The 140,972-nt window shown below is 48.0% G+C and overlaps 5 protein-coding genes across 6 annotated transcripts; 3 read left to right on the top strand and 2 right to left on the bottom strand.

Moving 5' to 3' along the window:
• Window positions 1-6,863: 6,863 nt before the first annotated feature.
• Tomm5 (translocase of outer mitochondrial membrane 5) lies at window positions 6,864-9,484 on the top strand. Its single transcript, XM_057790973.1, has 2 exons — window positions 6,864-7,096; window positions 9,025-9,484. The coding sequence occupies exons 1-2, from the start codon at window positions 6,976-6,978 to the stop codon at window positions 9,057-9,059; spliced, it is 156 nt and encodes a 51-aa protein (XP_057646956.1). The 5' UTR covers window positions 6,864-6,975; the 3' UTR covers window positions 9,060-9,484.
• A 15,962-nt stretch (window positions 9,485-25,446) lies between these two features.
• On the top strand, window positions 25,447-62,983 carry Fbxo10 (F-box protein 10). Its single transcript, XM_057790971.1, has 11 exons — window positions 25,447-25,564; window positions 40,682-41,272; window positions 43,523-44,356; window positions 48,527-48,676; window positions 50,634-50,770; window positions 52,714-52,784; window positions 54,597-54,749; window positions 55,543-55,812; window positions 56,902-57,215; window positions 57,727-57,908; window positions 61,379-62,983. The coding sequence occupies exons 2-11, from the start codon at window positions 40,688-40,690 to the stop codon at window positions 61,551-61,553; spliced, it is 2,871 nt and encodes a 956-aa protein (XP_057646954.1). The 5' UTR covers window positions 25,447-25,564; window positions 40,682-40,687; the 3' UTR covers window positions 61,554-62,983.
• A 1,851-nt stretch (window positions 62,984-64,834) lies between these two features.
• On the bottom strand, window positions 64,835-78,270 carry Polr1e (RNA polymerase I subunit E). Its single transcript, XM_057790809.1, has 12 exons — window positions 78,127-78,270; window positions 77,576-77,679; window positions 74,464-74,540; window positions 73,824-73,909; window positions 70,914-70,972; window positions 70,035-70,179; window positions 69,598-69,705; window positions 68,855-68,951; window positions 67,768-67,901; window positions 66,551-66,632; window positions 65,777-65,908; window positions 64,835-65,264 (listed from the first exon to the last, which is right to left on the bottom strand). Exons 1-12 carry the CDS (start codon window positions 78,245-78,247, stop codon window positions 65,105-65,107), a joined length of 1,305 nt encoding a protein of 434 aa, XP_057646792.1. The 5' UTR covers window positions 78,248-78,270; the 3' UTR covers window positions 64,835-65,104.
• Window positions 78,271-86,565: 8,295 nt separating this feature from the next.
• On the top strand, window positions 86,566-109,085 carry Zbtb5 (zinc finger and BTB domain containing 5). Of its 2 annotated transcripts, XM_057790986.1 has the most exons (3): window positions 86,566-86,661; window positions 87,874-87,930; window positions 104,955-109,085. In XM_057790986.1, exon 3 carries the CDS (start codon window positions 104,959-104,961, stop codon window positions 106,969-106,971), a length of 2,013 nt encoding a protein of 670 aa, XP_057646969.1. In that variant the 5' UTR covers window positions 86,566-86,661; window positions 87,874-87,930; window positions 104,955-104,958; the 3' UTR covers window positions 106,972-109,085. The 2 variants fall into 2 exon arrangements, with proteins under 2 accessions (XP_057646969.1, XP_057646970.1); XM_057790987.1 differs by lacking the exon at window positions 87,874-87,930.
• A 541-nt stretch (window positions 109,086-109,626) lies between these two features.
• Window positions 109,627-117,732, bottom strand: Grhpr (glyoxylate and hydroxypyruvate reductase). Its single transcript, XM_057790736.1, has 9 exons — window positions 117,596-117,732; window positions 116,044-116,174; window positions 115,165-115,237; window positions 114,584-114,700; window positions 113,802-113,890; window positions 112,872-112,976; window positions 111,940-112,075; window positions 111,286-111,416; window positions 109,627-109,932 (listed from the first exon to the last, which is right to left on the bottom strand). Exons 1-9 carry the CDS (start codon window positions 117,676-117,678, stop codon window positions 109,811-109,813), a joined length of 987 nt encoding a protein of 328 aa, XP_057646719.1. The 5' UTR covers window positions 117,679-117,732; the 3' UTR covers window positions 109,627-109,810.
• Window positions 117,733-140,972: the final 23,240 nt, after the last annotated feature.

Here is a 140,972-nt window from a genome sequence, read left to right on the forward strand (position 1 = left end):
GCAGTGCCTACAGGTTGTTATGATCTCGGAGGCTTCTCAGTTCTTCCCCTCCTATAATTTCCAGTTAACTTTGGGACTGCCCCCTCTACCATTGTATACAACAGCAAACATTTATTTAGGAGACACTGGGCGCTTATCATTTGCTAAGCACTGTCCTGGCTTTGGGGACACAAGAATGAGAAGGTATTATGGTGGGTGCTTTGATATGGTGACGGAATTAAGCATAAGCCTCACAGACTTGCAGAAACCATCACAGATAGGCATATGGGAAGACCAGATTCTTCCTCCCCTTCTCCCTCCTCCTCTTCCTCCCCCCCTTATCACCTCTGCTTCTTGCTTCTGTTTCTTGTGCTTCTCCTTTAAAAGATATTTTTAAAGACGGGTCTCACTGTGTGTCCTTGGATGTCCTTGAACTCATAGAAATCATACCTGCTTCTGCCTTCCAAGTATACTGCAATTAAAGGAGTGTTAATTAAATGCCAGGCTTTTATAAAACTTAGAGTGGTCTAAGGTGTACGGCAAATCTGTGAAAACTGGACAGAGAATACTGTATACCCTCAACTCGGTTTCCTCTATATGAATATCTTACACAGAGGATATGATTTTGTTTTTTTTCTAATTTTTATAACATTTAATTGTTTTACTTTCTCTCTCTGTCTCTCTGTCTCTGTCTCTGTCTCTGTCTCTCTCTCTCTCTCTGTGTGTAAGGAAGTTAGAGGACCATTATTTCAGGACTTTGTCTCTCCAGCCACCATGAGGGTCCCAGGGATCTAAACCATTAGGCTGATCAGTAAAGGCCATTCCCTGCTGAGCTGTCACCACATCCGTCTTTTCCAGGGGTGCTGGCATCTGAACCCAGGCTCCCTCCCGTGCTTCAAGGTAAGCACTTCACCCACAGAGGCATCTCCCCAACCCTACGGGTCATTTCTTACTTTTGTAGACGACTAGATTTTCCATCAACAGATGTCTAGATAAAGGAAATGTGGAACACACACACACACAATATCCAGCATGAAGAAGAAGGGTGTCTCTCAGGAGAATAGATGGAACCAAAGGCTATCTGGATAAGTAAGATAAGACAGACTCAGAAAGACAAATGTGTAACTTCTCTATAAAATACATACATAATAAATCATACATACATACATTAATACATAGATATGACTCGAAAGTAGAAAACTACTTTATTTGGGCAAAGGAAGGGTCCTAGTTTGAGTATGGGACAAATTATTGCAATAGTAAACAATATATTTGAATGAAAGTGTCATTACGTCAAAGAAATCCATTACTTTGTATGATAAATATACACTAACAGGAATTTTTTAACTAAAAAATATGTTGAGCAGATCTTTGTGAGTTCAAGGTCAGTTTGGTTTACTGAGCAAGTTCTAGGTCAACTCTAACTATACAGTGAGACCCTGTATCAAACAAACAATGAAAAAATGAACTGGCAGATGGCTTCGTGGGTAAAGGCACTTGCTGTCAAACCTGATGACATGAATTTGGTCCCCAGGACTCAGGCTTGGCAGCAATAGCATTTACCCGCTGGGCCATCTCACTGGTCCCCAATTTTCCTCAGGCAAACAAAGTCTAATTTACCAAAGCTGTAAGAAAATATCCTTATTTAGAAATATAATGAACACAATTTGGAATAAATTTCTCTGGGAACTATTTCCTTTCATTCACTCAATGACTAGTGAGTTTTCATCACGTATAAACACAAGCCCCCAGTGACTGAGGGACTTGAGAAGGACTAAACGCTCCTTACACTTGAGTTGCTTCCAGGCTTCTTGGAAGGGGACTATATACTTATAAATCATTCAGATGGTGAAGGCCTAACTACCAAAATGAGAGTAGATGCCAGTGAGGTGGAGTTTATCAAAATTCTCTTCATTCTTTAAGGTTCAAAAGAGCCCCTTCCTGGAGACGTCAATCTCTCACTAGGCAATAATTTCTATAAATATGATACCTTATCTATTGGAAGCATCTGTCACAGCAATCTCCGTGTTGCTGTTGTTTGACACAAGGTCTCATTATACAGCCCCAGCTGGCCTGGAACCCACTCCGTAGACAGGACTATCACATCTGCCTGCCTCTGCCTCCTGAGCGATAGGATCAAAGTGTGCATCGTCACACCTGAGCAGCAAAATCTCTTCAAACTTCTTCTATAGTGTTTGTTCGTTTGTTTGTTTACTGTTGAAGGCACAAGTAGAGAGGTCAGAGGACAACTTGCAGGAGTTATCTTTTCATCCTGGGGGACCCAGGTCATCAGTCTGGGCAGCAAGCACCTCTGCCTGCTGAGTCATCTGGCCGACCCCACACTGCAGTCTCTGAAAGTCCAGGCCTCTCTTCCTTGTCACGAGTCCTGAGTAGACTTCAAAGTCAAGTTTATTTTTATTTTGGTTTTGGTTTTCTTTGATGTGGGGTCTCAGGTAGCCCAGGATAACCTTGAACTTGTTGGGAAGGAGAGGGTGGACTTGAACTCCTTATCTTTCTCCTTCCAGCTCCTTAGACTAAAGGAATGCCCCCAACACACCCAGCCGTTGTCCAGGGAGTGCTAGGATGCACCCCTCCCCTGAGGAGTGAGGAAGGACGGGAATGGAGTGAAATAATAACTCAGTCCAGATCAGCAGCCATCACGGGTGTGGAAGTGTGGAAAGGGGGCCACAGCTGGGTAAGCCCTGCCTCTCTGAAGACAGAAAGGGGCTCCATTCTTTCTGTCCTTATCTCTTGGGGGAGAACTATCAATGAAAGTATTCACACTAGCAGGATACCATGGGAAGAAATGCAGGACTAGAGGCCAGAGATCTACCCAGATCACTCTTCCCCTAACTAGCTCCTCTCTGGGCCCAAGTTTCCCTGTAATGTTAAAAAAAAAAAGTTGAACTGTTTAGTACCCAAAGTCTATAGTTTTCTATGGATGACACAAAGCACAAACTCACTGAGATTTTATATTGTGTTAATTTCTCAATCAAGAATCACCCGTGAATCCCTGACCATGCACATATAAACTCCTCCCCAGTGATGGAAATTAGAACACTTAATTCTCTTACAGTTTGGCTGTACACTTCAAACGCTTACATGAGAGTTGTCTGGGAAATTGAGTCAAAGTAATGGCTCCTAAGTCCCTCCTGGGATCTAAATGGAAAACAAGACAGGCTATGACATCAGCTGCTATTTCCTCTGTGATCAAACTAAAGAACACAAATATCAATATTAAATTATGTATGCATACTTCTTTATTTTTGCTTCTCAGTGCACATCACAGCAAATCCTTTGCTCTTAGCCTTTAGTTCATCATACAGAAAGAACAGAGAACATGGTGAGCTTGGAAATACAGCGTTTGAGAGTTACCAGTGGCTTCAAAGATGAGACTTAGCTCATTCAGCACCCAGAGAAGGAAAGTAATGAGAAGTCGAAGATGGGAAATGGCTCCATTCAATACCGACTTCTGGGGGTATCATATTTCTTAATTTGCCTCACTGTAATTGGACGATACCATCACCTATATGCTAAATAAATTATATATATATATATATACACTATCCAAAAGCTTAAAATAGGGAGCCTGTTTTTATGGGTCTCCTCCAAGGTTAGAGGGGCCATGCAAAGGCAAGGAGGCCAAGTTCCCCAGGATGAGCATCCTTGATGCAGAAGCAATCCTAGATCCAGACTAGGAAATGGGGTTGCATAAGTCAGTTAATGCCTCTCCCTCACTTGAGGCGGAGCCAGAAGACCTTCCTAAGGCTCCTTCATACAAATTGCACTGCCCTGGTGCTCACGAGGAGCCTCAGAAGCGAAGAGCACTTGCTGCTTTCACAGAGGACCCAAGTTCCATTCCCGGCACCCACAAGGATGCCCACAACCATCTGTAAGTGCAGATCCAAAGCATTCAACACCTTCTTCTGACCTCCTTGGGCACCAGGCACACACATGACACACAGACATCCTTGCAGGCAAAAATGCTCATAAAATAAAAATAAATAAATCTAGGAATGACATTGCCTTTTAGCAGGCCAGCCATTTGCTACATGGACATAAACAGGTGCCTCTTTAATGGAGCATTAGATAAACACAATTCGAGTGTTAAATATCTACATTTTTTTTAAATCAATGAGCATAGTTTTTGGCTAATTTAATATCTTCTTTGATGTTCTGTGAAACCAAACTACTCAAAGGGATCTCAGTATAGGCAAAAGAAAAAAAGAAAAGAAAAAAAGGTATTCTACATCTTAACTCAGTGTTTGGAGTCTAAGTTACCAGAATTATGTAATTAGGTATTTCCTTCCCAGTCTGCTTCACCCACTTTTCAGATGAATATCTGCTTGTTGATTTGTTTTTTAGAGACAGGGTTTCTCTATGTGGCCCTGGCTGTCCTAGAACTCACTTTGTAGGCCAGGCTGGCCTGGAACTCAGAGATCTGCCTGCCTATGCCTCCCACGTGCTGAGATTAAAGGCATGAGCCACCATGTGTGATAAGATCTGCTTATTTAGAGTCTTTCATACCTTGGAGAATATGCATATGGCTATTTTGTTATCTGTTTTAATTTGGCTTTATTCATGTGGTAAATGCCATAACCAAAAGAAACTTGAGAAAGAAAGAATTTATTCCATTTTAAGAATGTCATCTGTCACAAAGGGAAACAAGGTGGGAATTCAAGGCAGGAACCTGGAGGCAGGGACTGAAACAGAGGGCATGGAAGAATGTTGCTTACTGACTTGCTCAGTGAGCTTTCTTATACAACCTAGGATCAACTGTACTGCTCATAGTAGGCGGGGCCCTCCCACATCAGTCATTAATCAAGAAAATGCCCCACAGACTTGCCCACAGGCCAATATGATGGAGATATTTTCTCATTTTAAGTTCTCTCTTTCCAGACGACCCAAACTTAACAAAAATCTAGCCAGCACACTATCTGGCCACAGTGATGACATCCACACACTCCAAACTATTCTGCCCTCTGATACAACTAGGGTTCAAAATGCAGAGACTGTCAGAACTGGAGGGGACCTTACAGCATCTAGCCATAGGCCTTCCCTTTGATACCGAAAAACTGGAGTCGCAATGGAACAGAGACTTGTTCCTGACTATGTGGGCAGTGGCAGGCATTGCATTAACCCCTGAAGACTGGGTTGGAGCCCTTCCTTGGGAGTCAGCCCCTCCCACACCAGAGCTGCCTCTGCTGGTCCACAGCGTGAGTTACAGATGCAAATGTTTACTAAATCTTGAGTATGCAGGTGAGGATTTTTTTTTCCTCCCTAACCCCAGGGTCTTACACTCTGTCAATCAGGAAGGTGGAATGTTATGCTAACACTATCATTTGTTCTCCTACTAAATGATTGTTCTTATTTAACCCCCAACTCATTGATGTTATGCAGTGTGCACTCAAGAAAAGACAATCTGGTATTGAATTATGTAAAAAATCCAGTTATCTGATTCACGTCTGAGAACTCAGACAGTGCGGTTGGTTTCCTCTCATCTGTACAATGTTAATCAGATTGAATTTGGCTCACACTTGTGTTCCGAGGTCTGCCTCAGAATGTGTAAGGAGCAGCTAACTCCAAAATTGAGGATACAGAAATGATACCGAGAGCCGGGCGGTGGTGGCGCACGCCTTTAATCCTAGCACTTGGGAGGCAGAGGCAGGCGGATCTCTGTGAGTTCGAGACCAGCCTGGTCTACAGAGCTAGTTCCAGGACAGGCTCCAAAACCACAGAGAAACCCTGTCTCGAAAAACCAAAAAAAAAAAACAAAAACAAAAAAACAGAAATGATACCGGAAATGTCAAAAACTCAGTGTCTGGGATTCTAGAAATCTAGGTGTGAAACTCACTAGCTGAGGAACGTGAAACTCTGTTTTTACTCTGTTTTTTGTTTTGGGTGGGTCATTGTTTGCTTATCTTGGAGTTGTTTGTTTTTTGAGACAGCGTCTCTAGTCCAGATTTGCATTGTAACCCAGGCTGGTCTTGAATTTGTGGTAATTCTTCTGCCTCTGTCTCCTGAGGGCTGAGATTAAGGGTGGGTGACGCTGTTCCCTCCTTGACCTTGAACTATGACCCTCTTTCCAACCTCGTGCCAGGAACACAGGTGTGCAGCGCTGTGCTGGTTAGTTTTTGTCATCTTGGCACAAACTAGAGACACCTGGGAAGAGAAAACGTCAATTGAGGACCTGTCTCCGCCAGTTTAGCTTGTTGGTGGGTTTGTGAGGGGCATCGCCATGACTATTAATTGATGGAGGAGAGTTTAGCCCATTGTGGGCGGTGCCAACCCTCGGTTGGTCTTGAGTTGTATAAGAAAGGTAGTTGGGGAGACCAGGGCAAGCCGACAGGTAAGGGCAGCATTTCCCCTTTGGTCTTTGCTTCAGTTCCTGCCTCTAGATGCCTGTTTGAGCTCCTGCTGTGGCTTCCCTGGATGAAAGACTATAACAGGTTAGGTGAAATAAACTCTTTCCAAGTTGCTTTGATGGCGCTTATCACTACAGAAAACAAGCAGCTACACACGAGGTTTATGCGGTGCTAGGGCTTGAACCGAGGGCTTCATGCATGTTAAGTAAAACGATTTGGCAAATGAACTACATTCTCAACTAAGTTTTTTCAGGCTGGTGTATTTTAATTTTCGTGTCTAGAAAATGAAAATTATAATGTGCAATTCACGATGTACTGTCTAGGGTACTCCATAAATGCTAGTTATTATTATTTATGTTAGTACATGTGCACATGCCTCCCTACTGGAAATCATAAAACAACTTTACAGTCCACCAAGACTCCGAGATTTAAGACTGCGGCTGCCCCCTGCAGGTCTCCTTGCTTCAGATGCACGCCGGCTGGATGCGGATTGTCCCTCGCCGGTTCCCGTCGCAGGACGGAAACGAGGGGTGGGACAGGAAGTAAGGTCTGGCTGAGTTCGGGTGCGTGCAAGGCGGCCGCTGGAGGAGGGCAAGGTGCAACGCCTGCAAGCTTTGGAGAAAGAGCCGCAATGTTCCGGATCGAGGGTCTCGCGCCGAAGCTGGACCCTGAGGAGATGAAGCGGAAGATGCGCGAGGATGTGATCTCCTCCATTCGGAACTTCCTCATCTACGTGGCCCTGCTGCGAGTCAGTGAGTGTCCTTTGGGACTGTGGCCGTGAGGCCACGCGTCCACCCCAGCCCTGCACGCGGTCGTGGGGCCTTGAGCTGAGCATCCTGGGGAGAGCAGGGCGGGCTGGAGGGCTCATGCATGTCCAGGGCGGCCCAACTGCGTGCCCTCTAGAGGTCTGCGGGTCCTGAGAATGTGCCAAGTGCACGTGGTGACCGAGGGCGCATGGTTTAGTCACCTTTGCTCGCCCCACGTTTGTGCTTAAGGACCTTCAGGTGTTATCCCTTGAGCAATACCCACATTTGGCAAACCTAGAAACGGTCCCTGGGAAGTGGCTAACCCAAGGTCATTTTGGCGATTCAGAATAAACCTGACCTAGAATCCCGACCTCTTACTCGGTACCAGGCACTTCTCTTCCTGCCTTTAAAATCCGAAAAGATTTGCTTTCTTTGTGTTTATCTGTACAGAGGGTGAAATAAATAGTTGGTTTTCCTTTTTCCAAAAAGAGAAAGGATGGGCGTCTGAGCAGCTCCCGAGAATACCTGAAGTATTTGATTTCACCATTGCCCCAAAGTTAATTTCGTTAGTTGATCTCTGTTCCTTTTACAACCGAGAGCTTGAGGGTTAAAGACTGACAAATGGTCTCTGCCTCCAAGCTGAATCCACGCTTGGTGGCAGGAGAGAACCAATTCCCGGAAGTTGTACTCTGCCCTCCACATCTGCACCGAGGCATGCAAGCTCGCGTGCACACACCACAGAACACACACAATAAATAATAGTGGTTTTCTGAGGGGAAGGAGAGCGGTTCAGACCGGGTTTCTCCATGTAGCGCTGGCTGTCCTGCAACTAGCTCTGTAGATCAGGCTGGCCTCGAACTCACAGAGATGAGTTCCCTTGCCTCTCCCTCCAGAGTGCTGGGATTAAAGCCATGTGCCACTACTGTCTGACAATATTTTTAAAAAAAATTAAAATTAGTCCTCTAATGATTTAACAGAATTGACTGACCCTCGTTCTCAGTACAGCGTCCTTCTCGTTGTTCCGTACTTGCTTGTGTGTAGTTGGCTGCTGTGCAGGCAGAGGCAGGAGTGGCTCAGGTATGTGAAGAACACACCAAGGCTGGCCTGGAATTGCTGAGGTGGAGGCCTCATTCACTCAGGTGCCTCTTCTGCTGTGTTCTCGATCTTGCTAGCCTCTCCAGGAGAGATGCCCAAATCATCTCTATTTGTCCACTTGTCTGTATGTGAACCACATGCCTGCAGGTGCCTGCACAGTCCAGAAGAGGGTGTTGGAACCTCTGGAACTGGAGTTAAAAACGGGCGATTGTGAGCGGCCAGATGTGAGTGCTGGGATCTGAACTCAGGTCCTCCTGATTGACAACAGACAGGTTTAACGGCTGGCTCATCTCTCCATTGTAGTAATGTCACTTAGTATTCCGCACAGCCCTTGGTACACCGGTTATCACACCAGCACGGAAGGGCCTAAGTGACTGGTTGGATCAGAGAAAACAGTGGGCGTCAGCTCTTTCAGGGTTTTCCCTACCCCATGCCTTCTTCCAATCGTTGGTTTTCCCAGGATTGGGAATTGAACATGATTCTCACTTGTTAGGATTTTATTCTGTTTATTTAGGTTAAAGTAAATCCCCAGAGCTAGAGGTTTCCCTTGGGAAAGTGCTTGCCTGGCCTGTGTAAGGCCTTGGGTTCCGCTCCCAGTACTGCAAAATAAATAAAAGGTCCCCACAGTCCAGGACCACTGGAGTTGTTTATGACCCTGGAGGAAAGAGGCTGATTGTAAGGGTGTACTCTATGGTGATGGCAATTGAGTCACGCTGGAATCCCTTGGGAGTGTGATCCTGGTAGAGGTTTGGGAGTTGTTTCCAAAACCATATTTCATAAAGCTTTTTCCTTTACTGTGGACTCATAGAATAAAACCTAATTTGGGTTTTTTCTTTCAGCTCCGTATATCTTAAAGAAGTTGGACAGCATATGAGGATTGGGAGTCCCGTGGATGCATGGCATGAAGAACCTGGTGACAGTTTCTCCTCCTGTCTGCAGATGAATTGGCCCAGAAAGGTGTAAGACTAATTAAATGGACATAAAAACTCTCCTTGTTAAGAACACGTCGGGCCTTGGGAACTGACCTTCGTAGCTGAAATATAAAAGTATTTGGGAAGTGCAAAAAGATGTCTTGTGGTCATGGTGTGCCCGCGAGCCCATGCTGTCCACCTCTGTGACTGTTGATGGGACTGTCAAGATGTCAGACTCCGAGGGGCTTGTGTCTGAAATGACAGTCATTTCTGTTCACAACTTCCGCTCCAAGCGTATTTGTGAAGCGCCTGTTTGGGAGTCAGCACACGCCCACAATGACACTTAGGCACAGAACCACCAGTCTATATTTTTAATAAACATTCTGATGAAAAAGCTTGGGTTTCTGGCTTTTTGTTTGTTTTGGTCCCACCTTTTGCTGATGTCCGTCACTACTGCAGTATCGTGACTATTGCCCCCGTAGTGAGTTTCTTTTGAACTTTATGTGACAATATGCTTCTCTGCCAAAATCTTAATGAACTGTACTTGATGCTGAAAATACAAACACCACAAAAGATGAGGAAATGCCTTTTTGAAAAATCAAATAGTTCTCTAAGTTTGTTGGCTAAAGGGGGCAGTCTTCCAAAGCAATTATTCATGTTCACTTTTTTTTTTTTTCGGTTTTCCAAGACAAAAGTTTCTCTATATAGCAGTCCTGGTTGTCCTGGAACTCGCACTGTAAACCAGACTGGCCTTGAGCTCACAGAGATTCCCCCTTCCTCTGCCTCCTGAGTGCTGGGATTAAATTTGTGCACCATCACCACCCGACTCTAACTAATGTCTATGATTATTTTATGTATATATGTGTCTGCCTGCATGTGTGTATGTGTACCGTGCAAGTACCTGGTGCCCATGGAGGCCAGAAGAGGACACTGGATTCCCTAGAACTGGAGTTATAGGTGCTCATGAACGGCCGTGTGGGTACTGGACCTTCTGTAAGACCAGCAACACTCTTAGCCACTCTCCAGCTCCACCGGTGTGTCTCTTAGTAATGTGATGGTGCTGTCATAGTTTCTGTTTTAAGTATTTGAGTTTTTTCGTTCTTCGTACCCATCATACATGTTTGTCTTCCTGTGTGATTTTGGTTAGACTGATGGTTTTCTTTTCCTACATATTTTTCCTTTACCGCCCACCCCCCCCCCCCTTTTTTTTTGAAGGTTTAACTTTCCAGTGAACCTTCCACTGAATTAGCTCACTTTTTTACCAGGTACCCAAATTGTTCCATTCTGTTGTCTGGTTAGACAGCGTGTCTCCTCATCTTCCCTAGGGAATCTCCAGTGGAGCCTTTGCTGCTCGCTCTAGACTGTGTACGGCTGTAACTTGGGAACAGCCTTTTCTGGTCCCACGCTGGGTCTCTTGTTTGCTAATGTTTGTTCTTATGGCGCCCTGACATAGGAGGTAAACATTTCTAGACCTTTCTGACATGAAAATTGCTTTTTTTCTATTCACATGTTTGATGCATATAAGAGTTTTGGCTTGGAACCTTCAGACTGAGGCACTGGCTGTGGGTTAGAGTCTGTTGAGAAACCCGAAACCATTCTGGCTCCTGGACTTTGTGCAAGGCCTAATTCTTCTTTCCCGAAAAACAAGGATCTGTTGTCCTCGTAGTCTTCCACAGTGACACACTGCTGTGTGTATTTAATTCTCTGTGCTGAGCAACAGATCACCATGTTAAACCTTGAATCATACCATCCATTAGTTCTTTTAAGTTTTGTGCTTTATTTTGGTTTTGGTTTTTGTGCATGTATGTGTGTTGTTTGTATTTTGAGACAGGGTGTCTCTGTGCCATCCTGGCTGTCCTGGAACTCACTATGTAGACCAGGCTGGACAGGGTTTCTCTGTGGTTTTGGAGCCTGTCCTGGAACTAGCTCTTGTAGACCAGGCTGGTCTCGAACTCACAGAGATCCGCCTGCCTCTGCCTCCCAAGTGCTGGGATTAAAAGCGTGCGCCACCACCGCCCGGCTAATTTTGTGTATTTTTATTGGTGGTTTCTTTCCCTTTTTTTCTTCTCTTTGTAGAATAACATACAACTTTTTGTGTTCTTGTTGTCCTTCATAGTCTGTTGTCTAAAGTGACTTGTCTATTTATCTTCATGTTAGCCACTTCGCCTTTGTTAGAGCCGTGGGACTTGGTGGCCTTAGGCTCTTCCCTAGGGAGATCTTTTGAGGCATTTAACTGGGAAGAAGGTCTGTGTTATATCTTTAGGTATTTTAAATTAAGCTGGTCTTTCCATCTTACACATGAAGAATGAAGGCCTTGCTAGAATTCTGGAAGTCAAGGGATGTGGGAGGACTAGGATGAGGCCGAGTGCAGAGGGGGTGGCCATCTTGGAGAGGTAGCTTAGCCCTGTAGAGTTGCAGACCACATCTGATAACTTAGACCTTCACTTCTGTTGTTGATGTTGTTATTTTGGTTGTTTGTTTGTTTGTTTTGGGTTTTTTTTGTTTGTTTGTTTGTTTTCGAGACAGGGTTTCTTTGTGGTTTTGGAGTTTGTTTTGGTTTTTTGAGACAGGGTTTCTCTGTACCCCTGGCTGTTTTGGAACTCGCTCTGTAGACCAGGCTGTCTTCAAACTCAGAGATCTGCCTGCCTGTGTCTCCTGAGTTCTGGGATTAACGGCGTGGGCCACCACCGCCCGGCACCAGCTAGTTCTTAGTTTGGTATCTCTTCCCTCTCCCCACTTGTAGAGACACACGAAACTACCAGTTCTGGAGACCTGGGAATTCTATGCTGTGCTGTGGGATTCTTTTATTTTATTATTTTTTATTTCTTGTTTTGCTTTGCTTTTTTTCATGCTGCTGGCTTTTGCTTTCCAGCTTACAACTTTTTGTGACTGTTGTCTCATCTTCTGCCCTTTGAGATTTTAACCTTAAAGTGGACAGAAACCTTTACTGTTACTGAAGGGAGTTTCAGGAGAGAGGATATGTGTTCAGCCTACTGTCTTTACCCAGACAACATACATGTTTTAACCCTGTTATCTGGTGTTGTATGTAGTAACTTACATTCACTCCTTGGTTAATGGCATGCAGTTTTCAACACCATGGTTGTGAGCCCTGCCCCTGAGGAGAAGTATATTTGACTTTGGGTCCTTGCTCTGGTGCCTGAGATGCGCAGCTTTCGGTGGCTGAGCCCCTGAATTAATTTTCAGTTGTGGATTAGGGTGTAGAATGCGCCTGTTAAGGGGAACATCTGGCACTATGACTTGGCCAGTTTCATTCATGGTTCCAGATGTGTTGAGGTAGCCTGTTGATCCTCATGTATTCAGACGCAGAATTATCAGACACTAGTAGGCGAGTGTGGTGGCGCCCTCTTATAATCCCAGCAGGAAGGATTCTAGTTTGAGGCCAGCCTAGGCTGCTTGAAAACAACAAAAATTACTTAAATTCACTACAAAAATTAACCTTGACCAGTCAGTATCTTTTAACAAATGGAGAAGTTTAGGTTGAAGTTTCAGTGTGGTATCTACATAGCTTGCCAAGTCGCAGGAAACTTAGAGTTCAAGGCCAGCCTGGACTACAGAGTGAGTTCCAGGACAGCCAAGGAAACCCTGTCTCAAAAAGAAAAAAAAAAGAAGAAATGCTATGGCTCAGTTTTTAGTGAGCGGCTTCTTTTAGAAGCTGAGCCTTGCTGCTACATGGTCTTGGTGAACCTTGAACTTTGAATGCTGCTGCCTCTTCCAAGTGTGCAGTTCTGTTCTCAGCCTGTAAGTAGCTTTTTAAATTCAGGCTATCCCTACTGGGAGTATTCAGTGCTTGGAATAGACAGTTCTGAAACAATATATTAGAAAATATTTAGGGGGCTGATAGCTCAATGTAGCATGACTAATAAAAACCCAGAGACAAATTGGGGTTCAACCTGAAGGTCAGAAAAGCAAAACAGCCAGCCACTGGCTCTTGCCTCTACCTCAGTCCGAAATGGCGATCCCCAGTCTCCTCCTGTCTCATATTCCTCTCTAGGGCTGGGATTAAAGGCATGCACCACCGGTTTCTATGGCAAACTAGTGTGGCTACTGGGATTAAAGGTGTGTCACCACTGCCTGGTCTGTAAGGCTGACCAGTGCGGCTCTTTTACTCTCTGAACTTCAGGCACACTTTATTTATTACAACACAAAATGAAATATCACTAGAACTGAGTAAGGTTAAAAACCACCGGATGCTCTTACAGGGGACCCAGGTTCAATTCCCAGCCCCCACATGGGGGCTCTCAACCTTCTGTAACTCCAGTAACTCCAGCTCTAACAACATCCCTGGACACAAGGCATAAATGTGATGCTCAGACATGCATGCAGACAAAACGCCCATAAGCATAAAATCAATACTTTTTTTGTTTTGTTTTTTTGAGACAGGGTTTTTTATTTGAACTGTGTACACAGCTGGAGTATGCAAAGAATCAGCAGATTTGCATTGTGTAAACTTGAAATTGAGGACATTGGGGAAATGGGGAACAAAAAACTTACTTTCTTCTAATTAATAAGCGGATAGGATTTCCACGCTTAGGTCAGCAACTGCTAACAGTGCAGCATTAGGAAAACACGTTTTCTTTCCCTTTGCAGTTACTGTTGAAGCAGCACCAGCCTTGCGGTCGGTACATTCGGCAGGTCTTAGGTTGGCAAACATGAGCCTCCACTTAGGGTGCAGAAACCTGACCTATTCGCTTGCTTGACACAGAAAAGAAACCAGCAGACGTTTGACCTTTTTGTACTGTCATGACTACTTCATGAACTCAGCATATAGCTCAGACCATCAAAGAAACCACAATGTCAGGCCTGGCTAACTTTGCCCTGGGTCAAATGGCAAATATTTCAGACCTCCGGGTCTGCACAGCTTCTCCTGTGCCAAGTCGGCGGTTGTGATGTGAAAAGTAGTCAGACTGTTCAAATGAGCAAGCCTGGCTGGGTCCCAGTCACACTTCACAGAAACAGCTGGCACCCGACTAAAGTAAAAAGCATGTCCCTAAATCACAGAGCCGCGACACTAAAGATAAGCTATTTAGGGGTTGGGGAAATGGTTCAGTGGATAAAAACATGCGGTGCCAAGCCTGACAGCCCGAGTTCAATTCCTGGAACTGTGTGATGGGAGGAGAGGACCGACTCCCACGGATGTCCTCTGGCCACCGCGCATGCGCCGTGGTGTGCGCACGTGTGCACACCGTGCGCGTATGAACAAGTGTAATAATGTTTTTAACATTTTATTTTGTGTGTTTGTGTGCCCCTGAAGGCCAGAGGTGATGGATCCCTCTGCAACTGGAGTTTTAGACAGCTGTGAACTGCCTAATGTGGGTGCTGGTGACTGAACTCGGGTCCCCTGGAAGAGAAGCATACATTCTGGACCACTGAACCGTCCATTCAGCCTCAAATGAATGTGTTTTCACAAGATGAGCTATTGACTCTCTTGCTGGCTATATAAGGGGAGTATTTGTTTTGAATCCTGGCTCCACAAAGCTCCAGAGATGGCAAGTTCATTCATCCCTAGTTACCATGTACCAGCCACTGGACTAGGAGACTTGCACATTGGGCAAAGAGGCTGCCTTTGAGATCCATCACCCACCCATAGGAGAGTGGATATGTGTGAAAGTGTGTCTCTATCCTTCCTCACCTGCCTAAGGCCTTCTGATTGGTTTAATAAAGAGTTGAACAGCCAATAGCTAGGCAGGAGAGGATAGGCAGGACTTCTGGGGAGAGATAGGAACTCTGGGAAAGAATCTGAGGTGCAGGAGATTCGTCAGTCACATGTAAAGAAAGTCAGATGTATAGTATTGAGGAGAGGTAACAAGCCACGTGACAAAATGTAGATTAATATAAACAGGTTAAATTAAAGGTTTTTGTTTGTTTTTGTTTTTTTTTGTTTATTTTTTTGTTTTTTGAGACAGGGTTTCTCTGTAGCTTTGGAGCCTGTCCTGGAACTAGCTGTTGTAGACCAGGCTGGCCTCGAACTCGCAGAGATCCACCTGCCTCTGCTTCCTGAGTGCTGGAATTAAAGGCGTGCACCACCACCGCCTGGCAAGTTTTAAGAGCTAGCTGGAAAGAAGCGTGAGCTAAGGCCAAGCTTTCATAACTAATAAAAAATCTCCATGTCATTGTTCGGGAGCTGGTGGTCCAAAGAAAGACCTGCTACAGATGATAAAGATGGTGAAGGAAAGATTTTGGAACTATGGTTGGTGAGAACAGAAGCTCAAAATGATCACTTTTATCGAACCCTCAGTTCCATGTGAAAATAACATAGCAGATTTTATTTTACGTTCATTTAGTTGCTTTTTTGAGGCTGGTCTTATGTATCCTAGGTTGGTCTCAAACCCACTCTATGTAACAAAGGAAGCTGACCTGGAACTTTTACCTCTCTAGAGCTAGGATTACCGGCGTATGCTACTGCACCTTGATTGTGCGGTGCTGGAGATAGAGCCCAGGACCTCACGCATCCTCAGCAAGCACTTTGCAAACTGAGGTACAGCCCCAGTTCTATCATATTTTAAATACTCACGCTTCTTTGTTGAAAAGAACTCTATTGCAGACGCCTCTTTGCTGTGACCTACATAGCAGGTCTTCTGATCGCTTCCTATTAATAGTAAATAGGCCCCAGAGGTCGTATACCTCGTATACCTGCAAACCAAAGAATGCATACTCAGAGGGAGTTGGAAGGACGATTATACCCTGGTGCTAAGCTCCCCGTGAGAGGAGAGGTTCAAGTCTAACAAGGAAAGCATCACCTATACTGTTACGTAAGTTTCGGACGTCAGGTGCTGAGGAGCCTTCCAAAACAAACTGCACACTAACGTCACCTGGGAGGCTTTTAACAAAAGGCCTAGCGAAGCAGAATCTCTGTGGACAAGACCCAGAAATCTGTTTCTCATAAGCATTCAGGTGATCTCATTGGCTCGGGATCTGCTCTGGATAATTTATATTAACTTCAGGTCTTTTTCTAGTTATGCAATTACATGATTGTTCGGGATTAAGAAGCGAACGGAAGGACGTGAGTAGCCATAGATTTCGTTAGTAAAATCGTAGCACGGAGGACTGCTAGGTGGGGCTGCACACACCTGCAATCCCAGCATGTGGCAGGCAGAGGCTGGCAGAGGGTTCTGCTTGTTTGAGGTCAGCCCGTGCTGCACAGCAAGACCCTCTCAAAATAAAGAGGTCCTCTGCAGTGACAGATGCTTCAGAATTGGCCATGCGACCACAGGTGAGAGGGTGGTTGGTACAGGAGGACTGGAAACAGCTTCCAGAGAGAAGACGGAGGAACTGAATGCACGTGCTTGACTCAGAGACTATCTTAGGTGCTTGAGAAACTGGGATTTTGTTGTTTTTCTGTATAGACGGGGTCTTTCTACATAGCCCTGGTTGTCCTGGAACTCGCTCAGTAGACCAGGCTGGCTTCAGACTCACAGAGATCTGCCTGCCGCTGCTCCGGGAATACTGGGATTAAAGGTGTGTACCACCATGCTTGTCTGAGAAGCTGTTTTGAATTACATTTCTTTATTGTGTGCACTCACACTCGAGCGTGAACACTTGTGGAGGGGAAAGGACAAACTTTGTGGAGCTGACTTTCTCCTTCCGCCACCACGTGGGTCCAGTTGAACTCAGAATCTCAGGATTGCCAGGGTGCTGTTTTCACAGGTGAAAGGGGCTGCCTTTTCACAGGGTGATTATCCCAGAAGGCAAAGGAGGAACGCAATACTGAAGCTAAGCAGGAGGACGCCTTCCTAAATCCATAGCTGTGACAAGACAGGCTGGATCAGGGAAGACCTGTGTTTGGTTCCCAGCACCCACATATCTGCTCACATTTCTGACAACCTCATTATGTTAATGACTGAGAAGATGGAAGAGAGCTTGGACCCTCTTTGGTTGGGGAAGAAGCAGAGCAGGCTCTGTTGGGAAGATACAGCAAGTAGCACTTTGCCAGAGAAAGACTGGAGAGTGTCTGAGAAAGCTGAGGCAGACATGTCTGAGGAAGACAGGAGGCAGCGTGGTTGGGGCTGACTGATGAGCAGAAGAGAAAGAAACCCTCAAGCTTGCTGAGTTCTATTTTTATGCTTCACTCTCAAATCTACTCCCTGCTGACATCTGCTGGCTGCTGCGTGCACTGCAGCTCTAGATTCGGCGATACAAGCCTCCACAGTAAACCAGGCTGGCTTCAAACTCACAGGGATCTGCCCGGCTCTGCCTCCTGAGTGCTGGATTTAAAGGCGTGCACCATCACTGCCAGGCTCACCCACATTTCTGTTACAGATTGTAAAAATAAATTTTAAAGGAAACCGTTGTTCGGGCCAGTGAGACGGCTCGGGAGTGAAGGCACTTGCCGCCAAGTCTGAAGTCCAGAGCTCAACTTCCAGGACCTAAATGGTGGAAGCAGAGAACTGACTCCCACATGTTGTCCTCTGGCCTGCCTCCACACAGCACAGCACACCCCCTCACACACACATACAAACATACACAAAAGCATGAAAAGGGAAACAAGTTAAAAACAGCATACTAAAAAAACAGCATACTCTTCCCCTACCCCGCTTTGTGGCCCTCCCTGGAGTCTAAGTAGTTGCTCCTCCCATGCTCCCATGTTTTCAGGATTAAAGTATGCTTGCAAGGTGCCAGTTGTCTACATTAGCACAAATACACCCAAACATGGAAGCCACATGTAAAGGTGCTAGACTTGGTACTGAAGCATTAGACCATTGTAAAAATATTCACACCCTTCATCTTTTTTGGTAAGAATGTGTGTGCAGGGGCTGGAGAGATGGCTCAGTGGTTAATAGTACTTTCTGATCTTGCAATGGACCAGAGTTCAAATCCCCACACTGACACTGAACGGCTCACAGTGACCTATCATTCCAGCTTCAGGGCATCTGACAACCACCTTTGGCCTCCAGAGTGCCTGTATACACAGACACATAAATAAAATGAAATCTTTTTTTTTTTTAAAAAGATGTTTGTGCGGCATGCACGTGTGTGTGGCTTGTATGTATATGCATGTTGGTGTACATGTGAAAACAGGCCTGAGAAGTTAAAGTAGGCTGTCTTCCTCCACTGCTCTCTAGTTCGTATGCTGAGGTAGAGCGCCACTCAACCTGGAACTAGTGTTTAGGCTGCCTCTGCCAGTCAGCTGGGTCAGGAGAGCCCGCACTGGCGGGCAGCAAGTGCCTCACCCTCCAGAGCCACCCTCTTAACCCATCTTCTAGTGTGATATAATATTCTTAATTTGTCTCCTTAGGACTAAACCATGAGCTGGGGAGATGGCTCAGTGGTTAAAGTGTTTACTGCTCTTTGTGGAGGACACAGGTTTATTTCCATGCACCCATGACATACAGTTCACAGCCAATCTCACTCCAGTTCCCGGGAATCCAGCGCCCTCTTCTGGACTCCACAGGCAACTACTGCATGTGTGCACATACACACACATGCAGACACATTCGCATGCCCTAATTCAAACAATAAACCTTTAGAAATAAAACATGCAAGGCCTGGCATGCTGGCACACACATTGAATCCTAGCACTCAAGAGGCAGAGGCAGTTGATTCAAGATGAGCCTAGTCTATATAAGAAGTTCCAGGCCAGGTGGGGCTACTTGGTGAAACCCTGTCTCAAGCAAACTAATACAGGCACCTGAGTTGGGTTGCAGCTCAGTAGCTGAGAGTTTGCCTGGTGTGCCCAAGCCCCTGCTTGATTCTCAGCACTACAGAAAGGAGGAGGGATCACTCTGTAAGGCTGAACACAACCCTAAGAGGCCTGCTGGCCCTCCTTTTCTCAGTTACATTAGGAAGTTTCATTTCCACTCATGTCTTTAAAGACAAAAAATGAAAATAAAAGGTTTTCAGATTACATAGAAGAGGGCTGAGGAGGTGAGTGTCTGCTGGACCAGAGAACCTGAGCTCGGATCTTCTGCATCGCCCGAAGAAAAGTTGGAATGAGTGGCAGCTGGGAGTCTGTAATGTACCATTGGAAAGGCAGAGACGGGAGGATGCCAAGAGTTCAATGCCCAGCCAGTCTGGCCTAAACAGTGGGCTCCAGGCATAGCAATGATACCATGTCTCAAAAAATAAAGGCGGAACACTTTGGCCAGGAAAGCAGCGGGCTAACTGGAGACCTTACCTTTCCCGCCACTCCTCCAGATCTAATCCCCCAGTCTCAACCCCAGCTCTGTAGTGGACTACCTGTTGTGAACTCTCCTCACTCTCTGCCCCTATTCCCAGGGGACTAAGCAGATCTTAGCAGAACACCCTGCTTTCCTCTCTCCTGTGGACCCCTTTCCCCCACCCCTAAGTATCAGTTTTCAATACTCAGAAGCACATTTTACCAGGAATCCCAGTGACCACACCTATCAGGGCCCCAGAAGAATTTCCTACCAGGCAACTCAGCCACCACACTCTCCTAACAACCAGAGAGAGCAATGGAAACCAAGGAACAACACATGGACCCAACAAAGACAAGACCAGATATCAGCACCCAGAACGATGATCTCCCCAGACCTAGATGCCTAGACATCATTGTAAAAATACAATAAAAACCATTACAACATGTCTCCACTAGAGCCGAGCAACCCTACCAGTAGGCCCTGAGTATTCCAGCATAGCTGAAGCACAAGAAAAAGACTGTAAAACAGCCTTTATAGATACGACACAAGTCCTTAAAGAGGAAATGAATGAGTCCCTTAAAGAAATCTATAAAACCCAAATGAAAAGTGGGATAAAATAAATAAAAACCATCCAAGACCTGAAAGTGGAAATAGAATCAATAAAGAAAACCCAAACTGAGGGAAATCTGGAAATGAAAAATTTAGGAACTTGAACGGAAGCCTCAGAGGCAAGTCTTACCAGCAGAATACAAGAAATGGAAGCAAGACTCTTAGGCGTGGAAGACAGGATAGGAGATATGGATACATCAGCCAAAGAAAATGTTAGCTCTAAAATCCTGGCACAAAACGTCCAGGAAATCTGGGACAGTATAAGAAGACCAAATCTAAGAATAATAGGAAGAGAGGAAGGAGAAAAAACCCAGGCTGAAGGCACAGAAAATATTTTCAACAAAATCACAGGAGAAAATTTCCCTAACCTAAAAGAGATGCCTATCAAGGTACAAAAAGCTTACAGTCCACCAAATTGGACCAGGAAAGAAAATATAGGGTACAGAATTAAACAGAATTTTCAAATGAGAAAACTCAAATGGTTAGAAACAAAGAAATGTTCACCATCCTTAGCCTTCAGGGAAATGCAAATCAAAACTACCCATCAGAATGGTTAAGATCAATGAAAACAAGTGTCAGTTCATACTGGCAAGGATGTGGAGTAAAGGAAACACTCATCCACTGCTGGTGATATGCCAACTTGTACAGCCACTATGGAAATCAGGGTGGCGGTTCCCACCACCAGGAAGATGGGAATCAATCTACCTCAAAATCCAGCTGTTCCACTCTTGGGTATATACTTAAAGCACACTCCGTCCTACCACAAGGACACTTGCTCAACCATCTTTATGGATATTCTATTCATAATAGCCGGACATTAGAAACAATCGTAGAACCACTGAGTGTAGGTATAGAGCAAGGGACTAAGTGTGATAGCTCTCCCTAGGAAAAGGAAACAGAATAGATAGTATGGACTGGTGGGGGCAGGGCTGGAACAGGAGGATCAAGTGGTGAGGGGAAGCAAAGGGAAGTAAGGGGATAGACAAAACAACAACAACAACAAAACCAAGGCTCATTTGAGGAGTAGCATGAAAACCTAATGCAAGAGAAGTGTCCTAAAATACATGCATATAGGAAGGCAATCTAAATAAAGTTGCCAAATAATGGGGAGGCAGAGTCCCAACTGGCCATCTCTCGTCACCAAATGAAGCTTTGAGTATTGGGATTGGATTACATCTAATTGATTGCTGGCCAAAGGGGTTCATGGGAATCCCACAAACAACCCAGGAGGTTGCCAAGACAAAGACATGTTGTGCTCTACAAACCGTCAGCAAGATGCCATTGCTGAAGACAAAACCTACACAACTCACTGAACATGGAGAAGTCAAGCTGGTGCCTACGTAGAGCCTTGATTCTTCCATTCTAGCAGCTTTGATACAGGAAGATGTTCTGCATGCTACCGAAAGAGAAATGTCAACACCAAGCCTGCAACAAACCCTTTGATCTACAGTGATATTCTGCCTGCTAGGGCAACAGTGGCACAAAGCTTGTGGGAGTGACTAGACAATAGCTGATTTGACTTAATGCCCACTCTAAGAGAGATGGAACCCATACCTAGCATTACTCGGGTAACCAAGAACCAGAGACTAGATAGCCCAGGGACCTAAGGTAAAACCAAACACTACTGGTCTTAAAAGATGCAGTGATAAAATTACTCCTAATGATATTCTGTTACACTTATAAATCAGTACCTTGTTCGGCCACCAGAGAAGCTTCCTTTGGCAGCAGATGGGAACAAATACAGAGACCTACAGACAGACATCATTCGAGAGTGAGAGACCTTGGAACACTCAGCCCTACTGGGAATTGTACCGCAAACCCCTCCCCTCAGGGCTCAGAGAATCCTTTTGGAGAGGTTGTGGAAGGAGTGTAAGAGCCAGAGGGGATGCATCAAGAAAACAAAGCCCTCTAAACCAACGAGATCAAAGCTCCGTGGACTCACAGAAACCAAGGCAGCACAGTCTGCCCAGTCTGTACCAGGTCCTCTGCATGTATATTAGGGCCTCCAGTACAGCGTTTTTATGGGATTCCTGAGTGTGGGAACGAGTGGGTCTCTGAATTTTTTTTGCTTGTTTTTTTTTTTTTTGTTCAACTCTGATTGTAATTTTTGTTTTATCTTATTATATTTTATTATTATTACTTAGGAAAAAAAGCCTTCCCCCCCAATGAGAGACAAAAGAGAATGGGTCTTGTTGGGAGGGGAAGTGGGGAGGAACTGGGAGGAATGGGGGAGGGGAAACTAATCAGGATATATTGTATGAGAACAATTTATTTTCAGTAAAGGGGGAAAAGGGAAAATTAAGGCGAAGAACAATAGAGAAAGCTGCTCAATGGTGATCTCTGCCCCCCATTCATGTGCACACACATGCACAAACGAACATGCACATACACCCCAGAGAGAGGGGGAGAGAGAGAGAGAGAGAGAGGAGAAATGATATAGCAGATGCCCAGTATTTCTGCCTTTGAGATGTTCTGCTGACAGCCGCCTCTCCGTGAAGACACTCAAAGATGTTTATTTTCAGCTTCCATAAAAATTCAGTTAAAAAAAACTGATACAGAGACATCAATGCAGAGTGTAAATATTGTGGATGGCTGGGACATGGCGGTACGAGTGTGGAAAGAACACGAGAATCTGGAGTTCACAGTCCTGGCTAACAGCTTCAGCGTTTTAATATAAATTATGTGAGCCTGAATTCTTAGTTGCAAACATCAAACTCCATTTTTGGCAGTAGTAAGGAAAATATTTCATTAACAAGATAAAAGGAACGTCAGGATCACCAGAGAATCAGGTTTCCCAGGAGACCGGGAAGCTGGACCATCTCTGTTTGTCTGTTGATCATCAGGTGCCAACACTTATTCTGAGGGATGCCAGCTCACAGCTTCCCTGGTACCCAGTGATGCTCTACACTGTGTTGCTGACAATGTTCCAGAGATGTTGCTATATATAGCGTGTAGGTCTCACTTCTGCAGGGGGAGTATTTATTTGTAAAGTTAGAACTGCATGGAAAGACAGAGAAAGCATCTGGCGCCTTCACTTCCATAACAAGCTCATCAGGGAGGAACCCCCAAATGTAGGAAGAAAGTTGAGATCTGCAGGTGGCCGAGAAGGATGATGGCTGTCGTGTTTTTGGACAAATGACTCTGCCCGAGTCTCATCTTTCTATAAAGAAAAGGTTCACGTGGCTGAGGAGACAGCATATCCACTTATCCACTTGCCATAAATACGAATCACGTGCCAGGGTGCTAAGATGTGCAAGCCCACTGCAGTCCCACGAAGGAGAAAAGTCAGACAACAGTAGGGGAAATCATTGTGCACATGGTGGGATGGAAGGCTGTACCAGACAGATCAGGGCAGACAAACAGGAGCAACCAACTGCCTACAAATGCCATTCTTACGCACTAACACACATGCAGCCAAAGCACCCATGCACGCCAAATAAAAATAAAGAAATCTTAAATAAGCACCCCTGTTTTGGCATGTAAAATCCCTCACATGGCACGGGACACCTGTAGCACCAATGAAGAGGACAGACAGCATGCCGCGGCAGACAGCCACCACCGTTCTCCTTTGGAAGTCCTACCTCTTTTACAGAGATGCCAAAACAAACAATAACGTTTGGCGGCACAAGTCCAGGAACTCAGGATTTTCATTGCTTATTGAAATTCATATCCAGTCTGCTGGTTTCATACAATGGGGCACTTTTCAAAGGATTAGACATGTGATCGGTTTGCCAGCCGTCAAAAGCGAGCAACCTCACCGAGTTAATTGTAGTATGAGTGTATCCTGCTCTGAGCTGCACTTGACCTAGGTGTAGCCCTCCCACTACATCTGTGGGCCCGGGGTACAGCTTTCAGTCTTTAAGGGGCTGCTTTTAGGTCTCGGTGTTTGGTTTGGGCTTTATCCAGATGAGCAGTTGAGGGCTGGAACGTAATTGAAGGAGAGAGCACTTGCCCAGCACGTGCAAGACCCTGAATTTGCTCCAACCACTACAGAAAACAAAACAACCAAAATCCCTACAGCTACATGGTAATGTACGCCCTACCCCATCATGCCAAATTCATCATACAGTAGTAATAGATGAAATGCATTTTAACAGACTATGTTTTTTTTCCCTGTAGACCTAGGAGTCAGCAGAGGGCAGTGGGACCACAGGGGTCAGGTGTAGGAACGTCTCAACGTTCTTGGTGAGTTAGGTTCTGCACTTGACAGTCTCTTCCTTCATTCAGAGGTCTGAGTCCAGATGCTTTTGAAAAATTCTTAAAATTATTTTATGTGTATGTGTGCTTTCTTTATGTGTATGTTCGTGCACCACATGTGTTCAGAAGAGGGCATTCTGGAACTCAAGCCATAGAGGATGGTGAGCGGCCATATGAGTGCTGAGAATCAAACCTGGGTCTTCTGCAAGAGCAGCCAGTGCTCTTAATGGCTGGACCGTCTCTCCGGCTCTCCCCTCACCCTACCCAGATACTTTTCTAAATCAATGACCTTGACGCTACACAGGCATCACAAACTGAAAAGATTAAAACCTGAGTTACTGATCCTCCACCTCCGTCTATGTTCTGCTTCCAACAGGTCCATTTCTGCAGGCAGCACCTTCTGGAGCGGTGGCAGTCCGTTAAACCAGAAGACGACATCCCCCTAGTTTCCCACAACCCAAATTTGACTCTACTGCAAAACCGTCTCAAATCTGTGTGCCCCTATCCATGACCAGTGCTTCAGCCCAATCTCTTGCTTTTTTTTTCTCACTACAGAATAGCAGTGTCAAAACACTCACGTTCTCTACCCCTCCAATGGCTTCCATGTACATAAAGGAAAGCCTTTATCTTGCCTTATGAAATACGAATGACCTCTAATACCCTTTGATCTAAGACGGGGTGGGGGTGGGGTGGGCGCACATGGCCAGAGAGTCAGCTTTGGTGGCTGGCAACTGTCTGTACTCCAGTTCCAGCAGACCCAACTCCCTCTGCTGGCTTCCGGTGGCCTCTGCAAGCACACGGTGCACATACTCTCAGGGACACACTCATACACATAAAAATAAAACATCTTCTTTGCTGTTGTTTTAAAAATCCACAACACTTTGTATTTCTCTAAGGAGCAATCTTGCCTCCCTCGGCTCAGGAACTTTCTCACACCGACTTCCCCTGCTCCTTTTCCATATAGCTACTCTTATCACGCCTCTCAGCCCCAGGTTTTAAACCAGGGCTCTTTTCACGTTACTTCACATAATTTTAATTACATACGGACTTAAATAGCGGTTCGTATTTACCGTCTCCAGCATAGAATGGATTTCGGAACAGGGGCCATCACAGCTTTGTTATCCTGGGTCCATAACTAGTAGCTGTAGCAACTACTACACATCACTGACATACATCGTGCTTTGTCTGTTCGCAGGCTGAGCCCTGCGTGCTCATCCGCACAGAGTCCATGAGGCTGTAAGGCTACTGGTGCAGGGGAAGATCCGCGTTGACCCCCTGGGATCCTCCCGCAGTTCTCGCCCACGGATGCTATTCCTGCTCCTTCCGAGGCCACGCTCGCCCTTCGCCGCCGAGACCCGCTAACTCCACCTTCTCTCCAGTCTCCCGGCCTCGCGCTCCCAGTCGAGCTCCACCCCTGCGCCACGTGACAGCCGTCGGGGGCGGGGCTCGCGGCGAAGTCGGTCCTCCTGGCGGCGCGCCGCAGTCCTCGGGCAGCCCTGCGGCTTCCAGGGCGTCGCGGCCGGGGGCGCGCAGCGCCGCTCCCTGAGGTAAGAGCGCGGGCTCCTCGACGCGCCCCGGAGGCCTCCCGGGAGCCCGCTGGTGCTCCAGGCCACCGGCCGCTCGGCCCTGCCGCGGGCCAAGCCTCTGGATGGGCTGCGGGGACCCGGCCTGGGGCCGTGCGGGGGTGGGGGGCTTGGCCGCCGGAGCTCCAGGAGAGCCTTGCCTTGTCCCGCCACCCCAACCCCGGGGACCGCCCGCGGTCGCCTCTAGCCCCAGGGCTTTCCGAGAGTGTGAGAGAATGAATTCTACTTTGTGGATGACAGCCTTCACCTGAGATGCAGGAGCGAGTGTGCAGTCGGGCACCCAGTGGGTCTGGCTTTAGCAAGTCATGGAGACTCGGTTTCTAAAATCTATGAAGGAAGAGGGGTAACCCTGCCCGGCCTCCCTCCTGCACCCAAGAACTGATGGCAAAGCCATTTGGTGAGCCAGAACTCCGGAGTTGGTTTTAGTCCCACCACCCACTAGCCAGACAACCTTAAGCCACGTCGATGGCGCTTCTGTTAAAAGTAGAGAGAGATGAGTACTCCGGCCAGAGGCTGCTGTGAGGATTAAGCGTGAAGCGAGATGAGCACACTCCGGCCCGAGGGCTCCTTAGAGAGTGCTCTCAGCATGGGCATTATTAAAATAGACTAAAATAGCCGGCTAGAGAGACTCCAAGAGAGACGTCTTTCTTGCAGTAAGCACAGTGTCCACTGTGTGTGTATGTGTATCTGAGCCCAAGAACAGTGTGGCTGGTTTTTTTGACTGTAGAACCCTCGCCCCTTTCCCAGGCCCCCTTTGCCTTCTGTTTCCCATTGGCATGTGAACCTGTTGTTCCTACAGAATGAGTCAGGATGGGAACGCTAATTTACTAGAGCAGATGGGTATCAGATTCCCTCTGAGGGGAGAGAAAACTGCCAGGCATGTGCTCCCACCAAAAAAAGCACAGTAGAGTGATTGACTGTCTCCTGGAAGATGCCTAGGAACCCATGTAATCCGCTGTCTCCTGCACATAAAGAGACTGCGCCCAGAACGAGGCCAGGACTTTGATTCTGCTCAGACTTCAACGCTGTTGGCACTGGGTAGTAGGAAGAAGGCTTGTTCTTTCCCGTGTTCGTTTATTCCGGCTGCCTGTTTGTACATCTACAAGGAGCTGGTTGGAGAGAAAGCTATGAACCAGACAATGGTGTTTGCCCCCGTGACGCTGTTTCCATAGCTGACTATGTCAGTTTGAGGTTATATAAAAGTCTCTTTTGTGCGTGTGTGTGTATGTGTGTATGTATGTGCACTCATGTGTTCCTCTGCTGGGTCTCAGTATGTTTTAGGATAACAGGGAGCTCACCTTACTGCAGCTGGCCCCAGGGGACTGGCACACAAGAGAGGTTTTAATTGTCTCAGGAACCTTGTCGGGTCTCGAGCCCCAGTGGAAGCCTGCTGAGATTTAGAGACTGAGAAAATGGTACTCTGTTGAAACTGTTAGGAAAAGATTTCCTCTGGCCTAGAATGCCTGCATCGCTTTGTTTCTCTGGGTTCTGGCCTTTTATTGCTATCGAAAGAGAGCAGCCTTTACCATAGTGCCTTCGTTTGGTTTCCATGGTTATCAGGGGAATTACATTTTCATGATAGCACCAACGGCCAACCACCAGTCACTCAGTCGCCAAGTCCTGCTTTCTGGTTTCGTTTTTCAGTGGTAGTGCAGACATAGGCTCCCTTTTCTCTTCCCCCGACTGAAAGACAGTGCCCGCAGTGACAGAGACCGTCTTACCCACTTTCCAGAGAGAGAAGTGTGAAAGAAGCATGCTCCTGTAACAGCATGTTCTCGGTCATAGAGGAACACTAGCGAGCACAGCGTCATCTTGTTCCTCGAGTTTGCCCTCATGGGTGACCCTTCTCCTCCAGTCACCTGTCGTGGGCTTTGTGTGAATGAGCTGTGGCTTTCCCTGCCAGCTTGATGTTCCCCTGCTCATGTGACAGCGTGGGTTGTCGGCATAAAGGGGCCAGAAAAGCACCTGTTTGGGACCCACCTACTTCGGTTTAGATGTTTCCCCTCTGCCTCTTTTCTGGGGGGGGAGGGGGCACTAATGCAGTCACACATTGGTTTTTTTCAAGTACCCTTTCGAGTTTCCCAGAAAGGCTCATTAGGAAGGATTCTAAGCTCTCTAAAGGCTTCTGCAGCCCAAAGAAGTCCAGTGAGTGGGGACTCAGATTGGTATCTATGTGGTGTCGCTGTGGAAGAGTTGCCCTGCACAGATCAAGGATGTGTGGTAGTCGCTGCTCAGTGCCCTTTAGGGACCAGCTCCATGCCAGCACAATCCCCCGCTTGGACGCTGAGGTTAGAGCTTTTTTTAGTTCACACGCACGTGCTTAGCTGTGTCCCCAAAGCACCACTTGTTGGGCCTTGCACTGAGCCTGCTATAAGGCTGACTGCTTCTAGCCTTGTGGAATCAGTGTAGATCATCGAGAGTCTCCTCTTTTCAAGCCTTTTATCTGAATTTAAGGGCTATGTCTGCCTTCTTTCCTTTCCCCAATCTCAACCTAAATTCCTTTGGGAAACTGGTTCCACGTTGTCAGTAGGGTCTTACCTAAGCAAAGATGCTCAGGAATGGCAAATTGATTTTTTTGTTTTGTTTTTTTTCAAGACAAGGTTTCTCTGTGAAACAGTCCTGGCTATCCTGCAACTCACTCTGTAGACCAGGCTGGCTTTGAACTCACAGAGACCCTCCTACCTCTGCCTCCCAAGTGCTGGTATTAAAGGCATGCACCACTGCCCAGCTAGGAATGGCAAATTTCAAGAAGATGCCACCCTAGGTCTGTGGGTACCCCTTCAGCCTTGTTTTTCCGAGTATAAGTGGGTCCTTGGGTGATGCGTGGAAAAGCATCCATCTGTTCCCAGGTGACTGTTTCCACCTGCAGTCCTAAGAGGTTAGGTAATTGCAAACATCCCCTGCTTAAGCTGGGGTGGTGCATGCTTGCAGTCCCAACATTCTGTAGGTGCAGGCAGGAGGAGCAAGTGTTAAGTCCACCTCCCTTACATGAGACCTTATTTAAAGAAACATGGAAAGAAAATAGGCAGCCGAGCGATGGTGGCACACACCTTTAATCCCAGCACTCGGGAGGCAGAGGCAGGCAGATCTCTGTGAGTTCAAGACCAGCCTGGTCTACAGAGCTAGTTCCAGGACGGGCTCCAAAGCCACAGAGAAACCCTATCTCGAAAAACCAAAAAAAAAAAAAATTGGCTTACTGAAAGAGAAAATGTGTTTGGTATGTACTCTGTTAGGAATTTGGGAAGCAAGGTTTCAAATTAAAAACAAAGGTCATGATTGGCAGGGTGAAACGGTAGCTCTTGAAAGGCTGAGGCAGGAGGATTGTTGGACCTAGAAGTTAGAGTCAGTGTGGCACAATCTCAACTCAGAAACAAACAAAAAGCTGAGTACAGTTTTTTTTATGACAGTTTTTGTGTTCTTTCAATTTTTCTAAGAATCAACATATTTATTTTGTTATATTTGTTTTGAATGTTTTTTTACTCTGAAGGGTACAATATACAGATGGAGTGTTGACTGAGGTTTCTGTCCTGCCTGGTTTCTGCAATCATTAAGTCCCAAAGAAATCACACAGAGGTCTACATTAATTATAAACTGATTGGCCTAGTATCTCAGGTTTCTTATTAACTCTTGTAACTTATATTAGCCTGTGTTCTTATCTGTGTTAGCCACATGGGTTGGTAACTTTTTCAGCGAGGCAGTCACATCTTGCTTGCTCTGTGTCTGGCTTCCTATCAGTCTGGGTGAAGACTGCAGACTGAAACTTCCCTCTTCCCAGAATTCTTGTTGCCCACTTCTACTTTCTGCCTGGTCACCTCGCCTATACTTCCTGCCTGGCTACTGGCCAGTCAGCGTTTATTTAAAATACAAGTGACAGGGTACAGACCATTGTTCCACAGGGGGCACAAATGTATAGTTTAGCAAATAATTATGAAGGAAATGACAATGTAAACACTGCAGCCTCAAAAAGTAGAACATGATTCAGGTGGTGGTGGCACACACCTTTGATCCCATTGATCCCAGCACTCAGGAGGCAGAGGCAGGCAGATCTCTGTGAGTCACTATGTAGACTTAGTGAGTTCCAGGATAGGCTCCAAAACTACACAGAGAAATCTGTCTCAAAAAAAAAAAAAAAAAAAAGCAAAAAGAGAAAGGAAGGAAGAAGAAATTAACAAAAAGAAATAGAACATTGTCAATGCCTACTTCAGACTTTAACCTCCTCCTGAGAGGCTGTCATCTTGACCTGTAGATGACCGTCATCTCTTTGGTTCACCATTTGTGTGTGTGTCCCTACACAGTACCATTTAGTTTAACTGGTTTAATTTTATACGTGTGAGATCACCTTGTCTGCATCTTGTGTTTGGCTTCTTTTGCTTAGTGTATCACTTGGCATGCATCCATGTGGTAGCTCCCATGTCTGTCGCCAACAGTATGTGCTGGTGTGAACAGGTCATAGTAAGTTCATTTAGTGGACAGACAGTGGGGTGCCAAGAACATTCTCAGACATATTCTTTCCTCTAAATTGTATTTACTCGCCGGGTGGTGGTGACGCACGCCTTTAATCCCAGCACTCGGGAGGCAGAGGCAGGCGGATCTCTGGGAGTTCGAGGCCAGCCTGGGCTACAAGAGCTAGTTCCGGGACAGGCACCAAAGCTACAGAGAAACCCTGTCTCGAAAAACAAGATAAATAAATAAATAAATTGTATTTACTCATTTGTTTGTTTAGTGGCAGAGGCATGCACAAGTTGGCTCTCCTTTCACTGTGTGGGTTCCCAGGATGGAATCAGATCGTCAGGCTTGACTCCCGAGCCGTCTCTCTGACCCCCCTCAGGCATATTCTGTTGTGCATCTGAACAAACTTCTTTAGGTTACATTCCTCTAAATAGAGTTGCTTGTTAGTGATGGTAATGTGTCCTCCTCCCTCCCCCGACATACACACCTTGATTGGTTGGTTTGTTTTTTGATACAAGATCTTACTGTGTAGTTCAAGCTGTTCTGGAACTCAGTATGTAACCAAGACTGACCTGGAACACACAGCAATTCCCCTGCCTCATACCTGTAGTCGGAATCTACAGGTGTGAGCGCCTATGCCCAGCTTCTAAATTTCTGCCTTACTAGCTGTTTATGAGTTCTACTTGCTTCCAAAACTTGGAGATTCTTGCTTCAGTCAGTTTATTTAACTATTCTTGTGAGTATATCTCTTGAGGCTTTAACTTGCTTTCCTTGGTTATTGCTGATATTGAACACTTTTTTTTTTTATGGTTAATACGATGGCATCACAGGCTTGTTTGGTAATGTGGTTCCAGGTTGGCAGGGTTGGCGGGCACTTTATCCGTTGATCTGTTCAGCTGGTCCTGCAGGTACTTTAAGTTAAGCATGTACTAGGTCCACATTTAAATGAAAACATGCAGCGTTTGTCTTCCCAAGTCTCTCTCGGTTGCCTCGGTGTCATTTTTTCCGGGCTCACCCATTTTCTTTCATTGTGTACCGGTACCATGTTTTCACTGTTGGTGACTCTAGGCTGTTTCCATGTCCTGTCTATTGTCAAGAGAGTAGGCGTGAACATGGATGGGCAGACATCTCTGTAGTGTAGTGGGGTATAGAGTTTCTAGCTCTCTCGGGAACCTCCGCATTGATTTTCATGGTGACTGTACCGCTTTGCTTTCCCAACAAGTGTCTCTCCCCATACATCCTTGCCAGCATTTGTTCTCATTTGTTTTCTTACTATTAGCCTTTCTTACTTGAGTAAATGAAATGTCAAAGCATTTTAATTTGCATTTCCCTGATGGCTAATGCAAATGTTAAATACTTTAAAAGATATATTTTAGACATTCATATTTAAATTTTTTTCCAAAAAAAAAAAAAACCCTATATGTGATGATTCAACTGCCCTTACCTTCTAAGCCATCTTGCTGCCCCCCCCTTCTTTTTTTAAATTGGATACTGTGTTTTCTTGATGTTTAGTTTTTCTGAGTTCCTCATATATTCTAGACACCATTTCTCTGTCAGATGTATACAGCAGAGGTTTCCCTCCATGTTCCGGAGGCTGCTCTTCAGTTGATTAACTGTTTCCTCTGCAGTGGAGAAGCCTTTTAATTTCATGAGGTTCCTCTTGTTGATTGTTGGTCACTGGGGCCCCATTTGGAAAACCTTTACCTAAGTAAGTATGTCATCAAGTGTATTCCCTGTTCTCCTTGTGAATTTTCAGAGTTTCAGGTCTAACATTGAGATTTTGACCCATTTAGAATTTTGCACAGGGTGACAGATAAGGACCAACTTTCCCCACAGGACTCAGAGACCTTCTCAGAAGAGGGAACAGAAGGATTGTAAGGGACAGTTTGGGGAGGACTGGGTGAAATAGTATCTTTTGGATATTACAGGATTGATGCACACATAGACCCACAGAAGCTGTGTTACCTGACAAGATCAAGCTGGTCAATCTTCCAGCAGAGAGAGGGAGGGTCTTCACGCCTCACCTTTAGCTGAGGAGCTATTGACAGTCGATGGCTTCCGTGGGAAGGCGAGTCAGTTTTCCTTAAGAAGTAGCCTCTGAGCCAGGTGGTGGTGGCGCATGCCTTAATCCCAGCACCGGGGAGGCAGAGACAGGTGGATCTCTGAGTTTAGGGCCAGCCTGGTCTACAAGTGGATTTCAGGATAACCAAGGTTATACAGAGAAACCCTGTTTTGAAAAACCAGAAAAAAAGAAGAAGCAGGAGAAGAAGAAGCCTCTGGTAGGTTGACCAGTGGGCTATCCCATACCCATGCATATATGGCCAATATGAACATCAGACTCACATCCGCTGCCTGCCAAGTGCTGGACTTTCATTTTGTGAAAAGAGAGCAAGCAGTTAGGGGAGGTTAGAGGACATGTCTGGGAGGAGTGAGGGATGAATGCGGTCCAATACGTTTGTCCTAGTTCTGTTACTGTGAAAAGACACCATGGCCAAGGCAACTCTTACAAGAGAGAGCTTACCATTTCAGAGGGTCAGTCCATGATCATCATGTGTGTAGCATAGTGGCAGGGAGACGTGATGATGAGGAGGCAGCCGAGAGCTCACATCTTGTCTGCAAGTTGGAGCAGACTGAGAAACAGGTACAGAGAGAAAGACACACTGGGCCTGGCTGTGGCTGGCATGGACTTTTGAAATCTCTGTGTGTCAGTCTCAGGCTCCCTGGGGCACACCTCTTCCAACAAGGCCATACCTCCTAATCATTCCTAAACAGTTCCAGCTAGGAAACAAGCAAATGTGTGAGTCCGTGGGGCCATTCTCATTCAGACAACACTGTATACTGTATTAAGTTCTCAAGGAATTAATAAAAATGTTAAAGAAAAATCTCAGGCTAGCAAGATGGGTCAGCAGGTAAAGGTGCCTGCTGCCAAGCCTAATAACCAATCCAATCCCTAGGATCCACATGGTGGGAAGAGAGAACTGATCCCCACAAATTGTCCTCTGACCTCCACATATATGCTATGAAAGGTGCCTCCTCCAAAATAAATAAACGTTTTTTTTTTTTGTTTTTTTTGTTTTTTTCTTTTTGGTTTTTCGAGACAGGGTTTCTCTGTGGTTTTGGAGCCTGTCCTGGAACTAGCTCTTGTAGACCACGCTGGTCTCGAACTCACAGAGATCCGCCTGCCTCTGCCTCCCAAGTGCTGGGATTAAAGGCAAATAAATGTTTTTTAAAAAGAAAGAAAATCTCTTTGTCTCTCTGAATCCCCGTCCTGCATCCTTTAATTTGGCTTCATCCCCCATGTGATCTTCTCCGAGTTTCTCCCATTCCTGACGAGGACCATGGATATTCTGTCTACTTTGGGTCAAATATCTATTCTGTGTGGTATCTTGCCCTGGCTAAAGCACTGTGAGTGACAGCCCATCGGCTAAATGGACAGGGAACACAGTTCAAAGGACGAGGAAGGTGCTAGGTTTGGTGTTGTAGGCATGTAATCTCAGCTGCTTGAGAGGCTCAAGAGGAGGATCACAAGTTCAAGGCCTGCCTGGGCAGCAGAGTGAGCCAAGAGACGTCTTGGCAATTTAGTAAGATTTGTCTCAAAAGAAGGGCACCGGGGATATAGCCTAGCGTACACAAGGCCCTAGGACCATTGCCACTACAAAAAATACATGTATAAAAATGAGGAGGAACATAACACTGTTGGGGCTTGGGTGTAGAAGTAGAAAGTTTGAGGCCAGCAAGATCCTTTGTGAAAAAACGAAAGTGAAAGGCTTGGTAATGTGTGTAACTCAGTGGTAGCAAGCTTGCTTCACATGCACAAGGCCCTGGGTTCAATCCCTAATGCCACCAAAACAAAATTATGTAGAGTAATAGTCAAAGGGGAATGGAGCAATCTGCTGGTCTGACTGAAGGCCTTGTGGCTGCCAAGAGTCCAGACTTTCCACTGTGTTCTGGAAGGCCCCAGCATAAGGTCCTTAAGTGCTACCGTTCGCTCTCTTAATTGTACTTGAAAAATGAAAATAAAAAAGCCTTCCTAGAATTTGATATTTGGAACTTGGGTCTGTGCCCATCCGGGTGAATTTCTGCTGCCCGTGCTGTTCCAATCCTGTTGCAAATAAGAGAACTTGTTCTCTTTGCCGTTTGATGGTCAGGACCCAGGAACCTCCTTCTTAACCCAGATACAGTAAAGAATTGTTGGGGCTGGAGAGATGGCTCAGCATCGAGAACACTTACTGCTCTTTCTAAGGACCTGAGTTCAGTGGCCCTTAGGAATTCCAGCTCCAGAGGACCCAGCGCCCTCTTTTGGCCTCCTCAGGCATCATCCCTCAAGTGTACACAACTCACAGAAAGATAGACCTTGGCAAGCACTGCTAGATCCTGGGCCAAGGAAGTGGCTAGTCAGCACTGTCCCTTCTGCACTTTAGACATTTTTATTTCTTACTAAGATGCTGAGAAAAGGGCTCAACATGTGGTGAAGGAGAAGAGGGAGGCATGTGATTTAGGAAAACATCCCAGGGAAGGAAGTCCACCACTTAACTGTGTGTTTACTGTGCATCAGGCGCATGGTAACTGCGTCCCAGGCATCTTTCATCTGCCTAACAAGTCCCTAAGGTCATATTACCTCCGTTTTTATAGATGAGGCCGGCTAGAGACCAGTCTGATTCCATTGAGTGTTTGATGTCACCAGTAAAGTAGCAATCACTTGGCGTGAAAATCGCCTCAAACCGAGCATGATTAAAGAGAGGTGGCTGGAGCCGTTTGTGACAGGTTGGGAGGCAGAAGGTGACAATCTGATTGACAATGTTTAAGTGGTTGGGGTCTCCACTCTGCAGGGAACGTGCCCTGAACTTTTGTAGATTTTGATTTGTAAATCCTAAATCTTTAGACTTCCTGGTAGAATGCTATCAGTCCAAATTAGACATTTTATGATGCTCAGTAATAATTGCAGGACCGATTTCATCTTTCTTACAGTCAGTGAGTCTGCATATACATCTGTGATGCCTGGTCAGGTGTCCTGTGCCATCACTAGCCCTGAAACCCAACATTGTAAAAAGGAACCTGGGCAGCAGGTGGTTGCACTCCGAGGATGCTGGACTTGGTCCAGGATAGGAATCCCGGTAGATTCCCGCCAGATTCTGGGGGTGAGATTTGCAGTGCGGTTTGCGTTGAGTGCACACCGAGATGACACAGCTCCTGAATAAAGTAAGCCCTCAAAATACCTTCCTGGGGGTGTGGTTATCCACACCTACTACTCAGAGATGTAGTTCTTGAATTAGAGGCCTACCTGGGCTACAAAGTGACTTTCCAGGCCAAACAAGGCTTTATTGTGAGGCTCTGTCTCAAAACAAAACAAAACAAAACAAATCAAAAACAAACCAACAGAGAAACCCCAAAACATTCCCTCACCCTTTCAGGTCTGTGTATTGAGTTAGTGATCATCAGGACTAAGACCAGTTGAAAGGATTCTCAGATTCATGTTTCTTCCTACGTGAACCTCAGCGAGCAGGCCCTGGGCTGACAGAGAAGGGGGAAGGGAGAGCCTATGCAGCCTAAACCTCTCAAAGCTCCTGACTTAGATCAAGTGCACAGTGTTCTGAGTTACAGCATCTGATTTCCACACTGAAAATCTCATCTCTTAGACCGAAGAGAACTGAGGCTCAACGAAGTGATGGGATGCCCAGCTGAGATCTGCCACCACCAGAGTCTTGTTTTTTCTTATTTCCGAAGTCTGTGGACATGTGTGGGTACAGGCTTGTGTGCGGCCTTTTTGTGGCTCATATATCACTCTGTATTACTTCAGAACGGATTTGAACTAAAATCTGCAAAAGTAGAGAGAGACATCTCCTTTGATTTGAGATTTTAAATCATTAATCTATTGGACTGGCTCTGCTGTGCAGTTTGTTTTTATTTAGCTGGTGCTTTGTATGCCTCACAGTGTGGGTGGAGAGTCCTGTTTCCCCTCCAACACCTCCAACATGGACACTAAAGGTTTGAGCTGCCCTAGATCCTTTGTTCTTATTGATTTTTAAAACTAAATCTAATCTCCTACCACTTTGAAACTAAGTAGGAAGCAGTTGCTTTTTGTTGTTTGGGTTTTGTTGAGACACCAGGTCTACAGCCCAGACTGGCTTCAGACTCACTGGCCTCCTGTTTGCCACCACCCAGGAGCTGGGATTGCAGGTATGTGCACCATGCTGGGCCATTTTGTCGTTATCTAACCAGAGAACATGAAAGCAGAGTTCGGTCACCTGCTAAAGGTTAGCCAGTAAAGGGGAGGCAGAGCCCAGGCTAGAATGCGAAGCCCACTGGGCTCTTTTTATAGTCATTTCACCATGATGTGTAGAACCTTTTGTGCAGTGACTCAGGGCAGCTCCCCAGGTTAACTAATGGCTCCAGTTGATGTGTCTGTGGGAACCAGCTAACTTTTCTGGCTGACCCTGGAACTGTATCAGCCTCAGAATGGGTTCCCCTCAGGCTTTTACTGACACCCAGCTTCTCTACAGACTTTCTTCAGCCTTACTCCTGTCCACATCTCAGGTTCTCACTCACCCATGCAGCTCACTGCCGCTCTGATCCTCTGCTCTGCAGCAGTGACTTGGGCAAGTCCCTTGTCACTTGAGTTCTCTTAGGCTGAGTTCCTCCATATATCTGTAAAATGAAGACGGAACTACTTTAACTCAGGGCTTCTCAAGATTATAGTCTACACAAGTTCCTTGTTGATCTTGCTAAAATGCCATACCGGAGCCAGAAAGATGGCTCAGCAGTAAAGAATACTTACTGCTCTTGCTTGGGCATGGTGGTGCACACCTATAATCTCAGCACTCAGGAGGCAGAGGCAGGCAGGTCTCTGAATCTGAGGCAGGCCTGATCTACAGAGTGAGTGCCAGGACCGTCAGTGTAGAGACAGAAAAACTCTGTCTTGGAAAATTAAATGAATAAATAATAAAGTACTTGCTGCCATAATCTTAAAAAAGTGTTACATCTGATTCACTAAGTATGTGATGACAGCCAAGATTAGTGTTCAAACAAACCTCTAGACCCTGGGAATGCTGTTTTGAATTGTTCATTTCAAAGAAATGTGAAGAGAAAAAGATGAAATAAGACATTGTACCACAAATAATAAAAACGCAGAGACAGATACTGGGGTACAGCCTGAAGATCAGAAAAGCAAAGCAGCCATGCCACTGGAGAGTCCTTTTACCTCTACCAAATCTTCAGACCAAAAGGGCGAGATCCCGTCTCCACAAATCCTCAGACTCCACTGAGTTCCTGTCTCTTCCCCTTTAGAGTCCTCTCTCTGTCCAGCCATATTGCTCCCGTCTTCACCTCCCTAGTGCTGGGGTTACAGGCGTGTGAACACAAGTGCTGGGGTCACCTTTGTGTGAGCTCTGTTTTCTCTTTTAGACAGATTAAATTTTGTGTAGCCTAGGGTGGCCTTGAACTCACAGTGCTCTGTCCGCCTCTGTCTCCTGAGACCTGGGATTAAAGGTGTGTGCCACCATTCCTTGGCCTGTGTGGCTGGCTAGTATGGCTGCTTTGCCCTCTGATCTTCAGGCAAACTTTGTTTCTTAAACACAAATAGTATACCACTATAATACACTGGGGAAAATAGCATTTTATTTGAGACAGGGTGTTGCTTGGATGCAGCTTAGATTGGCCTAGACGCTTTGGTCTCCCTCAGTCATCTCCTGATGGGATTTCAGGTGTGTCTGTCATTCCAGCAGGTTTTCCTTCTCTCGAGACACTGAGTGCTCCTCCATTTATACTGTGTTTTGTTTTGGTTTGGTGATGGATGGCATTGTTTTGGTTAGAGGGTATAGGGGGGTTTTTTGTTTTGTTGTTTTGGTTTTTTTGTTGTTTTGTTTTGGTGGATGAATCTTTGTCTTTTGTTGGGTAGGAGAGCAGGACCCTTACCTGCTTCCCCACGGACTTGTGAACCCAGCATGTGGTCTCAGACATGGCAAGTGCTGTGCACAGGCTTCGGTTTGTTTCCTGGTTACACAGCATCTGTGGCAGTGGTCTGAAGTCTCAGCAGGGTCCCTCCTATCACAGTTTATCCATGCCGGGCTAATGCCCACTGTGGGCAGAGTTCTAGGCGGATTACACGCAGTCATACCGAGTTCCTCCCCTTCAGGAGCTTACGTTTCTCTCAGGAAAGGTCAAGAGGAGGAGGAAGTCTCTAGACAGTCTGTTTTGGGTGGTGTCAGTCTAGGTGGGCAAGCCGGGGTCAGGAACTGATTTATCCCAGACTCTGAGGCCAGGGCTGACAGAAGAACAGTGGGAAGACAGCCAAACCAGAGCAGAGCCTTCGTTCTAGCACTTTCTATGGGGAGAGTGCCACTGTGCTCAGCGTCTGCTATGTCCACTTTCTTCTCCAGAGTCCCGATCCATTGCATGTCCTGTACCTGCTGAACTGGCTGAGCACTTGGTCTCCAGACTTTTCTCTCTCTTCATCTGTCACATCAGGTTTCTATCCAAGGGCACTTTGCCAGAGACCATCCCTGACAGCCTGTCTAAAATAGTCCCTGGCAGTTGTTCACACGCGCACACGCAACTCCTGCTTCCCTTCTCTGTGGCAACTCCTGCGTCCCTTCTCTGTAGTGTTTGTGTTCACACACACACGCAACTCCTGTGTCCCTTCTCTGTGGTGTTTGTGTTCACACACACACGCAGCTCCTGTTTCCCTTCTCTGTGGCGTTTGTGTTCACACACGCACACACAACTCCTGCTTCCTTTCTCTGTGACGTTTGTGTTCACACACGCACACACACACAACTCCTGCCTCCCTTCTCTGTGACATTTGTGTTCACACACGCACACACAACTCCTATCTCCCTTCTCTGTGGTGTTTGTGTTCACACACACACACACACACGCAACACAACTCATGCCTCCCTTCTCTGTGGTGTTTGTGTTCACACACACACACGCAGCTCCTGCTTCCCTTATCTGTGGCGTTTGTGTTCACACACGCACACACAACTCCTGCTTCCTTTCTCTGTGACGTTTGTGTTCACACACGCACACACAACTCCTGCTTCCTTTCTCTGTGACGTTTGTGTTCACACACGCACACACACACAATTCCTGCCTCCCTTCTCTGTGACGTTTGTGTTCACACACACACACACAACTCCTATCTCCTTTCTCTGTGGTGTTTGTGTTCACACACACACGCAACACAACTCCTGCCTCCCTTCTCTGTGGTGTTTGTGTTCACACACACACACACGCAACTTCCGTGTCCTTTCTCTGTAGTGTTTGTGTTCACACACACATACACACGCAACTCCCGCTTCCCTTCTCTGTGACGTTTGTGTTCCACACGCACACACAACTCCTCCTCCCTTCTCTGGCTTTTGTGTTCACATTTGCTGAGTTTCTTGCCTGTCTCTGAGGGTAGGGACTTTGTCTTCTTTTTTGCTCTTCAGTACTTGGAACAGAGCCTGGCTCATAGTGGGGCAATCAAGTATTTGTTAACCAAATGTTACTTTTTTAGAATTGTCAAAATCTTTACACTGTGGCAGAAGAGCCATTTTGTGAGAGGTGTTTTTCTTGGTCTGAAGGTGAGGAAGTAGGCTCAGAGAGGTTCAAGGCCTCTCTGCTTTGAGCCACAAAGTCCTCTGCCCCTCTTCCTGATGCTGGGGACGCCAAGTGGCCTGGAGGCATGTGGCTTTCCAGTGGGAAGCTGGAAGAGACCACAGGAACCCTGAGCTTGCCTCTTAGGACCATGTTAAATGTGGAAGTGTTGGGAGCCTCCCTCAGGACCTGCTTTCTCACACATTGTTTTTCCAATTCTTAACAGACGTCATGCTACAGGCACACAGGCCCTGGGGACTGGTGTTGCTTTGTAATTCCGTGCTCAGAGGCCCCAGTGGCAGAGAGGAAAGGCAGAACTCAATAGAGCACACTTTTAAAACAGTGTTAGCTAGTTAGAGAAATCCCCTTGCTGCACGGCTCCCAGTGGACAATATGGGTATCGCGTACATAATGCAAAAATAGAGCAATAGGGAAGAGACAGTGGGATGCAAGGAGACCCTTATCTGAGCTTCGGGGGACCCTCAAGGAAGGATTATTGGCCCCAACCTCATTCTAGACTCAGACCCCTGGAACTGGGACAAGGGTGAATCTGCAGGAAAGATAGAACTGGCTGCCTCTTGAGAGGCCAGCAGCTAGAACTTTTGCTTCCTGAACCCCAAACCCGAAGCCCTGGTGGGGTCCTTGTGAGATGTGGTCTTTTTCTGTTTCCATTGCTACAACACAATATTTCAGTACAGTTTTTTTTTTTTAAGCTAAACGGGGCTGGAGAGATGGCTCAATGGCTAAGAGCATTGCCTGCTCTTCCAGAGGTCCTGAGTTCAATTCCCAGCAACTACATGGTGGCTCACAGCCATCTGCAATGAGGTCTGGTGGCCTCTTCTGGCCTGCAGGCATACACACAGACAGAATATTGTATATGTAATAAATAAAAAATATATTTAAAAAAAGCTAAACGTATTGCTTGTTGAGGAAATGGAGCCCTCTGATTGGCTGTGCTTTGTTCACTTGCTCCTCTCTAGGGTCAGGGGTGTTATTTTTAAAAAGGAAACAGTAAAAGGGGAGTAGACAAAACCTTCTTTTGTGTCTTTCTCCCAGGTGATCATGGAAACAGGTGGCCTCCCCCTGGAGCTGTGGCGTGTGATCTTAGCCTACCTGCACCTGCCTGACCTGGGCCGCTGCAGCCTGGTTTGCAGGGCCTGGTATGAGCTGATCCTCAGCCTTGACAGTACCCGCTGGCGCCAGTTGTGTCTGGGCTGCACCGAGTGCCGCCACCCCAACTGGCCCAACCAGCCCGATGTGGAGCCTGAGTCCTGGCGGGAGGCCTTCAAGCAGCACTACCTGGCCTCCAAGACCTGGACCAAGAATGCGCTGGACTTGGAGTCCTCCGTCTGCTTCTCTCTGTTCCGCAGGAAGAGGGAGCGCCGCACCTTGAATGTTGGGCCAGGCCATGAGTTTGACAGCCTGGGCAGTGCCTTAGCCATGGCCAGCCTCTATGATCGAATCGTGCTCTTCCCAGGTGTGTACGAGGAGCAAGGCGAAATCATCCTGAAGGTGCCAGTGGAGATTGTGGGCCAAGGGAAGCTGGGTGAGGTGGCCCTGCTTGCCAGCATTGACCAGCACTGCTCAACCACACGCGTGTGCAATCTTGTCTTCATGCCAGCCTGGTTCTCACCAATCATGTATAAGGTGGGTGCACACTGGGTGCCATCCAGACTTGACCGTACAACCGTGCCCTCATTAGTGCATTTCCCTGTTGGGTTAGAGCTGAGAGTCTAGTAGTTAATTCCTATGCGCACATTCCCAAGAATTGAACTACCTGAAAAGTGGGCTCGCAGGTCAGTATAGTACAGAATTGTGCTTTGTACCTCACTTCCTTTAAAGCTGCATTAGAAATGAGACGTGGGCTAAGGACAAAACTTTCTATACCCATTCTGTTCCTAACCAGATCAGCTAGAGCACCGGGTAGAGCAGTGAGGTAGCAAAGTGTGCAACATGGTGACAGCAGCATGTCCAGAGAGGGGACAGTGGCCCTCAGCACCCGAACCTCATCCTGTGTAGGAGTCATTGCTTCTCAAGGGCACCTAGAGGGAGAGGCCAGAAATGTTAGTCCAGCACGGCCTGCGTTAGCACAGAGTGGTCACGTATGGAGGAGCTGGTGGTCCTGCAGAAGAGCACGGTGTCTGCGCATTGGCAAAATGCGCCTCTGACAGCAGGCTTGTCTCCATTGTACTGATCAGCGCCTCACTGGCCCTTTGGATCACTCAGTGTGCTCCAGTCATGTACTTTACAGCTGTATCTCACTTCCTCTTTCCTACAGCCCTGAGAGGAGGTTGCATCCCCTGGCTTTATAGATGAGGGAAACTGAGGCCTAACAATACAACATAACCAAGGTTTCAGGCTTATGGGCAGAGCTTGGATCCAAAGCCTTATTAATACTCAAGACAAGCTTCCGTCTAAGCAGACATCTGTAGTGATCAGTAGCTGTGTTGCTCTTGGGCAAGTGAGGGGAGTGTTAGCAAAAGTCAGAGACAATAGTAAGTCTCCCAGGTGGGTAATTAGTGAGGTTAGCACTCAAACCAGGTCCTCTGATTTATAAAGTTATATCATGCCAAAGTCCTTGGGAGCCCCAAAGCCTCCTGCTCTTTAGAACTAAGGTATTTCAGAAGGAGTAACGAGTGTCCCTGTGCTGGTGTACAGACCTAGGAGTAAAGTTTGCCTCTGAAAAGCAAGGCTCCCTACCTAACCCTCATGCCTTGAAATACATTGATTGCCACAGTGGATGTGCACGTTGGTCTCTGCCGCTGCCTCAGAAGCACAGCTGCCGCCCCTCGTCTTTACAGTCAGCGTATGTGAGTACTGGGTCCATGACCGTCTTCCATCTAAAAAGGCACAGAGGTCTGAGATGTCCTTGCCTGAGAACTGAAAAGGCCAGGACAGTTTCCCACAAACAGTGATCTCTTATGAGAATGCCAACTCTGACTGCATCTCCAGAAACTGAGAGGACCCAGGAGGGAACATGGCTTCGCTGGCAGCAGGGAAAGTCGTGGAGGCATATGGAAGCACCTAGGGCACCTGGGGTCAGGGATGTCACCCTCCTCCAAACACTGTCAAGGCAGGTCACTGATAGAGAGTGCTTTTAATTGTTCAAGCGGTCATCTGTTTGGGTTGTGGATTAGACTCATAGGACATTTATTCTATGGTTGAGATGTATCGCGTAGAGTTTATACAAATCCAGACAGGGTATAAAGCAGTTTGGTCTCCCCAAGCTTAGCTGTCACTCAGGCCCAGGGTCCCAGTCGAATTAATAGGTTCAGTGCTTTCCTGTCCTTCCGTCAGACTCCTGAGGTCCTGTGTCTTTGATCTCAGATCAGCTAACATCACTGAGTACCGTCTTTTGATTTATGAACTAGCAAGCCCCATTCTACAGACAGGAAAGTGAGGCTTAGTGAGGTAAAGCCGTTTGTCCCGGGTAATGTGGTTGGAAGAGCAGAGCTCTGGTCAGCCGCCAGAGCACACCCCCACCCCTGGCAGCAGTCCCTGTCTTTCTCTTTGAAGACAAGACCTGTCATTTGCTCTGCTCCTCCACACACCAGTAGCCACACAGACTGGTCTGTCCTAATGCCTGTGGCTGGGCCAACCCTGTAACCTGTCCTAGTCAAAGAAGTGCTCAGTCCTTCTTGCCTGTTTCTACTGTGCCCTTTAGAAGGGTAACAGAATTAGAAGGATGCAATGATTGGCAGTTTTTCTTGTGCCTCTTTGATGCAGACCTACTCACCAGGTCCTCAGAGTGACAGCTGATGGCCAAGCCTTTTACAGGAGAGTAGGAAGTCAAACCAAGGGCCTTTCCATCTCTGTCTCCCTGGAGGAGTAGCTTGGTGATGACCGTCAAAACCAAGGGTAGGCTTCTCACCATATGTTCTCTTTCTTTCCCCCCAGACCACATCGGGTCACATCCAGTTTGACAACTGCAACTTTGAGAACGGACACATCCAGGTCCACGGCCCGGGGACCTGCCAAGTGAAATTTTGCACCTTCAAAAACACTCATGTCTTTCTGCACAATGTGCCCTTATGCATGCTGGAAAACTGTGAGTTTGTGGGCAGCGAAAACAACTCCGTAACTGTTGAGGGTCACCCGTCGGCAGATAAAAACTGGGCCTACAAGTACCTGCTGGGCCTTATCAAGTCCTCTCCCATTTTGCTCCCGGCAGAAGACAATGAGTTTTTAATGTCCTTAGACCTAGAGAGCCGGGACCAGGCCTGGAGCCCAAGGACCTGCGACATTGTCATCGAGGGCAGCCAGAGTCCTACAAGCCCAGCCTCTAGCTCTCCAAAACCGGACTCCAAGACTGGCTCCCAGGAGGCAGAAGTGGGCAGCGATGGGGAGAGGGTGGCCCAGACTCCAGAGAGCAGCGATGGTGGCCTGAGCCCCAGTGGGGAGGACGAGGACGATGAGCAGCTCACATACAGACTGTCCTACCAGGTGCAGGGCCCGCGCCCTGTCCTGGGCGGCTCCTTTCTGGGCCCTCCACTACCAGGAGCGTCCATTCAGCTGCCCAGCTGTCTAGTGCTGAACTCACTGCATCAGGAGCTGCAGAAGGACAAGGAAGCCATGGCACTAGCCAGCTCTGTTCAGGGCTGCCTCATCCGCAAGTGCCTCTTCCGGGATGGGAAGGGTGGCGTCTTCGTCTGCTCGTACGGCCGAGCCAAGATGGAAGGAAACATCTTCCGGAACCTGACTTACGCAGTGAGGTGTATACACAATAGCAAGGTACTGTCGAGGACCGACACTGTAGACTCTGGAAGTGCCGGGCCTAACCACATGAGTCCTTACAGGTCATTGGCATATCACTGTCTCTTCCATATCTGTGTGTGGTGGGGCTTTTTTTTTTTTTTTTAGGTTTATTTGTACATCATTCCTTCCATGTGTGCCTGCTTGCCAGAAGGGGGCGGAGGTCTACATTATAGATGGCTGTGAGCCACCATGTGGTTGCTGGGAAGTGAACTCAGGGACTATGGAACAGCAGTCGGTGCTCTTAACCACTAAGCCATCTCTCCAGCCCCTGGTGGGGCTTTTCTTGAATGTGTTCTAGTGTATGAAGCCCAGGTGGGGAAGGGCCTCCGGTCTGGTCTTTTTCTGTCAACCCAGGGGTAAAGCTGGCTTTTGTTTTCCCATTCTCTTTCCTGTGGGTCCTGGGGTGCGTTACCTTTACCCTACTATTTAAAGCAAGTTCTGTGGAAAGTTAGAGGTGAGTCCAGGGCAGGTGTGCGAGCTAGTTTTCTGTCAACCCAAGCTAGAGTCGTTAGAGAGAAGAGACCCTCAAGTGAAAAATGCCTCTATAAGGTTGGGCTGCAGGCAAACCTGCAGGGTATTTTCTTAATTAGTGATCGATGAGGGAGGACCAGCCCATTGTGGGTATTTCCATCCCTGGACTGGTGGTCCTGGGTTCTATAATAAGAAAGCAGGCTGGGCAAGCCTTGTGAAGCAAGCCAGTGAGCAGCACCCTTCCATGGCCTCTGCATTAGCTCCTGCCTCCAGGTTCCTGCCCTGTTTGAGTTTCTGTCCTGACTTCCTTTGATGATGAACTGTGATATGGGAGTATAAACCAAATAAACCCTTTCCTCCCCAACTTGCTTTTTATCACAGCAATAGGAACCCTAATTTAAGACAGTGGGCATGGTACCTTACTCAGAGTGTCTGCCCTGCTTGCCCCCAAGCATGTCCTGTCCTGTTATATTTTGGTTGAGGTTTTGTTTTAGAGACACAGTCTCACTGTGTAGGCACAGCTGGCCTCCAGTTCACAGAGATCCTCCTGCCTCTGCCTCCCAAGTGCTGGGATTACAGGGGTGTTCATTCCTCCACACGCTTTATTAATAAATAATAATTTATTAGTAGAGTGATTTATCTTAATATAAAATTATTTAAAACAATACATATGTGTATACTTATTACATATAAGAAATTGTAACAAGAAACACATCCCTTTATGTGGGAGCTACACTGTGCTACACTGTTAAAGAGACTTCTTAACATCCGGATTTCTGACCCTCTAGTTTGTTGTAGGAGGTCTTTCTGTTGGGCTACCAGTTCCTCAGTGAGACTTGTTATTAATTATGAAAACTTGACCTTTAGCTTGACTTGTTCTCAGCTTGTTCTTATAACTTAAATTAACCAGTTTTTCATCATTTACGTTCTACCATGTGCTTTTTTTCCTCTCATTCGTTTTGTACGTCTGACTTCCTCTGGGTATGGCTGGCACCTCCTCGTGCACCTACATTCATCCTGAGTTCCTCTCTCTCCCCGGAAGTCCCACCTAACCCGTCCTGCCTAATTATTGACCATTCAATTCTTTATTAAACAAATCAGGTACTTTAGGCAAATACACATCTTTACAATGTACAAAAATATTATCCTACAGTATTTCTCCCTTTTTGTCTAATTAAAAGGAAAGTTTTTAATTCTAACAGAGTAAAACTATATACAGTAAGAACAGTTGTTAGGTAAGAATTACATTTACAGTGTTCAGTTCATTTGTATTTAGCAAATTCGGAGAAATTACTCTACTATCTATCCTATGTTGATGAATCCAAAGTTTTTTTTTTGTTTTTTTTTTTAAATTTTTTTACGGTTTATTTAGCTTTATTTTATGTGCATTGGTGTGAAGGTGTCAGATCCCCTGGAACTGGATTTTCAGACAGTTGTGAGCTGCCATGTGGGCGCTGGGATTTGAACCCGGGTCCTCAGGAGGAGCAGTCAGTGCTCTTAACCGCTGAGCCATCTCTCTAGCCCCTGAATCCAAAGTTTTATACCTAAACTACTTTCTATTAACTCGTAATCTCTCCTGCCTCACTATTGGCCTTTCAGTTCCTTATTAAACCAATCGGGTGCCTTAGGCAGAGACAACATCTTTACAGTGTGCCGAAAGATTATCTCACAACAGTTTGGAGTATCAGTAGATTTTACATGCCAGTAGCTACACCAAGAAAGATCCATAGGTAACAAGAACAGGCATTTTTCTTATAAAAATGAATCTGTGTGTGTGCACACATTTGTGTATATGTGCAGGTGTGGACTGAACGCAGGTCCTTTCATCCATGCAGCGAGCACTTCACTAACTAAACCATTGCCCCATCACTTAACTAATTTTTTTTGGTTGTAAATTTTTTTTTGTAACTACTTTTTGTTTTCTGGTTTTCTTTTGTTTGAGACAGAGCCTGACCATATAGCCCAGGCTAACCTCTAGTCTATCACCTTCCTCCCCTGTCTTCCCAGTGCTGGGATTAAAGGCGTGCGTCATCATACTCAGCTTTAACTAAATAATATTTTTTAAATTAAGAATTGGCCGTGGGCTGGAAGTGGTGGCACATGGCTGTAATGATTGGCACCTGAGAGGCAGGAAAGCCCGTGAGTTCCAGATGAGGCCGGGCTATACAGTGAGGCCGCACCTCAAAACGCCATGGGCTGGGGTGTATCTCAGTGGTAGAGTGCTTCCTCGTAGGTATAAGGGCCTGAGTTTGAGCCCTAGCACTGCATGAAAAAAATCATGGGTCTTAGTTTCATAAATGGGAGGGAATCCGGAGGGAGAACCCTTTAGCGCTGCGCTCAGCACTGGCTGTGGAATCAGCACTTGCTTGGGCAGGTGGATTTTGATGAAGGCTCAGTGGGAAAGACAGACCCGGAAGTGACTGCTATGGGCTAGGGACGTGACTCAGTCGGTAGAGCACTTGCCTAGTACGCGGGAAGTGCCAGGTTCACTGTCTAGCACTACATAAAGCAGTGTGTGGTTGTGCAGCCCTGTGATCCCAGGACTGGTGGGTCTCTGGAGATGAAGTCATTGTTGGCCACAGAGTGAGTTCAAGGTCACATAACACTTTTTAGAATGCAAGCTCAAGAGCATGAAGTTTGAAGATGAATGGGGAAAAAAATTTAAAAAAGGACATGACTGGTGGAGGTGCAGGTTTATTGTAGGTCAAAGGGAGAGCATAGCCAGAGGCAGGGACGTCTAGGAGAGTCCAGAGTAGTGGCTCCAAGTTGGACATTGTAAGGAAGAGGGGAGGGCCAGAAGACTAAGAGGTCAGGAGGGTAAAGGGTAGACAAAAAGGGAAAAAAGGTTGGGTAACCAAAATGTCTGGTGTACAGGGAAGAGAGACTAGAGGAAGTTTAGGATAGGTGTCGTGGTATGCTGGCCAAAAGGATCCCGTGAAAGGGACAAAGGGATGCTGAGAGAACCTGGTGGCAAGGTCCACTTGATATGTTTGGTAGGTCCCCGGGTCAGCTGATTGTCCTGGGTTTGAGACCTAACAAAGACCGCTTGCTCTGTAAGCTTCTCTCAACCCCATGAGCCCAGGGCCTGGCTTATGAGCTTTAGAAAAGCTCTGGCTCGAAGTAAACAGTGCACAAGGAAGTGTCCCAGTGGATAGGGAGATGGTGTCCTCTGAAACAAGACTGGAAGATGGGGTGCACACAGAGGCACCCCTGTTACAAACTGTGTACTGCTGGGAAAGTGGGAAGGAAAAAACTTGCATGCTCTTCTTGTAGGGTTTGTTATTATTACTACACAGTGTGTGTGTGTGTGGTGCGTGTGAGTGTATGTGTGTACATGATTGTGTATGCGTGTGTGTGCACATGCGTATGTCCATGTGGTATGTGGTACATGTGAATGTATGTGTGTACATGTGTGTGTATGTGTGTGTGCATATGTGTATGTCTCTTTGTGTGTGCACATGTGTATTGTGTGTATGTGCGCGTGCGCACATGCGCACGCACACATACCACAGCATGAGTGTGGAGGTCCAGACAACTCCTCTCCTCTCACTATCCTGGGAAGTGAACATGTGTTGTCAGGCTTGTCAGCAAGTGCATTACCCCCTAAACCATCTCCTCTGATAGTTTTTGACCATCCTTTGACCAAAGAAATGTTTTGTTCTCTCTTCTGCTTAGATTGTCATGCTCAGGAATGACATTTACCGCTGCCGGGCATCAGGCATCTTTCTTCGATTGGAGGGTGGAGGCTTGATCGCTGGCAACAACATTTACCACAACGCAGAGGCTGGTGTGGACATTCGGAAGAAATCCAACCCACTCATCCTGGTACTTTTCTCCATCCTTTTGGCATTTAGCCTGGTCTCACTTTTGAGAACCCTTGTCTGGGGATGTATAAGTAGTTCAGATTGGTTCCTGCCCGTTTTTGTGTGTCCTCATGACATCTTTCTAGGTGTCTGAGCGATGACTTTGGACAAGTCCCTTCCTGAAATCGTCACACCAATAGGAAAAAGATGGGCTGGACAGGACGTTTTCTCAGAACCTCCTCAGAACTCATATCTGGCTCTGAAACTGATTCTAGTAAAGAGGCATCGTCTGTCCTAAATGGCATGTGAATCTAAACTAAAACCAGTCTGCTCAGTCATTCTCTGTAGGAAAGGACAGGGATACTTTATCCTCCGGGTGATTTTGTAGACGTGAGAGCAGGTGAAGTCTGCTTTATTCTTGTTATGGGGTTGGTAGAATGATACACAGGTTCTCTTGCAATTCAAGCTGGCATCACACCAGCTGAAGCTGATGTGAACTCTTAATCCTCCTGCCTCTGCCTCCTGAGCTTTGGGGATTATAAACCTGACTTGCAGTTAGGGTTTTCCCAGCATAAAAAGTACATAAAATCCTTGCATCTGTGGCCAGGGAGATGGCTCGGTTGGTGCTATGCTTGCTCTGCAAACGTGAAGTCTTAAGTTCAGCGTTCACAGGAAACAACAGGCATGGAGAGCTGGGGAGACGGCTCAGTGGTTAGAGCTCTTCCTGCTCTTCTGGAGGACCTGGGTTCAGTTCCTGGCAGCCACATCAGGCAACTCCTCCAGCTTCAAAGAACTGCATACACCTGTACACACATGGCACACTCATGTGCGCATAGACACAAACTTAAGAGGCATGGTGCTACACCCCTGTGATCCTCATTTTGGGGAGGTGGAAACTGGAAGGTCCCTGGGGTTTATTGGACAGTGGGTCAAGTCCAGTTGGTGAGTTCTAGTTCACGTGAGAGGCCAAGCCTCAAGATAAGGTTCAGAGTGATGCAAACCAACACAGCATCAGCCTCTGGTCCCTATGTTCATGTACACATCCATACATGTGCACAAACACATGAGTATCACATACACAAATCCTTGCCTGTGTGACCGTTATACTAGAGACTGGTTCCCTCTCTGTTCTGACTTTTCCAGAGATTTCAGGAACTGGGAAATTGTGAGTTTAAAATGTAATGCTTTTTACATACCAGATGCTTCTAAAGTTCTCTGTAGCTATTAGTCATTCTGTGAAATAGAATGATTTTCTAGGGGGAGACGTGGGGTGCAGAGGGTAAAGGTCCTTGCTGGCTACTAACTGGCCATGGAAACTCAGAGAGAATCCATAACTCTACTTAAAAAGACACACCCAGCCAGTGACTTCTGCCCATCCCTTCCCCTCACGGGGCCTCTACTGTGCAGCTGGTGGGTGATGCACTGCCTCCACATAGAAAGTTCCCGACACTATTGCCAGAAAGATGCTAAGAGTCTGCCGGCAGTGAGGTGGGCTGCTTCAGCAGGCAGAGTGGAGTTTGCCGGCAGTGGGGTGGGTTGCTTCAGCAGGCAGAGTGGGGTCTGCTGGCTGTGGGGTGGGCTGCTTCATCAGGCAGAGCGGAGTCCAGGCTTAATGAGATGAGGCAGGGAAGTCCTGTCACATATACCTACCTCTCTAAGCTTCTCAGTCTTTTGAGGGAGAGGTTTGGGCACTTTGCATAGCCTCCTTTCTTGGAAAAAAAAAGCACAGACAACCCCCACCCCCACCAACAGCAAAGGCCATAGAGCCATGTTCCGGGCTGCAGGGAGAACTCATTTATCTCCACACCCTGCCCGCTGTTTGCATTCTCACACATGTACAAGGAAGGCAGCTCCATAGCTTAGCCCCTGTGTTGTGTGCCCGGGAACTTGTGATGGTGTTCTTGTGGCCATGGCCATCTTGGTTCACTCTCTGCACTCCGACATGCTGGATCTGTCTGCCACATCTCTTTCACTTGCAGTGTAACCAGATCCACCACGGTCTTCGATCTGGCATTGTTGTCCTTGGCAATGGGAAAGGCGTCATCAGGAACAACCAAATCTTTTCAAATAAGGAGGCGGGCATTTATATCCTGTACCACGGAAATCCAGTTGTGAGGTAGGCACCGCTCTGCCTAGACTCGGCTCTTCCACGGTCCCTTACTCCCCTTCTCTGTGCCTTTCTTCCATTTGAAAGCCTGTTTGTTTACTGCAGTGGTGCTGCAAAAAAAAGTCTTCATCCATAGTCCCACCGGAGTAACACAGCTGCCCGGTGTTTCTGTCTTCCTTCCAGCTAGCTGTGTGCAGGCATTCTGTTTGGCAGACGCTACTGTGCACTTCCAGCAGAGATAACAAAGGCAAGCAAGTGCCAGCTGTTCCTCAGGCGCTAGCTCTAGTCTGGAATGAGAAAAGGCACTTGCTAGAAAGCCTGACCAACAGTTTGACCCCAGGGACTCACATGATAGAAAGAGAGAACCGACTATTTCAGGTTGTTCTCTGACTTCTATAGGTGTGCTGTTACATATGTGCCCAGACATACAGACACATGATAAATGAATGAATGAGCAAACGAACGAATGAACAATGAATGAATATATAAGAGAAGATGGCCCTGGCCTCCACATGAATGCATGCTGTGATCTTTCTGTGCTGTAGGTCATCAGGAGGAAGCGAGGGGCAGTATTGGGTGTCTGCCATCCTAGCAGTAGTCGGGGCAGACTGTGACAGGCACCATGATGCTGTCCAGAGGAAAGATTCATTTTGACTAAGACCATGAAGGAAGGCCTTTTACTGGAAGTGCCATTTGAGTTGGAGGAAAACTTGCCTAGCATGCACCAGGCCCTAGAAGTCTCAGTCTTCCACTAAAGAGGAGGAGGAGAAAGAGGACATAGCTGAAATCTGGGGAGGACTTGAACCCTCTTGTTGCTGTCGTGCTATTCCTAGGAAGAGGCGGAGACGACAGAGCAGCACAGAGCCAGGCACCCTCTACAAGAGCAGCAAGGGCTCGGCCACCTCTCCGGTCCCAACTAGTGTTTCAGCTTGAGGCTGTCCCAGTGAGTCAGTGCCCTGTGGGCACTGTAGCATGACCTTCTGTACCCACGGGTCCACCTCTGTCTCTGCTGTGCAGTTAAGAGGGGAAAGAAATGGCAGAGAGCCTTGTGCTGATGGAGACAGGCCTGTGCCAACTGAGCTGCGGAGGGCGGACTAAGATTTTGAGCAGAAGCCTCAGCTGTCGGAGCTTTGGGAAAGCTGGCGTTGGTGGTGTGCAGCAGATGTGCACAGTGGTGCCTTCCCTGCCCTTTCCATAGGAGTTTGTCTAAATGTTGTTGCATGGTATTTACCTGTGTCACTTGGGGGAGAGTCCAGCTCATACCCATACCATTGTTCTCCATGTCTTATCGAGTCCTACTTTCAGATAGCATCCCATAGCTGAAGACCACTTACGTAAGCATGATGTGTGGACATAGAGTACCTCGCTTGTGCTGGGAAACATCAGAGTTTCGAAGGCAGGCTCTCAAGTCAGCGTTACTGCTTTTTAAGGCACGGTCATCCTGAGAGGATAGGCTGTGCTTTTTTCCTCCATGTTTATTTATTTAGGAAGTGGGTCAGGGGCGGGGACGGGAGGGGACACAAGAGTCTGAGATTCCCCAGCTGAAGCACCACAGCACTGAGAGCTGTGGAGCTCTGATCATTCTAAGAAAGCTTGGTACTGCATCATAGGAATTCTTCCTACTGCAAAGACTTGCCTGGTGGCACATGCACCATGGCCACATCTGTATGGATGGCTTGTGTGTTGACTGATGCAGTACAGAAAAGCCACAGAGAGTTGGACATCATAGTGCTTATGTCCAGAGTTGTCAGTTTAGTTCCGGGTCAAGCTACCCCAGGCCAGATAAGGATTTCCAAGTGCTTAGTTTATGGGATTTCAAAAAGTGGCACACACTCACGTGCACACACGCACGCACACACATACTCGAACAGGTAACATTTTGAAAATGTTTTAAAGGAAGGGACTTTGAAGCATGACGTCGGTCTCACGTCTTTCCCTGTCTTCTGTTTCAGTGGAAACCACATCTTCAAGGGCCGCGCAGCCGGCATCGCAGTGAACGAGAATGGCAAGGGCCTCATCACAGGTATACAATAGGAACCGTAGCCAGCCAGTGCAGGTGACAGCCAAGCCACCGTCCCCTGGCATCACCCCCACCAGTGTCAGGTCCCTAAGCCACTCTTTCGCTTACCCCAGACCTCCTTCTGTGATTAGCAGGTGCCAGTTCTGTGGGCAGGTCGTGCTTTTCATAGGAGGGCCCAGCATAGCACGGGGGAGTACCATCTCTGACAGACAGCTGCTGGCCAGCTAGCTCACACTTCAGCTGCACCAATTAAACAGCTGTCTGAGGTTTCCATACTTCTGTGTGAGCTTCTGCCTGCTCTGCAAATCTGTCTGTCCAATTCTTACGTATCTGTTATGTCTCGACTCATACCACTTGCTGTGGGAAGCCTGCCCTAACTCTCCTCATCCATAGATAATGCCCACTGTGCCCAGGGCACCTCCTCTACTGTACATTTTACAGAATTTCTTAGTGTTGTTTTGTCTGTCTTCTCTGGTACCAAGCAAAGGTCACATCTGCCTGGTTTATCATTGGAGCCTGGGATTTTTTTTTTTCCTTTTGGTTTCTTGAGACAGGGTTTCTCTGTGAAGTCTTGGCTGTTCTGGAACTCCATCTGTAGACCTGGCTGACCTCAAACTCAGAGAGTAAATCTGCCTGCCTCTAGGATTAAAGGCATGCACCACCCAGTGTGGAGCCTGGGATCTTGATTGCATGCAACTATCATTTACCAAATACTCATAACTCAGTTGGAGGCCACTTGCCTAGCATGTGTGTGGCCATAGATTAGATCCTAGCATTGCAAAAAAGAAAACAAACAAAACCACTACTGAGAATCAACTGTGTGTAGCCCATGTTTCAGGAGCTGGGTATGGGGTGACAGAGGAAACAGATGGCAGCTCTGCCCTCGGGAATTGACAGTTTATAAGGCAGTACATGGAAATAACTGAAAGCATATGCGGACAAACAAAACTACCCGGTCATCTGCATGAGGCGATGGGAGGACTGTGTGGACTCTTGAAGTCATGCGATCGTGGTAGACTTCAAGGGTGATGCAGAATCCAGAACCTGAGCAGTAGAAGGAGTCCAGAGAACCAGCTCTGTGTGCAGGGCTACCTGTGCAGACAGACTTTCACATCTAAGCGGGGCTGCTCGTAGGATGGAGTGTGCGAGCGAGGGGTGGCGATAGGGTTGGAGAGGCAGGAAAGGCTATCACGCAGGGAACTGTCCTGGGTCCTAGAACCAAGTCTGCCTTGTCACTGTGCTGAGGCAGCAGTATTTTTGTTTTTGTTTTTTGGTTTTTTTTTGGTTTTGTTTTGTTTTTTGAGACAGGGTTTCTCTGTGGCTTTGGAGCTCTTGTAGATCAGGTTGGTCTCGAACTCACAGAGATCCGCCTGCTTCTACCTCCCGAGTGCTGGGATTAAAGGCGTGCGCCACCACCGCCCAGCTTGAGGCAGCAGTGTTTAGGACCACCTTTCTGATGTGAGACTCTGCTACCAAGTCCTAGGAGAGGAGGTAGCTCCCAGGGATGGGGCAGGCCTAGGCTGAGGACTAGCATATGGGAATGGGGGGAGGTTTTCCTCATCTGTCTCAAGGCTGTGGGGTAGAGTGTGAGTGGAGACACAGGAATGTACAAGAGGAACACAGACTTTGTCTTTGGGAAAAGGGGTGAGTCCCTGAAACACCAGTGGGTAAGTTTCAGGGTGCTGACGCTGGCAGCGTAGGTGTGCGTGTCCTGCTCTGGGGAGGGTTGGGAGTGCTTTCGTTTAACTGTCCTCGCCATCATGGCCTACCCTGGAGGTGGCTCTGGGGTACTGACCTTTCCACATCTCCCCATAGAAAATGTCATCCGTGAGAACCAATGGGGAGGGGTAGACATCCGCCGTGGCGGCGTCCCGGTCCTCAGGAGCAACCTCATCTGTTTTGGCTACTCGGACGGTGTGGTCGTGGGTGATGAAGGCAAAGGACTGATAGAGGGAAACACCATCTATGGTGAGGAGGCTGTTCCTGTCCCGTGGTCCTCAGGAGGCCCAGGTCTCAGCTTCAGCTAGTGGGTTCTGAGAAAGCAGTCAGTTCCTCCAGACCTCAAAAACCTCCCTGGTAGAACAGACGTGTGTAATCTCGGGCCTCTTAGCAGGGGCTCCTCTTCTACCTCCTGACCCACGTTAAGCCCAGAGGTCAGCAAGCAGTGCTCCATCTCCGTGTAAAATAGTGAAAGGCAGGGAGCTGTCTGCCGCAGTGGCCGTGTGAGCTCCAACTCTTGGGCATCTAGCTCCTCCCGTCCCTTTAATGCAAACAGTGGAAGATTTAACATAAAAACAGGGTTATTTCAAAAAATACTGTTCTCACCATGTGACTTTAAGCAAAGCCTGAGCGTTTCTGGCTAGGATCTAATATCTGTGGCTCTGTTACTCAAGCCTAACTCTGTGTGCTTTGTCAGCCATCAGCCCCAACTTAAAGATGAGGGCCCTGAGGCACACAAGTCCGGTAACTCACTCAGGGTGCCAGCTAGGAAGTGGTCGGACTGGGGTTCACACTGAGCCTGCTCCCTCCTCGCAGAGGCCTTGGTGTCCCCTTGGCAGTTCTTGGAGCACTTCACACCCTAGATGTGATCCTAGAAAGTGAGGTGAATTGGTCATTGTCCCTTGTGTTTGTAGGAGAAGCCCATAGCCAGAGCTAGGAGGCGACTTGCCTCAGTACCTTTTACTTCCCCTTTTGGGGTGACACTGGGTGCTGCGTCACCTATCCTTGGGTGCCGGTGACAGGCTCTTTTCTGTGACCCCAGCTAACAAAGGCTGTGGTGTGTGGATGATGTCCTCCAGCCTGCCCCATGTCACCAGCAACCATGTGAGCTACAATGGCCTATATGGAGTGGCAGTGTTCAGCCAGAAAGATGGCTCCGGTGAGTTCCCTGGAGGCCACGGGGCCCAGGAGAACTTCAGTGAGGATGGGGACGCCATCCTCTGGGAGACAGAGCTGGAGAAAGAGGACGACCCACTGCGCAGGCCCATCACCGTAGCTCTTGTGGAGTCCAACAGTATTAATCACAATGGAGGTGAGTGTGCTCCATCCCCTGTGGTGCCCTTCATGGCTCCCACTGTCCTGGGGCTCTCCATGCACTGGCCCAACCTGTCCTTCTAGCTCCGTTAGCTATACAGTTATTACTCAGACCCTGGACTTTCCCCCAGATTCAAATCCATCTCTTCTTACCTCTGCCCCACTGACTTCACTAATGTGTTGCTATTGCCTGAGATTCACTTTCTCCCTATACATCCCACACCAGCGAGGACTTCCTGACTGCAGACACATCCCCACATCCTGTCTTCCTTGAATTTGTGCCCTAACCCATACCCAATGACATGGGGTCATAAAGTCTTAGTTGGTTTTACTCTCTGTTTAGATTTGTTTATTCTATTTTATGTGAGTGTCTTACCTGCATGTGTATCTGTATGCCACATTCATGAGTAATGCTCATGGAGGTCAGAAGAGGGCGTTGGATCCCTCTGGAAATGCCGTGGAAATGCCGTTACAAATGATTGTGAGCTGATGAGAGGATGTAGGTGCTGGGACTCAAACCCGGGTGCTCTATAAGAGCAACAGGTGCTTTTAACCAGTGAGCCATCTCTCCAGCCCCATCCAATGGCATGTTGTATGGGGTAAGACTCACAGGTGCTGCTGGAGTAACAGAACAGACTCATGGGTCCTGGAAGGCTCTTTCCTCTGGAGTGACGTGGAGCAGTGAGATCAGTTACAGCAGCCCCAGGGGAGTGAGTTCTGCCAGCACACCCCAGGAGAGAATTCCTTTCGTGAAGCTTTGCTGCCTGGTGGCCATGTAAGGTGACTCCTCCAAGCTGGGGAAACGGCACAGGTGTCACCAAGAGGCTGGCCCACGCTGCCTCTTCAAGGCGCTGTCACTGTCCCCTTGCTAGGCTGTAGGAGACCTGGGTTGGGAGCTCGGGCCGGAGGACCGTTGAACACAAGGAGTCCTCTTACAGCCTGTGTTCCTGGCCACCTTAGCAGGGATTCCGCACCTCTTCCCTACCATCCTGGAGTGCACACTCGAGGCGATGCTGCTCCTTCTGGCTGGTATTGTCAGAGCTGACTCCAGGATCTCCTGTGCTCTTCCCACTCCCACACTCTGCAGCGTCAGGACTCTTTGTCCAGAGCAGCGAGGCACTGCAGGTCGTCACCAATGTGATCCATGCCAATGGGGACAGAGGTGTCACCATTGTTCAGAGCAGCCAGCTCACGCGGGTGACCAACAACAGCATCTCCTGCAACCGCCAGAGTGGGGTCAAGGTCGAAGCCCAGTGCAAGGTGGAGCTCCGGGGCAATGGTATCTATGACAACAGAGGCCACGGCATCATTACCAAGGGTGACAGTACTGCTGTTGTGGAAAATGACATCATTGGCAACCGGGGCAGTGGACTGCAGTTGCTGCCCAGGTCTGACACTAAGGTAAGCTGCCCAGAACTAAAGTAATCACACAGAAACTATATTATTTAAATCATTGCTTGGCCCGTTAGTGCAGCTTCTTATTGGCTAGTTCTTACATATTAATTTAACCCATCTCTATGTATCATCACGTGGCTGTGGTTAACCGGCTAAAGTTACAGGTCTATCTCTGGCAGGGCTACATGACTTCTCTCTGACTCCACCCTCTTTCTTCCTTCATTCAGTTTAGCTTTCCCCACCTCGCTCTATTCCCTGGACAGGCCCAAGACAATTTCTTTATTAACCAATGGTATTCACAGCATACAGACGGAAGAATTGTCCCCAGCTCAGCCCTCCTACCGCCTGTCCATCAACTCTAGGACACTAGTGGCTCCACCAGGCTGGCCTCTGTGCCCCACCCAGAGCTTCCCTTGCTCCGTCTGACCTCTCCAGCACACTTAGACTCCATGGTTTCCTAGCAGTCACTCACCTGCCCAGCTTCCAGTATGTGAGTCTCTGTGGCTGCTTCTTCCAGGTCCTGAAGAACCGGATCCACTCCTTCCGCGCCTACGGCATTGCAGTGCGGGGCCGTGCTAAGGCCCTGGTGCAGGAGAACATCATCTTCCAGGGCAAGACCAACAAGACCATCTTCCAGCAGATCACTAACAACCGAGAATGCATCATGCAGAACAATAAGTTCCTGGTCTTCAAGAAGAAGTAAGTGAGCTATGGAGATGGCCCCTGGGTAGAACACTTGCTGTGTGAGCACAGGGACCTGAGCTTGGGTTCCAGCACCCACGCAGATGCTGGCTATGTTGTCTTGAATCTGTTCCTTCAGTTAGCCAAATGCAGCGTAGTTGGCCTGGTGCATTGCTGTGAGTTGCTCGTTCTTTCCGTTCCTCCTTTTAGGATAGCATACAAAGCAGGGATTTGTTATGGCATCTCCATACAGGTGTCGTTAGCACAGTGCTCTCCCACTGCCTGTCCTTACTCTTGCTGCACCCCTCTTGCTGGCCACCCTTGTTCTCCTAAAATAGTCCCCATTCTTCTTTTCAGAAATTTTCTGTTCTGGACAATTAATTGGTCACCATAGCCCTCTAAGATAAGGAATACAAACAAAACATTGGCATGTGGTTCATGCCTTTACTCCCTGGGAGGCTGGTTCAGGAGGATCACCAAGTATGAGGTCAGCCCGAGTTGGGATATCTTGAAAAAAAAAAAAAAAACAGTGTTAAGATAATTTGGGTGCGTTTGAATGACAAATGCTGCCTAGTTCTCAAGGCCTGAATGGCATCCAGAGGTTGGCAGTGTTACTAATTCTCTTCTGCTACCTGTTTGTGAGTGGGCTCTGGAAAACTGTCATTATTTTAACCTCATAAATGACCCTGAGTGTTTTAGACAGTAAGTTCGTTAGAACACAGTTCCTTTGCTGATGGCCCGCCTCGGTGTTCTCACACATAGTCGCAGCACAGCTGTAAAAACAAGGCAGTATAAACTGCCCTAGGGTCTCTGTTGCTGTGCAGAGACACCCTGACCGTGCAACTGTTATAGAGGGACAGATGTTTAGTTCATTGTCCTAATGGTGGGGAGCACAGCAGCACGCAGACAGACGTGCTGGAGAGGTAGCCGAGAGCTCTACATCAGATGTGAAGGCAGCAGGGAGAGAGTGTGAGACACACTGGGCCTGGCTTGAGCATATGAAACCTCAAAGCCCACACCTAGGGACATACTTTACCAACAAGGCCACACCTTCTAACAGTGCCACTCCTTGTGGGCCTTTGGGAGCCATTTCTTTCAAATCCCCACATTCCACTCCCTGGCCCCATTAGGCTTCTCACCATATCATGATGCAGAAATCCATTATGTCCAACTTTAAAAGTCCCCGTAGTGTGTAACAGTCTCAACTGTCTTTCAAAGTCCCAAGTCTCTTCTGAGACTCATGTAATCTCTTAACTGTAATCCCCTGTAGAATCAAAATGATTCTACTTCCAACATATAATGACACAGGACATACATTACCATTCCAAAAGGGAGCATAGGGCATTTTCCCAGCATGTGGTGCTGAGCCGTGGGAAAAACAGACCCCCTGGGTGGGAAACCTCCATAATGTTAGGAATGATCTTAAAATGAGCCTCTCTGCCAATGCAAATAATTCCAATCTGGTGACAGTCTATATAAGGACATGAAGGAGGAAGCTTTTGCTCTTTGCCTGCTTGCTGTCCCTAGCAAGCTCATTCCTCCACTGGCATTACAACCTACTACTTTGAGATCTAGCATAAACTGAAGACCAGCTGAGGTAGCCAGTCTCATGGACTGACCAACTCCTGCATTCTTGGACCTTCTGTTAGTAGATGGCTGTTGTTGGACTAGCTGGACCACAGTCTGTAAGCCAGCCTAATAAACTCCCTTTAGATAGGTGATAGATAGATGATAGATAGATGATAGATAGATAGATAGATAGATAGATAGATAGATAGATGATAGATAGATAGATAGATAGATAGATAGATGATAGATAGATAGATAGATAATAGATATGATAGATGGATAGATAGATAGATAGATAGATAGATGATAGATAGATGATAGATAGATAGATAGATAGATAGATGATGATAGATAGATAGATAGATGATAGATAGATAGATAATAGATATGATAGATGGATAGATAGATAGATAGATAGATGATAGATGGATAGATAGATAGATAGATGATAGATAGATAGATAGATAGATGATAGATAGATAGATAGATAGATAGATAGATGATAGATAGATAGATGATAGATAGATAGATAGATGATAGATAGATAGATGATAGATAGATGATAGATAGATAGATGATAGATAGATAGATAGATAGATAGATGATAGATAGATAGATAGATAGATGATAGATAGATAGATAGATAGATAGATGATAGATAGATAGATAGATGATAGATAGATAGATAGATAGATAGATAGATAGATGATAGATAGATAGATAGATGATAGATAGATAGATAGATGATAGATAGATAGATAGATAGATGATAGATAGATAGATAGATAGATAGATAGATGATAGATAGATAGATGATAGATAGATAGATAGATAGATAGGTAGGCCACAGAGGAAATGAATATGTATACATATTCACTATATATGTGTATGTATATACATACACACATTCTGTTCGGTTCTGTTCCTTAGAGAACCCATTATACAGTAATTTGTAATCTAGTCATGTTACAGTGAAGACTAGGTTATCGTAGTCTCTTTTCTGTGTTCACAGTACCATAAACACAAAGACACAAATCTAAATCTAGATTCTGCACAAAATGTGGTATTTGTCTGAGTCTGCTTCTTGCACACAGTGTCATTATCTCCCGTTCCATCCATTTTCTGTAAATGGTATAGCTGCATTCACCTATTGATGGGTGTCTCAGCTGGTTTCCTTTGCTGGCGACTGTGCACAGTCCAGCAGCAGGCATGGGTGTGTCAGTGTCCCTGTGCTGGCTCTAGCTTTAGTTGTTGGTTTTTATTTGATGTGTAACATGACTGTCACATGGATTGCATGTATGTCTGCATCATGTATGATGAGCCTGGTGTCTGCAAAGGTCAGAAGAAAGTCAGAGCCCCTGGAAGTCATTCTCTGTCTCTTTGTTTTATTGAGGCAGGGTTTCAGTGTGTAGCCCTGGCTGTCCTGGAACTCTGTAGACCGGGTTAGCCGGAGCATACCACTCTCTGCTTCGTGCGTTCTTTTTCAGCATCAAGTAGTTTCCATGCACTGGTGCAGCAGCTCCTTTACCTGCTCGTCACCTGAAGGGCTTTTCGGTGGTTTTTAGTTTTGGGTGATGATAAATAAGACTTGTAGACCATTCGTGCTCACAAAGCTGGTGTGTGTGCGCATGGTGTGGGGGGGGGTAGAGATAAAATCCACTGGTTCACATCTAGATCCAGAAAGATGGGGAAAGTTGAGGCCCTCAGAGGAAATGTGACCAAGGTTCCATGCGGAAATGCAGCAGGGATCTGGCCCTTGGTTTCTCACTCCACCTTATTGGGCAGTCACTGACTTAGAAGATAAAACCCACACCTAGATTTAAACTCGGAGACCCAGAGAACTGGAGCCAAAGGTGAGACCAGGGGTTCACCCGTATCCTCTGCCTCTGTATTCACTGGCTTTCCTTCTGCACCTCCAGGTCTGACACTTGGCGCCTGGTGAATCCACCAGCACGGCCTCACCTTGAAAACTCCATCAGGGGCTCCTCTGGGTCCCACAGTGGGCAGAAGGTGACAGCCATGGCGACCAGGATCACAGCCCGTGTGGAAGGTGGTTACCACAGCAACCGCAGCATCTTCTGTACTATCCTGTAAGCAAGAAGACTTGCCTCAGCCCCAGGCCCCAGTGAGCACTCAGAAGAGCTAGAGGCTAAGACTCTTGGGATGGAAGTTAAGCCTGGGAACACTCCCAGCCCCACCCCCATCCTACACACCACCACTCCTGAAAAGAGGGTCCTAGGCCTCCTGGGGACTAAGAACAAGGTACTTCTAAACCCTTCACTCCACAGCCTTCATCAGGAAGGATCTTGGAAACATTCCCCCAGCAGAAAAAGTAAGAGCAATTGGGAGTGTTCCAGCACTTAAAGGTTAGGAAGAGCTAGGGAGGCTAAAACAGCACATGCAGATTTTAGGTCAATTATTCCACGCTACAGAGAACCTCACTTTACACAGACCAAACCTAGACTCTTCTCAGGGAAGAGAGTCCTTCTGATCAAGGGAAGTAACTGTGGTGAGGGAGAAACTGCTGCCTTTCCAGGGCTGCCCTCTTGGTCCCTCAGGGGACAGGACCTGCCTCCCAGCTGCCTCTGGGGACTGCACTGTTTTTATTAAAGACAGTTCTAGACTGGCACATGGCCCTGGGAGCAAGGAAGGGGCTGGGAGCAAGAAGGTGCTCCTGAAAAGCTGTCCCAGGAATGATGAGGGGACACGCTAAAATAAGAGGGGCAGGTGGCTGCCTCAGGTGTGCAAGCAGGTGCTGGGCTGGGCCGTGTGAAGAAGAACGAAGCTCCACTGTCCCTAAGGAGTCCCCAGGTTCACAGCATTAGCTCAGTGCCTGCCACAGGATTCGGGCTGTGCGTGGACACGTACTCTGCCCCTGCAAGCTCCAGCCTGTCTAGGTGGAGGTGCCCTCCAGCGTGTCCGTATCCTCATGGATGACCAGCTGCCTTGACCAACCCTACCGTGTCTCCCACTCTGTGCCTTGGCTTGAGCTTGTTTTCCTTCCCGGCATGCCCTCCCAGCTATCTCCTTGTGTGCAGGCCCCAGCTCTCACTCCAGGGTTAGCTCAGACACTGCCATCTCCGTGTGACTGTCCCGTTGCTCCGGTGATAGTGTCCCCCACCCCAGCCTCACCCTCCCGCTCCCTCTCAGGGCACTGAGCACTTTCTGCCTTGCTTTGGAACTCTCTGGGTCCATACCCTGTCCTGCCTGTTTACCTGTGAACTCTCCGAAGGTAGAGCCCCTTCTGTGTCCTTAAGTCCCAGCCCAGAGCCAGAGTTGAGTTAGTGGCCTAAGTGATGGGAAGGCCCACTCCCAAAGGGCTTCCCTAGACTGTACTGTGAATGTGACAAGCTTTGAGAGCCAGGTGGGCTTGTACCCCACTGTGGAAGGGGACTGCATGCAGGGCCAGCTCTGCCTTGATGACCCCCTTTCCCACTTGGCCTTTACTGCAGGGCCCTCACCAGCCTTTGGGGTTACTGTCCTACACTGGGCCAGATCCCATGCTGGTTCTGTGGAGCCCTAGGTGCTGCTTTTGGGTGGGTGGGAAGGGGAGCTCTGACTTCTCCCTAAGCACTCTGGGAACAGGAACCCTGTCTTTCCCATCTGCAGTACTGCCCATGCACTTGTCTGGTGGCCCCAATGAAAGTCGCTGTATAAAACGCTGCCTTAGGTATTTTGTAAGAAATGACTTTTCTGTGAATCAAGTACTTACGAAAATCTCAATAACCAAAATAAAGTTCTATATATTTTAAAGGAGGGACTTCCGGGTCTTAACTGGGCCCACACATTTGCTGCAGTTCCAAGTGACCGGAAGGCTTCCCTGCAGGTGCCACTGAGACCGCACAATCAAAGCTCTTGTTGTACCAGTTTGCTCCCACCACAGCTCAGAATTCAAGGCTGCAGGGCTATGCTTCAGGGCCTCCGTACCATCCAGAGTCCTGCCCAGGGGCCTGTCTGGAGATAACCACTGACAATGCCTCCATGCAGGTCATCCGGTGCGCCAAGGGGCTTCAGATACATGAGCATGTCTCCCTGGATTGGGTTCTCCCTCAGCATGTACCCACTCAGCTCATGAGCTCGGTGTTAGAACTTCGTTTTCACATCTCTTGTATGTTTCTATGTGAGCCTGTGTCGCAGCACACATGTGGAGGTCAGAGGACAACTTTGGGGAAGTTGGTTCTCTGCTTCTTGCTTCTCCCAGGTGGGTTCCAGGGACTGAACTCGGGTCATCTGGCTTGGCAGCAAGTGCCTTTACTGAACACTAAGCCATCTCCTGACCTAGTGGTAAATAAATACTTGTGTCAGTTTTATTAGTCTTAAAAGCAGCCCACCCGAGCTAAGGCAAACCCATCTTCTGAACTTTCTTCTGATAAGGGGTGTTCAGGGTCAGCTCCCTCTCCTGACTTCCCTTGTGGGCTTCTTAACCAACTGCCTTGTTTTTCAAGCTGTCCCGGATTAGCTGAAGCTTCCTCCCAAATGTTGCCACCATTCCCAGCCCAGACTGCGTTGCCATGAGCTGTTTTATGCATCTCTTTCATCCAGTGGAGCAGTCTGTTTCCTACAGAGGACTGATTTCCTGTGTGTGGGGTCAGAGTACCGTGTGTCCTCTTACTCTCTGCCTTTCCCTTTGAGGCAAGGTACTCTGGGAACTCGTGCTTTTCAGTGAGGCCAGCAGCTAGGAAGGCAATGGATTTCCTGTCTCTGCTTCCCGGTGTTGGGCATATGGGTGTCGGGTTGGAACTTAGGTGTTTGTGGGACTTTTAACTGCTGAGCTCTCTCCAGCCCCGTTTTTGTTGTAACTTCTGTTGCTGCGGGTGTATGAGCACCACAGCCCACAGTGGAGACAGGACAACTTGCCTGTGCTGGTTTTCCCCTCACCATGTGAACCCATGACAGGCTTCCTATCAGCCTGTCTTAAACTCACCTGCAGAATCATGGCCACAAGACCAATTTGATACGGTCTAAAAAGACTCAAGCCTCTAGCACAGCTCCCCTCCCCAGACCCCAGGAACTTTATCACAACAGCAGGTCTGTCAAGGCCTGAATCCAAAACCAAGTGAGGCCCTCATGATGATGGTCCATGCTTTCCACGTGTATTCATCGCCAACCATGCCCCTCTGCATGGCGTCCACGAGGACAGAAAGCTGTGGTTATCATTCCTGATTGGGCTCCGCTGTGCTGTAGCAGGCTGTTCATTTAGATCCCACTGCCGACCCTCCTCCACCTGCTGCGTTCGTCTAGGTCCTCCTTTTAAACCGTCATCCTTTCTTTAGGCTCAGATTTCAGCCTGACCCTCCCAAACCCTGCAGGAGAAACACCCACTGGGAGAAACATCTGCCATTTCTAACCACAGTAAAGGAGGGAGACGAAGTCAAACCTAGGCCATCCTTTAATCGCTGCATGAGAGGCACAGCTGGGATGCTGGCTCAGGCATGATAACCGTGCTAAAGTAAGGCCTTGGGGTGGTGGAGCACAGTAGAGTCCCAGACAGGCCCAGGATCCACAATTGTCCTGCCTCAGTCTCCTGAGTACTTGGGTTATAGGAAAGTACCACAACATCCAGTCTGCTTCCTTTTTCAAAAAGTAAAAGTGGGACTGGACAGAAGTGGCTGTGACATGGCCAGAGCGAGCCATCTGGAAAAGATCTAATTCATCTTCTTCCGCTTTGACTGGCGGTCTGAGGTCAGGGCTGGAGGCAGTGGGAGAGACAGAGTGCCCAGTCTGTGGTCCTCTTCCCTGCCGTCTGCCAGGGTCACCTTTCTTTTGGAGATCTTCAGCCTCATGGCTTTTGCTATCTCAATCATCCTAAGGAAGAAATGGAACAAATCAGGAGGAGCCCTGTGTGCGCCATCATGTCTGACAGGAGTGAAGAGCACACTATGCTCCAGACCATAAAACTGGGTTCTGTTTCCACCCTTGCTTCACCTCTAGATCCACGGAGGATCCCTCCCTAGTCACAGCGATGTAGGGCACACAGGGTCATTCAGAACAGAAAGCTGTGGGAGGCTCAGGCCTAAGGCCCAGGCACCCTTTTGGGGAGTGAGATTTTGAGAAAGTTATTGCCTTTCCAGACCTCAGAGTCTTAATATTTTTGGGAAATAAGTGAAGGACTATAAATGAACTCAATATCAAGCCTTGCAATGAGAAGGCACTCAGAGTTTCTCGCCTACCAATCATTCATTCACAGAAGATTGTCTTCTGGTCCCAAGATTTTTCCGTGAGACACCCCACCCCTTTACCCCCTTCAGCAAGGCCTCATGGGCAGGAGGAATCCACCCGGGCGGCCGCAGGGACCAGCCTCACGCTGCCGTGCTCACCTTTTCTCACTGAGTTTCAGGTCCCCCTGCAGTACTGTCAGGTCGATCTGGAAATTACTTATGTGCAAGGCGAGGATGATTGCATACGCAGTGATCTTGGCCTTCATTGAATTTGAAATTAAGTTCCGTAAACTGCAGTCAGTGGCAATGGAGAAGAAATGAAGTTAAACCCCAAGTTCTAACTAAGTAAGAACACCAGAGCCTTACCCTCTATAGTCAGTGGTCCCAGTTTGGGGGGCAGCGGGGCAAAGCCACACAGCCTATTCCTTCCAAGTTGCCCAAGTCTCACAGTGGACAGTAAGTCAACCCATGTTTCCTCTCAGAGACAGAGAAAGCCCCGCCCACGTTTCCCAGGTGGCTGGTAGCAATGTACACATGAAACCTCTGTAGGAGCCTGTGACTGTCTGCTCAGCAGGCCACAGGAAAAACCACCCAGCCTCAGTGCTGCCTCTTTCCAAACACAGCAGGAGCAGGGAGCACAGCCCCATCAAACAGCGGCAAACAAGGCCTGGATGCACTGCAGTTTTGTCTTCTAAGTCACTGTGTACCTGTCCTTTCCTGCAGCACTGATCATCAGAAAGCCCGGCACTGCAGGGTGCCCCACAGCCAAAGACAAATGAACACTCCAAGAGGGACAGTGTATGGTGTCCCCAGAAGACCGCCACACGGCAGTGACTCTTTGGCACTGGATCTCTGGACATGGAATTGCACCTGAGTCCCCACACTTCCCTGCCACCCCCACCTGTGTTCCTTTCCACAGAAACAGCCCCTGACCTGCCATTGTTGTAAGTCAGGCAGGTGAAGTGCTTCAGCAGCTTCGTGTTGATGATGTGGGGGATTCCAGGTCCCAGGGCACCTAGAACACAGAGTTGCATTGGATCATTTTCCTGGAAAGTCCACAGGTTGTACATCTGTAAGTGGGTAGGTGGGGGCTGTAATGACCAGAACCACGTGATAAGAGGAACAGGGGCCTAAGATCCAAAGCAGCCACTATAAAGTCAGACACACACAGGAGGTGTTGTGAAGGGGTGTGAACAGCTAAAACAGACTGAGGAGGACTAGGCACACACAATAAGATACTGGAAAATAAAGCAGACTGCAGATGGAGCCGGTGAGATGGCCCAGTGGGTCAAGATATGCCACCAAGGATTCACATGGATATATAGAGATTTCAAAGCTGTCCTCTGACCATAGGAACCCTGGGCACGCACCCCCCACAACTACCCATAACTAAGTAAATTGAGGGTGGAAGGCACGAGAGACGGGAACACGAAACTTGACAGTTAAGCAGGCAGGCACATCTCCATTCTTGGTGCTCTCCACAAGAAGACTGAACAGACACGCCTTGTGCTGCAAACCCCAGGGGTCTCCTGCTGGCTTTTCAGCTTGGGGTGGGCATGAGTGTGTGACCGCCACGTATGGTCTTAGAAGCAGGTGGAACATCACAAACTGCCTCACTCAGTGTGAAACACACTGTCACCACATCCTCCCACACACCACAAAAAGAAAAAAAAAGGCAAGCATAGCCGTGCACACCTTTAATCCCAGCACTCGGAAGGGAGAGACACATGAATCTCTGTGAGTTCCAAGCCAACCAGGACTGTGTAATGAGACTGTCTTAAAAAGCAAAACCACCTGCCCCAAGCTTCTTCACAAGCAAAGCCGATTTCTCCTCCTCCTGTAACTGATGTTTATTCTAATAGCCTCCCGTAGGTTATTCCTCTCATTTGACCTGGATACTGTGTTTTACCGGGCAGAACAAGCAGGGCAAGTGCTCTCTGAAAGCCCCATCCACCCTGTCCCCGTTTCCAGAGCAAATGAAAGAAATACAGAGAAGAGAGCCCTGCGAGGCTCAGCAGGCAGTGGGACCAGCAGGAAGGGCAGGCTGCATGGAGAGGGCCTGGACAGACAGACATCCACGGGGGTGACGTGAGAACTACAGACAAGCAACCACTGGAGATAACAGGATAAAGTGCCTGCGGGGGGCTTACTTTTTCCCTTTATCACTTTCTGAGCTCGAAATCTGATGAGGGCATCTAGAAACCAGATGCTTCGGGCTTGCCGGTCTCGACTCTGCTCATCTGATGGCAAAGACTTCAGCATTTCTATGATGAAGGAACAGTGGCTAAAACAAGGGAGGGAAACAGGCGGTCAGGAGGCATCACCAGCACATGGTCCCCACACACTCCATCCACTCTGGGCGGGTTGGCTGGGGAGGCTAATCCTAGCAGGGCACACAGGGCTTGATTGACAGACTCCACGTCATTGAACAAGGTAGAAAAACAACAGAGGACAATTCCGAAGATGATCAACCTCAGACCTCCATATGTACACGCACCCACACAAGCACAATCACACACACACAGACACACAATCACAGACACACAAACTCTAAGAAAAAAACGAAGACAAGTAGGACTAGAGAGATGGCTGAGCAGTTAGACAGCATTGCTCTTGCAGAGGGCCTTGTTCGTTTCTTAGCACTCACACCTGATCCAATGACATTTTCTACTGGACCCCTACCCATGTTATACACACATAATCTTATAAAAAAGAAGAAAGGAATAATTAGAAAGAAAGGCTCAGAACTAAGACATAAACTAACCATCATCTTTTTTTTTAAAAAAAAAGTTGTTTTAAGAGGGTTAATCTGTTATTTAAACTAAATATATAATATTTAAAATGTGCATATTTAATTCTAGAAGTTGGCAAGCATACTGTCACAGACAGCCATCACTCTGGTTGCATCCATGCCAGCCTTTGGCCACTGCCAGCGACAATTAGCATCAACAACAGCAGGACATGGGGCTGGCTTTGGTCCTGGGTCGCAGATTATAAGACCCTGCCACCATCTCTCCAGCTATAGGTGCTACACGCATAAACCAATCCTCTTCCTTGGATCTACCCACAGCTCCTGAACGCCTGGTGTCAAAGCTTGCTCCTTGCGCCGCAGCTGAGCAGACACCTCCCCACAGACTCCCTGAGCTGCTACTTTCTGAGCGGTATTATCAAGGTCTTGCTTTATGTCAGACTCCGTTTCCCATCATGCCTCACGATGCCCCACGTGCCCACGAATACCTGTTCTCTTCAATCATCTTCAGTATGTCTTCTGATGTAACATTTCTGAAGGCTTCGGAAGGGCTCTCAAGAGCATCGTACTCAGCCGGGGACAGAAATGGTTGCAGGTCAAGAACATGACTGACCAAAATGGACACCTAAGTCATCTCAAGGGACCTCATTTCCCAGGCAGGAAAGCTAAGGCCCACAGAGAAGGAACTCAGAGGAAGCAGGGTGGAGCACAGAGACCCGATTCCCAGACTCCAGCCTCGGGGTCACTTCCTACCTGGATTACCCCTTCACTACTGGAGCTTTTGTTAGCATTCTCCAACAAGCCAGACCCCCTGAGCAGCCGAGTTCTGTGTTCCCACTCTTCTTTCAGTATGTCTGCTCTGGCCTTTGATGCCAGCCAACTCAAAGGTTATATTCTGACTGTCTGTGGAGAATGACCCCCCACAACACAAAGGTTACATTCTGACTGTCTGTGGAGAATGACTCCCATAGCGCAAAGCTATGCCCATCTGTCCTGTTAACTGAACAACGGGTTTGATTCCCAGGAGGAGGTCCTTCCGCTGATGAGGAAGCCAAACTGACAAACTGACAAACCTTTTGCCAACAGCAATGGGATGTGGGAAAAGGGTTGGATGTTGCATTTATTAATGTCGCAGGACCACGGCTACGGGTACGCTTACACAGCCTGGCTCTGCCAACGTATACCAACACGATAGCCTGCAAATCAGGCACCTTTCAAACTGCAAGGATACTGTCTTCAAATCTGTACACGTCTTCAGGCCTGGTCGCATCAGCATAGCAGGGAGGAAGGTAGAGAGAGTCATCTTGCAAGTCATCCTGCATGGCATCGCTGACCAGAGCTTTCAGTGGAGGAAAATTAACGTGAGTGCCACCCTCTCTGGCTACAGGCTCCCAACACTCCATGAACCCCATGCAGTAGAGATCACACGGTCCAAAACTCAAATCTGAACACCTGCCAGGATCTGAACTTCCCAGCCATGCAGAAGGTGGATAGTGTTTGCCCTCAAGTAACTCAGAACAGAGTTAGAGAGACATATACTAGTAAATATTCACTACACAGCATCAGAGAGGCTGCGGCCATGCACCAGGAAGGAATCCAGCCTTTGAGCTCCCCGCTGGCATCTGACGTCTTTGCGGGCACACTCTACCCCAAGCTCCAGCCTCTTACCGTTCACACCCTTTGTATCGATGATGTTCTCTGCAGCTTTAGTTACTGTGAGATTCAAAGATTCGCTGCCAACTTTGTTCATTCTCCTGGAGTTCAGGGACCGCTTCTGCTTGGTGCTTCCAAAGGCTTCAATGCAAGAATCCAACTGTGTAAGAAACAAACCCAGTTACCAAGGACAGGCTGGGCAGCACAGCTGTTTCGTGTGTAATCACAAGCAAGCTGTGGGGTCCCTGAGCCAGGATTACCTCACCTGTCATTCAGGCTGGGTCCTTTCTCATACCTGTCCACATAGGACTGGGTTTGCCGTACTGACTCCCAGCTACAAATCCATAGTTAGTTTTCATCAGTACAGAAAGACTTGACTGGAATCAGGGTTGGGAAACCTGTGGCACACAGCCCACCCATCTGCCATCGGCTCCAGTAGCAGACACTGTTAATAAACCACTCCCTCTCCCCAAGTGAACCAGAGTGGTCTTCTCTTTGCTGTGGCCCAGGCAGCACTGAAAGTTCAGTCTGCCACCCACGGGCGAGACGACTTCACTAAGAATTCTTTACATCCAGAAGCTCAAAGAACTTTCTTTGTTGATATGCATCTCCAGGTCAACATTTTCCACAGTGTGGACCAAAACCTAAGAAGCTTTCTGCTACACCTCCATCATCCCAGAGAACAGGGTGCAAATTCCGACACTGGCTGTGTTCACCTGGCCAAGGCAGCAGCAAGCCTGCTCCCTGGGAGACCAGAAGGCCTCTGCAGGTAGCAACCAGGCGGAGAACCAAAGACCAATTGAGATGGAGCAGCCAGGGGGGCCCACATTCAGGGGGGCTGTTACACTGACAGGGAAACCAGGCCTTGAAGGAGCATCCTTAACTGTCACTCACCTTTTCCCTGAAAGTCTTGGTCTGATTGTCCAGCAGGGACTCATGCTCAATAGCATCTTCTACAGAAACACAGAACAGGAAGAAAGCTCACTGTGAGGCTCACCAATGAGTCTTTTACTATATTTTTAATGGGGGGAAGGCGCTCACTATGCTGCCCATGACGATTTTAAGTTTGAGTTCAGCTGATACCCGGGTCTTAACCCCATAAGCGTGCATGTTCACATGCAGTGCAGCCACTGTGCTCAGCCCTGCAAGGTCTTAAAAATATTAATAGTACAAGCCGGGCGATGGTGGCACACGCCTTTAATCCCAGCACTCGGGAGGCAGAGGCAGGCGGATCTATGTGAGTTCGAGACCAGCCTGGTCTACAGAGCTAGTTCCAGGACAGGCTCCAAAGCCACAGAGAAACCCTGTCTCAAAAAAAACAAAAAAAACAAAACAAAACAACAAAAAAAAAATTAATAGTACTTAGTGTTTATTTAATATGAATCTAAGAAAAACCGAGTTCCTTATTCCGAGACTTCCCTAACATCAATGTACACTGAATACTGGCTGTGTTCCTCAGTAAATAAGTAAGAATGGCTGTCCTCTGCCGCAACCTCTTAGATCAGAAACAAGGAAAAATGAGGCCTGCAGACACAGTGACTGGCCCAGGCACTTTCCCAAGCCAGGCCACATCAGAGGGAACAGAAACCAAGTCCTTGGCTCTTCCCATAAGTAGATGTGCTTTTCTTGTCAAAGACCTAAAGGCGGGTGTAAAAATACTGGGAATTTTCACATGTCACTGTCCAACTTCCCACAATATACTCAAATAATGAGCAGTACAATCCGAAGGGCAAGAACACAAGCTTGGGTTAGCTCAGCAACAGGTCACCTCAGTCAGCCACATCTCAGTGCTGCTAAAAAAAGGAATAACACACGCACAAAAAAGAAAAAGAAAGAAAGAAAGAAAAAGAAAGAAAGAAAGAAAGAAAGAAAGAAAGAAAGAAAGAAAGAAAAGGATAAATCCAGGTGGTGGTGGCACCTGCCTTCAATCCCAGCACTCGGGAGGCAAAGGCAGCCAGATGTCTGTGAGTTCAAGGCCAGGCTGGACAGAGCGAGTCCCAGGACAGCCAGACCTACACAGAGAGTTGTCTCGAAAAAAGAAAGGAGGAAAGGAAGAAAAAGAACAGTAGTACCTATGAAGTAATTCTGTGGTTCTTGTGAAAGAAAGGTGTTCAGAATAGTGACAAGCACACAGCAAGGACCCAAAAACTAGCGTTGCTGGGCAGTGGTGGCGTACACCTTTAATCCCGGCACTTGAGAGGTAGGTGGATCTCTGTGAGTTTGAGACCAGCCTGGTCTACAAGAGCTAGTTCCAGGACAGGCTCCAAAACTACAGAGAAACCCTGTCTCAAAAACAAACAAAAAACAAAACAAAACCCAAAAACCTAGAGTGCATGGGCGAGCCAGAACAAGCCAGTACTTATAAACTATCAACATGTAACACAAATGTATCTCATAAAGAATTAAACAACCTCAGAGTCTGAAGAGATGACTCCCCAGGTAAGGGCATTGGCTGCTCTTGTAAGAGGACCTAAGTTCAGTTCCCAGCATCCACATGATGGCTAACAACCATGTATAACTCCAAGGGATCCAACTCCCTCTTCTGGCCTCAGCAAGCAATGCATGCATGTGATGCATGTGGTACACAGACACACATGCAGAACCATACACACAATAGAACCACACTCACAAAATAAATCTTTTTTAAAAGGAATTTAAACAATTCCACCTCAGCAGGCTGGTAGAGGGCCAGCAGGTGCCTGTTACCAAGTCTGATGACCTGAGTCACATGTTGTTCACATGTGCCTGGATCCACATTCTAGAGGGAGAAAATCAACTTGCTTGAATTGGTGGGTGACCACCACACATGCACTGTGATATACATACATATATATCATACACACATACATATATACGTATATATCATACACACACATATATATATATCCAATAAATAAGTGTAATAAAATTTTAAAATTTCCATTGGAATTTAGAAAGTCTAGAGGATGGCTCAGTGTGCAGAGAGCTTGCTACCCAAACATGAGGACCTGGGAAGCTGGGCACAGTAGCACACATCTGGAATCCCAGTGCGGCCACAGTAAGATGGGAAGCAGAGACGAGAACCCCATACGGTCAAGGGGCAGCTGCCGGCCTACTCAGAGCCAACAGACACAGTTTCTCAAACAGGTAGTCAGACAGCAGAGGTTCTGCTCTGACCTCTTACGTGTGCTGTGGCATGAACGCCTGTGCTCCCACACATGAAGGATTAAGAAGAGCCTGTGGTGGGAAAGAAAGCCCCATGAGACACCTGCACTGACGACTACTCCTGCTCTGAAGGCTGCTTTCTGAGACAACATCTGTAAACGCTGGAGAGATTGGATCTTGCCTGTCCTTAGCTTAGTACTTCAAGCATAGTAAGGGGTCAATAAATGATTCATTAAAATATATATATGTGTGTGTGTGTATATATATATGTGTGTGTATATATATATATATATATATATATATATATATATATATATATATATAAAACTTTTCAAATAAAAAAAAGAAAACACTTGGCAAGAAGGCGTCCCATATGGCTAAGGGTGAGCTGTGTTTGCCGGCAGACATCACGTTCTGAGGCCACGCCCCTTCACCATGTAAGCACGCGTGGTGGCAGGAGGACTATTAGTCCAAGGTCATCCTCAGCTGCCCGGCAAATTCAAGGGCAGCCTGGACTACATGAGGCCTTGTCTCAGAAAGGTGTATGGGGGGGAAGCCATTTAGAGAAAATCACAAATGCCTCTTAGGAAACAAAAATGAACTAATCCAACAAACCCAAACGATGTGGCCTTTAACTGAGTCTTCATTTCCGGAACCTACCGGCAAACAGCGGCTGCATGTTGAACAGCTCGGCATCATACACCTCCATCTGGCCGGAGGTCTTATTCAGAATCCCCACAAAGTGTCTGGGTAAAAACAGAATGACACGGTAGTAGTTATGCACGGGTTATTATCCACACAACCCTCTTTCCTATTTACAGATCCCTAGCTTTTTTCTGCCGGAGGAAGGCGTCCGCTTGCTCACAGGTAACAATCCCCGCAGAGAGGGAGCAGTAGGGATGAAGAAGGAGGACACACAGAATGGCTGAGGACTGAAAATGCCACCAGATGGTTCTGATGAGCAATCACATTTAGATAGCAGTAGTGGTGCACACCTTTAATCACAGTCCTAGAGAGGAATATAAGGGAGGAGACAGCTCTCACACAGTCTCATTCTGGGATCCCTGGAGGCGGGATCACCATTTCAGACTGAAGTAGAGGTAAGAGTCGGTGGCTGGCTGTTTTACTTTTCTGACCTTCAGGCAAGTTTTATTTATTAAAATACAAATGAAATATCACTAGACACAGGGTCTTAGTGAACCCGCCGATCCCCCAACTACCTCCGAAATAAAGACTGAAGGTGGTGTCACTGTCGCACTAAACCCTTCTAGCCCCCTGTCACTGCCCCATTGCCCAGTACCTGCAAAGAGTGTTACATTTGAGGGCGCCAGTCCCAAAATTGTTTCCAACATAGGAGAGCCTGTCTGTTTCAGCTGCCTGAAAAACAAAGAGTGTTCCATCGACGATCAGCATTGAGGGGCACTGAGCATGGACTCTGATATGCACAGAAGCCTTTGAATCCAGGACCAAACTGTGCCAGCCCTAGACACCCTCCAGGAGGAAATCTAGTCCCATCACATCTACAGGAACCTAGGGTGTCTCTGGGGGAAAGGCAAGAAAACTTTGGAAAGGGAACCCCAAATACCTTAAGAAAGCTTTGAGGTGGTAGGTATAGTTCTTGGGGGAAGTGGCACCTGGGATTGCATGAAATTAAAAAGCCTTTTCAGAGCAAAATATTACCTAAAGTAAAGAGCATACAGAAGGGGCTAAATCACTGCCAAGTATAATAATATTCATCCAACAAGGGATTAATATTTAGAATATACAAAGAACTGTAAAAATTAAAAAAAAACTCAACTAATCTAGTCAAGAAGAGGGCTGATGAGCTGAGTAGACAGCTCTTTTTTTTTTTTTTTTTTTTTTTTTGGTTTTTCGAAACAGGGTTTCTCTGTGGCTTTGGAACCTGTCCTGGAACTAGCTCTGTAGACCAGGCTGGTCTCGAACTCACAGAGATCCGCCTGCCTCTGCCTCCCGAGTGCTGGGATTAAAGGCGTGCGCCACCATCGCCCGGCTTAGTAGACAGCTCTTAAAGAAGTGACACAAACTGCCCAAAATATATGAGAAGTGCTCAAGACCCTTACCCATCAGAGACACCAATGAGAACAGCTGTAAGGTTGCACATGGGCTCCGTGGATAAAGCGTTTGTGGTTTAGATGACAACCAGAGTTAGAGCCCCAGAATCCACATGGTAAAAGAGCAGTGTGTGTGCTTGTTCATTCAGGACATGACAGTAGAAAGGAACCATGAGAAAAAGAGTAGCAAAAGAAGGGGGAACAGCGGGTAATATAATATGTATGTAATGAGATATTCATGTGTTTTAGAGTGTTTTGCCTGTATGCAGTGTTGGCAGAAGCCAGCAGAGGGTGTGGGATCTGGTGGAATTACAGTTGTTGCCTCTATGTTGGTATAAGAAACTGAACCCAGGTCCTCCAGAAAAGCAGTAAGTGCTCTTAACCACTGAGCCGTCTCTCCAGCTTAGTATGGATGTCACGAAAGTGAGGTTTGAGAGGGAGGCAGGGGACTAACAAGAGGGGAATAGGGAATGTGGGGAAAGACAGTGGGCAGAAGGCAGCGAGAATAAAGATAAAAACATTTCTATTTTTTATTTTATGAGCATTAGTGTTTTGCCTGCATGTATGTCTGTGTAAGGGTCCCCTGAAACTGGAGTTACAGCTGTGAGCTGCCATGTGAGTGCTGGGAATTGAACCTGGGTCCTCTGGAAGAGCAGTCGGTACTCTTAACTGCTAAGCCATCTCTCCAGCCCCCAGATAAAAAAATTTAAAGAGAGAAAAATAAAAGTTCTTGAGTGACTGCACGGAGAACCAGACAGTGAGGTCTTGGTCTTTCAGCACTCCCGGGTACAATGATTCTGTGGGTCATTGGCTTGCACAAGCCCTAGATCTTCACCAACCTTTCCAATGTCAGCTCTTCCTAGACCCAGCTCTTCCTACACCCCAGGCACTGGAAATGGCTGGCTGACTTCCCAATCAGACAAGTTCTTTTTTCCCCTTGTCACTTTGGATACCAAACCTCAGCTTCTACCTGTTCCCCAATCTTCCAGAGCTCAACTCTGATGTACCTTTCCCAGGAAGGCATTCAGACAAGTAGAGACTTCTTAACCTACTGAGCTCCCTAGGTCCTAAACCCTGAGCTTTTTCTGCTGTCCGCCTGTACTACCCAGAGAATTTGAAAGTAGGCATTCTTAACCCTGCACCTATTGGGGAGAGGTCAGAAATGCTATTAAGCACTCTGTGGAACTGGGTGGCGGTACACACCTTTAATTCCAGCACTCAGGGGGCAGAGGCAGGCAGATCTCTTTTGTTCAAAGCCAGCCTGGTCTACAGAATAAGTTCCAGGACAGCTAGGGCTACCACAGAGAAACCCTGTCTTTCATTTGTTTGTTTTTGTTTTTTTGAGACAAGGTTTCTCTGTAGGTTTGGAGCCTGTCCTGGAACTAGCTCTCGTAGACCAGACTGGCCTCGAACTCACAGAGCTCCGCCTGCCTCTGCCTCCCAAGTGCTGGGATTAAAGGCGTGCGCCACCACTGCCCGGCAAGAAACACTGTCTTGAAAAACAAAAAACAAACAAACAAGAAGCATCCTGTGAGGCACAGGTCTCCCACCCACAACAAAGAATCACCCCCGTTCAAAACATCAACAGTGCTCAAGCTGGAAACTAGACAAAGGCTCTGGGGTGGAGGGCACCCGCTGCTCTTCCAGAGGGCCAGCATTTGACGCCCAGCACCCACAAGGTGGCTAGCTACCATCTGTAACTCCAGTTCTAGGGGATCCAGTGCCCCTTTCTGGCCTCCACCAGCTAGCTACACAGACATGGTGCATAAAGAAAAACGAAACACACCCATGGCCATCAGAGAGTGCCGTCACTGAGCTCCGGAAGAATGTTGTCAAATCTGACTCAGGAGCTCCCTTAGTCTCCTGAGTCACAGGGACACAGGGAATATTCAGTAAGTTCTACACAGTGAGTTCTAGGATAGCCAGAGCTACACTGAGAAATCCTGTCCCCAAAGAAATGAAACCCAGGCTGAGCAGTGGTGGCGCACGCCTTTAATCCCAGCACTCGGGAGGCAGAGGCAGGCGGATCTCTGTGAGTTCGAGGCCAGCCTGGTCTAGAAGAGATAGAGAGATAGTTCCAGGACAGGAACCAAAAAGCTACGGTGAAACCCTGTCTCGAAAAATCAAAAAAAAAAAAAAAAAAAGAAAAGAAAAAAAGAAATGAAACCCAAATATGTGAAAAGTCCTCGTTTCACCCAAATCTTTCACTCAGCACAGCCACAGTCCCGTTTGCTACTCCTCCTTCTCTCCCCTTGGGCCCTCCCATATCAGCCCCCACCAAGGGTCTTCAGAGGCCTGCAGAGCCTTGCAGAGTTCAGACAACCTGAACTCTGCACTTACCAGGATCCGCTGATTTCTCAGCCTCGGGTTTACCACGTCGTTGCTGTTGTATAAGGTGAAGCGCATGTTGCCTGGATTCTGCAGCTTCCCATTGGAGAACTGAACTGTAAATGTAACCCAAGAATGAGATAAGAACAGGACCAGCAGGGAGTAGTGGGGGAAGAACTGCATTGTGGCTGGGAACCCGTGGCGAAGGCAAGGGAGCTTCTGTCCGACTTTTAGGGGGACTGAAGGAAGTCCTGGTCCAGTAGTAAAGAGGGAGATAGGGGGTGGCCTCTGGGCAGAAGTTATCACAAAATGACTGAGGGAATGGCATTAACTGGCAGGAGAGAGGGAACTCTGCTCCGCGGAGGGGGGAAAAGAGCGAATGAGAGATCTGGGCAGTGCCCTGAGAAGTGTCCTTGCATAGATGTGAAGTCATGACAGAGGAACGGGAGGATAGCGGGGGCTCTGTCCCGCTCCAGGAAGTGGGCAGGAGGGCTACCGTAGAGCCCAGACAGAAGGGGATTGTAGGGCTACGCGGGAGTCCGCACGGGTCTCGCAGTCTTTACCCAGCACAGCTTTCTGCCTGTCGTCAGGCTCCCCACAGTACAGCCACCTTGCACACTGTGGCACCTCTGTCTCCATGTCTCCAGTCTGGCCGTCCAGCCTGGAAGACTCCAGGGAAGCCATGAGCTCGCCGGTTCACACGCGGACGCACACACCGGAAGTGGATCTCGCGGCCCCGCCCAAAACATGCAAGTCGCGAGACCACGCCCCTCGCGCACTGGAGTTTCGTCCCAGACCACTCTTGGCTCCTCCCACAGTGGCCACGCCCCCTGGTAGGAGGGTCTCTGCGAGGTGCAGCTCGAAAGTGGCAGAATGCTCCGGCATGCGCCCTAAATTAGTATCACCGCTAGCCAAATGCGGAACACAGCCTCTTCAGCCTAGGTTTGGCGTGGAGCTGCTTCCAACTTAGCATCATTTAGGTAGAGGACTGTCTTTCTTCCCCTCCACAAAAATACCTCCCCAAGACCTGAAAAGACCAAGTTGAAACTTAGAATTCGCAGACATGAAGTCCTAGAGCACCAAGCAGATGTGGCAGTGGGGGACAGCCGCTGCTCGACAGACTTTCCCATTCACACACTTGGAGAGCAAGCCCTATACATCTCCCACCACGATACCTCCTCTGGCAGATGTTAATGCTCTTTGTTCTAACCAACTCCGGGAGGATATATCATAAGGAGAGACAAGGAGAACTCGGGTCATTCCGACAAAAGCTTCTAAGCTTCTGAAGTGGAGTAGGAGGGAGAGAGAGATGAACAAATTCAACAACTCTTTTTCCTCGTGGGGAACTATCATAGCAAGGGGAAGGAGGAGCATAGGCCCAGGCCAAAGCCCCTTTGAATGTTGGATGAGAGAGCTGCCAAGATAGCTCAGTGGTTAAAGCCTGGTGGTCTTCCTAGGACCCACTTGGTGGGTTACTACTTATTAATTATATAATTAGTACTATTGATGCAACTTACACAGTAGCGAACACCTGTGCACACTAACAATAAGTAAATAAATGTAAAACAAATATTGAACAAATGAGTAAAAAGGTAGGTAATAGGTCAGTATCGTTACTAATCCTTGGAGTCTAGGACAGGGAGTGCATCTCAGAGATAGTTAGTGATGCTCTTGAAACCAGTTTGCATAGGTCTTATACATAATAGATACTATGTCAATGTGCACTGGTTCAGTGAAAATGAACAGTTATATCGAGGTTAAGAGGTGTCAAAGACGACCACAGTATAAGAAATAAAATATAGTTCTCAAAGTAAGTGTCTTGACCCCTCTATAGTGTAAGGACACTATAGCCGTGCTACTCAAAGTACCATTGTCTGTAGAAACAGCAACATCATTACCTGGGGGCCCGATCAGATCTTCTGACCAGAAATCAGCAAGTAACGTGGGTACGGTTGGAGTGGGAGCTCTGTCACTAAAGTGAGTCCCTTTTAAGGAACCTCCTTGCCAACAGGACATAATCACCAAAAGTAAAGATCCCCAGAATTCCCACCAGCAAGAATCCAAAAGATAGATGTTTCGTCCCGCATAAGAAGTTCTACGGATGGGGAGCTGGGTCAGAATTGTAGTGTACCTCAATGCTGCTCAACTAGTTAACAGTGACTCAAAATACATAGACAACATATACATTTACATGCATTAAATAACCAACATGGGACGGGATTCTGGGAGCCTTACGGAAAAAGGTCAAAAATTCACAGTGGCCTCTTTTGAGTTAAAAGCATGAATTACTAAAAGTGCACAAAATTTACCATAAGAATCTTTACTTCTTAAATTTAGTCTGGAGAGTCAGAGATACCTGGAATTCTCTTTTGGTGTGTTTTTTAAGCAAAGGAAATTTTGAATGGGGGAGGGGCTGCAAATTTCTCCTTTTTTAGGTCAATATCCCCATCTGCTGGTGTTTCGGGATATCGCTAACGAAGATGGAAATGCAAGGGAGATCCTGGTTTACCTGATTTACCCAGAACTCCAAAAACGACTTTTTTCCCATCTTATTCCTCATCTTCCTTTCTTGCACCTCTACCTCTCTCTCTTTCTTCTGTTCTCTTCTTCTGTGTTGCCTCGCTCTGTATTCTCCTCTATCCTTCCCTTCTCCTCTGTGTCACTTGGTGCAGGCCTTGCAGAGCTTTGTCTGGAGGTGCTCGTGCAGCCTGCACCAAGTGATGTTTGTTTTTTGCATGTTCTTTGCATGGAGCTAAATCTAATGAAGCTTCAGCCTATAACCCAAGTTTTGCTCTCCAGGGCCAAGGAGAGACCAACCAAAGACTCTGCCAGAGCCTTGTGAAAATCTCCCTTCCTCCTCGTCCTCCTCCTTTCCCATGGGTCACCTTCCAGCCTCTCCTTGCTCCTCACACACCAAGGCTTGTCGTTGTTTTTTACCCTCGTTACCTCTGTGAGCCACAGGCCAGTGTACTTAGATCTGACGCCCGCATGCATCAGTTCCCATCCCCGAGCTAGGCAGGACAGAGCAGAGAGTCCATCCTCTGCAGGCCACTGCGTGCATTGTTTATTTACTTGTTTGTTTGCTTAAGACAGGGTCTTGGTATATGACCCTCTCTGGGCTAGAATGTGCTACAAAGACCAAGCTGGTCTTTTACTTGGGGCAACAGTATTTCTGCCTTCTAATATTTGGCTGATTGTGTTCATTTCCAAATATTTCTACTTCTTGATTAACTTTGGAATAGCAGTAAGCAAAAACAGCAACTTTTCTGTGGTAGGTTCTCCTTTTTTCCTTTTTTTTTTTTTTTTGGTTTTTCTTTTCTTTTTTCTTTTCCTCTTTCTCTTTTTTGGTTTTTCAAGACAGCGTTTCTCTGTAGCTTTGGAGCATGTCCTGGAACTAGCTCTTGTAGACCAGGCTGGCCTCGAACTCACAGAGATCCGCCTGCCTCTGCCTCCCAAGTGCTGGGATTAAAGGCGTGCGCCACCACCGCCCGGCAGTTTTGCAATATTTTTAAATAAAAACAAAGATTCACGGCCAGTGAGGGGGCTCAGTGGGAAAAGGCACTTTCTGTGAAAGCTTGGCAAAACGGGGTTCAATGCCCAGATCCTTCCCAGTGGATTTTCTCCATGTGTGCTGAGGCAGATGCATGCATGCACACATGCACACTCATGCAGGATAAAATAATAGTAATAAGTAATAAAACATAACAAAAGTCTACTACAAATAAAAACATCAGTTTTTTATTAAAGCTTGTTAAACATATAAGTATTCTCATTTTTCCTAACACTAAATTATCAAAACAATTATTAAAGCAACACATATTGGATTAGACTATTAGAAAATACAGAATGTTCTGGTTAATGAAATTGTAATAACCCACGATCCCACAGTACTTTGCGACAGCCGTTGTTAACATTCTCTTTCACCGTTTGGGTTTACCTCTGTGCTGTGTACCTTGTCTTCTCTTTGTGAGATAGGGTCTTACTGTATAACCCGGGTCAGTCTGGAACTCACCACATAGACCAGACTGGCCTCAAACTTGAACTCACAGAGATCCATCTGCCTCTGCTTCCAAGTGCGAGGATTAAATGTGCAAGCAAGCCACCACACCATATATATATATATATGATATTCTATTGTATTCAACTCTGTATGCTCTCTTTAAAAACATTGTACTGGGAGAGGATAGTAGGACATATGTGACATGAAAGAACGGGGAGAGAATATGGGAGCTAAAGGGTCTATCTGGGATGGGACTTGAATAAGGGAAAGGAGAGGCCAAATGGAGGTTAACCGAAACTAAGGATTTATGAAGAAGCCTTAGGAAATCCTATTAGCTTATGAACCAACTAAGAATATAATTTTTAAGGATTTATTTGTATTCAAGTGTACGTATGTGTGTGTCTTTACCCCTTATGTGAAAGTGCCTGATGAGGCCAGGAGAGGGCATAAGGGCCCCTGGAGCTGGAGATTAGGCAGTTGTGAACCGCTTCGTATGGGTGCTGTGTAGGCCCATACTTCTATACGGCATAGCAGCCAAGCCATCAAGCCATATACCACACCTGAGGTGGTCACGTAGCCCTGCAGACAGGCTGTCACTGCCCTAACAAGGGGTCAGGATGTTGTTGCTCCTTTCTTTGTAATTTGAAGGATGCCTGATGGAGATGCTGATTCAAGCCTACGTGACAGCTAGCATACAGAGCAGACAGGTAGCTGTGGACATGACGAAAAGCCATTCACCTGATTACCTAGAAGACAGAATGCTAATGTATTTCCCCTAAGTTAAGTTTTGGTATAAAGGCTGTTTGGAAAATGAAACGGGGAAATTTTTCAGGATGTGAACTCAGGATATCACAAGGGATCACTGAGAATCTCCCTCCGGATGAAACTATATAAGTCGTGTCTTTATTCCTGTCTCCTCCACAGTCCAGAGAGGGAGAAGTAGTTTATGTTGGGGCGTCGGACCCCGACAGTGCTGAGAACCTAACTTGGGTTCTCTGCAACAGCAGCAAGTGCCTTTAGTCATTGACTTTTCTTTTTCTTGTTATTTCTTCTTCTTCTTCTTCTTCTTCTTCTTCTTCTTCTTCTTCTTCTTCTTCTTCTTCTTCTTCTTCTTCTTCTTCTTCTTTCTTCTTCTGCTTCTGCTTCTCCTCCTCCTCCTCCTCTTCCTCCTCCTTCCCTTCCTCCCCCCTCCTCCTCCTCCTCCTCCTCCTCCACCTCTTCTTTTAAAGAAGTTGAACAGAAAGGGCCCGCACTAGGAACAATGCTGCTCCTAGAAGATGGGTTATTAGATAAAAATCTCAGTGCCTGGCAATAGTTACTAGGTATTGGTCAGCCTGGTTTACGTAGAGAGCTCCAGGTCATTTAGGGTTATAGAGTTAGACCCTGTCCTTAAGAAATTAAAAAAAAAAATCCAGCCTTGAGTGAGAAAGGACCCCCAAGGCTGAGGAGCTATTGGCAGTTGATCGACTGCTAAAGGGAAGAGAGGGGAAGGGAGGGACAGTCACTTTCCTGTAGGATTATGGCCACTGGTAGGTTCTCCAAGCCCAGTGGATGATCCCACAGCCCTGTGCATGTTGGACTCAGTGGCTTATGAAAAAGGAAGCAATTATAAAGGAGGATATGCTAGGAGATGAGATGAGGAAGTTAACTCCCTGGGGGAGTTAGGGGAGGGGGAGTCAGGATAGGCTCAGGATAAATTGTATACATGTATGACATTTTTTTAAAAAATAAAGACACATCAAAAAAATTTAAATTGTACTGTATACAGTGGCTATACCTGTAATCTCAGTTCTATGGTGTGGAGTAGGGGAATCAAAAGTTCAAGACAAGTTGGGCTTATGAGAACCAGAGAGAGAGAGAGAGAGAGAGAGAGAGAGAGAGAGAGAGAGAGAGAGAGAGAGAGAGAGGATACCTTGTAAATGCTTTCTCCAATCTCATATGACAGTCAGCTGAAATTAATACAGTCAAACCCATATGTGAACATTTACTACACAACTTCCAAAATTTTCACTATTATCTGCATTATTTTGGTGATCATTTTGCAAAGAAAACTTAGCAATTTTTTCTCCCCCTTTCATTTTTCCCCTTCATTCCTCTCTCCCTCCTTCCTTCCCTCCTTCCCTCCGTCCCCCCTTCTTTCTTTGAGACAGGATCTCCTGTTGCCCAAGCTGGACTTGTACTTCCGATTCTCCTGCTTTTACTTTCAGATTGTTGGAACTGCAGGCCAGCAATACCACACCCAGCTAGGATTTCAGCTAACAATTCAAAACCAAATATCTTTTGGTTAGTTTTTTTGTTTGTGCTTCTTTTGTTTTTTTAAACGTACATTGGTGTGAGGAGTTCAGATCCCCTGGAACTGGAGTTACAGACAGCTGTGAATTGCCATGTAGGTACTGTGAATTGAATCTTGCTCCTCTCAGAAGGTGAACAGCCAGTGCTCTTAACTAAGCCATCTCTCTAGCCCTATATTTGATGGAGAATCTTTGATAGATTTGTGAGTTACCTGATGTTCTTTCTGTGAGTTGTCTCTCTGCTGTGTTTTCTGTGGCCCCACCCCCATCCCCACCCCATGGAAGCATTGAACCCAGGGCCTCATCCAACCAGGTAAGAGTTCTCCACTTAACTACATGTCCAGCCTTTTCTTGAAAGTATCTTTTTTTTTTTTTTTTTTTTTTTGATATAGAGACTCACTATGGAGACCTGCTGCCCTGGAATTCACAATGTAGTCCAGGCTAGCCCGGACAGAACACAGAGCTCACCTGTGTCTGCCTCCAGAGAGCCAGGATTGAAGGTTTTCTATCATTGAGCTATACAAGCTCCAGCTCGAGCCCCCAGTACAGGTTATTGGTCTTATTTATTTTGGGGGTGCTAGGGACGGAGTCAAGTGCATGTTCGGCAACATCCTACCACTGAGTTAAACCTTCCAGGTAACCCTTGGTCTTTTGAGACAAAAATCTCGCTCTGTAGCCAGGAAGGCCTTGAACTTCTGGCTCACTTGTGCCTGCTTCCAGAACACTGTGTTTGTTACAGGGGTGTAAACCCACCGTGGCACCAGGGGGGTTTATTGTGTATGTTCATGGGTTCACTAGTGAGGGGGAAGGTATTGTATGCATACACCAATACTAAAAACCCTACACACATATTTAGATCGTATCCTTTTCTTCTTTCAGCTATACTTTCCATAGTTTCTATATTTCAGTTGTCTGTGTTTTTAGAAAGAAATGGCCGGCAAGAAGAGAATGTGTATTTTACATTTTCAGGCCTTTCTTCAAATAGAGCATCAATGATAACAGGAAGGGACCTGATTTACAAGTTGTTTTCTTTTTAACCAATTGGTTGATACGAAATATTCTCTAGGTTACAGAATTACCTTAAGATTCACATAAGCGAAAGACTTTCTTATTAGTCTGGTTTATAGTCACAATTTCATATTGCCTTAATTTGTATTTTAGACACGTGGGAGTAGGGAGCCCGAATTGAAGAATTGTCTACAACAGATTAGACTGTGGGCAAGTCTGTCTAGCATTGTCTAGATTGCTTACTAACTGATTTAGAAGGGGCCACCCCCTGTGGGCCTTAAAATCCCTAAGTACTGAGCTGCACAAGAAAGATAGCTGAGCCGAAGCCTGGTGGCAGCGTTGGTCTATGGTTTCTGTTTGGGTTCCCTCCATAGCTTCCCGCAAAAAGACGCTGATCTGAGTGTAAGCCCATAAACCCTTTCCTCTCCCAAACTGCCTTTGGTCAGTGTTTTATCAAAGCAACAGAAAAAGCAATCTAGGACACGTATCTTGATTTTGTTGCTCGATGGTGTACATGTATAAGAACTATAGAATGTCAAGAATTGACCATACTTCATCAAGGTCTCAAAGAACTAAACACACAGGCCGACACTTCCAGGCGGTCACGTCGGAGGGGATTCGTCAGGCGTGGTATTGCACGGTTCTGAAGGTGCGCTTAGCCGCCTGCGCCGCCTCCTGCGGCCACCCCGCTCACAGCCCGGCAGCACTCGCCAGCCTCTTTGTCTCTAGCACGGAGCTGCGGGAGAGTGACCCGAGAGGACGGCCACCGGGAGGCCAGGGTGGCCGCTGGGCCTCCCCTTCTCCACCGGGTCCTGCAGACTTCTTGCAAGGCTAGGAGGGTTGAACCCCACAGTTTTAAGGTGGAGGCGACTGAAAGCTTGGCTCTGGAGCCGACGCCGTGGCGGGCGGGCGGGCAAGCGTCAGCCTTGGAGTTGGGACCAGCCAGCGATAACCGGGCAACCGAGACGAGACGCGGGCGACGGCCCGCCCAGTTGCCATTGGATAGCGTTTCCTACTCATTGTGAAGCTTGCATTTGGGTTCCATTCGACTCAAATGGCGTCTTGGGATTTCGTGTTTCTTCTTCCCTCTCAATTTACAAGCTGGGAACAACCTCCAGGGCACTGCGTAGAGAGCCCCGGGTGAGACCAGCTTCAGACGCCCGGATCACTGCCAGCCCAGGGTGGGAAAGCTGTCAGCACCAGCCAATGGAGGGACACAGGGCTGGCAGTCTTCATTGCGATTGGCTCAACTAGACGGAAAGCCCTACCTTCCCTATCCATGCTGGATTTTGATTGGGTGTGACGCAAAGCCGCTTCGCTACAGTTCAAACCTGGTGTTGCTTAGTGATAAATCCCGCCTTCGAAGGCCTGGGACAACAATTTCACTCGTTGTAAGGCAAACCGTGATTGGTCAGAGCGCTCACGGATGCTTTGGTAGTAAACACAGCCCCGTTCCTGGAGCCTCGGATTGGTCAGACTTTTCAGACGCCGCTCCTTGCCGTGGCACCGCCCTCCCTCCTCCTGATTGGCCACGGACGGGATATGAGGGCGGGGCTATGTACACCTCACATCCGTTTACTGTTGGCCGCCGTCGGGTTCGCAAAGAACCGCGCGAACCGGCAGAAGGAGCCGGGAGCGAGAGGCGGGGCGGGCTCGGGGGCGGGGCGGGGCGGGGCGGGCGGAAGTCACTGCCGGGGAAGCCAGGCTGGACCTTCCCGCCTCCTGCCTCAGGGTCGGTCCGAGCGGAGGAGGGTCACCGCCTCCTCCTGCGCGGAGAAGGGGGGCGGAGCCCGACTCAGGTGAGGCGACCCTAGCAGCTAGAGTGGCCTCGGCTCGCGGGCGCGCGGCGCGCTCACGTGCAGGCGGTTGAGCCTCGGGAGCGCGCCGAGGCTGGGGGAACGCGCAGACACGTCCCGGTGCCGCTGGTCCACCCTGTCTTGCTGCTGAGGGGTATTGTTACCCTTCTCCTCGGCCTCGGAGGGCCAAGCGGGTGGGAGCCGTAATCTTGTGCGCAGGCGTCCCCCGTGTCCCGACGCCCGGCTGTCTGTGCGGGGTGGGGCAGGGGCTGGTGTCCTGCGGATCTCCCGCTGGAGATGGAGCCTCCCGGGATGCTGCGGGAACAGGTTCCCGATCTGCATCCTGGCGGGATGAGCCGAGGAGCGGCTGCCCTGCGGGATGGAGGCGAGTAGCTCTCTCGCCCCTGTCCTGGGTCCTTCTGAACGAGGAGGTTTGGTTTCATCAGAGCAAGGCCACAGCGGTCTGGATTCGAGATCCCACGGCCGACTACAGGGGTGGAGTCAGCGTTTAGGAATGCCCTAACTTGTTAGACAAAAGTGTTTAGTAGGCATTTATTGAATGCCCACTTCTTCCAGGCTTCGTGCGAGGAGTTGTGAGATGCGGTGGTAAGAGACAGTCGTCCCATCTTCCCTCCCTGGGGACCGACGACTTTGCACATAAACAACAGTAGAAATAAATAAGGCAGTGTGTTAAGGGGGCTTGGAGTTTAGGGTTTTTTGTTTGTTTGTTTTGTTTTCCTAAAGTGCCACTCACTATGGTGAGTCTCTGTCCTAGCTTAGTGGAGGATACTGTAGGAGCCACATTTTGGTTCTTTAATTTGGAGGAAATTTTTAGGTTAAAGACTCAGCAAGGTCCTGCCCTTAAGTTAATAAAACAAAGTCGTCACTTTCAAGGCTTGAAACAAACATCTTTCCACAGTGCATTCTTGTACTGTTGCGTTGCAGTAGGACGTTAAGCAAATTCTGTGCCTTAAGCATTCGTGATCTGTCTTTGTATGAGATGTTGTTCTTTAGATTATTTTAAAAGGTGGACCGGGCACTTCACTGTTTACCAGAGATTTTTGTTTTCATTGCCAAAAAGTCTTGTGGTTGGCAGTAAACTAAAGTTGGGGAGAGGGAGAGGACAGATGGACCAAGGAGAGAGACTTTAGAGAAAAGCCCCTAAACTAAAGGAAGGCCTTCTGCTGCTCGTTTTAACCCTTGTGGAAATCTCAGCAAGCTTGGGAAGACAGACAGACCTGGCCCCCTGACGCAGACTTGGTGACCTGCCAGGTAAGGTTAACAGATTAAGGCGCATTCTGGGTTTTTGGGTTTTGCTAACTAAATGAACCAAGACTTTTCCAGCAGTTTGCTTTGTGAAGATTTGCTTTTTTTTCTCCCTAAAGATTGTGTGAAAAACAAAACCAAAATAACCTTCTGTCATTTGGGGGTGCTGGCCATTTTTATTCTGGGTAATTAATGTGTCTCTACTCGAATTTTGCTGAATTGATGAGTATTGAGATTTGGGGGAAAGCATTTTATAGGTGGGGCATTTTCCAAATTTTAGGGGCCGGTGTGTTCAGAAGGGACTGTTTGAGACTATCCAAGTGAAGGATTTAAAAAATTGAGTAGCAAAATGAATGTGTTTCAGTATTTAAAGCTCTTAGCATTGATTTTATTAGAGACTTAAAAACACCCTATAGTCATCTAATTAGTCTTATGTCGGAGACCAGCTTCGACAAGGATGCCACTTACCAGAGTAGGGGCATGAGGATTAGAAAAATAAGTAAAGAGAAGCAAGTGAAAATAATAAAAAGAAACGGGATAGCATCAGGAGGGCGGTCCAATGAATACTGAAATTGCCCGGGTTTAGTTTCCATTTGCTTAAATATCCCGACCCCAAAGTAGGAGTAAGATTAAAAACTGCATTAGCATGATACAAGGAATGAGCCGACCAGTTGAGGGGTTGTGGGATACCTTCTTAGTTAAACATTCTGTTGCCAAAACAAGACAAAACATTAGACCAAAACATTCTCCCTAGGTGGAATCCATAGTTATCTCCCTAAGGGAGTAGGAGCCTAGTTGGATGGATCCTTAGACTTTTGTTTGAGGTAGAAACAGATCTACTTCTTAATTCCTGAAATACCAGGTCTGGATATTAACCATACCTGTTATTTGAACTGTTAACAATAACCTTGAGGGAACAGAAGTTCCAACTTTCTGACCTTTAGTCAGGTAGAATGAACCCATACCTATGAGCCCTGTCGGTCTCATTAAATAAAATCCCGGAGTCAGATATTAGGGGATGAAAGCTGAAAGACAGGCAGACCAAGCAGCCACAGTCACTTCTTACCTCGAAGAAATCTCAGACCAAATGGTGGTTCCTGTTCTATGAATTCTCAGACTGAATGGGGGAGAGATCCTGTCTCCATCTGCCTTACATTGCTGTCTTCACTTCTTGATGTTGGGATCAAAGGCGTGAGCCACCAGCCCCTGGCTCTGTTTCTCTTTTTAGAATAAGTCAGTCTCTGGTGGCCTTGAACTTCTGATCTCCCTGCCCCCCCCCCCCCCCCCCAGTGCTGGGATTAAAGGTGTGTGCCACCACTGCCTGGCCTCTCTGGTTGACTAGGGGCTAGCTCTGCCCTCTGATCTCAGACCACAAACAGAATGTCACACAGCAGTGAGGCTGACAAAAGGTCTCTGAGACTGACTGAATCTTGAGTCTGCCTCCAGTTCTCCTAAGAAAGGGGGGAAATGAATCTAAAATAGAGATTCCATGTCAGCTTTCAACTCAGCTAACTCAACTAACACTTCAGAATGTAAATTCACTGTAAATATGTTTTCCCTCTGTCAATTTGGAGCACATGATTTGTCTCCTAGTGTCTTTGCTCTTTATTAAATAGGGGTGCTGTCTGCTGGAGGCTGACCTCCTCAGTGTAGCCGGTGAGATGGACTGTAACTATACTGCTCCTTTTGTCTGTCTGAAGTGAACTTCTCACATGCTCAAGACCAGAAACCCTTGGTCTTCACAGCTTCCTGGGGTGCCTTTGATTTTCTTTATTATCATTCTGAGAACTGGAGGCTGCCTGTTCTTCCAGAGGACCAGAGTTGGGTCTCAGCACTTACATGGCAGCTCACATTTGTCTGTAACTGCAGTCCCAAGGGTCCAGTGCCCTCTTCTGGCCTCCTCATGCTCACGGTGCGCAGACATGCTTGTAGGCAAACACCCACACATATCAAATAATAAGGGGATTTCTTTCAGAAGCTTTTGCCTTGGCCTATACAGATTAGGAATTATGTTGGAGCACTGGATTTGTGGTACACAGAAGAGACGGTAGGTTCTTAGTGTCCAAGCTTATTTATCTGTAGATAATTTCCCCTTTGATCTCCTAATACATTTGAATATGTTTTGGTTCCAGTAGTTCCTCGACTCTAAAACTAGCTTTTTAAAAAATAATTTATTTTTACTTTATGTGCATTGATGTTTTGCTTACGTGTATGTCTGTATGAAGGTGTTGGATCCCCTGGAACTGAACTTACAGGCAGTTGTGAGCTGCCATGCGGGTGCTGGGAACTGAACGTGGGTCCTCTGAAAGAGCAGCTTGTGCTCTTAACCACTGAGCCACCTCTCCAGCCCTAAAACTAGTTTTATTACATTTTACTTTCTTTGAAGATAAAATAATATGAGTAAGCTCGTTACAGCTTAGTTGATAATGTTTAGTCAAGTATGGTGGTCTACATCTTCAATTTCAGCCCTCTGGACACTGGGGCAGGAGACCTTGTCTCAAAAAACAAAGAAAAAAAATCAACAGCTTTCTTTCTTTTCTTGTGTTACACAAAGTAATGCAGTTTATAACCACTGACGTTGTAGACTTACTAAATATGAGGCAGCTAAAACGCCTGCCCTGAATCAGTTCATTGTAATTAGTGAATTTTACAAATTTGCCTTTGTGCTCGCGAGGAACTTGTTACTAAGAAGAGCTTATTAGGAGTGGGGTTCTCTCTTATATAAATGGAAATTAACAAACTGTTTGCTTTACAAACTTTAATGAGTGATTAAATGGTGGTGTGCTTTTTGGAAATTATACATGATAATCTATTGCTTTCTTATACTCAATGGGTTTACAAATCCTTTATAGTCAGCTTCTTAAATTTAAAATGATTAGAGTGAATTGCTTCCTGTTTTTCCTGTATATGATATTGTTAACATGGTATAATTGATTTTTCAGTACATCTTAATTATTCAGTCATAATTTACAATCAACTCAACCATTTGTAGCCCTGTTTTAGTCTCTACTCTGGGGAGATGGTGGAAGCCAAAGCCTGCTCTTTCCTCCCCCATAAAGGGTACACACACTCACACAAACCCTCAACACATGTAGTACAGCTGCATACATTGTATTCTGTATCAAACAGATGGGCAGAAGCATCTCTGAGTGGTCAAGTTCTAAACACTAACTTTCAGAAGTGACTCACACTGCTTTGAAAGTAAATTCAATATAAGAAATTAACTCCTTTTGCTCCTCTATTTTGCCTGCTGGTAAGGGACTATTAACAGAGCTTTAGGGCAAATGTCCTCTAGGAGTCCCATTGGGCTAATCTCAGCCACCTGGCTCAACATGCCAATCAAAGACAGCACTGGTGAAGGTTGGACAGCAGTTTTAGCCAGTGTGATCACATTGGGTGGGGCACGCAGGTTCAGTAATCTCAAGTCTGTCTGTGTCAGCTTTGTTGGAAAGGGAAGCAGGCTGAGACAAAAGGTTTGCAAGGCCTATAGAGCTGATAGGTCATCCTGGTCAGGTCAGTGGCCCCATTCCCATCTTGGGGTAATTTGTTCCCATCTGGGGCTGATTTCATCATGGGGATAACTTTTTCTGCCAGGTTAGCATTGATGGGGTTAGTTCTTCATCCCCGTCCTAAAGATGATTTTTTCATCTGTTGTATTCCTAGAATCCAAGGTAACTGCAGAACAAAAAGGTAGAGGGGACAAAAGGAAGAGAGGGACAGAGATTGGGCTGTTCGTCAGTACTATGGATATCAAAGTCCCTGATGCTTAGGCATTGCTTTCTTCTTAAGAACCCTCCCCCGCTTAAGAAATAAAATTCCAGACAGATCTTGTAGTGGTGTACACTTTTAATCCCATACTTGGACTACAGGTGGGTCTGAGTTAAAGGTCAGCTTGGTCTACAGAGTGAGGTCAGGACTACACAGAGAAACCCCATCTCAAAAAACAAAACAGAATTTCTTCCTTTACTTTTATTTCTTTATTTTGAGACAAGGTAACTCTGGGTGGCCTGAGCTTGCTGTGCAGATCAGGTTGGTCTTGACCTTGTTGCTAATCTTGTTGTGCCTTCTGCCTGGTAACTCCTAGAATCGTAGGTGTATGCCATAGTGCTCAGTAATGCACGATTAATAAAAACTCAGAGAAATATGGGTTCAGCCTAAAGGTCAGAAAAGCAAAACACCAGCCATTCTGAAATGGCAATCCTACCTCCAAGAATGTAAGGATGAGACTAAGATTTAGAGCTGTTTTCTCCCGTTTTATAATCCTCTCTCGGACTGGGATTAAAGGCATGCACCGCTAGCATTAAAGACATGCACTGCCGGTTTCTATGGCAACTAGTGTGACTACTGGGGTATTAAAGATGTGTGTTACCACTGCCTGGTCTGTAAGGCTGACCAGTGGAACTGTTTTCCTCTCTGATCTTCAGACGAGCTTTATTTATTACAATACAAATGAAATGCTACTACAGCCCGGCAAGAAGTAATTCTCTGTTAGGAATAAAATGCAGCGAAAGCTATTTGTGTGTACGTGTGTGCACTGTTGTGCAGCTGTGGAGGCCAGACGACAGCTTTCAGGGGTCTGTTCTCTCCTCCCCTTTACGTGGGTTCCAGGAATTGAACCCCGATTGTCCAGTTTGCACATGAAGCGCTTTTACCTGCAGATCTGTCTTGCCTCCCTTCTTTCCCCCTTTGAGGTAGGATCACATGTAGTCCAGGTTGGCCTCGTGTATTAGAGAATGACCTTAAACTTTTTTAAAAATATATTTTATTTATTATATATACAGTGTTCTGCCTGCACACTAGAAGAGGGTACCTCCAGATCTCATAGATGGTTGTGAGCCACCATGTGGGTGCTGGGACTTAAACTCAGATCCTCTGGAAGAGCAGTCAGTGCTCTTAACCTCTGAGCCATCTGTCCAGTCCTGACCTTAAACTTCTTATCTTCCTACCTCCGTTTGCTGAGTGCTGTGATTATGTGTTCCTCACTGGATTAACTTTACTTTTGATTATTTTTAACCTTTATTTTTATTTTTGCTTTATGTGTATGGTGATTTTGCCTGCTTGTTTGTCTGTGTATTATATTGGAGTAATACCTAAGGAGGGAAGAAGTTAGATCCTCTGGGGTTAGATTTACAGGTGATTGTGAGCTACCACGTGGAATCTAACCCAGTTCCTCTGGAAGAGCAGCAAGTGCTGGTAACCACTGAGCCGTTTCTCCACCCCCTACTTCTTCTTAGTAGCAGTATTTTAGAATTTTTATTTTATGTGTGTGACCGTTTTGCTTATACTTATGTCTATGTACCGCATGTGTGAGGAGCCCAGAAGAAGGTATTAGGTCCCCCGAAATTTGAGTTACAGACAGTTTTGAGCCATCATATAGGTACTAGAAATTGAACCTTTATTCTTATTTTTTAAGGTAGCATACTTGTATCTGACTGTACAAATGAATCCAAGGCCTGTCTTCATGGTTGGTGCTGTGAGAAATTGGAGGTAGCCTTGTGTTTCCCACATTCCACCTGTTATACTGCTTCCCACTCGGTAAAACGCTCAGTTATGTGTCTCCGTTCCACTAATCACCTGAGTTAGCACCCCACCATGTAAATCTGTGTCATGCAGCATTTTACCTTGAACACGGTAAGCACTAAAAACAGTAGGTGGTACTAGGGCGATAGCTCCGTTGGTAAAGTGCTCGCCATGCAAGTATGGGGATTGAGGGTGCTCCCCAGAACTCACATCAAAAATAAAAGCTAATATAGTAGCACATGGCTATAGCCCAGCACTGGCCTCCACACACGTGAACTCACTTGAACATGCAAACACAGAGAACATTAGACGGGTAGGTTTCTATGGCAGATGTGTATGTGGCTCCAGATGCTGTAGGGCTGTGTCACCCTCCACGACATGGCTCTGTGCTGCTTTCCTGGGCTCCTGGTGCAGCTGTCAAGGTACGTCAGGTAGGCAGCCACCTTTGCCCTCCCTCATCTAGAGCTGCCATTGCCCATCTTACTCTGGGATAAGAAACACTCACATTTCATATAAAGCTGAGGACTGAGGGACTTTCCAGTTTGGAAATCTTTCACACGTAGGCTTTGGCCTTTATTTGGCATGTTTGGAGACATTTTCTGTCTCTATTTTGACTGGTTTTAGAGTTAGTTGTTGACCTCAGAAAACTGATTATGGAGTAGTTATGCTGTTCTGTCTCATTTAGATACAGCCAGATTTCATTCAAAGTAATTGGTTATCATACTACTTATTAGTCACTATGGAGCTGCAAGGAACAGCTCCTGTTCTCAGTAAACTGCTTTAGGAGGAAGAAATTTGAGGTTGTGCTAGGATTCTAACTAGGGGGCAGATGACATTCTTTCACTCAAGCTCAGGTACAGTTTCAGGTTGGTTTACCCCAAGGACTCCGGAAAACAAGGTGGCAAAGCCATGATAACGGCTTTGGCATGGGCTGCCTTCTCAGCCGCACTCACACTCACCTTCAGTTGGTGATGGGCTCTGACGAGAGCTGGAGAGATGCCGTCATGCTGGCAGGTCTAGTTCCAGGCCCACCAGAGGCAGCCGTCCCTGCTTCTGCTCTGCCGTCCAGCATGGCTCCGCTGGGCCCGACTAGGAGCCAGGTCCAGTGTCTAGTTGTCTGACCAGTGCTCACTGTACAAACCTAGTGAACTGAAGTCCATCCCTGGAACCCACCCGTGGAGGGAGGGTACTGCCCTGGGAGTTGTCCTCTCTGCTCTGCACAGGTTCACGCAGGAGGGATGACTCTCACACACTGATGATGTTATAATAAGTTAAATAAATTTTTAAAAAGACCTGTACACTGCTCGAGTGGAACCTCTTTGGTTTTCTTCTCTGAAATGCATTTTCTCCTCTACCTTCTCTATAAAACTGGAGGAAGGCGTTCTTTAGTGCTCTGTTCCTGACAGGATTTTTCCCCCAGCTTTAAGTAAATGTTAAGAATTCCTTAGAAGCTTAAGATTCGTCCTGTGCACAGCCTCGCCTGTCAGGCAAGCAGGAAATCACCTGATATGGTGGTGGATAATATTTGAATATGGGTGTGCTCTTCTTTATGAATTAAGTATGTTATTGAAAAGCTTGTGAGTATGCCACCATACAAATCAAATAGCTGTAATGTATTACTAGCTGGCTTATTCCCCTAAGATATGAGCAGGTGTTTTATTGGACTAAATAGAACATTATTAAGGAAGCCAGTAGTTGTAAATGTATTACTAGCTGGCTTGTTCTCCTAAGATACAAGCAGGTGTTTTATTGGACTAAATAGAACATTATTAAGGAAGCCAATCTATAGAGAAAACGGCCTGTTTTTGAGTATTCGTGCTAATGTATGGTGTTATTACATTTTCTTTATTATATTTAGTTTTGACATTACTAAAAATCTGTTTCTGCAGATAGTAAGTGTACTGTACACTGCACTGTGGGTCAGAGGCACCAAGTGATAGATTGCTGTACCTCCAGCCATATAAATCCAGATCAATCCTATTCTGAAGTCTTTCACAACACGAGCCTTTCCCGCTTCCTTCGGAGGTTTAGACAGGCTGCTCGCATGTAAAACACTATCTTCCAAGGGTGAGCTCTCAACCTTATTTTTATTTATGTGCGTGCATGTGCATTCCTGGTGAGGCCCAGAGAAGGCTTCGGATCCCCTGGAGCTAGAGTTGCAGGTGGTTTGGAGCTGCCCAGTGTGTGGCCAGGAGTGAAACTAATGCTGCTGTAAGAACAGCATCTCGCCGGGCGGTGGTGACGCACACCTTTAACCCCAGCACTCGGGAGGCAGAGGCAGGTGGATTTCTGTGAGTTCGAGGCCAGCCTGGTCTACAAGAGCTAGTTCTAGGAAAGGTTCCAAAGCTACAACAGAGAAACCCTGTCTTGAAAAACAAAGAAACAGAAACAAAAAAAGGGAAGAACAGTGTCTCTTCAGCCCCTTACAGCTTTTTAGATGACCTCAGATTCTGTCAGAGTTACCTAATACTTTTGAGCAACAATGATCTTGAGTTCCAGTTTTCTTCTATCACAACACAGAATAGTAAATTTTATATCTTATGAACTAAGTGAAATTTAAGAATATCTTTTTTATCCCAAAAGTTTTGGTCATCCTATTATTGAGCTGGTATGAACTCACAGGCCTTGCTATTGAGGTCAGGCTAGTGTGACTCACTTTGTAGCCTATACTGGCGTCAAACTTGGAGTCCATTTGTCTCGTCTTCCTGAGTGTAGAGATTATAGATGTGCTCCATTGTGCCTGACTCCAAAAAGGGTTTTTAAATATTTATTTCTTTCTATTTTATATGTATGGTTCTTTTGCCTGTGTGTACATCTGCATACCATGTGTGTGCCTGGTTCCTAGGGAAGCCAGAAGAGGACGTTGGATCACTGGACCTGGAGTTACAGATGGTTCTTAGCTGCCATGTGTATGCTGGGAATGAAATCGAGTCTTATGGAAGAACAGCTAGTGATCTTAACTGCTGAGCCATCTCTCTACAGCCCCCCTCCCAAGCTGTTTTGGGATTATTGATACTTGGATTATTCTGAGGGATGTAATTTGAACCTCTTTTTTTTTTTACTTCATGGCAAAGATCCAGCATTGGCCCGGTGCTGTAGTGTGGTTGAATAGAAAAGAGTGGGAGTTTCTCCTCAAGATTCTGACATTTTAAAAAGTAAGCAGATTTTCCTCACAGCTGCTGCCTGTTGAAGAAGGCACTGAATAGAATTCTTTTGTTATAAGTCCGAGTTGAAGCCAGGCATGGTGATGCACACCTCTAATCCCAGCACTGAGGAGGCAGAGGCAGGCAGATCTCTGTGAGTCTGAGGCCAGCCTGGTCTACAGAGTAAGTTCCAGGATCAGCCAAGGCTGTTACATAGAGAAACCCTGTCTCAAAACAATCAAACAAAAAGTTTAGGTTGAAATACAGTTTAGTCGAGAAGTAGTAGTTACTTCCTGTAGAGTTGCTGAAGATTAGGAGTGATGTAAATAAGAAGTACTTAGGGCTGGGGAGATGGCTGTGTGGGTAAAGTGCTTGCCGAGCAAGCATGAGGACCTGAGTTCAGATCCCCAGGCCCACCTGAGGCTGGAGGCAGTAGTGTGTGTACAAACCCAGCACTCCTATGGCAAGGTGGGATGTGAGGTGACAGGAGAATCCCAGCTGGCACATGGATGGGAATGAGACCCTGTGACAGAAGGTGAGGACCAGTACTCAAATTTGCTCTGAGCTCCGCATGTGGTGTGTGCCCCCATTCACAGGAACACATAGATTTTTAAGAAAAATAGCACAATTATTGGCAAGTGTGCAAGGACAGGGCTTGAGAATAATCACTACTGCAGGTCCCTCCGTTAGTCATTCTGGAGACTGTCCCAAAATTGCTGGCTCTGTTCTCTGCAGTAAGAGAGAAAGCAAGTAGCTTTTCTCTGATAGGGTTCAGGTTTACCCCTTCTTGTTGCTTATTTATCCCAGCCGCCCAGCTAGCTTACACCTGAAATAACCACACATAAATTGTATTAATTAAATCGCTGCTTGGGCCGGGCGGTGGTGGCGCACGCCTTTAATCCCAGCACTCGGGAGGCAGAGGCAGGCGGATCTCTGTGAGTTCGAGGCCAGCCTGGTCTAGAAGAGCTAGTTCCAGGACAGAAAATCAAAAAAAAAAAAACCCAAAAAACAAAAAACAAAACTCACTGCTTAACCCATTAGTTCTAGCCTCTTATTGGCTAACTGTCACATCTTGATTTAGCCCATTTCTATTAACCTATGTATTGTGACATGGCTGTGGCTTACCTGGAAAGATTCGGCACGTCTGTCTCTGGTGGCTCCATGGTTTCTCTCTGACTCTTCTTCCTCCCAGCATTCAGTTCTGTTTTCTCCACCTGCCTAAGTTCTGCCCTATCAACTAGGCCAAGGCAGTTTCTTTATTCATTAACCAATGAAAGTAACACACAAACAGAAGGAACTTCTTTCTACACCACCTTCTCTTAGTTCTTTTTTTTTTTTTTATTTATTATGTATACAATATTCTGTCTGTGTGTATGCCTGAAGGCCAGAAGAGGGCGCCAGACCTCTTTACAGATGGTTGTGAGCCACCATGTGGTTGCTGGGAATTGAACTCAGGACCTTTGGAAGAGCAGGCAATGCTCTTAACCGCTGAGCCATCTCTCCAGCCCCCTTCTCTTAGTTCTTAATGAAACTTTTGTATCAGTTTACTCTGGAAGGCAGGGGCTCCCTATCTGTGCTCAGTAATTGCACTGTTAGGTTAGGTTAGTTGTATTTTTTTGATATTTTAAGAAAGAGTCTCACTATGTAGTCTTCGCTAGCCTACGTAGCTAGGTCATAGCTGTGAAATAAAATACCAGTAATCCCTGTTCTATCCCTTTTCTGCCAAATTCTATCTATCTATCTATCTATCTATCTATCTATCTATCTATCTATCTATCTATTTGTTATGTATACAATAGTCTATCTGTGTGTATGCCTGCAGGTCAGAAGAGGGCACCAGACAGATGGTTGTGAGCCACCATGTGGTTGCTGGGAATTGAACGCAGGACCTTTGGAAGAGCAGGCAATGCTCTTAACCACTGAACCATCTCTCCAGCCCCTTCTGCCAAATTCTTACTCTTCAGAGGAAACCATTTTCAGGTGTTTATGTTGCCTGCCACTATTGATGTCTGAACATCATTTCAGTATTTTTTAATTAATTAATTTATTTATATTTTGTTTTTTGAGACAGGGTTTCTCTATGGCTTTGGAGCCTGTCCTGGAACTAGCTCTGTAGACCAGGCTGGTCTCGAACTCAGAGATCCGCCTGCCTCTGCCTCCCAAGTGCTGGGATTAAAGGCATGAGCCACCATCGCCCAGCTATCATTTCAGTATTTTTGAGATAAGCTAACAGTTGGCATTCCTAAGGGGAGGACCCTTATCACAGCTGGCATCCTTCTGGGGAGGATCTTTATCACAGCACTTCTTTGCCTCTCTCTGTCCCACTGTCTCAGACATGGCTGGTGTTCATATTATTATGACTACAGAATTCTGTCCACAGCTGTGCAGCACTGTGTACTACTGGGTAGCTGCCTTCTCCCCAGAACACTGCCTCATTTAAAAAAATTTTAAAATGCTTGTATTTTCTTTTTGTAAAAGACTTTATTTTTATTTTTAACTTTATGCACACGTGTGTGTGTGTGTGTGTGTGTGTGTGTGCGCCTTAGGTGGTCAGAAAGGGTGTCAGGCAGTTGTGAGCTATTCCATGTGGGTGCTGGAAATGAATTTGTGTCCTCTGGAAGAAGAGCAAATGTCGACCGCCTTGGCGGGTCACTCTGTCTAGGTCTGTAACCCTCCTGGCAGCCAGTTATTCCAGGGTCACGGAGAGGTACCACCTGAAAGACATGGGCTGGTGAGAGGAAGGAGGCTAGGCAGATTTGTCGAAGCCTCCGTTTATTAGAGTCATGGTTGCAGCTTATATAGCCCCTGGATGAGGAGCTTGGGGGGCTGGGGCACGGGATCTTGCCACGTGGTCCACGTCGGTCACGTAGGCCAAGAGATCACGATGGGTCAGGTGACGGTTCCTCTGCCAGGAGTTCACGAGTTGACACACCTAGTTCTCTAGATAGAGTGTGAGGCGGGTTCCGCTAACAGCTAGCTCTCTATTGACAGTTAATTTGGGTGTGGGATAGGCTTTGTCAATAAAACAATTCTCAATACAATTGGGAAGTGGAGCCCTCTGCAAACTTCTCAGGGCAATGATCCTTATAATTTTTTGGGGGTGGGGAATGGCTCCTGACAAATACTCTTAGTACTGAGCCAGCTCTCCAGTCCCCACCTGTACCTTGTTTTCAATGATGTGAAACTGCTCAATTCTTGACATTCAGCCATATAGAGCAATCCATTCCTTTTACTCCCTTGGGAAGAATACTTCAACTTAACTGCTCCAGACTGAACAACCTAGCTTGCCGTATTGATGTTCTCTGTTTTCAGACTTCTCTTTGTCTGCTGTTGTGTTTGTTTCCCAAATTTGTAGTGTCAGAGCATGGGATCTGGCAGTCTCAACCAGCTAGGTTCTGTCACTTGCCCCAATAAGCCAATTAAAGAGAATAGTAATAGTGAGAAGCAGAGAAAGGAGCTGTGTTCACCATGGCCACACTGGGGAGAACAAATAAAGAGGCCCAAGACCTTCCAAATCCATGCTAGGGTTACTGCACAAGGTTAACTTTAAACAGAGGGTGAGCGGAATCCATGCCTACGCCGCCCCTGGTCTGAGTGTAGGTGTGCTCATTATTGGCCCATCCTTCTTCCTTCCCCCAGCATGAGAGTTCTTGGGAAATTTAATTCTCGGAGTCTGCGGTTGCAGTAGTCTGGCAGGTGCCTCGCTAAAACGTCTTCTCTCCTGCTAGGGTATTACAGTGACTCTAAGTTTCCTATAGTGCTCCTTTGTTGTTTGTTTGTTCTCTTGCTTACTTAAGTGCATCCTTTAGTAATTTCCTGAGACAAGAAATGTAGATGACCTTTGTGTTCTTGCTTCTCTGAAAATGCTTTAGTTTGCCATCATAATTGTGTAACAGTTTAGGAGTTGTATAGTGATATTTTGTTTGTCTAACAAATAAAGCTTGCCTGAAGATCAGAGTGCAAACCTAAGCCACCAGTTAGCCATAGAAGCCTGGCGGTGGTGGCACACACCTTTAATCCCAGCACTTGGTAGGCAGAGACGGGTGAATCTTTGAGTTCGAGGCCAGCCTGGTCTATAGGGCAAGTTCCTGGACGGGTTCTATAGCTACAGAGAAACCCTGTCTTAAAACACTGGGAGGAGAGGAGGGAGGGAAAAAAAATCAAACGTAGTGATATTTTGCTTGTAATCTAACAAATAAAGCTTGCCTGAAGATCAGAGTGCAGAGCTAAGCCTCTAGTTAGCCAGAGAGCCCAGGCGGTAGTGGTGCACACCTTTAATCCCAGCACTCGGGAAACAGAGGCAGATGGATCTCTGTGAGTTCAAAGCCACCCTAGGCTACACCAGATGGATCTGTCTTAAAGAGAATCAGAGTTCACACACAAGTGATCCCAGCACTTGAGATCATGTGCCTTTAATCCCAGCACTAGGGAGGTGGAGACAGGAATATAAGGTGGGAGGAGACAGGAGCTCATTGCAGTCTTGAAGCATTCTGAGGATTTGTGGAGACAGGATCTTGCCCCCTTTTCCATCTGAGGATTTTGTCGAGGTAAGAACTTCGGTGGCTGGCTGCTCTGCTGCTCTGATCTTTCAGCTTTTACCCCTAATATCTGACTTCAGACTTTTATTCTTAAGACCAGTTAGAATTCATGCTACAGATGGAATTCTCTGTTGGAAATAATTTTTCTGAAGCACTTTGAAAGAATAATACCCTTCAGTATTTCTTTGAAAGAGTCTAGCGCTAATGTTATTCCTAATGTTTTGTGAACTGCCACTACTACCCCGTCACTAGCTCCTAAACTGACTTTTTTTTTTTTAATTTAAGGTTTTATACCATTGACTACTTGTGTGTTTGTGCATGTGTAGCCCAGAGGACAACTACAGTTTCCATTTCTCTCCGCGCTGGTTCAGATCCCAAACCTTGGTAGCGAGTGCCTTACCTACTGAGCAGTCCCGCCTGCCCCTGGATGATTTCCTCAAGCATTTCCCTCTTCTGTCTTCGAGTTTCTGAAGTGGCATTAGGCTTCATGAACTACTCCCCTTTTCTTTGTTCAGTTCTGCTTTCCTTTCTCTTACTTTGAGGTTTGCTCAGTGATTTTCTTCCACCTCTATTTGTACAGTTTTTGCCATTTTTAAATTCCCAGTACTTTTTTCTTTCTCTCTGTACACCTGCTTGTCCCCTTTGTCTCCTCACCTCCCTTTCCCTCTCCTTTCTCTCCCGTCACCTACAGACTTGCTTTGAACTTTCAGTATTCCTGTTTCAGCTTCCCCAGTGCTGGGATTAAAATCCTGTGCCACCATAGACATATGCTTTCTTGTTTCCAGAACATTCCTCCTTATTAATATTTTTTTTTTAAAAAAAAAGGTGTTGGGTGTGGGTAGAAGCTGGAGAGATGGCTTAGTGGTTAAGAGCACTGGCTGCTCTTGTAGAGGACCCACGTTCAGTTCCCAGCCCCCATATGGAGGCTCATAACCATCTGTAGTTCCATGCCCTCCATCGCCTCCTCTGGCCTCCACAGGCACCAGGCATGCATGTGTCACACAGAAACCATGTGCAGCAAACACCATACACATAAGATAACAATAACCCAATCATTAAAGAAACAAAGCCGGGCAGTGGTGACGCATATTGTTGATCCCTCCCAACACTTGAAGGCAGAGGCAGGCAAATCTCCGAGTTTGAGGCCAGCCTGGTCTACAGAGCAAGTTCTAGGATGGCAATGACTACACAGAAACCCTGTAACTTTATTGTAAAAAAATAAAAACAAAAGATATTCTTATTTCGTGGATGTGCTATCTTATCTGAGGCTATTAATTAAAGGTTTTTTTTAACCTCAGTTCCGCCCATATCATTTCCGTTTGTTCCAGATGTTTCCCTGTGCTCTTCTGTCTGTTATGTTGCTGCCACCATCATATTATTCCATTATGCGTGTATGAGTATTTTATCTGCATGTATGTCTGTGTACCAGGTATGCCAGGTATACGTGGAGTCCAGAAAAGGGCATCAGATCCCCCGTAGCTACAGACAGCTGGGAGCTGCCACATGGGATCAACCCTGTGTCCTCCGAAGAGCAGCCAGTGCTGACCAGTGAGCCATCTCTCCAGCCCTGGTGCTCTGTATTGTGTGCTTGAGTTCCATTCTCTCAGGCCGTGTGCTCTTCCTTCATAGTCACTGTAGGAGTGACGCCTACTGTGGCAGCTGAGTGGATGGGTTGGCCTTGAAGATGAATGTATTTTGCTTGGACTCGAGTTTTTTAGTGGGCTTTTCGGTTATCCTATAATGTAAAAACAGCAGTCTCCTTGGGAAGTATGGGCCTGGCTGCTTGTTTTCTAGTCTCGGAACAGGTGGAGGTGGAGTGCTGGAGGTGAGGGACTGTGCAGACTTAAAGCTTCAGCTTCCCGTGAAATTGTCCATCCCCCACCAGGGGCTCTCAGTAGAGCTCCCCAGTCCAGGGAGGGCTCTTCCCCAGCAGACCTTCAGCACTCCCTTCCCCACCGGCAGAGGCAGGGCCTGTGCTTGTCCCTGCTGCCGCTGCTTCCTCCTAGCAGTACCTAGATTGTCTGTCATTGGTCTGTTCTTGCTGAGTTTAGTTCTGTCTTACTGGCTCTTTCATCTCTAGTAATGGACGTGCTAGGCCTTATGTGTACATGTCCTGTCCTGGGCTTAGCGATTAATTCATTTAAACCCTTGTCCTAGGAGCCAGAAGTTTCTCCACTGAGAAGAAAAATAGCCTGTCCTGCTTTAGCTATAGAGCCGCAGGAGGGGCACAGAAGTGCCCCCATTGGCATCATCAACCTTGTTTAACCACAGGGAGGGCACGTCTCTGCTCTGGTCTGAGGTGGAGACTTGGAATAGATGGGCAGCTACAAAGTTCCTAGAAAATGTAGTCATTTCTTAAATGGAAATAAGCAAGTTCTTATTTCAAATAATTCCAGGAAGTATGCAGATGTTTACCGGGTCCAGACTCAGCATTAAAAGGCACAGGGCCCTTCTTTTTCCCTTCTTACTCGCTTTATTGAAAACTTTCAAATATGTGAAAGTACGCACTCTTCCTGTTTTAGCTGTATTTCCATCTCTTTTAAAAAGAAATCGTAGCACACGCCACCCAAAGGGAAGATTAAATTTATCAAACACAAGCAACATTGTAAGCAGTCATTTTGGTTAGTTTTGTAGGTGCCCTGTACACAGTTCCTGAAAACATTTGGTTTAAGCCTATTCATGGCCTCTCTTTTTTTTCTGTTTTTTTTAAAAGTACAGTCTATTAGGCTTTCTTGCATTGTAATGTATTACTGTAAAACATCTTATTAAGCATGTAATCCATGCACTTATAGCAAATTTGTGAGTTTTGCCACTGTGACCATAATTGAACTTGGTTAACATTTTTGTCACATGCACTGGGATCCCAGTCCCAGCCTCAGGTCAGTACTAGTCACCGTATGTTTTCTTTTGCTGTGCCCTGATTTTTCTTTTTTCTTTTCTTGATTTTATTTCACGTGTATGAGTGTTTGCCTCCACATATCTGTGTACCCACATGTGCAATATCCCCAAAGGCCAAAAGAGGTCATCAAATTCCCCTGGAACTGGAGTTACAGTGGCTGCGAACCGCCATGTGGGTGCTGGGAAGTGAACTGGGGCCTTAGGAAGAGCAGTCAGTGCTCTTAGCTGCTGAGACATCTCTCCAGCCCTGGCTTTTATACCTTTGCTACCACAACCCTCCGGACAACAGTACCTGTAGTGTTGATGTCAGGCTGCAGGAAGCGGTGTGGGAGCGAGTGCCCATGTGCCACCCTCTGTATGCCAGAGTTCCTCTCTGCTGCTGATTTGCCCTTTCACAAGGTTGCTAAGGCTGCTAGAATTTCTTGGCATTTGCTGTTCTAGGAAATGCGGAATGCTAACAAATTTCAGTGAGGCAAATAAGCCTCTTCCCATATACTGGGCTTTTCCAACAGACCCTCAGTGTCCTAAGCAAGTTAACAGGAAGGGCTAAGGGATCTCGTGTATGTACTTGGATCTGGAGCTTGAGCTGAACTGACTTTTGCTCCTTAGTTGACAAGTTCTCACATGTAAGCCCATTATTAGACATCACAAGCTTTCAAAGCTCCAAATGTGGTCAGCATGCTTTAAAATTGCCTTAAATCACATTTTTATTTATTCTGTGTGTGTGTGCATATGTGCATGTCGCCTGCTGTGTGTTTAGCAGTAGATCACGGCTTTTAGGAGTTGCTTCTCTGGGACCCAGTGTGTCAGCAGGAACGTTGCCTGGCTGGGCCGTCTTGCCAGCCCCACACTGCTCTTACTGCAGTCTGTATACTGGCTCTGCGTTAAGCTCCGTTAGGAATTAACACTTTTTTCCTTGTGTTTCCTATAGGACAATGGATTTTCCTGGTCACTTTGAGCAGATTTTTCAGCAGTTGAACTACCAGAGACTTCATGGCCAGCTCTGTGACTGTGTCATTGTAGTGGGGAACAGGCATTTCAAAGCCCACCGCTCCGTGCTGGCAGCATGCAGCACGCATTTCCGAGCTCTGTTCTCTGTGGCAGAGGGAGATCAAACCATGAACATGATCCAGCTCGATAGTGAGGTGGTGACAGCAGAGGCCTTTGCTGCGCTGATTGACATGATGTACACCTCCACCCTCATGCTAGGGGAGAGCAACGTTATGGATGTCTTATTGGCAGCCTCTCACCTGCATCTGAACTCAGTTGTTAAGGCATGTAAACATTACCTGACAACAAGGACGCTGCCCATGTCTCCCCCCAGCGAGCGTGTTCAGGAGCAGAGTGCTCGCATGCAGCGCTCTTTCATGCTGCAGCAGCTGGGACTGAGCATTGTGAGCTCAGCCCTCAGCTCCAGCCAGAGTGGCGAGGAGCCTCCAGCCCCCATGAGCTCATCCATGCGCAGCAACCTGGACCAGCGGACACCCTTCCCCATGAGACGCCTTCACAAGCGCAAGCAGTCTGTAGAGGAGCGGGCCCGGCAGCGCCTGCGCTCCTCCATGGATGAGTCTGCCATTTCAGATGTTACTCCAGAGAGCGGGCCTTCGGGCGTTCATTCCCGGGAGGAGTTCTTTTCGCCAGACTCTCTGAAAATTGTGGACAATCCTAAACCTGATGGGATGGCGGACAACCAGGAAGACAGTGCTATGCTGTTTGATCGGCCTTTTGGTGCCCAAGAAGATGCCCAGGTGCCCAGCCAGTCAGATGGCAGTGGTGGCAACATGGCCTCTCGTGCAACTCAGGTTGAAACTAGTTTTGAACAAGAATCTGTAGCCGAGAAAGGCAGTTTCCAGTGTGAAAACCCCGAGGTCGGCCTCGGGGAGAAGGAGCACATGAGAGTGGTGGTCAAGTCCGAGCCCCTGAGCTCTCCCGAGCCGCAGGACGAAGTGAGCGACGTGACCTCCCAGGCAGAGGGCAGCGAGTCTGTGGAAGTGGAAGGTGTGGTGGTCAGTGCCGAGAAGATAGACCTCAGCCCTGAAAGCAGTGACCGGAGCTTTTCGGATCCCCAGTCCAGTACGGACAGGGTTGGGGACATCCACATCTTAGAAGTCACAAATAATCTAGAACATAAGACCTCTTTCAGCATTTCAAATTTTCTCAACAAAAGCAGGGGGAGTAACTTTAGCTCAGGTCAGAGCACTGATGACAACATCCCAAATACCACCAGTGACTGCCGGCTGGAGGGGGAGGCCCCTTACTTGTTGAGTCCAGAGGCCGGGCCTGCAGGTGGGCCTTCCTCGGCCCCGGGTTCCCATGTGGAGAACCCATTCAGTGAGCCCGCAGACTCCCATTTTGTCAGGCCTATGCAGGAGGTGATGGGCCTGCCATGTGTGCAGACCTCAGGCTACCAAGGAGAACAATTTGGGATGGACTTTTCCAGGTCTGGCTTGGGGCTCCACACTTCCTTCTCCAGGGGAATGATGGGTTCCTCAAGAGGAGGAGGCAGTAACTTTCCATACTACCGACGCATAGCTCCCAAAATGCCGGTCGTAACTTCTGTCCGGAGCTCACAGATCCCTGAAAACCCCGCCAGTTCCCAGCTGATGATAAACGGGGCCACTTCATTTGAAAACGGCCACCCTTCCCAGCCTGGCCCTCCGCAGCTGACCAGGGCCTCTGCGGACGTCTTGTCGAAGTGCAAGAAGGCTTTATCAGAGCACAATGTCTTGGTGGTGGAGGGGGCTCGCAAGTACGCCTGCAAAATCTGCTGTAAAACTTTTCTGACTTTGACAGACTGCAAGAAGCACATCCGAGTTCACACGGGTGAAAAGCCGTACGCCTGCCTCAAGTGTGGCAAGCGGTTCAGTCAGTCCAGCCACCTGTACAAACACTCGAAGACCACCTGCCTGCGCTGGCAGAGCAGCAACCTCCCCAGCACGCTGCTCTAACCATCTCTGCTCATGAGGCTACACGGGCCAGGTCTGGACCGAAATTAAAGTCGCTGTTGGCAGGCCGCTAATGCCACTGGATGAGAGGCCTCAGCTGGCCGGTGGCTCTTTGAATTTCAGCCAGTAGGAAGCAGAGACCTGTTCGGTGTCACGCTTACACGGCAGCACTTCTGAGGGAGGTGTGCACCAGGGAGAGCGACTGGAACCAAGTCCTTGCTTAGGGTTAAGGAGTGCAGTTTGTTACTGATGGTTTGTCACTGATGTTAAGAGTGTCACGTTTAGAAATGGAAGCGGTTGAAAAACATTTTAACACTATTTTAAAGCCCTGTGAAGCATTTAATTAAACTTCCTACACCCTCTGATGGGAATATCCCATCCCTGTACAGCAGTGCAAAACATACTTACGTGTAACCAGGTAACTCGGTGCTGTCTGAAAAGAAAGGGACCCTGGAGAACAAGGTTGTCTGCCACAAATGCTTTAAAGTGGATCCTGAGCTAGTCCTAGGCCTCAGAAAGGACTGGATTTTTTTTATCTGAGTTGCAGTGCCGACACTGCCCTCTGATGGTGCTGCCTGGTCCAGGGAACACACCCTTGGACTAACAGGTGTATATACTTTTGAATCATCTCTGTGGAATAGGTGTTTTTATTTTATTTTTTCCGATTTTCAAAACAAAATTGTAAGTGGAGTGTGTACTTGTAGGGGTGATGGTGGGTTTTGTGTGTGCTGTGTTAGCAGTGTTCTCAACGACGTACTTCTGATGCCGTAGTTCTGTTTGAAGTCAGCAAGAAGCTAGTGTCTCTTGTCCTTCTGGTAATATGGAGTCCTGTTTTGTGGGGTTCATGGTACATATGCCTTTCACTCCATCCAGTCTGGCTGGCCCCGCCACCTGAGATCAGCTACTCTGCTTTGTTAGTTCTCACTCCCAAGCCCCACAGAACCTCTCTCTGGGCAGGACCAGCTGAACTAACCACAGCAACCACGGTTCTATGACCTCGGCTGTCATGGGGTCGCGCCTTTAACGGTCAGCGTCTAGTTATTAGAACCCTAATCATGGTAGTGTTCACGGCTTAGTCTTTCCCAGGCTTTGGAAGAGTTAGGCAGCCACAGCATAGAACTCACCAGAAACATCCAAGGCTCTTAGGCATTCGGTTCTTTGTCTGGGATCTCTGTGTCCTCCCTCTGCCTTGCCGGCAGGGCTGCTGCTCCCGGTGTGCACCTTGGGAACAGCACAGGGCCACACATATCTGTAGCTCGTTCAGTTCATTCGTGGACAAGAATTCTTATTCTTTGATACATCTTTCTTCAGAGACACCAAACCATTGTGCATAATTCAGAGAGATTCAGTTCTTAAGAGCAGAAAGCTCCACATTTCTGTATTTTCTAAGCAACGAGTGTGCGCCTCCTCTTTAAGCTAGTGTGACCATGAGTCTGTGGGTAGACCTGTAATGTTGAGAGGTCATACCATCTGAACTGAGTCCCAGGGAGGAAAGCCCCTGTAGAAACCTGGGCCCTCCTTCTAAGCAGGTGTGTGGGAAAGAGACCATTGGAGGCAATGGCGTCCCTTGAGAGACTGCTGTGGAGGTGGGTCTCTATAGCCACCATCATAATGTAGGGACCAGTGGAAGTCGTGGGTCAGCATGGAGAACCAGAGATGCCCTGCTGGGCGAGGAGCCAGTGTCACAGGCAGAGAGTGGCAGTCATCCCTCCTATCTTAAGGATGTGGTGCTTGGAGCCTACCCCTCACCTCAGCTTGGATATAAATGGACTTTGCTTTGGGGCCCGCCTCTCCACTGCTGGATGGACCTGGAATCTCATCTACCTCGTAGTCAGTCTCTACGTGTGAGAAGCAAGCTTGCAGGCCAGTGTCCTCCAACACGCTGTAGCATTTAAAGACTTCCAAAGGGCCCTGGGAAGCTAGACCCAGGGTTGCTGTGACCTGGAGTTCTGCTGGGATTCTAACCGGTACTGGGGACCTGACTTTTGATTTTTTTAGCCTTAATTATAGCCCGGCATAATCATGTACAATCTTCTGGAGATGGCATCAAGTGTAGAGCACCCTGTTGGTGCTAATGCTGGTCAAAGCAGATTTTGAAATAAAGTATTTGCCATATTCATGCCTCTAAATATGTGTTCTCCTCTACTTAGGTTAAAGTCGAAATAAAACAGGGAAGTGCTTCTTCTCCACTGGCCCCGCTGCTGGGTGGGCTTCGAATCAGGGAGCCTATGCTGCCATCCAGCAGTTACTCCTGCTTTCCCCCTCCCCTGCACCTGCCTGTGCCATGGCTATATGGGAGGTTTTGCCATGGCTTTGCTTGTGGCCTGGCCTTGGGGAGGAGTGAAGGGTAATTTAATAGGGGCTTCTACCTAGAGTGCAGAGGGAACAACAGGTAGATATGGGCCCAGATCTTGAAACTGGGGATCCTTCTGCCTTCACTATGGTTGACAAACAGTGCTGAACTCACCACCTCCTTTCCTGCAGCTTTCTCCTCTGCTGTCTGCTCTTTCACCGTGGTACAGGTATTGGGTTCAGGTGCTGTTTCTCTGGTTCTCCTTGTCTTTCCTCCGTGAGGGCAGTGTGGGAAGCAGAGCCAAGGCAGAGCACCAGGTGCCCTGAGTCAGCAAACACAAGAGATGCTCTTTTGGTTAGTGTTGCCAGTCACAGGCCGAGACACCGTGTCAGAAATTATTTAATGCTAGAATTACAGACTTTGGGCTTGGACGTGGCAGGCCCGTTTGCCAGTTCCCATGCCCCCATGACGATGTAGTGGAGGCTTCCACCAGGCTCTTTCCTGAGTCCAAAGTCCAGCAAGATGTTTCCATCTTGAAAGCCCATCTGGCTACAGCTTGAGTTCACTGGGCATCGGCTCCCCTCTTAGGCCAGCCAGCAAGTTGTTAGCTGCCAGCAAGGACATGGTGTTTCGAGTTTTGTAGGTGGCACTGCCGATGTGGGGCAGGATCACTGGAGGGAGAAGGAAGCGTTGGTCCCAGACTACCAGTTAACAGGGCAAAGGATCTGTAATTGCACCCTCCGCCTGTGTCCTCCTAGACTTAGGTTCCTAGGAACACCATTCCTTCAGGTTCAATGGAGCAAGTGCTGAGACCCAAATCCAAGCAAAAGATTTGAACCCTTAAAAATATGGTAGGCAACAGGGAGTCTTGCTGTCTATCTGGACGGTGATTCCAGGTACCAGCTTAGGAGCCTAGCAGTTACCACACCCTGCACCCTTGAGAACGATGGCACAGAACTTCTGAACTGAAGTAACTCCATGATCAAATGCTGGGTAACACAGTAGGTGCCTCTGGTCCCAATGCAGAGCAAGTGAGCGCTTGCCTGCCTTCCAGAGCTGCATGGGGGCAGGAAGCGGGGACAGGGCCACCTTTCCCTCACGGCACAGCCAGTGTTCCTTGCAGGCTGGCATGGGGATGGGGTCGGGGATTGCCAAGGGCTGAAATAATGGAGCCTTCACTGAAGAGGCACCAAGAACATGTCTGGGATTCCTCTCCAGAAGACATAGGGACATCCATAGCCCTGAGGCCTCTCTTGAGTCTAGAGAAACACCACCATTTCCTGAACAGGGGAGGAAAGGCAAGTGCTGAGGTCAGGGTCTCAAAATGCTCCCAGGGCCAGAAGCACCAGCATCTCATTGGGAGCCCATTAAGGGCACAGTCTCCAGCTGCAGTCAAAACCTGCAGAAGCCCTTAGGGCAGGACCTGGCAACCAGTGGCTCAGTCCCTCCAAGAGACAAAGAAAAAAGAGAAAAAAAACAAAACAAAACTAGCCACCGCAATTGCTGACAAAGTAACAATAGCCAGAAGCATCTGGGGCCCTGGGGACAAAGGGAGAAGGGAGACTTAAAATGCCTAAGGCCAAAGAAGGGGACTTCTGCCCTCAAAGACAGCTGGTGAGCCAGATGTTGGAAAACCTAAAAGCTGATTCTCCAGCCACAACATCAATGAGCTGGTGGCTGCTAGAAGCTTCAAACCTGGCACCAGCTGAAAACACCGGTGGTGTCATGACCTTTCCATGGTAATAGCCATTCAGAGTGATGAGTTAGCCCCATGAGTGGCTATAGGACTGACGTCAGCCTTACTTCAACAAACCCACTTGTTTCTTGGATCTGTCCCCATGGGGGCAGAGACTTAACTGAGCATCACATTCCTGTTAAACCCCAGTCACTAATAGCCTACACACTCCCGGCCCCTGGCTGGGTCCTCTGGGTTAGCATTGCCTCAGCTAGCCCCATAACCAGGCCTGGATTAGTGTCAAAACTCCATAGGGTGGCTACGCATTTGCCCTGGAAACAGCTCTTACCACAGTTCTTCAGGGTCAGCAGTGGGTGGCTTGGAGGCAGGGGTTCTGGAGTGGTCACGTCCAGCCCTGCTGCTGCAATCTGACCACTGGTTAGTGCCTGGTACAGGTCGTCCTGGTTTACCACATCTCCCCTGGAAGTGACAGTCAGAACAACCACAGAATGTATTTCCACTCATCGCCTGGCACTGACTTGTAAGGCCATCCGCATATGAACGCTAGTTTTGACTGGAGCCCTGCCACTCACTAGCTTGTGACAGAGCTAATGAACTTACCTGGGATCCTGAGGAAACCCTAACTTCCAGGCACACTAGAGGACAGGAGTATTTAACAGACTCTGAAGGACCCTCTGTAAGTCCCTGCCTTTGCAGCAGAGGGAAGTGGACCCATGGGGAGCCTCTGGTGACTTGCTCCCAGAATCACACTACCCTGAGCAAGGTTGGGCTACTGCGGGGAATCAAAAGGCTGTGCTGACTGATCTTCCCCACCCATTTCTCAGAGGACCTTTCCTGTGTTTGGTTTGTTGGTTTACAGAGTTTGACATGGCATCCTGAGTGCATGCACCACCAACAGGGACAGCAAAGCCAGGTCTCAGGGATGGCACTGCCCTTTCCAGGAGTGCTGGGGGACCCAGGGATGAGGGCAGCCCTTGGCTACCTGCTGATGTTGATGAAGACAGCTGTGTTCTTCATCTTCTGGAAGAAGTCCTTGTTGCAGAGGCCCCGGGTATCAGGTGTTAAGGAGCAGGCCACTACAATGAAGTCAGACTCTGCAGCCAGCTGAGCAATAGGCACTGGGGGAGGGGAGGAGAGGGAAGGGCTTCATCAGAGGCTGAGGGACAGTAAGATGGCACAGGCCAATGACATGGAGTAGCTCCCATCTCCCACAAAAGGAACTCCCAGGATGCCAGGCATGATGGTACATACCAGTAATTCCAATGCTCTAGGGGCTGAGGCAGGAGGACCACCTTAACTTGGAGGCCAGCCAGAGCTACAAAGCAAAACTGTCTCCGAAATCAGTAGGCTAGGGAGGGAGATGTCTCGGTCATTAAAGTGTCCACAGCATAAGCATGAGAACCTGAGCTTGGATTCCCAGGACCCACCTGAAATGGGCAAGACAGGAATTCCAGCCCTGGAGAGACGGAGACAAGTGGCTCCCAGAACTCACTGGCCTGTTACTCTAGCCGCAGTAGGTGTTAGATTCCGTGAGGGACTGTGTCTTAAAAACTATGACGAAGGGGCTAGAGGATGGCTCAGCAGTTAAAAGGATCAAGAGAGCCAGAGTTCGGGTCCCAGTACCCACGTAACATCCTGAGGACGCCTGTAAGACCAGCTCTGAGACGGGCAGAGACAAAGATTGTTGCTAGGGCTTCCCACCCAGAAAACTCTGGGTCTCGGCACATGATGAATGTCTGTGCTCCTAAGTGCCCTTCTGTGTCCCAAGCAGGTAGACTAGAGAACACGTAAGGGTCACAGAAGCCCCCGGACACCTCAAGCTCCTCTATTCTGCCTGTAAATGCCATAGACCACCACTGCCACCACCACCGTGGAGCACAGACAGACTCCAGGAGAAATCAGGGTTTTACTTACCAAACTCAGCCTGGAATTCTGCTGCTTCCTGAGGCCTGGGCTGGCGCCCCGTGTAGAGAAATCTCTGGACACCAAATGGTTTCAGTCGTCGAGCAATGGCCTGACCTAGCGGCAAGGAGTCCACAGCTTGCTCCCACCTTCCAGAGGGCAAGTGCAACTGACCCTTCAAGGGGGACCCTTGTTCTGTCTTAGTGGAGCGAGGCTGCCCCAGTGTAACCAGTCCCTGGGCAGGGCACTGTTCTCAAGGATTCGGGAGGCAGTGCCATACTTTGTAGGCGGACTGGCTTACATGGGCTCTACACGGCCCCAGTCATCTTGAAGGTCACTTGCTGCCTTTCTCCAAGACCTGGATGTGGTACCTCTGAAGATAGGGGGATCAAGAGGTCCCCTCTCCTGTGAACACAGCCTCCTGACTTTGGAGGCTATTGCCCAGTTGCCAGCTTGTACCCCCAGACCTACAAGAGTTTCTCAAGAATGTTACTGCCAACAAGCTTGGACCCTAGGGTCCTCAGCAGTCCAGGTTGTTGGTCTCTTCCAAGAACCTCCAAGGATTTCTGGCTGGCCAGACAGGTTTACCGCGTTCTCCACTCCTGGATGCTGCCTCTATATGGGCAGGATGATGGCACCCTAGCCTCCTACCAGGTTTCTGAGGTCACAGCACTGAAGGAGAGGGGACCTTCAGCTGCAACTTGCAGAATGGGAAGTAGCCTGCCTTCCAGAACCGGGGTCCAGGGTTGATGCAGGCTTTCCACAGTAAGCCGCTTCCCACGGCCAGCCCCACCTTATAGCCTTCATAGTCATGAGCTCCCGTGAGCCAGTGAGCTCTTGCTTTAGTTTTTATTCTAGCCACACACAGCCTCTCCAAAGGTCACCCATTGTCTAGGCTTATGGCACTGGAGAAGGCTGGGGAGCAGGTAGTGGGAGCCTCACCTATGCGCCCCAGCCCCACGATGCCGACAGTGCTCTGCGAGAGTCCGTAGCCGCACATCCATAATGGGCTCCACGTGCTCCAGCCGCCACTGTGGGGGAAGAGGGGGGTTAGCCCAACCTTGGGAAGAGACGAGGGGCCACAGGAGCCCACACGCTGAGCACTCCTGGCCTTGGTCTGAAGCTAACCCTGCCTTCAGTCATAGAGCTAGAATGGCGGACAACACACCGGCTCTTTTGAAGCCACTAGGGGGACACAGGAAGTGCGGCCATAAAGGGCCTTAGACCTACGCCTGCTTTTGCAGATGGGGAAGCCTGCAGAAGGGTGATCCGCCTGAGGCTGCACCACCAGAGTTGGGAGCAGAGGCCACACACTTAAGATGTGGGGTTTCAGGACCCTAAAGCAACACAAAAGCTGCCCTCCACGGAGAGCCCCGAGGAGGCCCGACTCCGGCTTCTTACCCAGAACCTGGTGGGCACTGATTGGGAAAATGCTTTCAGGTGTGCCCACACGTTCCGCACATGACGCCCTTGGGCACTGTCAAGAACGCTCCCTGCTCCTCATACTGAAGAGCCACAATAGCATGACGTGGGCAGCTTTGGCTCCCAGAGCTACTTCCGGTCTTGCAGCTTGTCGATCCCAGCACCGCAAGTGCGCAGCATCGCACTCGGTAGCTACTGGATCCACTCCGCCCGCACCCAGATCTCCCGACTTCCCTTCCTGCCTCTAATGCAGCTCTGCCGAGTGCCTGTCTCAGGACCGCTGCCTTCCCACCAGGACTTACTTCTTTACCTCCTCTATGGCCTCTGGCAGCCGGCGGCTGGTCGTGAGCAGCAGGGAGACGGCGAGCTCTGCAGTGGCGTCGGTCAGGACACCCGGCGTGTAGCCCACTCGGATCCCACTAGGAATCAAACACCTGGTGATAACACGGGCCTCAAGCGCCACCTCCCCCAGTGTCTACTGATAGGTCACTTCCACGGCGTTGCTTTGCTCCTTCTTAGCTCCTGCTGCCGCGGGAGGCTCAGAACTGTAAACGGTCCTCATCTCCATCCCCTCCCACCATGGGGAGGATGTGGCCATGGAAGATCAGGACTAAGGTCTGGAGTGGGGATATTTCATGGTCCTGATGTCTTCGTTGGAAAGGGAACTAACACTTGCCTTTTCTACTTCTAGAATACCATGGAGATCAGAAGAGACAGCAATCATGACAGATGGGGTCAGAGGTCACTCATAGCTTATAGCTACCTGGGTTTTCCTGACTTGTGCAGGTGTCAATGATTTCAGCATCAGTCACTCTGCACGCTCACGGAGGCACACGTGAGCAAGCAGAGAGCCCTCACCCCCCACCCTGCGCGCTATATTTACCGTTTCTTGATTTCATCCAAAGCCAAGTGGTCAACCCCCACTGAAAAGGTGCTGATGACCTTGAGGTTGGCTCCTGTTGTACAGAAAGCACACACGTGTGAGGGCCATCCCGGGAACACCTACTTATTGTTTCTTAGATGAAGAGGAAAGCTGCCATCTTTGTCGCTCGTATGAAGCTCAACACCCTCTGCCACCTACAGAGGCTCAGGGAGTGCACCGGCTCAACCACAGTACTCCTGGGGTCTCCTTTGCCCACACCAAAGGCCTCCCCATGGACACTCCAAAAGTGGTGGCTGGGGTGTGACCTCCTCCGCATGGACCCTCCCCCACCTAAGCGGCTGGGTCCAGGCCAGGGGTGGGAATGGTTCTGCACTGAATCTGGCAGCCACTGGGTCTGAAGCTCTCCTTAAACTGCCTCAGCGCGACTCACAGGGTGATGTCCACGCTGCTCAGGAACAAGACCTGAGAGCACAGCGGTGCACACACAAGCTGGGTGCCTTTCAGTACTAGGCACAAACAAACAGCGCAGGGTCCTCTGTCTCACACACAGAACCAGAGAGATCCCAAGGTCACAAAGAAGGCTATGGCACAGCAGGAAGGTTCAGAGCCCACGGCACCCTCCTCCACTCCCCACTCCACTCCTGAACCAAGTGGTCTCTGCCCTCTTGGAGCCTCTCCAGAACTTACGAGCCAGACGGGGGGGCGGGGGGGGGCGGGGGCAGGACAATGTGTGCCAGGTGGAGCTACCGTTGGGAAAGCCCTCAGAAAGACAGGGAAAACGCTAGAGACCAGCTCTAAGGCTAGCCAGCCGCTGAAAGCTGAAGTGCTCATAGGGCAAGAGGCCCCTCAGAATTCTGCCCAGGAAGGCTCAGCACATACCTGCAGCATCCAGAAGTTTCTTATCCACACGGTCAGAGAGGCGGCAGAGCAAGCCATGGGCCCCCACCACACTTCGCTCCAGTTCCTCTCTAGGGATGGGCTCATCAGAATTCCACTGTTCCACTTCACAGCTGAGGGAAGGGAAGCCACTCAGAGGCCGCAGGGAGCTTCCTTAAAGGATGCCAGGAGCCTCCTGGGTGCTACAGCACAGCACTGCAAAGATGGCCTTCCACCCGCTGTGGCTTTCGGCTGGGCAAAGTTAAGGTCAGGTATGTGGGGCCTCAGAACTATTTGGAATGTAGTTGGGGGAAGGGGTGAAGGGCTGCCAGAGTGGGGGAAGCTGACAAGAGCCGAGGGGGCCCCCAGGCCGGAGCAAAGCCTAAGCAGAAAGGGGAATGTCCTAGGGACTAATCTCAATCCCAGAGAGAGCTCTCTCCTGTTCAGTGAGTCTCCAGGCAGTCTGTTGTGGAGGAAGTTGGGGAAGGATATAAAAGTGGAGGTGGGGGAGTCCTACACCAGATTAATAGGGCTTATCTTCAGTTATGAGTTCACAAAGTATAACACTTTGCCCTGTGGACTTGCCAGCTCAAGGGCGCCTAGCCATGGGAGCACTGTAGCGTGCTTCCTTAGCTGTCTCTCGTGTGAGATGCTCCTCCAAACCCTTTCCACTCAATTCGGAGCAGTCCTGGTGTGTGTGCACAGGACAGTGGCTGGCAGGGTCCCAGGTCCACTTGTCCCAGCACTTCAAGAACAAAAGTCCCAACAAAACATGTCCTCAGGAAAAAAATTCAAAACAAGACACACACCCCCAACCCATCAGAACTACAAGGGCCTAAGGGATCTCACCTTCTCCCAAACTGACAACGGCAGCGCAGCGCAAAGCCGAAGTGACCAGGCTGTCGTGGGCCAGATCTGAGTATAAAAGGCCAAGCTTGCCACCTGGAGGCAGGTGACCATGGCACAAGGCACAAGCCCACCTAGCCTGTGTTTTCAGATCGGTGATGAAGGAATTTTAAGGCTGACTTTACAGTGCTGAAAGGACTGAAGGTTTGTGTTCACAGCTCTTGGTAAGGCTAGCGACCAAAGAAGGTCCAACAGGAAGAACATCCAAAGAGCCGAGCCAAGCCAGTGACTGTCGCAGTCTGATTTCTGCCTGCCTGCCAGCTAACCTCAGAGGGTAAAATCCAGAGCCCGGACCTGGCCTCGTAGGCAATCTCCCCTTCCCTGGAAGGCTGGAGACCAATCGCCTGGAGCAAGCCTCGGAGAACTTTCTCTACGACGGCCCCAAACTCCAAGGTCCCCTTCCTCCGCGGACACAGCGGGCAACTCCTGAACAAAAGCCCCCAAGCGCCACCCCTGCCTGCTAGGCACCGGGGTCTAGGGAGGAAGTCCCCAGTCATCGGGCAGCCCCAGAAACCCCAGCGGCGTGTCTGGAGACAGCCAATCCATCCTGAGCAGGTGCAGGGGTGTCTGAGTTCGGGGACACCCGCCGGAGGACGCGGCAAGGGGCCGGGGGCTCAGCTGCAGTCCGAGCACAGACGCGGGCGCTTACTCTGCAGCCTTGGCGAGCACAGCCCTTCCCTCGGCCGGTAACGAGCCAGTGACGAACACCTTCATGACTCGTGCTAGTTTCATAAAATCCGCAGCAGGGAACTCGAATCAGCCTAGCGTGGCGCTCGGCGGCGGAAGTATGGGCGGGGCCGGCTCCGGGGGCGGGGCCAGAGGCCGGGCTCTCAGCCACCCTGTGCGGGTGGGGCTGTGGCCCCGGAGACTGAATGTCCAGGAAAGAGGTGGTGTGTATGTGTGTGCTGAGTGTAGGGCTGTATGTGCCCTCAAGGGTGATATGGCCTGGGGACGGCCAAGCATCCCTAGGAGCCTGGATGAGTGAGGGACATACTGAAGAGGGACGTGGATGCGCAGTTATGGATATGAGAGTCTCTCTGAGTACGCTATCAGAATGAGGAGGGGACAAAGCCCTGATGAACCATGCTAGGTCTACTTTAGCCACACTATCCCACGCAGAGGCCTCTGAATAAACACACCAAACTCAAAGACACGCCTGGCCTGCATACTCTCAGGAGGCTTGGGGAGAAGATCCGAATCCAGATAATATACCTTTAATACTTAGGATGATTCCCTCATAAATCCGCAACTGTAGTGGGGGAGTTTAACCCTTCACAGGCCACCCAGGAGACCTGGACACCTGCTGACTGCACCCCAACCAACCCTCATTTCTTCAGGCACATAACAAGGATAACACTTCTATTGAAGGTTGTTTTCTTTTCAGTACTGAACAGGGTGGCTTAGCCTGAGGGATGTGGTGCCCAAGGTGTAGTGCCCATCTGCCTGGGGCTGAATGCCAGCTCCACCACCATGAGCAGTTATTAAACTTTTGTGTGCCTCAGTTTCCTCTTTTGTAAGATGGGGATTAGAGTAGTCCTTACCTCTTGGCTTGTTGAGAGATCAGTACGTACTGTGCTTGTAACAGAGACACAGAGCGAGGTGTGCTGATGTGTGCTTTATAATTCCAGCATTCAGGAGGTAGAGGCAGGATTGCAAGCTCAAGGCCAGCCCAGACTTCTTAGCAAATGCTGCAGATCCTGAAGGCAGACAGGACTAGCTCAGGGTCCCAGGCCTGCCCGTCAGCTCTGCAGGTCTCATTTCAGGCTCAGGGCTGCTTAGTGACTTGCTCTCAGATCTGGGAGGGCCCCAAGGGCAACACACCGGTCTCGTCACTGATTTTATGGGGACCCACTAGGGCTCCAGTAGATAATGTGCACAGGGTTGACAGACATCAACTGGCCCATCTGGGGTCTTTATTTTATTTTATTTTTGTTTTTGAAATACGTAGACCTAGCTGGTCTCCAACCCACTAAATAGCAGAAGATGGCTTTGAAGTTTCTGGAATTACGTGTACCCAGCACCACTTTCTGCTCTCATTGGGTTTATGCAGAGGCTTCACTCTGCCCTTCCCCCCCCCCCCGCCCGGCCTAAGTAACACATTAATAAATGTCTCCCCTACTGCCCTTTATCTGTGTCGCTAGGACACCGCGGGGAAAGGAAAGGTCCTGAAATCTGTCCAACATTGACACAAAGGTCTTTTTTGTGTCCCCAGGACAGGCCTGCTGGGGGAGTTTGTGGCCTTGTTCAACTCTTTCCACACACGGAGGACAGGCAAGGGCACTGGGCACTGGACAAGCATGTCAACAGGGGTCATGGGTCCCTCCCTCAGAGTAAAGCATCAGGCTGACATTCAGAAGGCTAGTAGGAATGAAACCAGAGCACACAGCCAGCCGAGGGCCCTGCAGCCTGTCTGCTCTCTGTCTCAGAGGCTAAAACATCGGACATTGATGATATTTATGGAACGCTTAGTAAACTCACACCATGCCAAACACTTTCCATGGGAACATCCCAGTCACACGGTTTTCCTAATCTTCAGACCAGAAGCTGAGGACAAGAGTGGGGGAATCTGCTTGAAGTCACACAACCACTAAGAGCCAGTGCTTGAGGGCTGGAGAGGTGGCTCAGCGGTTAGGAGCACTGGCTGCTCTTCCAGAGGACCCAGGTTCAATTCCTAGTACCCACAAGGCAGCTCACAGCTGTCTTTAATTCCACTTGCAGGAGCTCCAACACCCTTGCACGGACAGACCATTACAAATAAATAAATCGTTAAGAAAAAAAGAGAACTTAGACTCAAGCCCTGACTTTGGCCTTAGATCCCAGCTCTTCACCACCCGAAAGTGTTGTAGGAGACAGGAACAGGGTGCCAGGGAAGGACAGCTTTTCGCACTGGCTTGGGAGAGCACTTGGAGGGGCAGCATTGTGATTAGAATCCAGAGGTGGGCACCAGGAGAAGATGGGGAGTCCAGGTACCTGGGGTGCACTAAAGGAGGCCAGGAGGGGCTTATGGCCTTGAAGCTTGGTATGTAGTGAGCTGTGGTTCTGGGTTCAGAAGCAGGAGTCTTAATAAGTTGCTCTGGCTGACCTCAGTATGCCAAGTAGCTGGGACAATCAGCCTGCATCACCCCCACCTGGAGCCTCATTCTTTCTGTTAGTGCAGAACTGCACTGTAGGCATACACCGTAACCAAGAGCCGGCCCTGTGGGTGGACGCTTAGGTCGCTTCCCATAGTTTGATCTGATGATGCTTATAATGAAGAACTTCTGACACATGAGTTCTCCGATGGCTAAAGAAACTCCATCTCATCCTGGGCATCCCTCTTGATATCCACAAGCCTCTGACTCCAGTCCCTGGACGGTAAGTTGACAGTAACCCTGACTCAGGGACCACTCCCACCAGAAGTGTACAGCTGTGACCGTTTGATACCGTTTCTAAATAAATACATAACAAAAATTTACCTCTATTAGATTAGTGAACTCGGATCTACTGGGATCTATTTCTAAACTTTATATTCTCTTCTTCGAAACTCTCAGTCATAAGTGTTACCTGGGGCCACACTAGGCAAATTATTATACATTTGTAGTATATCGAAATCATTCCAAGGTTATTGATTGATTAGTCTGTCCTCTGCAGACTAAATTTCAAAGTCTGCTTGTGTTCGCTCTGGATGTTGGACCTGACTTTATTCATCTGTGTGCTTAGTCCATTAGCAATTTTAGCCATAAAGTACATTTTATTGGAAATAAAGTTTTGCTACATAGCCTAGGCTGACCCGACTGCCCCAGTCTCTGATGTGTTAGAATTACAAGCATGTGCCATCAGTTTAAAACTGGACAATGAGCCGGGCGGTGGTGGCGCACGCCTTTAATCCCAGCACTTGGGAGGCAGAGGCAGGCGGATCTCTGTGAGTTCGAGACCAGCCTGGTCTACAAGAGCTAGTTCCAGGACAGGCTCCAAAGCCATAGAGAAACCCTGTCTCGAAAAACCAAATAAATAAATAAATAAATAAATAAATAAATAAATAAAACTGGACAATGGTGGCACATGCCTTTAGTACCAGCCCTCGGGAGGCAGAGGCAGGCAGAGCTCTGTGAGTTCGAGGCCAGCTTGATCTGCAGAGGGAGTTCCAGGACAGCCAAAGTTACAACAGAGAAACCCTGTCTTAAAAAAAACAAACAAAACAAAACAAACAACAGAAAGCATTTTAATATTGAAGTACAGTAAGTCTCTATGCATGAAAGCCTAAAAGATGCCAACACCCCTCTCTCGCTCCCTTCACAGTGAATTCCTGTTTTGTTTTATTTTTTCAGGAAGCAGGCACAGCCATTCCTCCTTTGGGAAGCAATGTTGGACACCCCTATAATGGGGAGGCTATCCCTAGCAGGCTTACCTCATCATATCAAAAGGTACAGCATCAGAAGCCCTTCTTCCTACTGTGATGAGGCAAACCTCCCTCGGTGGAGGAAGCCTGTGTCAGAGCGCTGCGGGGGTCCCCTGCTTCAGGAGCCTCAGTCCTGCAGTCAGGAGGGACGAAACTGTGCTGACAAAGAGGCCAGAGTGCTGGGAGACCCGAGCAAACAGAGGTTCCTTACTATGGAACTGAGAGAAGTCTGTGGTCCTAAGGATGCCGCAATAGGCTTTAACGATGATGTAGTGGGGGTGGGGTGGGGTAGGATAGGGTGTTTCTTTGTGGAATCGCCCAGGCTTTGTGGCCTGAATCACTGCTGAAGCATGGTGAGAAGCTGGCTGCTCAAAGGACAAAGGACCGGGGCCACAGACTGGCTGGGTGACATCAGGCAAAGCCCTTCTGTCTAATTGGGGACAATCATCAGACTGTAGGCACCAAGCCCTGGACCGGGTCCTCAGGGAGCGCAGGAGCCGGTGGCACAGAGGGATTGGCTTACACCGCACCCTGCTGGCCATGGGAGGAAATACATCCTTGGCACGTCCCGACCCTTCTTGGGCTCTGTCGTTCCTGGTGTTCATCCTCACAATTTTGACACACGCCCCTGCAACCCCTCCCCTGAGGGCTGGCTCTGGATCTCTATGACCTTGTCAGAGCTGCCGAGGGATCTGAACCCAGGTCAACCTAGCTAAGCTTCTTGCTTGGTCATTGGTGACTTTTTCTAGTCATCCAGCTTCTGTGAGATCACCGGACTTATCTTTACCCTCTGCTTCTGGAATCTGGAAGCTTGCAGGCTTGTACTAACCTTCCAGCAGCTTCTCCAGAGTCCGGTGTCACTTCCTTCCCCACTAGCCTCAGCTCTGTCCAGCTTTTGTCCATTGCAGGACCCCAAAGTTCTCCCTGCCACCTAACTTCCTTCCTATACCTGCCCCGCACACACACGGGCATAGAGTGGTTAAGCTGGGATCTTTTGCCTAGAGACACCCGGAAACCTAACACCCAAGGGCTCAGCTCAGAGAGTATGGTCTGCTTTCCCAGTCAGGGGAGGGGCTGCAGGAGGAGCCAAATCAAATAAGCAGCTCAACACTAGGTATGTACAGGGACCTATTAATGTGATAACTCAAACCTCCGATTCAGAATTATGTACTACCCAGTTGTTTGTTCAACACATGGTTAACAAAACTAACATTATTCTGATGCTGGGGTCAACACTGACTGCCTGCATGGATGCCAGTCACACACACTGGGGTGGTTTGAATGAGAATGGCCCCCATAGCCTCACATGTTTGCTCCCCAGTTAGTGTAATCTAACTGGGGATTAGGAGGTGTGGCCTTGGAGGAGGTGAGCCCAGTCTCTCTTCTCTCGTGCCTGTCATCTCTCTCTCTTTCTCCCCTAACTTACAGATCAGATGTGAGCTCTCAGCTGCTTCTCCAGCATCGTGCTTCCTACTGTGATGATCAGGGACTGACCTCCTGAAACTGTCAGCATGGCCTCAATTAAATGCTTTTTTTTATAAGTTGCCTGGTCACGGCGTCTCCTCACAATAATAGAACAGTAATTAAGACAGTTAGCTGTTTATTAAACAAACAGTTAACGAGACCCACATTACCCCGCCATGCCACTAGAATTTGCATTTACCACCAGCAGGAATACCAGTCATGCAACACTTTAGCAGAAAGAGCCCGTTTCTCCCTGTACCGCCCACAGCTCATTCTGGGGTCAAGACTAGCTTTATCTGAAACAGAATTTTAAGAGGGTTTTTATTGTGGTCATGGATGGTTTATTTCTTAAGATAGGGTCTCACGTAGCCTGGCCTGGTCTCAGACTCTGCAGCCAAAGATGGCCTTGAATTCCTGATCCCCCTGCCTCTGCCCACCACGTACTTGGATTATAGGCCTGTATAACCACATCTGACTTGCTTTTGCTTTCGCTTGTTTCCTCTTTGAGACAAGTTCTATTTACCTGGCCCAGGCTGGCTTCAGAATCTTAGTCCTCCTACTCATGCTTCTGAGTGCTGAGAACACAGGCAGGCACCACCATGCACGGCAAGATTTAAGAGTTCTGATTATGCCATCAGTTTGCTTTATTATTATTATTATCACCATTATTATGAGTCAGGGTTTTACTATGTTGCCCTGTCTAGAAGGGAACTCCCATAGAGATCAGATTGGCCTTGAATTTACAGCAATCCTCCTGCCTTTACCTTTGACGTGTGCTGGATTGCGGACTTTGGTAAGCACTACAAATCTTGGAGACACTAACTTTTCAACAATGCTCTCTCCAGACACCGACAAGGTGGAGAGCAATTGAGCCAGAGGCCGACACAAAACTCAGGTTTCTTTATGGGGCCTTGGGCAAGACACTGCCCTTCTTGGGACCTTACTTCTTCATTCATAAAGCATGAAGCCGAGGGCTTGTAGCAGAGATCAGCAGACTTTCTCTTCAAAGGGCCGGACAGTAAATGTTTCCTGCTCTCAGGTCATTCAGCCTCTGTGGTAACTTCTTGGTGGTCCTGAGTGGCAAGGAGAGAGAGGCAAGCATAGGCTCAGTGGGAAGGGTTCATTTTATTGACACAGTCAAGTTCCGGTCAAGCAACATGGCCACACTGGAATCCTGTTTCATCTAATTTCTTACTCTTCTTGTGTCTCCCTCCAGCTTGCCTCCTTGAGAGCAGGGGCCTGCATGCCCTGTTTGCTGGTCCTGTCCAACAGCCTCATGCCCAGCGAGTATTTGCAAATAAACGGGGACGTCATCGCTCTATTGCCACCTAGTGGACACTTCTCTGAACTGCTGGATTGGGAAGGAAGGTTCTCGTGATTGACCAGGCTCCCTCCAGGCAGCGAGTGGAGGTAGCTGCTTGAGCCCTCCTATCTGTACTCTGCTCCCCTAGTACAGAGCTCCCTGGAGGAGAGACTTCCTGGAGGAGGTGAACAGCAGGGGCAGACGCTGTGAGCTTGGGCATGTGCCAGCTGAGGTGTTCAGGAAGAGGGTAAACGGAGGAGAGGCCCCAGGAAAGGGAGTTTCCAGGCCAGTCACTTTGAATGTAGGATGAGGTCATTTACCCCACAAAGATCAGTGAAGCCTATGATTAGGACTCCTGTTTTATACACGGGGAAACTGAGGCACAGGCGAGTGAAATGGTTTGTTCTAGGTCTCAGATCCTCATAGAAGTGGATTTAAATGAAGACCATCTTTGCAGATGGAGAAGAGTGTGTGCTTAGGTTTGTGTTTGGGGACTGTGGTTTGTTGGTGGGTACAGGATGTATATGCAAGATGCCCTTAATGCAGACATGAGCACAGGAGCCCAAAATTGGGGACGGGGAATAGAATGCCTACCTTAATGATGTCCAGCAGACAGGGTCAGATGGCTTTTGTCCTGTCTAGACTTCAGTTTGTTGACTTGAAGTTCCCAGTCCCAAGCAAAAAGCCTGATCCTTGGCTACAGAGGGTAGCAGAGAGCTTTGTTGGGACCCAGTAGCACAGTGCAGCCAGGCCCCTGAGAAATGGAGAATTTGTGTTTGGGTTTCAGTTCCCAGTGAGGCATGTCCCCAGGGGCTGTGTGAGTGAGCGGAGTGCAGGTGGGGTGGGGGTTGGGCCTCCCCAAGAGGGAAGGGAAGGGAGCCAGCAGGCTCTGCCTCCAAGCAAGAGAGATGGGGGCACCCAGCCCCCCAAGTCCAGTGGCAGAGCCAGGCAGCCCCCACCTGCAAACCTGTGCAGCCTCAGATTCCACAGTGGAAGTCAACTGCCCTGTTCTGGGGAGCAGAGGGCTCCGGCCTGAGAGATGAGGGAGCTCCATTTTCTCAGTCAGAGCCAGAGTCCCAGGCTATGATATTCAGCCCCCCTCCCCCCAGCAAGGGTGAGTCTCACATTTTGTTTGTTGGTAGTGCCGGGGGTTAGACCAGGACCTCTCACAAGCAAGCACTCAACCACTGAGCTACATCCCCCTACTCTTTTCCCGTTTTTATTTTGAGATAGAGTCTGACTCGGTTGCCCAGGCTGGCCTTGACCTTGCAGCTCTCCTGCTTCTGCCTCCTGAGAAGCTGGGACTGCGGGCCTACACCTCAAGGCATAGCTGGAGTCCTGCTTTTGAGGTGAGAAAACAGGCTCAGACAACACAAGTCCTCCTACCAGAAAGAGACTTCCCAAACTCACCAAGTTTAAGCTGGATCTGAAATCCACATCAAAATAAAACAAAACAAAAGAAAAACAACAACAAAAAACCCTAAAGCATTGACCACAACACCAATGACTGTCCAAGGCCACCATTGCTCCCTAAGCCCTGTCCACAGCTGCCCATCCCTCCACAGCCTCTGGGCATCATTGGAGCATCGGCCTCTGCCCCAGGACCTCTGCAGTCCTCCAGGTGTCCTCTAACCAGGTCCACAGCACACACATCTGACGTCTCTCTCTGACCCTCAGAATTCCTCCCTGCTTCCACTGTGGAGCATGGAACCAGCACAGGGCAACTGAGGGTGGGGGTGTAGAGGGGTGAGAGCCCTTTCTGAGAACCTGATGCTCTGTCCACGTCCTGCGGGCTGGACACTACTTGTAAACCTGTGTTTTATCAACAAGAGAATCCCCATAGTGGCAGACCCTGTCCCCATTTTTAAATAGAAAAGCTGATGGGTTATTAGGGGACATAGCCTGCCTGAATCTTTGCAAGTTCCAGGCAGAGCAGCAGTCTGCGCAGCCTCAACTTCTGGACCATTTAATCTGACCCAGCTCCCTGGCAGCTGCTCAAGGTCCCACATGTGCATCAGAGAGCCGAAGCTTCCTTCCATCAGGCAGAGACCGAGTGTTAGCTGGCCCACCAGCCCCGCCGTGTGCTTCTGGGAGACCTCAGGAGATTAGATAGTAGCTGGATTCTTAGGACTTCCTAGGGGGAGCATGTTCCTTCTGCTGGAACTTCCTTCATCCAGCTCAGGGCATGGCTGGTCTGAAGCAATAGCAGAATAGTTGATTCTGTGATCTGGGACCCAGCATCCAACGGAGCCATTGCAGAGTGAGGGCGGGGAGCTGAGACCCACAGCCAGGAGAGCCATTGCTTACAGAGGGTCAGATCTCAGCTCCAGGTCCTACAGATGGTGCAGCATGGGGTGATAAGAACAGCATCTGTGCAGGCTCAACCACGGGCCAGGCCAGCTGTTGGCGCTCTCTCCTGGATCCTAAACTCCTGGATCCTGGCTGGGCATTAGCCCAAGAGCAGGCAAAGGGTCCCCACAAGAGCGTCTGAGGGTCAGGAGACACCTTTCCGTCTTGATGCCACATAGAAGTCCCATTCTACCTCTGCACTCTGTGGAGCTGTAGGAAGGAGTGTTTTCTCCCGGCACAGAAGCCCCAGCAGGAACGCACCCTTCAGCTTCGCCTCTCTAGTTAATTTCGGGCAAGCGTATAAACCTGGAGTCACCAGAGTGGTGCAGTTCCCATTCGACCCAGCCTCCACCCTATGGGTGCTCTGCTCAGGACACAGCTGTCTTCCATGCTCCAGGGCTGGCCCTGAATTACTCCAGGATCTCCTCCACAGTTCTCTTTTGTTTAGATTTATTTTAGGAGAACTCCAAATAAAACCCCCGAAGATCTCATTTCCACAATCATCCAGGGAACTCAGAAGCTCTCGGGAGGTCATTGAAGCTGAGAAGTCATCATGAAAGTAGAGTTCAGTTCACCAAAAAGTCCTCTTGGTTCTACCTCTGTGCACACTAGAACCCCCCTCTCACACACCTTCCCGCCCCCCAACCCCATGCCTCAGCCTGGATCCTCTGCTCCAAGCCTGTTATCTACCTCTGAGGCTGCCTCCAGCTTGTCTCCTTGCTTCTGCTCTGGCCCAGCCCTGCTCCAGGACCCTCTGCACGGCACTTGTCCTGGGAGGAAGTTCTTCAAGGTTCCCACGTCCTTCAGGTGAAGGCCAGAGTCACAACAGGGCCTCCTAAAAGGCATACCCCGTCTCCTGGCTCCAGCATCAGGTCCTAGTCGCGGCATTTTGCCCAGCCCACAAATCCCCTGCATGCATCGTCCCCTACCTACATCCTCAAGTTCATTCACACCGGCTCTTTCCAAAGACCTAGATCAAGAGTCCTCCGCATACCTGCCTGACTGCAGACTGTCCACGCCGCTGAAGCCTGGTTTCTCTGTTTATCCCGTCGCTCTCGTCCCCAGGCTGACCGAACCCATTTCTCCCTTTACTGCCCACCCTGCCCCACCTCCGACTACTGACAAGGATCTGAGGACTAGAGCTTGTCTTTGCTCTCCACTGCATGTCTACAACAGAGCCTGGAGCCTCACGACCAGTGCTCGGTAAATAGTCATCAAACGAGCTAATAAAAGGATCGTGTCTGTCTGTGCGTCAGGGTCCCAGTATACTCAGAGGGTGTTCCCTGGGCAAGTGGGGAGACACGTCCGGATTTTAAGTGGAAGTTCTGGCTTCAGTATGACTGTAGACAACAATTGACCCCGGATAGATCCGTTTTTCATTTGGGGCAAACGCCTTCTTCAGGAAGCCCTCCCAAAGCTCTCCCGAGCCTTCAGTGAAAGTGGTCCCACCCCAGTTTAGCCTGAAACCCTCTTTCTTGTGGTATTAGACCAGCGATATCCCAGTGGGCCCTTGAGTCATGGCCAGAGAGCACCTGGGGACCGATTAAGCTCAGCTTCAGGGAGCTCACAACCACCCCAAGGTAGTCATTGTCACCCCCATTTCACAGATGAGCAACTGTGGTTACCACGGCTGGCATCACACAGGTTCTCCTGAGCCCGAAGGTTGGCCAGGGCTCAGTGCTTGGAGGCTGAGTGAAAAAGAAAATCTGAACTGTTGTGTGTGCCCATCCCCAGCATTCGCAGCCCGCAGCACGTGAGCGCTACCCTGCAAGCACGTGCCTCCCGTGCAGAGCATGCCCACGGGCAGCCCCGCCTTAGCCTGGCCTTCGCTCTACCAGGGCGAAGGATGCTGCTTTGGAGCTGCGCTGCGGGGGGCGGGGGGCGAGGGGAGCAAAGGCTGAGGCTTTAGTGGCGCCCCCTCGCTGCAGGCTTGAGTGCACCCGCCGCTTGCTCACCCGCTCCCGGGAAGGGTGGTGCGGAGATGGCACCAACTCCGTCTCCACGCCAGTCCCCTCTTTGCCCTTCTTCACCTGCCTGAGACCACAATGGCTGCATTAAGGTGTGTGCCTCGGTTTCCTTGTCTGTAATGTGGGGCAATTGTACCAGCCTGAAAGGGTCAAAGATTGAAGGAAAGTGTTTGCCTGAGGGAAAGTTAACCCCTCCCTCTCCCTATCGCCCCATTCCCCCCCCCAGTGTGTGTGTGTGTGTGTGTGTGTGTGTTTGTTTGTTTGTGTCTGGGTGCACACACTTGTGTGCGCAGGCCAAAGGACAACTTCAGATATCTGAACCGGAGAATTCAGGTGGCTGGGGGAGGGAGATCCTGAGTTTGAGACCAATTTGGGTTATATGATGAGTTGGAGGCCAGCCTCGGCTACTTAATGCATTCTCACCTCAAACAAAACAAACAACAAAAGCCCAACAGCAAAGCACTGAAAATACAAACACATGAAGATATTGACGTCAGTGTGGTTTATAGCTGGGTATCGGGAGACACTCTACCAATTCAGAGACGATTTCGTAATCACGCTGAGCCCTGATCCTCTGCAATGACTGGTGATGTTTAGGAGAACAGATTGTTTTGTTTTGTTTTAAAAGAAGATTATTTCATGTGCATTGGTGTTTTGCCTTCATGTATGTGTGAGGGTGTTGAATCTCCTGGAACCTGAGTTACAGACCGTTGTGAGCTGCCATGTGGGTCTTGGAATTGAACCTGTTCTTAACCGCCAAGATGTCTCTTCAGCCTCTTAACAGGTTTTCATCAGCAAAAGGAAACATGGAGACTGTGGTGACCCTCAAGACTGTCAGAGAGACTTTTTGCCTTTCTCTGATTCTCCATCAGTCATTTGGTATAGGAAAAAAGGGGGGGGGGTGTCAATATTTATTCTCTCCTATCATGGAGGGGTGAAGACTGAGCTGGGAGACACTCACAGAGGCTCCCTTGGGGCTCTGGCTCTGGCCTGGCAGGTCTTCTAAAGCAGAAGCCAGTGCTGCCTCCGAGGAGCAAGCCTTGGACAGGAAGATCCAGGGCAAGGCTGTGTGACGGAAAGACTGTTCTGGGCCACCCTTCCACCCTACCCAGGGCCTCTGCACTGCCCCACCTTACTCTCCCAGGGAGGCAAGGAGGAACCTAAGCCTCGGGCTATTCTGACCGTGAGCTGGATTCACAGGAAGGCCTGCTGCATCCTTGACCCATGAGGCCCTTTGGGAAAACCCTGGGAAACCCTTCTAACACCTGGTGCAGGTGTGGGGGCTGGTGCTTTTTCCAAACTTCCTTTTCAGTTGTAAAATGCAAAGTTTCTTCTATGCAAACTTTGCTAGAAATAATATACAACCATCCTGCTGCTAGTGCCCAGCTTAGGAAGAGAACTTGACAGGGCAGGGTCTCCAGGGTTTCCTATCTCACTGGGGGCCTTTCCAGCTCTCACCAGGGCTCCCCAAATTCCACCTCACGGTTTACCCACCTACCGGATGCAGCCTTTCTCTTGCTATTTGCCATCGGAAGTTGTCTTAAGAATTACATCTGTGGAGCCAGGCGGTGGTGGCGCACGCCTTTAATCCCAGCACTTGGGAGGCAGAGGCAGGCAGATCTGTGAGTTCGAGACCAGCCTGGTCTACTAGCGCTTTAGTTCCAGGACAGGCTCCAAAGCCACAGAGAAACCCTGTCTCGAAAAACCAAAAAAAAAAAAAAAAAGACATTTGTGTGTGTTCGCCCGTGTGTGTCTGTGTCTCTCTGTGTGTGGGTCTGTGTGTGTGCATGGTGTGTACTCAGACACACACGTGTGCATGCGTGTGGAGGTCAGAAACAACTTTGTGGAGCAGATTCTCTCTTTCAACCCGGGATCAAATTCAGGTCACCAGAGATGTGTGGTGTCCCGGTTAGCTTCTCTGGTGCTGTCATGAAACGCTGATGGAAAGCAGCTTGAGGAGGGGAGGGTTTGCTTGACTCTGGCTCACAGTCCTCCTGGAGAGAAATAAAGGCAGGAACAGAAGCCAGGGCTGTGGAGGAGCCCTGCTGACTGGCGGGCTTCCATGCAACTAAATGTCTGTCTGCTTTTCTCTTCCTTCCTTCCTTCCTTCCTTCCTTCCTTCCTTCCTTCCTTCCTTCCTTCCTTCTTCCCTCTATCCTCTCCCTCCTCATACTTGTTTTGTTGTTCTTTGTTTTTTTGAGACAAGGTTTCTTTGTGTAGTTCTGGCTGTCCTGGAATTTGCTCTGTAGACCAGGCTGGCCTCGAACTCTAGCGATCTGCCTGCCTCTGCCTCCCGAGTGCTGGGATTATAAAGACAACGCACCACCACTGTTTAGGTGTTTCTTCTTTCCTAGTTTAGTTTATTCCATTCTATGAGTGCTTTGGTTGAATGCATGCCTGGTGCCCCAGGAAGCCAGAGAGGATTCAGATCCTCTAGAACTGGAGTTACTGATGGCTGAACTGCCATGTGGGTGCTGGGAATGGAACCTGGGCCCTCTGTAAGAGCAACAATGCTTTTAACCACTGATCCACCTCTCTAGCCCCCTTTTATATAACCCTAGGCCTCCCTGCCCAGAAATGAGGCTGTTATCTTTTTTGATTATTTGTTTTTGTTTTTTTCGAGACAGGGTTTCTCTGTAGCGTTGGTGCCTGACATGGTACTTTGCTCTGTAGACCAGGCTGGCCTCGAACTCACAGAGATCCTCTTGCCTCTGCCTCCCGAGTGCTGGGATTAAAGGTGTGCGCCACCGCCTGACTGAGGGTACCGTCTTTAGCAGTTACACTTAGGATTTTTTTTGTCTCTTTCATTCCTACAGTGTTACCCTCAGCAGAAGTCTGTTTGTGCCCCTGCTAGCAAATTCCCAAGGCCAAATTCAGAAACTGTTCAACCAGATTAGCCAGAAGGTACCAACACACTCTCTGAAATTGTTAAAACACTGGCTCCCTGAGGATCTGGGCATTCCAGTCTCCTCCCTGACACTCTTGTTGCTGCCAAAAAAATACTCTCTAATCCAGCACATAGGATGCTAGACAATTCTTTAAATCTAAGTCTGCCAGGTAACAGCTGAACATATGCTTAGCGGCTTTTGCCTATCCAGGAATCTTCTTAGCCAGATGCTTGGTATGTAGGTTTCTTTGAGCTTCCTAAGCAGACAGCAATTCCATCTGCTGCTGATGGCCTCAGCCACCAGGGAGAAGCTGACCTGCTTGAGGGACATGCCTCTCTTGGAAGAGCAGTTGAAAATATCCCCCAGAATGAAGAGCTACAGCAGAAACGCAAAGAAAGAGAAAATACAAGCTAAACACGGTGGACTGACCCCGGGGACTGCAACTTCTAAGGAACAGGAATTCCAGGAAAACAGAAGGATGAAGCAGTTACCCTTTTTCATGTGTCTTAGAAGTGGAACACATACAGACTGAGACCGAGGGATGACATAGGCTCACACAAGGAGATTTCATGGCTCTGGGGACATAGAAAATACCCTCCACATTTGCAGAGAAAATGGTGATTCAGACAAAGAATAAGTGAGTTAATTGCACCAACAGAAGCCAGAGGAAAATGAAGAAAGGAGTCAGGACAATGATAAATGCAAGTTAGTTGTTAAGTCCAGGAAAAACCAACGGCTCTGCCAGAGAAGAAAGCCACGGTCTCCTGGAAACCATTTAACAAACGATCTAGTAGAGGTCCATTTCAAACTCAAACTATAGCCCTTTACTGGGGGTCTAGGAATCGCAATTAGGGGAGCACAGGTTCAGACAGCGCTTAAGGAGAGCACGGAGCTGCTCAGGCAAGCAAGAAGACCCAGACCATCCCACAAGTCAGATGGAGGAAGGTGATGGGTTCAAAGTTCAAACCAAGCCTGGCCTCTGCCGAAGGCAGAATTAGTAGATGCTCTGCAGGCTAACCCAAGTGGCGCCCATCCCGCCCTGCCAGGAGTGTAACCAGCTCATTTTCCAGTCTGTGAGCCAATATCGTCTCTCACACCTGCACGAATTGGGGGGGTTTAAAAGGTATTTTAGGGCTTTTTTACTTGTTTGGTTTTGTTTATTTTGTTTTTCCACGGCAAGGTCTGACTAAGTGGTCAGTCCAGCCTGGAACACGCACCCTCCTGCCCCACAGTGTGAGTGGCTTCCGCATTTCTTCGTTACTTGCGTAGCTTTGAGAACCTACCATACTTCACGGTCTCTAGCTCTTCTTTTATGAGTTTATTGTTGCTGTCTCTTGCCCATTTTTGTCGTGGCGAGTTCCTCTCTTTCACTCTTGAGTGGTAAAGCCACCTTTAAATAGCAGGCCAACTCATTCTTTATCTATCGCACCCCACAAACACTTTCCGTGCGGGGTCCTTCTCCTTTCTACGCTCTTTTTTAGTATGTGGGAGTTTTCATTCTTCTGTAGCTCAGTCTCTCTCTTATGTTTGTTTTGCCTTTTAAGTTCTCCGTGGATTTTTCCAGGCATCTTCCCATGGTGTTAGCCTTCAGTGTTTCCCATTTCACATCTGAGACACCAAGACACTCAGACCACAGGCGGTGCCTGTCTATCGATGGGCAGAAGGATCAGTGACTCAAACCAAAAAATCTCGAGGCAAAAAAATCCCTTAAGAAGCGTTGTGCCAGCTGGGCAGTGGTGGCACGTGCCTTTAATCCCAGGACACGGGAGGCAGAGCAGGGAGCTCTCTGTGAGTTCGAGGCCAGCCTGGTCTGCAAGAGCTAGTTCCAGGACAGCTAGGCCTGTTATATAGAGAAACCCTGTCTCGAAAAATCAAAAACAAGCAAGCAAACAAAAAAAGTTATTGTGCCCTCACCTGTTTCTTTTCCTTCCTGGGTGAAATGTCAGATGTCACTTTCCAGCTTACCTCGTAAGATGGGGTCACGTGGCTGATCTGACCGTGGTATATGTGTGAAAGTGCACAGGTCCTTCGTGGCCCCCCAGACTTCCCTCATGATCTTCTCTTTCCTCCTGTCCAGTGCAGAGGAGCTGTGGGCACGTGCTAGGTGCTGGCAGAGATAGAAGCACTTGGAGCAGCCAGACAGGAGGAAGCAACTAGCTGGAATCCTTATCCCTCTGTGTGCGATGATACTACCATGGTGTCCCATCGGGAGACTCTGTGGGGTGTTTGCCATGGCAGCTGGCGTTACTGAAACCCAGCAGACGCCTCCGAATTCACTGGGACAGCTGATCTGAATTCTGAGTTTGTTTCCTTGGTGTGAAGTCAGCTCTTAGTTTTATATAGATGCTCTTTCCAAGATGCTCGTTCTAAACCTCGGATCTTGGAGTTATGAGAAGCATGCAGAATTAATTGGGGAAACTTGAGCTCTCAGCTAAGCTCTGGGAAAGGTTAACAGCGCGGGCGTCGGCTGACAGAAGCCGTCCTCAGGATGGCTGCCTGTTTCCACACAGCAGGAACTTTAATGAGCCGCATTGTCTCTTTCTACTTCAAATTAACTTTCTTTATAGGCTGAAGTGCACACCCCCACCCCCCGAATTCATAGATGAAGCACTAATAGCTCAGATGACTGGTTTTGGGGATAGGGTCTTCTAGGAGGTGATTCAGGTAAACTGAGTCATGAGGGCAAGGTTGAACTGCAGTGGTAACCTCGTAAGGAGAGCTACGGGGAGAGGTCTTGGGTGTGGTCAGTGGTAGAACAGTTGGTTAGCATGTGCGAGGCCCTGTGTTCTATGAAGGGGGAAGGGAGAAAGAATGGGGGGGGCATGTTCACAGGAATAAGACACGAAGCTGGCTCTCTGCAAGCTGAGGATAGAACCTTCTGGAAAAACCCCTCTGCTGGCACCTTGAACTTTGACTTCTAGTCTCTAAAACTGTAATGAAATAATTTTCTCTTGTTTACAATGTCCCGACCGTGGTGTTTTGTTACAATATTCCCAGAAGAATAATATAGATCTTTTATTCTTTAGTGTCAAAATAAAAACAATAAAAAGAAATTTACTTACAATTTTACTTTCTAGGGGTAACCATTGAAAAAGTTTTAACAAAGCCAGGCGGTGGTGGCACACACTTTTAATCCCAGCACTCAGGAGGCAGAGGCAGGCGGATCTCTGTGAGTTCGAGGCCAGCCTGGTCTACAAGAGCTAGTTCCAGGACAGGAACCAAAAGCTACGGAGAAACCCTGTCTCGAAAATCAAAAAAAAAAAAAAAAGAAAGAAAAAAAGAAAAAAGAAAAAGAAAAAAACAAAAACCAAAGGGGGGGAAGAAAAGAAAAAAGTTTTAACAAGACATGGAAGCACACACCTTTAATCCCAACATCAGGAGGCAGAGGCAGTCGGATCTCTGTGATCTCTCCTGGGACAGAGTTACACAGGGAGACTCTGACTCGGGGAAAGAACAACAAAAGCATGAAAAGGCTTTTTTTTAAATTAATTAATTTATTTAAGATTTCTGCCTCCTCCCCGCCACCGCCTCCCACTTCCCTCCCCCTCCCCCAATCAAGTCCCCCTCCCTCATCAGCCCTAAGAGCAGTCAGGTTTCCCTGCCCTGTGGGAGGTCCAAGGACCACCCACCTCCATCCAGGTCTAGTAAGGTGAGCATCCAAACTGCCTAGGCTCCCACAAAGCCAGTACGTGCAGTAGGATCAAAAACCCATTGCCATTGTTCATGAGTTCTCAGTAGTCCTCATTGTCCGTTATGTTCAGCGAGTCTGGTTTTATCCCATGCTCTTTCAGACCCAGGCCAGCTGGCCTTGGTGAGTTCCCGATAGAGCATCCCCATTGTCTCCGTGTGTGGGTGCACCCCTCGCAGTCCTGAGTTCCTTGCTCGTGCTCTCTCTCCTTCTGCTCCTGATTTGGACCTTGAGATTTCAGTCCATGAAAAGGTTTTGTTGCAAATGTTTTCAAATATGGAGTCATTCTTTGTATTAATTTGAAATCTGCTCAATGTTATATTTTCCATGTGTTCCATTTGCATGTATTTATTTTTCAGATTCCCAAAGTAATAAATATTCTAAAATATTTAAATATCTTTAATAGGTTTTCTGCCCCTACCCTGGCCCCAATAAGTTTCTCCACTGATGAAGTAAGCCAGATCAAGCCAAAATGAAAAAGTATAACAACAGATATATTGAGCAAAGCAACTTCCAGGCGGATTCACTAGTCCCAGAGTCAGGCCAGAGAAGTCACACACACAAACTTTAGAAAGCAGGGCGATTGTATAGGTTGTAGGTGAGGGGTGATGATGTGTCCAGCACTAGCTGGGTTTGTGTCCATGTCAAAAGCTGAGTGCTTAGGCGGGGACTTCAGCATTCGGTGGGGACTTGAACAGCTGGTGGCTTCGGGAAAGGAAGCTGTGATAGCCACCAAGAATGGGAACTGGACTTTCTGACACCTTTCCTTTGTTCAGAGACTCTGAGAGGGCAGGGTTTGGAGAGGGAGGGAGGAAAGGAGGGAGGGAGGGAGGGAGGGAGGGAGGGAGGGAGGAATGGGGTTTTCCTGACCATGCAGGGGTGAGCCAGAGGTTCCAACCGAACAATCATAATATAGAAAGCAGAAAGCATTTACATTTCTTCTGAGACTTCTGTTTTTTTCTACTTTTTTGAGTCAGTCTACTATATTTTTTTTATTGTTTTTTTTTTTTTTTTTTTTTAAAGACAGGATCTTTTTATTAGGTAGACCTGGTTGTCCCAAAATTGCTATGTGGATCAGGCTGGCCTCGAACTCACTGAGATCCCCCTGCCTCTGCCTCTTGAGTGCTAGAATTAAAGGCATGCACTACTACATACACCTGACTTCTGTTAAAATTCTTATTTGTTATTATTGTGTGGGGGAACACGTGCCCTTGCACACATGCAGAGGTCAGAGGGTTCCGGGGCAGAACTCAGGTCGTCAGGCACGTGCAGGAAGTGCCTGTCCCTGCTGAATCACCTCCATGACTGCAGTTAGACTTGTAAACCGTCTCATAGGAATTCATCCATTATATAGACAGTTTTCAGAGATGAGGTCTCCCTGTGATGCCCAGGCCAGCCTTGAACTATCCTAACTCCCTGGAGCAGCTGGACCTGTAGATGTGTTTAACTGTGCCGGTCATTGTTAATTTAGGACTTTAACAAAACGTCTCCAGCACATGTTCCCTTTCTCTGCACCCATAGAGAACCCTTCAAGGGCTCTTCAGACGTTTTTCTCCACCCACTTCACACTCCACCCCCTTGGTCTCGCATCCACTTGTCCTTCAGCATCAAAGCTTCCTGGGTTCTTGTGCACAATCACTTTTCCCTCCCTGTTCCTATGCTCCCATTCCTTCTATTAAATTGGGAGCATAGGCCCAGCCCCCAGGCATGAGAGTTGTATTGGTCTGGACTCCAAATCTCAGCAGGCCAGACCTCCCTGTTTCCCCTCGGGGCCACCCGAGAGTGCAGGACTCCCATTAAACCTGGATATTTCTTAATTTTGCTTGTTTTGATTTGGCTTGATTGGGAATTTGCGTTGGCAGAGCGGTCGCATTAGGAAAAATTCCTAACACCTTCTTACAGCCATGGGGGCACTGGCGGGTAGAGCTGGAGGTGGCAGAGGAGGAGGACAGGGCTGGACTTGTCTGAGCTCCGCCACTTTTCTTTGGGTGGAGGGTCCATTATTTATTTAACCTGGGCGTGAATGTTTCCATCTCTAAATTGTACCTACTTCCATGGTTGAGATAAGAATTAAATGCAAGATTCTCATCCCTCATTTTATTTGACCTAATTCCCAGCTCCATGGCTGGACCAGACACAGGATATCAGTAATTTCAGGAAACTGACTAACACCACAAGAAGCCCCGAGAGAGAGGCTGGTGGGCTGGCACTTTACTCCAGTTGGTTTTCCAGTCTTTGAGACTTCTGAGGTCCAGCTGGCCCAGGAAACCCCGAAAGACGGCTAGTCTCTCATGCTGTCACCTGATGCCTGGCTCGGCCTGAAGACCAAGACCTGGAGTCCGCAGAGGCCGCTGATTCAAAAGCATTTCTTCTCAAGAGCTGAGAACGTAGCTCAGTTAGCAGGAGTCCCAGGTTTGGTCTCCAGCACCACAGGAAGGCACAATGGTGAGTGTCTTAATCCCAGTACTTGGGAAACAAGAGGCAGTTCAAGGTCATTCTTGGTGAATTTGAGGCCAGCCTGGGATATATGGGATATATGCCAAAACCAAAGTTTCTGTTCAGAAATATTAAGCATAAGAGAGATGGCTCAGCATTTAAAAGCACTTGCTGCTCTTGCAGAGGACCTAGGTTCAATTCCCAGCATCCACATGGCTTCTTACAAACAGCTGTAACTCCAGTTCTAGGGGATCTAATGCCCTCTTCTGGCCTCCCTGGACACCAGGCATAAATGTGCTGCACAAATATGCATGCAGATAAAACTCCCATACACACATAAAAAAAAAAGAAGTCTTGGCCTGGGCATGGTGGTGCACATTTAATCCCAGCACTTGGGAAGCAGAGGCAGGTAGATCTCTAAAGGCAAATTCTAGGCCAACCTAGTCTACATGGGGCAGTTCCAGGACAGCCTGGTCTACATGGGGGAGTTCCAGGCCAGCCACAAAAAAACAAAACAAAACAAAACAAAAAACCCAAATACAAATTCATCTTGCGTAAAGTTCTCAAGCACAGAAGGGGAGAACAATTCCTGGAGGGAGGTGGGAAGGTCTTAGTTCTGTGAGGGGAAAAAGGCTTTAGAGGTGGGAGAGGCCGTACTAACCTAACAGTGGAAATGTCATCAATGCCGCAGCCTGAACACTTGAAACTTATGATGTAAGTAAGGGGTTTGTTCTGGCCTTTGTCGCACAAGGAAGAAATAAAAAATGCTTTTGGGGCCTTCTGGTTGCCCAGGCTGGGGAGTTGTAAGCCACAATTCCTGGGCCCATGGGCACAGAGGGCACAGAGGGCACAAAGCCATGCCCTCTGAACTGCTGACTGTCCCCGTGACCCTGCCAGGCCCCTGCCAGCCCCCTGCCCACTGCCTTCTTCCCAGGCCTCAGCTGTCAAATTCTCAACAAGGATGCCAAACAGACCACCCATGGCTCCTTCCCAATTCCGAGGAGCTCGGATGAGGACGAGAGTGGAAACGGGTGCTTTTTTAAAAAGTAGAGAATTAAAACTTCAATCGAGAATCACACTCGTTATTCCAAGATTAAAAACATTCTTTAGAAGCTGGCTTATTAGAGGACATGCTTCCTGCGTCGCGCAGGCGGGAGGGGGTCGGGTCAGTGGGGCTCTCAGTAGGGGGCAAGCAGGTGAAATGATTATAAAATATGTCAAATAAATGGTCCTTTTTCTCTTGCCGGGAGATAAGGAAAGGTAATTTGGTCTGTCAGTTGCACACACAGAAGGCGTCATGGTCAGCTGCATTAATACTGAATACTTTGTCCAGAGTCACAGAGCTAAAAGAAATTACAGCATCTCGCTGCTGTGAACTCTGGCATGACTCTGAGCCAGGCGTCCCCACCTGAATTCACAAGAGAGACTGGATGAAAGGCAGGCCCAGAGCAGCTTCCCCTGGCACTTCAGTTCCCTGCCACTTCCAGTCCCATCTCTGCTCCAAGTTTCTGGGTCTGGTTTGGGCTGGCCACCGTCCCAGCTGTTTCTCATGACTCCTTGGGACCACCTGGGCCTCTGGCCCCAGACTTTGCTGGGCCTTTTCCCGCCCTGGATGGTTCTTCACGCACACCATTCAAAAACAACCTTTTCCTGGTGACTTCTTCAGGGTGCTGTGCGGCCTCCCTCCATCCCCAATGGCAACCTTTCCTTCTGCCTTTCAGAAAGGGTGTGTCCTGTCCCTAAAGCTTTCCCCTACCACTCAGGGGGTGTCTAGATGAGAGACACGCCCCCTCTGCAGTGGAGTGGGGGAGGCCTGCCTGGGGCCTGGCAGCAGAAGGGATAGAGTAAAGAGGTCTCTAGAAATTGACAAGAAATTGTTTGCTTGTTTAAAAAAAAACAGTACCAGAGGATGGGATGGTTTTCCAATTCAGTTTCTTTTTAAATTTTAATTGAAAATTTGTTTTAAGAGAGGGTCTCACTGTGTAACCCTGTCTTAACCTGGAACTCACAGAGATTCTCCTGCCTCTGCCTCCTAAACCCTGGGATTAAAGTTGTGGGCTACCACACCAAGCCCAGTTTCTGTCTTTTTTTTTTTTGAGATAATGTCTTATTGGGTAATCCAAGGCTAGACTGACCTTGAACTGGCAGCAATCCTCCTGCCTTGGCCTTCTGAGGGAAGAATTACAAGTCACTCCTCCTTTTGAATCGGTGGTAGAGAGGACGAGTTGTTAGGGTTAGCCGTAGACTATAGCGTGATCTCTGAGTCCATTGTTCAGCTGTTGACTCTCAAGAACCTGACTTGAACTGTACCCCCAATTTGGGCCTCCACAGGGAGTCCCAGTCAGAGCCCTTGGTGGCTGGATGAAGGCATCTCTGTCTGCTTTGGGACAAAGATGTGTCTCCCTCTCTGGGGCAGTTAAACCTCTTTCAAAGAAAAAAACAACAACATAACAACCTCTTTCAGGGCAGTTACACTACCTCATGCCATAAACACAGTTGTTAAGCTGTTTCCCCAATCAGTTTTAATATCAGTTAATTATACATTAACTTTTTAAGAAAATAAGTATTTGCCAAGTTGCATAAACTCAACCATTAACTATGTATTTGCTTTCTTCTTTTAAGTGAACATCTGCTGTCACCTGCTAAGGAGAGGCTGTGTTTGCAGCTGTCTGAGGCTCTGACCCACACCCACACAGACACCCTTCTTGGCCCCCGGGGTTGGGCTGTTGTGAAGCTGAGAGACACCACAAAGTGAGGGTATGCCGTGTGTCAGGAGCCCTAGCCTTCAGGAATTAAGTTAAGATGGTAGCGGGAGTGTGTGTGTGTCTGCCCTAAGGATCAGCTTGGAAGAATGTAGGGTCAAGGGAGCAGTCATGTGCCAAGTATGGAGTAGTCAAGCCGCAAACTCCCTCATGTCATCTCTGAGCCCCCTGGCTCAGAACTCCTTGGAAGCCCACTTCCTCAATCCCTGCAGGACAGAGACTTGCTGCGTGTGACTTGGGCCGTTGACCAGCATGGATAGCCTCCTTCAGTTACCTGAGTTTATAGCAAGTGTGCTGTGTGATGGCTAACAGCCTTCCTGGCCTTAGGCATCTGAGCCTGAGAACTCTCCAAAGCTTGCTCTAGTCTGTGCCATAAGAACGAGCACCAGCCAAGCGGTTGGCTGTTCTAATCCTAGGACCCACAGTGAGGGAGGTGTCCAGCGAGGTGAGGGATAGAAACTCCACCACCGCCCGGCTGGAATTTTTTTTTAACTAAGAATTTTTTTTTTAATTTTTTAAAATATTTATTTATTTATTATGTATACAATATTCTGTCTGTGTGTATGATTGCAGGCCAGAAGAGGGCACCAGACATCATTACAGATGGTTATGAGCCACCATGTGGTTGCTGGGAATTGAACTCAGGACTTTTGGAAGAGCAGGCAATGCTCTTAACCTCTGAGCCATCTCTCCAGCCCCTTTTTTTTACATTTTTAAATGGTTGCAAAAATCCAAAGGAGAATGAGGACTCACAACATGTAAAGATAGGAAGACAGGTTTTGGCTGGGCGA

Source organism: Chionomys nivalis, chromosome 16 (assembly GCF_950005125.1).
Source record: "Chionomys nivalis chromosome 16, mChiNiv1.1, whole genome shotgun sequence".
NCBI lineage: Eukaryota > Metazoa > Chordata > Mammalia > Rodentia > Cricetidae > Chionomys > Chionomys nivalis.

Excerpts from the sequence above, each read along its gene's own strand:
- Tomm5 (XM_057790973.1), top strand. The coding sequence starts at position 6,976 with ATGTTCCGGATCGAGGGTCTCGCGCCGAAGCTGGACCCTGAGGAGATG. Across the intron at positions 7,097-9,024 it reads CGTGGCCCTGCTGCGAGTCA|CTCCGTATATCTTAAAGAAG; the intron begins GTGAGTGTCCTT and ends TTTTTCTTTCAG.
- Fbxo10 (XM_057790971.1), top strand. The coding sequence starts at position 40,688 with ATGGAAACAGGTGGCCTCCCCCTGGAGCTGTGGCGTGTGATCTTAGCC. Across the intron at positions 41,273-43,522 it reads TCTCACCAATCATGTATAAG|ACCACATCGGGTCACATCCA; the intron begins GTGGGTGCACAC and ends CTTTCCCCCCAG. Across the intron at positions 48,677-50,633 it reads AATCCAACCCACTCATCCTG|TGTAACCAGATCCACCACGG; the intron begins GTACTTTTCTCC and ends TTTCACTTGCAG.
- Polr1e (XM_057790809.1), bottom strand. The coding sequence starts at position 78,247 with ATGGCTTCCCTGGAGTCTTCCAGGCTGGACGGCCAGACTGGAGACATG. Across the intron at positions 74,541-77,575 it reads TGAGAAATCAGCGGATCCTG|GCAGCTGAAACAGACAGGCT; the intron begins GTAAGTGCAGAG and ends TTTGTTTTTCAG. Across the intron at positions 65,265-65,776 it reads CTGAAACTCAGTGAGAAAAG|GATGATTGAGATAGCAAAAG; the intron begins GTGAGCACGGCA and ends TTTCTTCCTTAG.
- Zbtb5 (XM_057790986.1), top strand. The coding sequence starts at position 104,959 with ATGGATTTTCCTGGTCACTTTGAGCAGATTTTTCAGCAGTTGAACTAC.
- Grhpr (XM_057790736.1), bottom strand. The coding sequence starts at position 117,678 with ATGAAACTAGCACGAGTCATGAAGGTGTTCGTCACTGGCTCGTTACCG. Across the intron at positions 111,417-111,939 it reads GTCTTCATCAACATCAGCAG|GGGAGATGTGGTAAACCAGG; the intron begins GTAGCCAAGGGC and ends TGTCACTTCCAG. Across the intron at positions 109,933-111,285 it reads GCTGACCCTGAAGAACTGTG|TGATCCTGCCCCACATCGGC; the intron begins GTAAGAGCTGTT and ends TTCTCCCTCCAG.